The 121,896-nt window shown below is 36.0% G+C and overlaps 4 protein-coding genes and 1 long non-coding RNA gene across 9 annotated transcripts; 4 read left to right on the top strand and 1 right to left on the bottom strand.

Annotated features, from left to right (window-relative positions):
• The first annotated feature begins 248 nt into the window (after window positions 1-248).
• On the top strand, window positions 249-40,944 carry LOC143445868 (uncharacterized). 4 transcript variants are annotated; one of them, XM_076945232.1, is made up of 15 exons: window positions 264-398; window positions 1,969-2,064; window positions 2,910-3,036; window positions 10,632-10,721; window positions 10,799-10,986; window positions 11,219-11,267; window positions 13,278-13,398; window positions 14,438-14,533; window positions 18,140-18,292; window positions 25,741-25,825; window positions 37,264-37,348; window positions 39,903-40,011; window positions 40,095-40,161; window positions 40,287-40,405; window positions 40,555-40,944. In XM_076945232.1, exons 4-15 carry the CDS (start codon window positions 10,654-10,656, stop codon window positions 40,927-40,929), a joined length of 1,515 nt encoding a protein of 504 aa, XP_076801347.1. In that variant the 5' UTR covers window positions 264-398; window positions 1,969-2,064; window positions 2,910-3,036; window positions 10,632-10,653; the 3' UTR covers window positions 40,930-40,944. The 4 variants fall into 4 exon arrangements, with proteins under 4 accessions (XP_076801346.1, XP_076801345.1, XP_076801348.1 ...); XM_076945231.1 differs by lacking the exon at window positions 1,969-2,064 and having other exon boundaries at window positions 249-398; window positions 40,296-40,405; XM_076945230.1 differs by lacking the exon at window positions 1,969-2,064 and having other exon boundaries at window positions 249-398.
• Window positions 40,945-54,891: 13,947 nt separating this feature from the next.
• LOC143447327 (uncharacterized) lies at window positions 54,892-56,449 on the top strand. Its single transcript, XR_013114076.1, has 2 exons — window positions 54,892-55,878; window positions 56,195-56,449. It is a non-coding gene; the product is annotated as an uncharacterized LOC143447327 (long non-coding RNA).
• A 1,840-nt stretch (window positions 56,450-58,289) lies between these two features.
• Window positions 58,290-79,161, top strand: LOC143445149 (cyclin-K-like). Of its 2 annotated transcripts, none has more exons than XM_076944047.1 (9): window positions 58,290-58,510; window positions 63,888-64,039; window positions 64,221-64,396; window positions 67,661-67,786; window positions 68,654-68,763; window positions 68,962-69,072; window positions 69,612-69,653; window positions 76,841-77,017; window positions 77,621-79,161. In XM_076944047.1, the coding sequence occupies exons 1-9, from the start codon at window positions 58,364-58,366 to the stop codon at window positions 77,624-77,626; spliced, it is 1,047 nt and encodes a 348-aa protein (XP_076800162.1). In that variant the 5' UTR covers window positions 58,290-58,363; the 3' UTR covers window positions 77,627-79,161. The 2 variants fall into 2 exon arrangements, with proteins under 2 accessions (XP_076800162.1, XP_076800161.1); XM_076944046.1 differs by having other exon boundaries at window positions 77,090-79,161.
• A 10,231-nt stretch (window positions 79,162-89,392) lies between these two features.
• On the top strand, window positions 89,393-107,184 carry LOC143447064 (dynein light chain 2, cytoplasmic). Its single transcript, XM_076946994.1, has 2 exons — window positions 89,393-89,546; window positions 106,634-107,184. Exons 1-2 carry the CDS (start codon window positions 89,466-89,468, stop codon window positions 106,820-106,822), a joined length of 270 nt encoding a protein of 89 aa, XP_076803109.1. The 5' UTR covers window positions 89,393-89,465; the 3' UTR covers window positions 106,823-107,184.
• Window positions 107,185-108,581: 1,397 nt separating this feature from the next.
• LOC143447487 (uncharacterized) lies at window positions 108,582-111,522 on the bottom strand. Its single transcript, XM_076947615.1, has one exon. It carries the CDS (start codon window positions 111,520-111,522, stop codon window positions 109,669-109,671), a length of 1,854 nt encoding a protein of 617 aa, XP_076803730.1. The 3' UTR covers window positions 108,582-109,668.
• Window positions 111,523-121,896: the final 10,374 nt, after the last annotated feature.

Here is a 121,896-nt window from a genome sequence, read left to right as displayed (position 1 = left end):
TTTTAGTTGAGAGGACTGAAATGCATGGAAAGAAATCTGTTGCTAGCAGTTTCATGTGAGGTGATTGTTTGTTTGTTATCAGGTGTTCATGTTGAGATTCTGATAATCGAGGCCTGACTGTTACATAAATAAATAAATGAATACCACTGCAAAACAAAATGATTTTTTTAAGTTTTATAACAATTAAAAGCCGCATGTCTTTTTTTCTTTGTTTCAAATGAACAAATGTTATTTAATGTTGTAGCTTTACCACTGTTATAGTCGTGTCCTGATTGTTGTGATGGCAAGGTTTAATGAAAGTGGTATTCCATCGGAGTTTTTCTTGCTTTTGAGAAAACTTGAAGCTGAGATACATGACAATGAACATTTTGCTACTACTGAGAAACAAGTTATCAAAGGTAAAACTGTTCATCTTTGTGTTGGTTGGGTGGTGTAAATGTTAGAGCACCTGACTCAACCTTTAGCAATCCAATTTTATCACTTTGTGTCATTGCTCCAGTACTTCTCAACTGGGTTGCCAAGTAAGATTTGTAAGTTGTTATTTATGGGTTTGAATTATATTAAACAAATATTATAGTTTGAAACACAATAGCCTACATCAGGGGTCGGCAACCTACGGCCCGCCATGCGAAATCGTCCGGCCCGAGACATATTAATTAGTTATCACAAGAATACAGCCCGCCGTGTCTTATTGAGTTTCAAACTGTAGTGTTAGCATTGTTTGAAAAAATTGTGGTATTGTTACGCCATAAGTACATCATACTAGTAACTAGTCTATTGTTACGCCATAAAACTGGTGAGAAGGCGGTAGACTAGTATCTCGTAATGACGTAATCAGTACGAGATTGTCTGTAGAGTACTCATTTATGCACCAATAACTCGACTAACTATTCTCTTTCGTTCCCTTCTCGCGGTCAGCTGGTTTCCCGCACAGCGGGGGCGCGGCGTAACAAGAAGAATTTCTAGAAATGTGTCACTTTTACAAATACTTAATTTATACTCACGCTTTGCCGACATTCGTTCTCTACAAAATAAATTCAGGCTTATCAGTACTCCCTTTGATGTGGACGCCAATACCATTCCCGAAAAATTTCAAATGGACCTTATTGAAATGCAATACAGTGACGAATTGAAGGCAAAATTTCATACAAAGGGCATATCGCTGCTTGACTTTTACAAAAAGTACCTTCTTGAAAGTGGTCTTTATCCCAGCTTGACCAACAATGCAAAAGAAATGGCATTGATGTTTGGTAGCACGTTCATATGTGTACAAATGTTTTCATCAATGAAATTCACGAAGAGCAAGCTGAATCCCGAATTTCTGATGCCCATTTAGAAAATGTTCTGGTTCTTACTTCATCTGACTTGTCACCAGATGTTGAAAAACTTTCACAAAGCAAGCAGCATCAAGTGTCTCATTAATGCTGTGTTGTTGAAGTGTGAATACATAAATTTTGTTCTTTTTGTGATTGGTATGATTGAGATTGCAGCAATGTGGCGTAATATACTCAAGTGAGTGTGAATTATAGTATTAATGAAAATTCCGGCCCGCCAAAGAGTTGTACGCTCGACATTTGGCCCGTGACTAGCAAAAGGTTGCCGACCCCTGGCGTACATGCTAGGTAAAAATGAAAAGTGGCAGTGCTTGTTTCACTTTATTTTCCATGTTTTGTAGCCTGATTATTGTAATAAAAGGCCATTTCACATGCATGAATCATCACAGTCAGAGCTGGGCAACCTCTTTTTCAAAAGATCGTCTCTGTTGTTCATCAATGAAAAGAAAAGAGCTTGCTTGTTTTGTCGCTTACGCACCCAATCTTTTTAGCAATTAATATTTTAATATTAATATTTTCACTCCTACATATTTCCGAACACTAGTTGCATTCATATGTTGCAAAATTGCATTGTAAAATGTGTGTTTAACTGCAACTGTAACTGCTTATCATTATTTGTTTGTAAATTTTATAGGAAATTTCATGGAATCCTATGTTGAAGAGTTTTGTTTTGGTCATACCTGCAAAAATGATTAATAGGCGAGTAGAGTATTACGAACCATTTAGAATTGTAGGTGCCGACTTTTGCTGAGCTGTCAAGTGCGGAGTCGGTTGAGTTGACAGTTGAGTTGACAGTTGAGTTGACATGGAACCATTAAAACTTAGTGGTTCAAAATTTTTTAAATACTTAAGAATATATTGGTTGGAATTTTCCTGCTCGATCAGGTTTAAATATCGAGCAATGCAAAGGGCTGTGTTAAGCAAAGCTATTGTTGACTCCATGACAGTGCTGTTAAAGCGCCTGGCTCGTTATAATACAACCTGTGTTCGATACCCATTGCACTTTCATTGCAAAGCTCTTAAGTAAGGTATGAATGATGCTTATTCCTCTTCAGTGGACCTCATGAACAGTTACAAATTCGAGGAAATTAAGCAAAAACAGTCCGATTACAAAGATTATGATGCTTTATGGAAATCAGTTTGCGGCCAATAAACATACTTTTGTGATATGAATTTTAGCTGTTTTAATGTGACATTGTGGCCGTGGCAGTATTTGAGTTTCATAGTGGACAATTTATTACTTAAAAGCAAGTTTTCCAGTTCACTTGCAATCACCCAAAACCTTAGTTTTAAAGTTTTTTCTCAATAGCACTAAATGGGTATAGCTTACTATGTACAGCAACATTTTTGAAAAAGATAAAAAAAGGTCATGTTCAACAGAAATCCTAAGAAACACCCTACAACTTTCAGAAATTACCACCAATATTACGTACTGTTACTACTGACCTATGAAGTTAATGCATTACCCTTCACGAGGAAAGCATATTTTTATTAAATTGGTTTTGTAATAGCATGACTAAAAATTGTATTGGGCTTTTGATTAGCATCTTGCAATAATTAATTCCATTTTTGCAGGATACGAGAAGGAAATAACATACAAAACGCAGGCTGTTAATTTACAGCAAGGTGCAAATGCTGAGTTGGTAACATCAATAAGCCATCTTACAGCTGTTCTTGATAATCAAGGAAATCAAAAAGAAAGGTAGCTTAAATACTTGGCCTTAAATCAAAGATTAGTTGTCAGTAAACATACTGGTGGAAGGATTTGTAATAATATGGAGTGGTTAAGCAGTTATTGCCAAAATTGTATCACAAGTTTAGCATTCTATTTACAGTTGACCCAAATACCTGAGTCATCCTTATTGTTTTTTTTTTATAGTGACAGGATAAGATCCGCTATCTTCATCATAATTAAGCAATGAATTTGTGTTTTTTGCCACTAATTTATGGCAATTGCTGCTTAACCACTAAGCATCAGTACAGATTCTTTCACCAGTGGTAAAATTCTAGGTTAATGTTGCAAAGTGGTAAAAGATACAAAAATGACGAATAAATTTATATTTATATTAGATTATACGTCTGTACCTTTCCGAAAAAACAAAAAAGTACATTTTATTACATTATAAAAAAATCATTTAATTATTAGATAAAATTCTGGTAAATATAGCATCTGATGCCAAAAAACATGATATTCTTCAGTAACTAAATTTGAGCCTGATCATGACCCTGTACAGTGTTATAAACTCTGGATAACATTGTTTAAGTCAACTGAAAAATTTACTCGTTCTAATAAATAGCCGAGCCATGTATGGAATAGCCATATGTAATTTAACAGTTGCTAAGACATAACGGTACATTTTTTCTACTTTTAACTTGTTCTTTTGTATTATTCATGATGTGATTACTATTTATTAAAAATGTAGTAAACAATTCTGTTTAAGTACCATTAATAGGGATGGGCTGAATGCAGTCTGAGTCTAACTTTGGCTTGGTTTTAATACTTGCACACATGTCGGTTTTCGTATTTTGATAGACTTCAACAATTATTTTTTAAATAACCCAACCGTGTAAATAATAAGCGAATGAGATCGCCATTTCATCATTCAAACATCTTCAGAAACAAGCAAGATTAGTTTGTTTCAGTAAGCTACTTTCGTTCAATGATTTAACGTTCACACCTATGTTTCCTTCCTATGTTCACTTGTGTGAAAACATAAAAGCTATCGTCATTGGCTTTGCAGGGTAGGATCAGGACCACGTATTTAGTAATTAGTTGATTGTCGAAAAAACAAATTCAGCAAGTGGTACAAGGCAGAAAGTTATCAAAAAATGCAGGATTTGATATATTCCTGCAAACGAAGTGTTTGTATGAAAGCATTTCCAGTGAATTGCGTAACAAAAGATTCGATTTTTTCTTTCAAAAATGTGTGGAGTTGGCCGTAAACAGCATTATGATGATCTTTATTTATTATGTAACAATACAAAGATATGCGCCGTAGGATTTTCTCTTTACAAATTTTTTTCCATTATTAAAGTTATGCTTTTAGGAGAATGGTTATGCAAAAAGTTGATTCTAATTATTTAAGGTTTGACTGAAGTTTAAATTTAGACTGGAAGGAAGATTTAGTTAATAGCTTGGAACGCACATTCTTTTTTGGTAAATAATGGCAGCGGAAAATATTGGCTGTTCTTTTGTGAAAGGTTCAACTCAACTTTATACAACTACAATTACATAGTAAATAGCGTTTAAGTTATTTTTTGCCTTAAACTTATGAAATACTGCACATTAAGAAAAAATTGACTGATATATTTTTTGGCCATACATCACATTTGTAAAACGATATTTATGACGTACTTAAATTAAATAAACTTACCTTTGTGAAACCTTACATAATTTTTCACAAGCAAACAAAGTTATTGGAGACATTTTTACTATTAATGTTATTGCAGTTTGTAATGAAAATTCCTTCGTTAACTAGCCATGTTTTATCTTAATTATTTCTTGTGTCTTTCGGGCAAGTGTGTTTCTCTTCGTTGTTGAATACAACTACTTCACGGTTTGCTTTGTGACAAACGAACATCTTTTCAGCTGTGAGGTTGTGTTGCTTTGCTTATCCTTATTGTATTATTTCAGATGAATGATTCTACATTTAATGAAGCTAAGTTTAACGGCATCATTTAGTATACAGTTAATTTTTTTGTTACTAGCTGTATTTTCAGCGGCATTTTGCAGTATTTCACTGCATTTCAGACAAAAATCTATCATTCAGACTAATGCATATATTTGTAAATTTAATTATTATTTAGTTTTAGTTGTTAAATTGAAATAGGGGATTTTATTGAATACATGCTCCGGTTTTTTCCATCAGATATGGTGGAATTGAGCCAGTATATTTACTAACAACTTTCATTTAAGGCCAACTTGTTTTTGAGCTTTCCCTCACTTATACACACACTATAGACTTATTTTCACTTTATTTTTAGTAGTGAGTAGAATTTTGCGGTTAGCGCCTTTAATTAATAAAAGGGACATCAAGCCATCAAATTACTAACAGACGAAATTAGTTAATTGCATAACCATTTTGTTAGACATTTTTATGCAGTTATCAGATATATGTGTATGTGTTTAAGTGGTCTGCTTTAGAAAAACGGTTTATTGTGTACAAGCAACTGTGTACTCTACAAACATACACTTTAACAAAGCCATAAACAATCTTCACTACCAGAAAAACCGATTTGTGTATACTGGCATATAAAGCTTTCAAAACAAAACTATCAGACCCTAAAAACAACCTTAGGTTTATACGCGAAACCTTATGTCTGGTCATAACATATTATGTCTCATCAGATGCAATAACAGTGCGCGCACCTGTTATTATGGTTAAAATAACAAAACCAAAGAAATTCACAAGTACATTAGTCGTTAAAGTCTTTTTGATTTGTTGTTAGAAGTCATTGACAATCGAAGTAATTGAAATATCTTTTTGGGCGACATTCAACTTACGTTGTTGAACATCGTAGCATTGCTAGCCTCTTAATGTTTGAGTTTGATACATTTAAATACTGATGAAAGTCATTGTAACTATGCCATTTGATTAACATTATGTACAACAAAATTTAAGATTAAATGCTATGATTTACCTATGACGATTTAAAATGTCTTGATTTGTTGGATTATCAACCTTGTTTTAAAACAATTCCTTTGATATAAACAATGCCTCGCCGGGAATGCGGTTAAATTTTTCTTCACATAAAAGTCTCTCCTGCTTGTGTTGTTACTAAGCAGTGTATTGTCGTTTCGCTAAAAACTTCAGAAAAAATGACAAACACAACGCAATGTGTACCGGTAACAGTAATTGAAGTTCTACTCCTTTCTAGCATCCACATGCAGAAATCTATCAGACTTAAACAACAGTGTGCACTATGTACCATTAAGATTTGAAATAGTACCAAATTATCATGTCGTTAAAAGCAAAGTGAAACAGACGAAACAAAACTTTAATAACGTTTTTGGCGACTTAATGAGCACTGCAGTTATTTTGTCTGTTCTTCCGCAGGACTAACAACAACTCAGACAAAAACTTTATGCAATAATCCGATTTGTTCCTTTTAGTAGTATGCGATTAACCAACGTTTTTACTTAATGTTGGATAGGATTTCATTGGTGCTTCTGATTTGTATGCAATGAAACGATGTATGGGATTAAGTTATTATTCGACTTACCAATTTTGTCTGTTTATATACTAAACAAATGGTTCTCAACCTTTTTAGCTTGCGGACCGGTAAAATTTTAAAACCAATTTTGTGGACCGGTGGACCTTAAAAAATCAACCCAAAATGTAATTACGACAAAAGTATGCAACTTAAAAGTTGTTTTCGCTAAATTATACTGTAAAATTTCGTTAAATTTTGTTTAAAAGTGTTCTTAGCTTTCACATACAACTGGTCTTAAACGAGCTATAGCCTACTTTTAAACAGTTGGGCACAAAACTTGCAGCATTTGTGACGTACGATAAAGTCCAAAGTAGACCATGAACTCTATGTTACGTCACACTACTGCAATTTACGGAACTGACAAAGCTTTAAATCAGTATAAAATTTAATGTTTTATTTCTTTAATAAATGAACAAGCCTTCAACATCTTGCATTTTGCAATCGAGATATAAAATTTTAATATATTTCATGGACCGGCAGGAAAGTTGACGCGGACCGACGGTTGAGAACCACTGTACTAAACGTATATATATACTATGTATGTATAACTCATATATTTATGATAACAACACCTAACAATTCCAAATGGCCTAAAATAAACTTCATTATTATCAATGGCATGAAAATATAATAGGGTTTCCTAATTTTAATATTTAGGTATAAATCTATATCAGGGCTGTCCAACCTTTTTGGCCAAAAGGCCACATGCGATTTACGAATGATTGCGCGGGCCACTTGAGTGTTTACTGCTAATTTCTAATTAAAACTCTCACACCAAAATTCTAATCTTAGAAATACGTATTATCCTTTTTTACAATTATAAGAACAATAAAAATTCCTAGATATAGTAAATTCAACAAAGTTTTTACTACACGTCGACATTTCAATGTGAAGTTTGGCACTGTTTTTCTCTAATAAGTTTAGCAATATTCGGTGAGATGGATGATGTAGCAATGCGAAGCGAGTTTTTCATATGGCTGTCAGAAATTAGTAAAGAAACAATAAATGCCAATTTCTTGGAATGTAAGTTCGCCATAAATTACGTGGGCGATTCAGTTGATAATATAACTCATTTCGATAAATACCGCGCCGGCCACTCAGAACCTTCCCGCGGGCCACGGGTTGGACACCCCTGGTCTAGATGAACCATTTAAGTGGAAAGATCATGTTGAAGAGCTTTATAAAAAAACTCTCAAAAACCTGTTCGACTTCGTTCGAAATTCGACAATATACAGTAGAATCCGCTTAATAAATCCACTTGCAATTTTGGATTTAATAAGCGGTGGTTTTATTATTATCTATCACAATAGAAATGAGTACACTATACAAAAAGAAGCACACATATTTTAATAGAGTGCATTGCACAATACTTATTTATCTGGGGGCAGTGCAAAAAACTGTTCCGGAATGGTTTGTTTTGGGTAGAAAGGTCACTCTAAGATGGCTCTCTATTTGTGTCTTCATGAGGTAAAACATATCCATGTTTTTGATTCCAGTTTTTGCCAATCCCAGAGGCCAAGCGGCGAAGGTACTCCTGACTGCTTCGCGCTGACTAACTGACGGCAAAGCTTTATAGCGATTCGACAAATCCAGCTTCTCAACTCCTCTTTTGTCTTGTCTAAACTGTTTCATTGCGCAATGTAACTACACTACTTTGTCGCAATGAAAATGGCTTGTTTGAAAAATGCTGCGGCACATTCATATGGGACAATACTTCATTGTTACGCAACACTAGTGTAACCGCTAATATTGTAGTGTTACACAACACTGGACTGATAATACAACAAACTGTAATCCCAATTTGAAAACATTCGATTCATTGAGATTGACATACATTAGATTGAGATTACATTAAATTTTGTTCACAAAAATCGTTATGAAACGAATTTATAAAAGGAATTTTGGATTTATTAACCGGCTATTTTTCAAAGTAAAATTTTTGTCCTACAATAAAATAGATTTAATAAGCGGATGGATTTATTAAGCCGATTATACTACAAAGAAAAAAGTAATGATGATTTTATAGTATCTTACAATATGGTATAATAATAGTGTGGGGATCTGCACGAATCTGTAACATCTGAATCTGTATTTTAATACCTTTAAACATATTACACTACAAAATAGTAAGACTAATTACCTTTAGTAATAAATATACCAAATTAAAAACTCTTCATTTTCAAAATGATATCTTAAATATATCCCACATCTATCAATTACAGACAGGTAAATTCATACATAACAACTATACCAATTCTCTTTTCTTTCTCCCATTTATTCAACAATTATTTTTGTGAAATGCAAACAGTACATAAATACAATACCAGGTTATCTCAAGACAACCTATTTTTGGCCTGTACAAAAAGAGAAAAAGGAAAAAGAGCTTAATATTTGCAGGTGCCAATTCTTGGGATAAATTTAATTAGCAAATTAGTTGAAAAGAAACAAATCAAACAAATGCTTCTCTAAACATTTGAGATCTGAATTGCTGTAGGGAAAGTGCTGTTGAGGTTAATGTTCTTGTAACATTTCTTTTGTGTATTATTTTGTTCCATTTATTATTGTTATATTTATTTGCTATTAAGAAAACCTTTTTTTTATTTGATTTTTTATAGAATCTAGAGCGGCAGACTTTGATGACCGCGAGATCTTTAACTGCCCCACAAAGTAGTTTTTCTATGTCAACGCAAAGCCAAAGCATTTTTTTAATTAGAACCAAATTTGCTACGTAGCCTATGTTTTTCAGAATACGGAGCTTGTTAGTGGTTTTGCTGTTAGTAGATTGATACTCAATATATATCACAAACTTCTCCCGGATTACTTGCCACAACCAACGCTTGCAATTGTTGACAGATTATGCGACTGATTATTTTCGCAAACCACACTCTTAATATGTAAGATTGTGTATTGCAAAAGGTTTTTTGCAAAATTGGTAACTCCAGGTGAAACGGTTAACCTGCCAGCTGATTATTATACGGCACTACTGTACTATTATTGAAAATGTTCCATAAAGCATATTTAAAAACATACCAAATTAAGAATATGCAAACAACATTTTTCATGATAACCTACTTTGAAGAGCATAATCTTTGAAAGTTGAAATGCAGTTTTTGTAAATTAAAAATTGAAAACCCTACAAGTATAGCCTAGATTTTAGAGCACACTGTCGATAAAAAAAAATATTGCCAGCTAAAACCAACATGATTTTTTTTTAACTTGTCACAAGAAACGAAAACAGCCTGAGATAAAACATATTTAAATTAGCTTTGTAGTCTTATATTATTACAGTATAGCCTATGAAAAATAATTAACTTACCTGGTTTCTAACTTCAATGAGATAAATAAAAATAGAAACAAAATAAATTCCAATAAAAAGTATTGGACATAGGGCATTTTACTACCTTAATGTCATCCAAATTGTATGCATTGACTTTCTCATTTGTTACCACTGCAAAAGGGTTCCATGCAACAGTAAATGCTAGCACTCGACAATAATTACAAAAAATCTCAATGAATCTGCTTTTTTCCATAAAAATCTTCAGCTAAATGACAATGCAGCTCCTTGTTGCCAACATGAGCAACTGAGACGCTTTGTCTGGTGAAAAATGTAACCGCATTTCAGCCGAAGCATTGTTTAAATTAAAGCGATCGTTTTGAAACATGGTTGATAACATGATTATGTGAAAGAAATGGTAAACCATAACATTCATCTTATTTTTTTCGTATAAAAATATTGATATCAAATGGTGGTTGTTGCAATGACTTTTATCAGTATTGAAAATGTAATAAAACCTAATATAAAAGTAGGCTACAAATACAACAGCGATAATAACAAAACCAAAAAGAACGAACTCCATGCCAAAAAGCATCTCAAATATCGGTACTTTAACAATCATGATTTTTAGCAACAAGTCGATCAAAATCAAAGATGTTTGATTGATCATTGGCTTTGGATGTGAAATTATCACACGTCATCACTCTAGTAGATAGCACTTGCGTGATATCATGCTGAATTGTTTTCCAGATATTTTTGATGTATTTTGTAGTTTACTGTTTGAGTAAGTTTCAATCTTGTGTTTGCAGTGCAAGAGAAGCTGGAAAATTAATGAAGGAACAAGTTAAAACTAAACAAAATATGTTTGAAATTGTGAAAGAACAGTATCAACAAATGAGGTAGAACAAGATTTTGTTTTTACCTAACTGGCATTGATAGATGTTGTTTTTATGTTTCTTCTAAAATTACTTTGCAGGAATAATTGTATTGCGGTTTATGATGAATATGCACTTAAGCTAGATCAAAGATTGAGAAATTATGAAAAAATGCCACGTGTAGCAGAACACAACCATCTAGTGAAAGTTTCAACTAACTTGAATATGGTGCTTGATGTAATACAAGAGCAGGAGGAAAGATTACAGCAAAAAGTTTCCACACAGAAAGGTCATATGAGTTACAGTAATTTGTAGGCTGGCATGGTTTGTTAATGCGCAACAAAGCTAAAATAACATATGGTAAATTTTGTTGTCTGCATTTTAGCATATACTAATTTTGTGTTTTATTTTATTGCACGGATAAATTTGTGTGATGTAGACTTTTCATAAATCTTTATATTTAATTTTCTATGTGTTACAGTTTGTAGCTAACTAGCTTGTGTTTATTCAATCATTTTTAGATCAGTTGATCCTGGATATTATGTCGGTCGAAGAATGGGGTATACAAGTGTATCCTTTTGGAGTAAATACATTGTTGCATATACTGCACAGTTGCAGTCAAAATCTTTACAATTTTTTAAAAATTATGTTTTTATTTTTAATACAAGGAAAAGGTTAGCACCGTTTTTAAAATCTGCTTTTTGTCTCATTATACAAACCCATCTGCTATTCTTCTGTTACAATTGCTTAGCAGGATATATAAGAAATTAATATGTTTTGTGGATTGTTGCACATACTGCAAATCTTTGAAATTTTAAAAGTTCTTTTACTTTTAATGCTTGCAAAAGGTTAGCACTATTTTTGAAAAGTTACTTTATATCTCAATATACAATTTCAGTTCGTAGTCTTTTGTTATGAATGCCTATTGGCATATATATGACTTCATTAATTAGAAACAGCAATTTTCTGTATTATAAAATGGTAGCTGTTTTGCTCCTTTTTCAACTATTCTAACCCAATTACACCAGATACACCTTATATATTGCTCAATAAGCATAACACTGATGGTGAACATGAACATGAATAGTGAAAGCAGATCAATAAAAAGTAATCAACTAAAGCAATGTTTCCCAAAATTTTTTACGATACTGTGATGAACCAAATCATTGACAACAACAGTATCTATATAAGTATAGAATGGATTTATAATACGAAAGCAATAAATAATTAAGTAAAATACTTTGTCGTAATCAGCAAGTCAATTAAATGCATGGTATACTGTAGTGCAGGGGCGGGCAACTTTTTCGGTCGGCGGGCCTGATATGAGAAAATAAAGTACTTGGCGGGCCGGATTCCTGAATCGATACATTAATCGTGTATTTATCCACCTATGCAAGGAATAAATCGTATTTAATGTAAACTTTAAGTTTTAAGCATAGAGACCAAAAACAGTATTTAATGAATTTATTAACGAATAATGTACTTCAAAAGCTGCTGAAGTCAAAACTGAACTGCTAAACTGAACTGCTGAACTGTCTGCGGGCCGCTCAAAATCCCGTCGCGGGCCGGACCCGGCCCGCGGGCCGTATGTTGCCCACCCCTGCTGTAGTGGTATATGTCTAGAATGAACAAAAGAATGTTTTTGCACTGAGTGAGAAGTACACAGAAACGCTAGCTGCTTGAGGAAATAAGCAATTAGTATAATTGGCCAAGGAAGACCACAATTATCTCAAGCGCCTCCTGGACATTTTACTGATTATCAGTAAATGCGCATTCGCCAACACTCAATCAAAAAAATGTAAAAATTAAATTATTTTTCATTCGAAAAACGGGAAAAAACCACATGCATGCTTTCAAAACTAGCATAAAATTTTTATAATTGCTTGACGTACGATGGGTCAATTTCGACAACTAAAACATTTATGACACAGCAAGACATTCCTCTTTTGAACTGAAAAAAACGCTTTTCTTTTACCAATGTCAATAAGCGAATCAATCGAACATTTCCAAGCCTAACTCCTGCCATCAAATCAAAACTAGGTATCAATCATTATTACACCATCCACCGTTTAAGTCAAATAAAGCTTTTGTTATGAATGAACATTTGCTGTTCGAAAACGAATCACTCTGTGAAGCAACGTTGAATTACAACAAGAATTACCACATTATCAGTCACAGGGTTCCTAAAGGCATCATCTTTCTGCTATGTTTTTTTTAAATTAATAATGACTAAAAGTCACTTTGTCATCCTGTTCCTGGGAACTACCACGATTTACTATCAGCGCCCCTTTAATGTTCTCAAATGCCTCCAAGGAGGCGCTTGCACCCACTTAGGGACCCAGTGAACTAAAGAATGTAAAGTAAACGAAAAATTGAAAATTGGCTCTTGCTGCCACAACGCTTAAACTTCTTTTATTACTTTTCACTCTATTTATTTTTGTTCTACTTATATATTCACGCTTTTTAACTGTTAAAACGTAGCATGTAGTACCATAGAATATAGTAGAGAATAGTGATAATAAAACTGTATGTGATAAGTTCACCCATGTTATGCTATATCCTAAGCTTTATCAAATGCAGTGCAAAGCTTTATAGTTGTGCCAATCTTGTCAACAAGGACTTTTCACATCAGCTGATGAAGATCAAGATACTTAGAGAAGAAGTTAAGAGATTGGAAGCAGAAAAGCATGAAAAAGTGCAGGTATTCCTTGTAATATCCAAAAAGCAATCGTCAAATAGGTACATAAATATGTGTGGTATTGACTTGATTGTAAGTTGGAGCTTATATAGTTTTTGTATCATCATTTTTGTGACATGGTGACTTTCATTTTTCTTTCTGGCACAATTATATTGATTACTGTGCACTTTAATCAACATAACTCTTTTTCTTATATTTTCTTTTCTGTATCTATGCCTTTCTAACAAAATAGAACAACACACGAAGGATCAAGGTGTAACACCATACGATCATGATGAATGTGCGCCTACATTTTGTCTGTTGCTAGTGCTGACTGTTCATTATGATCAGGAGTGGCCTATTTTAATTTTTTGGCACCTATTAATTCAACTTACAATCAACTCAGTTCCATAATTGCTGTTTTGGACTGTTTAAATCATTCCAACGCCCAATAATTAAATGTTTTGCAATTAACCATTGTGGATTGCATAACCTTTCACATCTTGTTAAAGCTTCATTTATTTGTTGTACACATATTGCTGACAAGATGGTCACTGAACATTGATGCTGTATCTCGTTGTTCTATAATCACTTTCTAGTGTCTGTTGAGGCAATCATATTTTTAACACGTTGACTGCCAACAACGACATAATTCAAATGGGAATGGTCAGCTGTATTAGATATTGTTTTTTGTGTATTACAAAATATCTAGTCCTGTAAAAAAAATTATAGCGCCCATAGTGTAAAATATAGTGTATAAAATATAGTGTAAAATGTAGTGTATAGTAGGTAAAAGGTTAGTCCAATCGCTTTAAAGTACAGCACGCTCGCGTTTAGTGTTTCTGATGCAGAAGTTAGAGAATTTTTCAATTTTTAAGATTACTCGAATACTCAGTTAAGGAACTCAGACTCAATCGATTTTTTTCGAATTTTAGTTCAGAAATTTTTATTTTGCAAGTTCAAGTTCAAATTCAGTAAAATAACCGAGTTTTCAGCCCTGCTTGGCCAAACCACTATATATATTCAGTATTTATACAATTTGTAGTAAACAGTTGTGATGCAGAATGCCATTACAAGACCTCATCATGAAATCTGCAAAACCAGCTTGGCCAAGCAGAAATATCCTGGCTTGTGGGGGAATTCTTTTAAGTCCAAGAAGGTAATTTCAATAATAGTATGAATTAACTGAATTTGTTTGGTATTGCTTTTTATCCCAATAAAGAGCGATGTCTCAGGATTTGTTTTTCTTTGTGATCAGTTGAAAACTTTTGTAGTACTGTCTGTGACCAAAGTTTTATCAACTGGAATTGTTAATTATTTAATTTTTCTAATATTTCCTAAATTAAACTATAAACGTAATAAGTTTACTTTTCTAAAATATATGATGACTTCTGTGATTAGAATTATTGCTGTCATAGTCATATTTAAAGGATTACTATCGCAAATTTTTTGGTTTATGGTACATTTTTTACAGAATAGAACTTAAGCGGAGCTTAATTGTTATTGTGAATCTCTATTCTTGCTTTTGGTCTTGAATCTTTGACCATATTAAATGTTTAAACTTTGTCACTAGCACTACTCAGTATTGCAGCAGTTTTCTTCTAACTCCCGTGTCCAGTGGCAAAGATTGACATTTTTGAAGTTGAGTGTACAAACAATAACCTTTATTGAGATAATTTCCAAGTTCTTCTTTATGCACACTGTGTTTTAGTATATCATAACCCCAAGGTTTTGATCTCATGTCAAAATCTAATCAAGATATCCTTGCCCGACACACGCCACATGATAATAGGTGCCAAACAGTTGCGTTGTTATTGTAATCTACCCTTTCCTAACAACCCTAATAGTCTGCTCTCTGTCAGATGCAAGCGTAAGGTGGTTCTACACATTCTCCGTGAGTGGTGAAAAGATTTTCTTTTCAATTCCTTTTGTTTTAGACCTTAGTTTGACTACTGTCAAACTTGGTTATTGCGATTGCTGGTCCATGAGACTGTTTTCAAATAAATCTGGTCTGCTAGGCAAAAATGGTTGTGAACCGCTGATCCAGATAACATAACCTTGGCATAAGTCCATTGTTTTACATAACTTATTTTAATTTCAAAACATACTGCATAATTTTATGGCAGAATCGTCATGTTAGGTTAAAATTCTCGTTAGCTGACAATAAAATCAAAGAAATAAATGGCGCGTGAAGAAAAAAGACAAATCTAAGCATGAATGGGCTATTTGTTCGTACGTATTAAGTTGTTTACTGGCAATGAATAAGTAACAGGTAACTAACTTCACGCTGATAATTTAGAAGGTTATTTTAGGAAACAGTATTTCTGTAGCAACAACTTACCAGAGTTTTTACGATCATCCTGTAATTTCTATGGACAATTGATTAATGTAATTAATTCTATGCTCCAGTGCACATAGCACAAGCCAGCTTTTGGTGTGAGACCAATTGACAAGATCATTCGACACAGGCAGAGTTGGAGTGCGGTTCTCATAACTCCCCTGTTCGTTCCTACCTTAAGTTACCTGATGTTTTACGTAGACATTACATTATATTACAATTCCTAGCATTTTTTGCAATTAGCAAGTATGCTGTGAAAATTAAATGTTTAAGTTGCTAAGACATTTTTTATGCAAACCTTTGGGCACCAAGATCAGGGTGCGACATGGCCCAGTTCACAGTCGAAGAGTGGTACAAATCTTGAAAAAAAAGTAAATTTCTTCAAAATACGTTAATTATTTCCATCTATCTGAGCTATGTTCCAAACATATTACATAAAACAGAAACATTAATAGGGGATTTTTTATGTACTGTACAACGTACACAATTTTCCATGCAATATAAACCTATTTCTACAATCTATTTAATTGTACTGGTTTTATTTGATAAGTTTGTATGAAAATTCCTTTAGCTTTATGGCGCACAATTTTAAACTTTTTTTAGCTGGGTTAGAACTTTTGCCCTTAATTCAGGTACTACAAACACAGGTGTCTTGCAAAAAACGTTCACTTTCAGAAATTCGACCCACTTTAAAACAAATCAAAAGCACTAGTTTTGATTCTCACTACCAAGCATTCACCATTGAGCACATTGTATTTCCTTTGTCATGTTTTTTCACTTCTTTTCTCTCTTAACTATTCGGCATGTGTCATGTGCAAGTCGCTCTTCTTCAGTGTGAGGGTTATTTGTGGTCATTATGTTGATTGATTATAACTATCTGAAGGGAAATTTTTCAATTCTATAGAGTGGTTATTATTGCTGGCGACAGACATTTTAATACACACTATTTCATAATGTGATTGCTTTACTGGTTGGTCACATTCAAATTTGGTAGAAATTTTTTTGTGTTGTAAGCTGCTCAACTCAACTTCGATAATAACCTAAGAAAATCACGGTTTTAATTCCTAAGACTTGAGCCTAGATATGAAATAAATAAGTGAATAAATAGCACAAAATAACTACACAAGACACATATTGACGCGAAATAACCACACGGGACACACATAAAAGAGTATCACCACAATCCTCTCTGCTTAATAAAAATTTTACTACGTTTTTGCTATTAAACGGGGTTGAAGTAATAACACACTGGCAGCATATACGAAGTAGAGTCACGTTACTACTAAACCCTTAATGATTTATCAATTAAAAGTACATGGAATCTCCATAACGATCAGTACGTTGCCTGTCTCTTTGTGATTTTCATGGGAGTGGAGACACATTTACCTCGCTAGCACTCTTTGCTAACTCTGTTATAATTGCAGTATCATCAGCGTCAGTGTTTGTCTGTTCACCTGCATCATGTACAAGTACATGATCATGCATCTTTTACTTGTATCTGAGTTCTCTGGTTCTTGTGCGGGTGTGTGAGGCACAGTGGTTTTGCTTCTGTCAGGAAAACAAACCAGTTTGCAAGTAACAGTTCACCATTTCAACTCGCATAAAGGTTTTTTTTGTTATGAACAAACTTAACCAACCATACAGGTACTGGATTGATAAGCCAGGTCAGTAACGACTTCCCCATCATGGAGTGCCTAGGAAATGGTAGAAAGCACTCGTGTAGCATCATACCGGTGATAGTGCACAGCAATATCCTAACCATGTAAAGTACATCAGGCAAGATATCGTCCCGATGGAATACATGAACTTTTTGGGCTTATATCATCAAAGAGATGGTCTTCCAAATATTCGCAACACCACCAACCTGCCCCAACATGTAAAAAACAAGTGAATGTTGACAGGAGGCGTATTTTCACATATAAGCCAAAATGCTTGGAGAACATTTCAGTAACAAAAGAGGTGTATTTATTAATTAAATATACCAGCTACAAAGCACTTTGCTGGAATTAGGCTTTGGGTCAGAATTTTTGGTTTCCAAGCGATACTGCCTGGTGTAGATCAGGGAATAGAAAGGGTGGCAGCCTACATATCTCTTCTGGAAATTCCTAAATGTTATCATTATATGCTCCTGTGTAACAATTATATCTGTAGGTTGACTGATTGATTCCTGCAATTAGAAAGAACTTTTAATGTTACCTTTGTTTCATCTCGAATATTTTTTAACGTAAATGATATTGCAAAGTTGTAATATAATTTCACTTTTATTATGCACTTAACTTCAATGTGACAAGTTTTTAATTAGATTCTACTTTTGGCAATTTGATATTGTCATACGTTTGCAACATGTATAATACCTCTAATATAAATATATTTTTACTGCACAGTGGCTTTTTAAAAATTCTTATCAAATACGAAAATCATTTTTAGGTTCCTAGTTTCAAGCTATTTCTTAGAAGTGGATTTTTTCCTGGAAGGAATCCTTCAACTGGTACAAGTGGTTGTGCATTACAAGGAATTTTAATCAGTTCTAATAATTTGCCAAATTGTTCTTCACTACATAAAGAATTGACATCAAAAAAGGTATATACAGCATACCATGTATGTAATGATTGTAATGTTACACAGTGGAAGCTCATTAAATAAATTGAAAAGACTGAAAACCACACCAAGTTGTCTGAAGTTGATAAATGAGCGGAAAAGTGTAAGCAGGAGACGAAAGACACATTGGCGATATTCAGCTGTGACACAATTGTAATCTTGAACAAACGTTCATCATGTTTGGAGACTTGTAAATTTTTTTATTTTGTCATAATTTGTGGTAATAGTTCGAGAGCTTGTTTTGAAAAATGTCATGTCATTAAGTTCCAAAGGTTTGCTGGTTTAATTTGATTAATTGCAGCTCAATTAAGAAATGTCCGTTTGTCAGCGGCATCACTGCAGTTTTGTATTGACGTGACGTCACGCCAGTTTACCCCAAAATTGGCACTTAAGATTAAGCTTCTCTGCAGTCAAGTCTAGCTTCATAGATTAAGCTACCAGGATGAAACTTCTTCCGAATCAATGGTCTGGAAGGGCTTCGTTTTCATATTAATTGTTTCATGTGTTCTATCTTTGCCTTTGTCAATTATGCATTTTCTTCGTCCTAGAGACTAATGCTGTTTGTATTGTGACAAACTGTTTGATATTTTTTTGAGCTTTGAGGTTGTATTCATTTACTTAGTTATTCCATTATTTAGTACAATTTAAGAAGCATATTTTGTGGGCTAACACAATAAAATATCAAGCCAATTGTGCTGAAACCTACCAAGATAGAAGTCAGCATCAATTGTGAAACAGCCAGGAAACTATTGAAACATAGGAAGAGAAAGTTTGATAATTTCTTATCTGAACTTGTAGAAGAACAAACTTCTACTTTTTGCTCATCAACAAGCTGCAACTTTTAACAAACTTTGTATTCGTAAAGATATTTGAATTCATAGAAGACTGCGAAACATTTGACTCCACTATTGAAACCTTGGAAAATCCACTTGTCAAAAAACCAAACGAAATCTTTGCTCGCCACCTATTGGCAACAAGAAAGCAACAACTAAGGGAGTCCAATAATTTATAAGAAGAGAAATCAGAAAACTTGATTATATGGCTGTCATGTTTGTTTATTTGCCCCAATTGTCTGGTAGGCAGTCAAGCCTAGAACAACCCAAAAGGTCACACCACAGGACTTGTGGTTGGCGGTCATTAGGGTTGTTCAGAATTTAGAAAAGTTAAAAAACTTTTGCACTTGATGGTTTTCCCATGCTTTTGACCAAGCAATAGGTTCTATAAAAAATTTTGTGAAAAATTATTCTTATTGGTTGCTCATTGCCCTTTAAGATTTCATACAAAATTTGGTCAAACGGATATTCCTTTAACATATATTGAATGAAGTAAATACAGTTTAGTTATGGTTTAACACAAATTTTCCACTTAAAAAAGTTTTGAACACAATATTTGTATACTACACAATTTTGAATACTGCTTGTCATAACCATTAATTGAACTTTTCAGAAGTTGTTCCAAATAGTTACAAGAATTACAACAAATGTAGCACACTTCATATTTTATTAATTGCTAACATGATGCAGACCAAACACTGGTCCTTCCTTAGTGTATAAGCTACTAAATACACTACATGCAATATATAAAAGTCACAGTAAAACAAGGAAAACATGTCATCCGAGGGAATCTTGATAAGATAGTGGTAAATTTACGTTAAACCGTAGTTTAACTGTATTTACTTCATTTGATCTATGTTAGCGGAATCCCTACTTGACCAATTTTGATTTAAAAACTTTAATGGCGTTGAGCAACCAAAAATAATTACTTTTTTGACAAAATTTTTTATGGAACCTGTTTTTTGGTCAAAAGCATGGGAAATACCACCAAGTGCAGAAGTTTTCAAACATTTCCAAATTCTGATCAACCCTAGCGGTCATCAACATCACATGAAACACGATTACACAACAGAAACATTCAGTGCACAATGCACTTAATCCCCTTTATTAAGATCCAGCTTATAGTACTTTTCAAAAATCAAGACATGCATAAATCACAATAAAAGTAAGTAACTACGGAAATACACACTATATCCCTCGTGGTAAACTCCTACTTAATTAAAGAGGCAGAATTTACATTTTCTACTCTTCAAAAGAAATGACATTTCAAACGTATTACGAGATAATTTGAATATAATAGAACTTGAGTCTTAACATATTACTGCAATGCAACTCAATGTTTTAGGCATTATATTCTACTACACAAAAGCGTTGATAGCAAAAGCTTAAAGGCAAGTTCAGGTGGTACCACTTTTTGCCTAACCGTGTATAATACAGTTGAGAATTGTTCGATCCAGGAGCTTCCTTGATTCATAAAGTGACCTATAAACTCATAATGATTAAGGCAATGCCATTTTTTTCCGAAAGTCATTAGACAAGGACGTTTTCAACAGAAATAACTCATATTTGCAACTGCATAACAAAAAAATTATTTCAGTGAAAATGGATTAAGAAAAGTGCAGGATTGCTTCACTGAGCACAAAAGTACTTTTCGTAAAATGGCTGTATCTCGGAAACCATTGAATCCATTTCAACTAAATTGAACTCGTTTTTCATGAAAATCTGAGGTAGTGGGTATCAAATGTCTAAAATGTTGGTTGTTAAACATGGAATGACCGATAGCAGAATTTTCTTTGTTTCCTTAAAAGTATTTAGTGAAATTACAATGCAGCACCTTGTTGCCAACATAAGCAGCTATGACGCTTTGTCTGGTAAACAATTTAACCGCATTTCTGCTGAGGCATTGTTCATATTAAAGCGATCGTTTTGAAACGTGTTTAACTTATCAACTACGCGAAACATCTCAAAGTGTCAATGGTAAACCATAACATTCATCTTGTTGTTTTCGAATAAAGGTATTGATGTCAAATTGTATTGTTGCAATGACTTTCATCAGTATTGAAAATGTAATAAAAACTAACCTAAGCAGTAGGCTACGAATTTAACGACATTAATAACGGAAGTTAAATGTCCACCAAAAAAGCATCTCACTTTTCGGTTTGTCAACAGTCATGATTTTCAAAAAGAAGTCAACAATATTTTTTCTGGTTTTTGGTCAGATGTATAAGCTCCTCTCGTTTTTTGCCCCAAAATTTTCATCAAAAGAGGAGGCTTGTATGCCGGCATATACGGTAATTGGCTTACCATGTCTAGAAATCGTCTAACTGCTTTTTAATTCTTTGGGAGGACTCAAGATTTGAAATGGCAGGGACTTTTTCTTGGCCGGCAAGTAATTTGTACCTTATGGCACACTGTACTTGTTCTTGTCGAGCTTTTCAAGCCAAAATTCCACTTATCCTGACAGGTTGTGTAGATCTTAAAGTGACACATCGTACCTCGTAGTATGGCAATGCTGAGCAACGTATTCAGTTGTTTGATGTAGGTGGCCACAAACCCATGCAGGGCTGTCCTTAATATTCCATATGTGAAGGTTGTAGGCAGTCCTTCCATAGGAGGTGTAGTTTTTGTTTAGCAAAGCTCATTATCTTTGATGTAGATGAGGTGATAGCCTGGCGGTTGCTGGGCCGGCTCTAGGACAAGTTATTTGTTGGCAAAGTTGAATCTTGCCAGCTTCTAAGCAACTTAGTATTGTTATTAAAGTTTGTTATTTATAAGAACTCTGTGATCAACCAGGAAGGCTTACACGACTTTAGGCAAGTTCTTGGGATGTTGTTGTGTCCTTGTCGTTGTAGATTGAAAGGCCATGATTTGATGGACATCGATTTCACTCTCTAACAGCACCAGCCATTCGACATATACAGGGTAGCTGAATGTGGGACAGTACAAGAAGCCGCTGTGTTGGAGTTGACTTTAACTTGCCGGTTATTATGAATTAAGGACAGTATCTATGCGCTTAGTATGACAACTCTTGGCTCCAAAGTAAAGTGAAATATTTAGCGATTGAGCCGTGTGCCCAGTGTTTCGATTCAATCCTCAGCTTGTGTCAGCTGGCTTTTGAATAATATTATTTCCATCAGAAAAAAACAGAAAAAGGGCCAATTTTAGCAAATTTTCAACAACGTCAAAGCCAGCTTTTGACTTGTGCGCACACTTAGACTATTATACAGCGACACAGGTCACAAGTAAATGTTATTTATCGTAATTGCTACAATTGTTTTTTATTGTGAATAAACAATAAAACAACAAATAACTGTGTAACAAATCTTAGATTTTGGCATTGTCTGTCTTTTTGGCATTTTGGCTTAAATTGGCAAGAACTCGAGTGCCATTTTCAAACACGCCGCATGCCACATTTAGCACTTGTACCATGTGATCGACGCCACTGATCTAGTGTATATTTTTCCATCAAAATTATTTTTCCCTAATAACTCGCAACAAATTATTTGAATGTGATTAATGTATATCAACAATAGATATTAACACCCCTTGAGTATAAAGAAATAATCTTCTGTATGTAAAATAGGTAAAATTATAAATATTGTTTAAGTTTTCTCAAAATAATTTGCCAAAGCTCATTATTACAGATATACCAATGTCGGTTTTTACTGATGCTGATGTATCGCCCCATTGTTTGACCGATGTTTGTGACCTTTCATAAAAGCAACATTTAATGTGATGTGGTATTTACGCATTGTATCATGTAATATACGATTTTTAGGTTTTTCCAAACCTTAACAACTAACTTGCCACTTTTGCAGTTGTAAACCCATTTTTATATGTACATGCACAGCGTTTTGTCACGATGTTTTGGAGACCGAAACTTAAAATTCTTCTACGGTCTCTCAAAATTTTTATTTCTGCAAATACAGCAAAAAATTAGCAGTTACCGGTTAATTTCTAATAGGTTGCGTTCTTTTAACATTTCTTAACGCTTTCCTAAGCAAAACTGAATCATAACCCTGTATGTTCCACTAATAACAGTTGTTTAGGCTGACAGCTACTTTGAGTCTGTGATGTCTAATGTGTTTGGAGAAAAACTGAAAGGACACTTATATGCTCGAGCAAAAATCTAGAAAAAATTTATGTCTCGTCCGCCTAGTGATGTTCGTGCGATAAAGAGACCACGTGTGATCATTTTCAAACAACAAAATTAAAAAATTTCACAATTAATTGTTCAAGTCTGTTGAAATGTTGTTGAAAATCATTAACGTAGACATACCGGTAATTGGTTTGCTTTTGGCTGACATTCAACTTCCGTTACTAACGTCGTTGCATTCGTAGCCTATTTTTATATTTAGTTTTGTGAGGTTGTGAATACTGATGAAAGTCATTGTCAGTACACCATTTGATATCAATATCTTTATACGAAGAGAATAAGATCAATGTCACTTTGTACCATCGATGCTTTGAAGTGTCTCACATGGTTCATTTGTCTTGTTTCAAAACAATTGTTTTAATAAAAGTAATACCTCTGCATGAATGCGGTTAAATTTTTCACGAAACAGAGACTGAATGTATTAATTCATTATTTGTCACACAGTTATCTTATACACCGGTGTCTACGGAAGACATTTTTTGTTTAACACTAGAATGGCTGGAGTTGCTATAAGCCCTCAAAGTCCACTGGTGGTCATTTTGCGGGTTTGTAGCTTAAGTGTAGTCTACTTTGACTGAATACTGCCTGGCCATTTGATCAGCCATGTCATCACCACATTTGGTCTTGTTATAAAATTCCACTATCTCCGGTTTCTTTTGTCAGATGCGCCAAGTTTAACAGACTGATACAGAGAATTAAGAATACAATTGGTTTTCTTGGGCTTACACTGATACACAGTCAGAGTTGCCACATCGCCTGCCTAAATGAGCTTACTAGAATAGCATTGCTGCAAGCATTTTGCAGATGCAGGCAGCTCACGTCTAACCTTTTTCAAAGTTCCAACAAAACTGGTTTTCTTCTTTTTCAGCTCTTTTGCAAGTAAAAACGACGTGAAAAAGTTGTCAGTTGTAACATTTCTGCCTTTACACATAAATGGTTGCATGAGATTTATGACAATTTATCACTAAGCCTTTGGGTGGGTGGATGCGACTCGTCTTTGCCAGATATGGAATGGCATTTAGGATATACTTCGATTCCACATCAACAGCCAGCCAGAAATTTATGCCAAATTTGTCTGGTTTGTTTGGCATATACTGGGTGAATCTAAAACGAACTTTTGTCAGAAACAGCTGGAAAAAGGCTTAGAAAAGATAGTTTTTGTTGAGCGGTCAAAATGACCGCTAACGGCTGTTGGAGGTAAACCACCTTCTAAAATATTTCTGAAGGTAATTTCCGCTTGATACTCAGCATTAGCATTCCTGCTTTGTACTTAGGAAAATTCAAGAAATTTTGTAGTCATGCGATTTCCATAAAAAATTATATCGCATTTTCAAATTCAAAAATGACGGCATCGGCCGTTCTAGTCTTAAAGTTTAAGAAATTTTGTTTCGATACGAGTAAATGGTCTTAGTTACAAGAGCTAATAAAACATAAAAAAGCAGTTCCAGAGAAAAGTCAAAGGTTGTACAAAACATCGACTGATACATTAGCAAAAAAGAAACGATGGCGATGCATCGTTAACGTGGTTGGTATAATTGTTTTCCGATGTTTAACATCGGCATCGATACATATCTACTCATTATACTAATGTACATATTTATTTTAGAAATAATGTTTATTAATTTAAGTTGCAATGAAACCTGGTTAACTCAACTTCAGTTTACTTTAACTTAGGATAACTCAAAGTAACTTACCTGATATGGTTAAAATGCATGTAAACAAGTTGTGCAAGCTCGAAGTTTTAGTTAAAAATCTTCTGGTTAATTGCTGTCAAGTTGTGAACAGTACCAGTTATCTTAAGATTATTATTCAAAGAAAAGTATTTGTCGTGTCTTATGTTGATTACCCATGTTTTATAAACTTGTTTCTCATCAGTAAAATAATAATGACTTAATAAACACTTTAATATCTTTGGAAGCACATTTGGGACATTTATGTGACCATCATGATAGAATTCAAATGTTGATTTCTGCACTGTTGGTTACCATAGAAAAAACACATATCTTGGTAAAGTTGTTATAAATGCTATTGCTGCATAACCATTTAAATTGAATGAATGAGTATCATAAAGTTAATGCAAGCACTAGAAATCACACCAAGAAAAAGTACACACCAAGGCTCAGTTAAAACTATTTCGGGGCTTTCCTTATCTAGTGATAGTTTTTAAAGTATATGTAGCGGTTTGTGTGCATAATACCTGGCATCGCTGAGCACTTAACAATGGTTCAGATAAACCAAACGTTTTTGTTATTACTGTGACATATCATTTTGTGTTGAGTGCATTTAAAATAATTTTAAGAGTTAATTTCTAAGTAACTGTCTGTTGCATATCTACTGTAAATGGAAATGTTATTTACATTAGAAAAAAGATAAATTAGATATATATACTTAGCGTTCAGGCTTTGCTTGATACTTTTACATTTAGTTAATGTGTATGGTAGGTGAAACCAGCTAAGCTGGCCCTTGAGAATTACAAAAATGAAGAAAGAAAGATGGACGTAGAAAATACTTTCCAGAAAGTGTCAAGTAAGCTCTGGTTTCATTGGAGGTTGCCGGGTGAAATTGTATATTTGTAATTCTTTGCACATAATGTGGAACATAAGTGTGTGTATTAAGAGGCTGGTTTTAGTTTTAAGATATATATAACTTGTGGGACAACGTACTTAGAATAAAAAGAACACATGACAAGTGATAATTATTTCAGCAAGTTCCAATGACGTAACATGCACTAAATTTATGTTCTAGTAATTTCAATTGCAGGCAAGTTAAGTTCATTTTTATGACGAATTGCGCTAATCCAACACACTTTTGCAGTTAACATCTGAATGTACATCGATGGCAGAAATAGAATTTTTGGTATATTTATACTATTAATTTATCCAAATTAAGATGTGCGAGAAAGCATGGTTTAAAACGGTTTTGTGAACATATAGTTAACCAGTAGATTGGCCAATTGTAAAATAACACCCCAACAATTAGCTTACTTGTTTAAGAGAGTGAGTAACTGAAAATGAAGCTTTTGTACATTTTGTAGATATGAGCAACTATTACTAGGCCTATGATAACCTTGTTGACCAACTCAGCCATTGTTAATTTGACCAGGTAGGTCTACTCCAGGGTTGGGAAAATGTGGCTTTTTAATTATTTCCTTGTTTTCAAATATTACATTGGTCAACAGCCAATTTTAAAGGAGATGCGATTAGGTGATTCTTGAACATTGCCCTTATTTTGTTTCTAGCACATCATGTTTTCGAGATACAGTCAACCCTCGATTTAACGGACTTCGATTTAACGGACTTCGGATTTAACGGACTCAATATGCGCAGATCTATGAGTAAAAGAATGTACCAAAAGAACGGTTTTTATTGTTTTGGAATTCGCCAGGCTACTTGCATGAATGCGTGAAACGATTAGAAAGCTGTCTCTCACAACGTCACAATACCAGCGTATTGTGATCTATCAGCGTACTCTGTACTCTGTTAGCAAGAGCCTTCATTCGGTGCACCTTAGAATCAGTTAGAACCTGTTAGCAAGAGCCTTCATTCGGTGCACCTTAGAATCAGTTAGAACCTGCCTGTGTTTAGTACGGTGCATTATGTCTAAGCCAAATGAAACACGTAAACGTGTGAACTTGTCGGTGATGCAGAAACTAGAACTGATCAAAAAGCTTGAAAAAGGGGCCAGCGTTGCGAGTGTTTGCGATCAGTATGGTGTCAAAAAACAAACAGTCTCAGACATTAAGAAGAGCAAGGACAAGCTGTTGAAATACGCTACGTCTTATTGTGTTGATGCGGCGTCTTCCAAGGGTGGTAAAGTGAGCAACAGAAAACATATGAAGATGGGTAAGGAACAATCTTTGGACGCAGCAGTTATGAAGTGGTACGTTCAACAACGGTCCAGTGGAGTGAATGTGCGTGGGACAGAGTTAATCGCAGCTGCTGCTAAACTTGCTACCAGTCTTGGCTTAACCGATTTTAAGGGCAGTGATGGGTGGCTTTGGCGATTCCGGAATCGCCACGGATTATTTAACGAGGTTCTGCATGGCGAGGCTGGTGATGCAGATACGGCAAGTGTGGCCCCCTTTCGCGAAAAATTAACAAAGCTGATTAGTGACGCAGGCCTCATCCTATCTCAAGTATATAACGCAGACGAGACGGTAATTTTTTGGCGTTCTATCCCGAAGAATTCTCAAGTCCGTCAGGGTGAGGAGAAGACCAAGGGGAAGAAGACAAGCAAGGAAAGGCTGTCGGTCCTGGTCGGGTCCAATGCCACCGGTACTCACCGACTGAAGCTAGCCGTGGTGGGCAAATTGAAGAAACCACGGGCATTTAAGGGATTAAACGTCGAGCGTGACCTGCCAGTAGTTTACTACAACTCTAAGAAAGCTTGGTTTAACTCTGCAATATTCACTGATTGGTTTTTCTCGCATTTTGTGCCTGCGACTCGGAAATATCAAGAAGAAGTGCTGAAGATTTCTCCTGGTGATGTACGAGCGATTCTAATACTCGACAATGCCCCAGCGCACCCTAGTGAAGAGAAGCTTGTAAGCGCTGACGGCAAGATAAGGGTCCTTTATCTGCCCCCTAATACAACATCGGTTATACAGCCAATGGACCAGGGGGTTATTAGCGCCTTGAAGAGGCGCTACATCCGACGTTACTTGGATGAGGTCCTGGTCATTGTAGAGGACGAAACAGATGCTGAGGTCGACACCAGGGGCCAGCGGACCTTAAGCAACATAAAAAATTACAATATTCGTTCAGCCATTTATAACTTTGCAGCAGCGTGGCAAGACATTAAGGTGTCTGTCCTCGCAAATTTATGGAAGAAAATCTTAGAGGACAAAGATTCAGAGGCCAACTTTGAAGGAATAGAGGCAGGAGATTTTCTCCAAATGTTGCAGCGTGGTGGGGAGGTATCCACCTCCATCGATGATATAACAGACTGGCTGGACGAATTAGATCTGGACCCAGGGTATCAGTTCATGTCTGAGGCCCACATAGTGGCATCTGTGGTGGATGGTGGAGAAGAGGAAAACAGTGACGAGGAAGAGGCGATTGAAGTCCCCAAGGTGAAGTTGTCAACTCAACGGAGTTATATCGATGCCCTCATTGATTACTCCGCCTACAGCCAACTACCTGAGATGGCGCACCAATATGGGAAGCTCAGGATGATCAGGGAGCATATCATCAAAGAACAGCATATGGGGGGTCGCCAGACAAAAATCAACAGCTTCTTTGCCCCTAGCCGCCCTGTTCAACATGGTACTCCAGCCAACCCATCTGTGTCGTCTCCATCTCTCTTACGCATCCCACCTGCCCCTGAAAATCTGAACAATGATGCCCCATGCTGCAGTCATCGTCCCGCCATCCCTGAGGTTGATGTTCAGGAGGATGGACATGATGAGTTGATGATCATCTCTGACTCAGATTAATCTACATTTAAGTTGTGTACTGTAAATGTACCTGTGTACTGTAGTCGCGCAGGCTATACAAAATACAAACAAGGAACGCATTTCATGTGTCTTTAAACTGCTACTGTGTTGTACTGTACAGTATTTGGTTTATTAAGCGTGAGCATCTGCGCAGTATAAACATGTTTGGTACGCGTAATACATTTCTCCATCAAAGTACTGTAGTGTTTTATCGTAGGCGTGTTTTCCGAGCAAAAGCTAGAATTTGCGGTGACAGATGGTCTACGCTATAGCAGAGTACTTGACTGTACACTGTACAGTAGTGGGAGTACGGTATTTTCGATTAACGGACTTTTTCCAGCATCGGACTGCTGCTGTTCCGCATTTGTCCGTTAAATCGAGGGTTGACTGTATTTGCATTTTAAATTTTTTGTTGTTATGCTGTAATAGCCTATTATAGGGAGAATCTTTTGCCAACCTTTTGCAAAATAAGGGGTATATTGAGCAGTTAAATCCACATGTAGATAGTGCTTACACCACTGGAGCAGAAAATTTGAAATATACTGTTTCGTTTTCACAATGTTTGTTAATGGCAGATTTTAAGCAATATTGTAGTAACGTATACTGTTCAATAGATTTATTTGTGCCATATTTTGATTGACTATTCTGCCTTTGTTATGCCAAGAAAGTGCAAGAACAATCCCGATTTGTTTTGTTATATTTGTGGCAGTTTTACAATCAAAGGCAAGCAACAAAGTATCCCTTCAGATATCTAAAAGATGTACAAGTTGTACTTCGGCTGCCCAATGCGACACCAAGACAAAAAGTGGGCACTACATCAATTATGTACAGCTTGTACAACTAGTTTACACAATTGCTACACAAAGGAACGTCTTTGATGCCTTTTGCTATTCCCATGATATGGCAAGAACCAAAAGACCACATTACGGGCTGCTATTTTTGCCTTGTCAATGTAAAAGGGTTTTCTTCAAAAACTAAAAGTAAAATTGCATATCCCAACTTAGATTCAGCGAAAAGACCTTTACCACTTAATGCTTCATTTCCTGTTCCGCTTCCTTCTCATGGAGATTTAGGTCTTGAATCTGTTTCTGATGAAGTTGAAGATAGTGCTGCTGAAGAGAGTTCCACAGATCCGAGTAATTCTGCTTAGTCCGAATACGAACCAGAAGAAAGTTCAAAACCAATTCCGTTTTCCCAGAAACGTTTAAACAACCTTATAAGATATTTGTCTCTTTGCAAAGAAAAGTCAGAACTACTTGCATCAAGATTAAAAAAAAACAATTTGCTTGAGAAAGATGTAGTAATAAGTAGGGCAACCAAAAGTCAATATGGTCAATTTTTTTAACCTGCTCAGAATGCTATCAAACAAGTACAAAACAAGTTTCAGCTTTGTACGACATGTGGTATAGAAGTTATTAGGTCAAATAAAGTCAAAATGTTACGTTAGGTCAAAATACGGTCAAATTGTTTCTTTAGGTCTTCTTTTTAGGTCAAAATCTATTAAACTTGTAATTTTGTAACCATTTTGTAATATTATTCTTCCGTTTTTCTCTTTTCTTGTACCGCAAACAATTCCAGTGCCCCAAATTATACTTAGAACCAAAGCCACAAAGAGAGGGAAGGCCTTTCAGCGCGTCTGAACACTAGAAAAGCGTTTTGTCAATTTTAAATTCAGCTTTAGATTAGAAAGTTGCTGTAGACAGTGTAGAGCAGTGGTTCTTAAACTGGGGGGCGTGTAACATTCGTAAGGGGGGCGCGAGAGATGACAAGCTGTCTATTATATGAGCTATGTCTAAACATGCTTTCTTGACTTTCACTATAGGTTCATTTTTACTAAAATTTTATAGTGTGCCACGATGGCAATTGTATTTTTGAAATTTGGATTCCGAAATACGTCAATTGTTACGTCTTAATATTTGCTGTTTCTCCGCGTTGAAGCGTATCGTTTTCGTTTACTCATTCATGCACTCCTAGCTCGACTAACTGCTCTCTTGTGTTCTCTTTTTGCGGTGACCTGTTTTTTCTCACAACGGGGGGCGGCGTAACAAGAAAAACTTTTACAAATGTATCACTTGTAGAAATACTTAATTTACATTAAATGCCTTTTCTTTAGTTTTACAATTATGATGTATATAGGAAACCAGATGTTTTTGCTACTAACCTGTAAATATCCAATCAGTTGACGACGTATAATTTTCGAGTCATTAACGATTCAAAATTTGTGTGCAGTGTCGGCCACACATAATAAAAATAGTAATGTCGCGCACCCGGTTTAAATAGGGTAAAACCAACGTCAGCCAATATTAAAACCGTAAAATGAAGTAAAACTTAAATTTAGTATTGATTTAATAACCAGATATTTAAGTAATTAAACTGCAGTAATTGACACAAAATGAGTGGAAAAAAGAGAAAGTATGACCAAAATTATCTGACGTATGGCTGTATAGATACCACAGTGAACGAAAAAGTCGTACCGCAATGCGTGATATGCTTAGAAAAGCTAAGCAACTACGTTTTGAGACCAAGTCGTTTGCAGCGTCATGTTCATGAATATAAAGACAAAACCTAGGAACAAACTTGACTGTGCAGCCTACCTAAGATGTGCATTATCTTCCACAAAGCCTCGAATTAATCGTTTGGTTTCCCAAAAACAACTACATCCTTCTCATTAATGAAAGTTAATTGAAAATAAATTGTTGTTTTGTTTAATGCTTTTTTGTTTTGCAATGAGGGGGGGCGCGAAATTTTTAGGTACCGTCAAGGGGGGCGTGTGCCAAAAAGTTTAAGAACCCCTGGTGTAGAGACTATCAGTATAGCGTTTTTCAAAATAAGGTCAAAATTTGCAAATTTTAAGGTCAAAATTTAAACTTTTTAGGTCAAACAACTGGTTTCCCTAGTAATAAGTCATCGCGAGGACAACAATTCAAATATCGATCACTGTTACGAGAATGCCAATTAAATAACATAAAAAGATAACTGTAATGATATTAGTGAATGTTGTTCACAGTGAATGTTCAAACAGTTCAATAAAAGTTCAATGTTCAAACAGCGAGCAGCCAGGAAGCAAGTTGCGAGATAGACTAATATTTTTGCAGCAGATGATAGCCAAAGCAAGCCAGAGTAGGCTTACTATTGAGTTCCCGGTATCAATCTTAAGTTGCCTACGGTAGCTAGCCTAGCCTGAGGAAATTTCAAAAGCGACATTTCCTAGACATAAAAAAATAAAACTTGATTTGTTTTATTGCTATTTCACATGAAATAAGAACATTTTAATAGCTTATTGGCTATTAAAGGCTGTGCGAGGCTGGCTTCTCAACGATGCTGGAAATAAAGAACAAGGCCAGGAATAAATTAATTGTAGAACCAGATCTAAGGTGTGCTCTGGCAACAACAGCGCCATGCATACACAAGCTTGTCGCCAAGATGAAACACCAGCTATCTCACTGATGCTGCCTTGTGCATGAAATCAATAAATGATTATTTTTTTCAACAGAGTGGTGTCATAATTTATGTTATTTTTAATTATATTTTTTGTGCTATTGCGCATACACAAATGTATTACATATGCCTGAATCAAAATTTTTGGAAAGGGGGTGTTAGTTACATTGGGTTGTTAAAATGGGTCGCGGTATGAAAAAGGTTGAAAACCACTGCAGTAGATGGACCTTTTTGCTACTGCCACAACATTAATGACTTGTTTTAAAAATTGGGTGAAGTACACATTGTTGATGAGTGGCAACTTTTCATTGACTCTCCGAAGAGAAGTATGAAAGCTGTGTTGTTGCACAATGGAAATATAAAACCATCTATTCCTATTGCACATTCTGTTCATCTGAAAGCATGTTAAGAAAGCATCGAAGTCCTTCTGGAAGCTATTCAGTACAATGCTTACAAATGGGGTGTTTGCGGAGACCTTGAAGTCGTTGGCATCTTGTTGGTAATGCAGGGAGGATTCACGAAGCACTGCTTCTTCCTGTGTTTGTGGTACAGCCGTGCTACCAAAGAGCATTATATCAGAAGAGACTGGCCTGTAAGAGAATCGCACTTAACTGGGGTGGCTAACATCAAAAACGTTCCTCTAGTAGATCTTCAGAAAATTCTCTGGCCACCTCTTCATATCAAACTGGGTTTGATGAAGAATTTTGTTAAAGCAATGGGAAAGTGCAATCCTAGTGGGTTCGCATTTCTCTACAAAAACTTTCCTAGCATAAGCCAAGCAAAACTAAAAGAAGGAATCTTCGTGGGCCCTCAACATATAGAAATTCTAAAGGATCCACATTTTGAAAAATGATTGTCGACGTTGGAATTTTGTGCTTGGCAGGCATTCAAGTGGTTGTGTGCAAACTTTTTAGGAAATGCGAAATCGCCTTTTATTTTCAGGCAGGAGTTGATGATTTGTTTGAGGCTTACAGAAAAATGGGTTGCCGCATGTCCCTCAAAATGCTTTTTCTGCACTCCCACTTGAACTTTTTTCCAGAAAAGCTTGATGCAGTTAGCGACGAACAAGGTGAACGATTTCACCAGGACATTCAAGCCATGGAAGCTCGTTACCAAGGTTTTTGGAATGAGGGACTAGTGAGCGGTGTTATATCGTGATGAGTGATGACCCCACTCATGTGTACAAAATAAAGTAAATGCTAAACATTTTTAAGTGCCATGTATCACAGCTGGGTATTGTTTTTAATGCTTTTTTTCTGAAAACATGGATTCGACGAAATCTTAAAAATGTGATGAGCTTAAGAAAAATTAAAGGCAGACTCGGAATCAAAGCAAAAAATACATCTTAAATCGGGGGTGTCCAACCTTTTTCGCCGAAGGGCCACATTCGATTAACGAACGATTGCGCAGGCCACTTAAATGTTTACTGCTAATTTCTAATCAAAACCCTCACACCAAAATTCTAATCTTAGAAATAAATTGTGATGCAATAAAATTAACTTGAACAGGGGTGGGCAAACTGTGGCTCGCGAGCCGCATGCGGCTCTTTGACATGTTTTTTGTGGCTCTTCTAGTCGAATCGTAAAATTACAAAAAAAAATTGTAAAGGCTACCAAGAGTACCATTTATGAACGTTTATGTCCATTTTTGCTTTATTTAAGCCAGCATTTCGTTTATGACGTAACACTAGACATAGAATCCGAAATTGTTTTCGGGTATAGATTCTATACTCTATGGCAAAGGTGGTCAAAGTGCGCCTCGCCGACATGTTTTTTGTGGGTCTTCTAGCTGAAAAGTAATATCCCAAACTGACTACTAATAATATAATAACCAAATTGACAATCATTACTGATTATGCGGCTTGCTGATGTTTATAGTTTTCCGCAAGTGACTCTTTCATTGAACAAGTTTGCCCACCCCTGCTATAGTATATTATCTATTTATCGCTCTATTACAGGGCTTACAGTCAGAGACTAAGAGCCTCACTTCTTACTGTGTTAACCGCAAAGAGCCACATCATACACAGTATGATTTATGACGTTTTTTCTTATTACGTCATAATACTGTATCAGATATTGTTTCATTTGCATAATCTTTATTCTAGGTCAAACTTTGATGTAATCAGTCATTATTTAGCAAATATCAATTGAACATTTGCCAGTAGAGATTACTTTTCTGTATTATTTATCTGCCTAAAATGGGTAAAATGTGCTCTCTTTCGGAGGTTCAATGTGAACGAAAGAGCCGCGTGTTGGCCAGGCCTGCTATATTATCTATTATCTTCACTATCTATTGCTCTATAGTCTATAGCAGGGGCGGGCAACTTCTTTGATCGGCGGGCCTGATGTGAGAAAATGAAGTACTTGCGGGCCGGATTCCTGAATCGATACATTAATCGTGTGTTTATCTACCTGTGCAAGGAATAGGTTAAATCGTATTTAATGTAAACTTTAACCCTATTTTCACTAGGTATGGCTTCTCCTGCACACAGTCACAGCAAAACGTGGCGTACAGTTGTATTGTTTACTGTAGAAACTTAAAATTTGGTGACTTTTACTAAAAAATGTTCAGCTATCTTTCCATGTTTGTTTTATCATGTAAGACCGGAAACTGTCTGCGGGCCGCTCAAAATCCCGTATGTTGCCCGCCCCTGGTCTATAGTATACAGCAATAGACAAAGAAAGCAAACAATAAATGCCAATTTCTCGGAATATAAGTTCGCCGTAAATTACGTAAGCGGTTCAGTTGATAATAAAAGTCATTTGGAAAAATACCTCGCGAGCCACTGGTTCGGCACCCCTGTCTTAAATAATATAGTTGCGTTTTCATTTAAAAAAAAAGTGAAATTTTGTGGAACTGTGTTATCGTGTTATTTGCTGGTTTTGACCAATTTTAACCTGAAATCAAATAGTCTATCGTTTCATTAGCTCATGAAAAATGCAATCCTTTTTCGTCATTATGCTATCAACAAACATACTTCGAGTATATACATACTTTGTTAATTGTGCCTTACCTTATTCGATGTTAATTAAAATGTGATCGTCAGCCCGGAAAAGTTTCGCTGACCCTTGTCTACACTAACGTACAAACTTAGGCAACTCTACAATTTTTTCGGTCTCTCACATGTGTATTGCATCTACATATTATGCAGTCCCATAATAAACTAGTCTGTGTTACAAAGCAGTAATTTACAATACAGAATAATTTAGCTATTCTAGAATAGTTTTTTCCTGATCCAGAATTTTGAATCCTATTCTAGAATAGCATCAAAGTTAAATAATTTAAGCACCCATAGTGCTTTTGTTTTGCTTTTGAAATAGACTCAACAAATCATAATATTTCAAGCAAGTTGACCATTGTCAAATTAACATGACGTATGGTTTAATTCATGACGATTAACACATCCAGCGCATAGTATTGGGATGTGAAATAACAATAGACAACAACATCTTCTGCACATGCAAAATAAAAGATTCAATCCCAAAATTAAACTGGTTACTAAGATTGGGAAATAATGTGAAAATTAGATTTGAATCTTTTGAGGTTCGGTTCTTTAGGATTCGTTATTCTAGGTTGTGCCTAGTGACAAGTAGAACAAAGAAAACATGTTTTGAAAGATATTTCTTTAACTCTATCATGAAATAACAGGAAACAACGTCAACTTTTTGGGAGACTTTCTTTTATAAATATCTAGACAAGGTTAATTGAAATGGACTAAGCAATGATTTTCTGGTGCAATGTGCTTAACATCGGCACGTCTTTCATGAAATATGGGCCAGTAATAAACTCTTTCATTGCATCTTGAGCTGTTTTACCTATTGAAACAGAATTCGCCTTTGTCAAGTAATTTATTCGAACTACTATATAAGTTTTTTACTTCTTGTTAGTTTCTTATTCTTGTACTTAAAATAGATAAAAACCTTCTGCTATAAGACAGCTTTCATGCCATTGTATTACCAGTAAGAATTATATTAATTGTGCGTTATCAATACCCAAGCGCGAATAGAAATTACACAGGATTTAAATGACCAAGTGAACAAAGTGTATTTCCAAGCCAATCTCATTCTATTATTGCTATCTTTATAAAACACAGTCAGTTTCTCAAAAATCCTTACCTCATCTACAGAGCAATGCAATGCATGATTGAGTGAAAATTTATCCTGTGCATAAGTATGAAATCTAATTATTTCCAGTTAGTTTAATGTTCACCTTCAATCCAATTCTTTCTCCATATTTCCCCCAAGGTCAAGTCATCGTAAAGAAAATTCTATAACCGTTTGTTAACAATTACTGTCTTGAGCTGACCATGAAAAGATGAAGTTGAACAAGGATTTGACGATATTTTTTATCGAAGGAATGATTTTAGAGTGACATTTTACTACTGCAGTTACGAAATTCTCCTTGACACTTTAAACTAAAAACAAAATGCATAGGCTTCAATTACGAGTTACTTTGTCATACAAATAACAATTTTTTGTTACACAAACGCAGCAGCAATGCTTAGAGTAAACGCTGTACAAGTTAGGCCTCGAATGGTGGATTGGTAGGTATATGATGGAAAAATCTCTGTGCTTTGCTCGCTTCTCTGTTGGTGGTGTAGAGAGATTTTTATTGGATTCGGTTATTTAAAATTGCTTGGAACAAATTTCTTCTTTAGCACCAGATATGATGCTTGACCCATGCTGTATCTTACATAGTTTTCAAAGTCATCTTCATTGAAATGTAAGCAACAATTTGAAAACTGTGTTCGGTGCAGTTATTTGGTTCGTAACTTCACATCTTTCAATCATTTCTCCAATAATATTTTGTGTGTAAGAAAATAGAATAGTGATATTTTTTCTGTTCCTCTTTGTCGTTCTTTGAGAAAAATCCACAAGTACAACATATATTAACCATATTATCAATGTATAGGACCTAGCTACAGTAATATCTGTCCAATGGCAAAATAGCAGAATAGTATAAGTCATAAAAAATTTCATTGAAAAGTAATTTCAAATCTGCACTGTCTTTTATTTTCATTTCTATCCATTTTCAGGTTGAATTTTTACTTAGTTATAATTAAGAATCTGCCATTTATTTTGTACATTAATAGGAGGCAGCATTCGTTCACTCGAAGTTCCTCTTCTGCGGAAAATGCAAGAAAGGATTTTGCAACAGAAAATCAGACTGGATAACGAGTAAGCTAACATAGCGGTTGCTGCTTAGAGATTAACAGTTTCGCACTATTAATATCACCAGTTATCATATGGTTATAACAGCATGCTTTAACATTTAACAGGACAATTTCAAAATGAAGTGTTTTTTTATTGTAATTTTAGATTGGGCAGTGAAACAATTATTATTTTTGATATAAACCTGAAATTTTATTATTCATTAACGGGTTTAAGGATGACAATTTACAGTATTAATTGTTCAATTGCATAACATTGCTAAAGTGGTTATAGAAGTATCCTAGATTCCAGAAATTAGTTGTTTCGTTTCGAGAAATTGAAACTGTCCTTATAGCCCCATGTGGTATACTACTCGCGCGGTCTCTTTTCGGGCAGTTTTCTTTGTGTCTTCAGATCACTTTCTTACCGACTGCCAGGTTTTGTAAGAGCGCAAGGTTTCCTCTTGAACAGGGAATGTGGCAGCTCACACTTTCACCAATCTTCTGTGATTCTCCCTGGAGATGCCCTTGCTTGGCAAACTGAACGATGCAAGTTAAAAATATTTATCGAACTTATGCAAATATAGACTGATCTTACTGGACCTTTGTTGACAGCAGTTGAGTATAGTTCTGACTGATATCAATATACACACGAATCAAATCTGAATGCCTTGCCCAATGACATTACAATGGTATAGTGCCACTGGATATCGAACACAGAACCTGAGCCGCAGTTATTGCTAGGCCAGTGCTAGAGCCAAAATTTTGAAATCTGCACCGTACAGGTCATCCCTGTATCATTTTTACAGAAGCTTTTTAGGTTACACAGAAAGTACTGAAAGGGTTTCTCTTAAACAAGCCTAGTGCTCACAACTCAGCAGTTTGCCAAAAGTCATATTATACTGGCCATTCTTTACACTTCTTCTTTTGTATGGGAATCAGTTCCTGTTGCTCCTTCCAGACCCTACATCCAGCATTTATGATTTTCTTTTCGATGTTGTTGAGTTTTAGTGTTTCATGAGGTGATCCATTAATGACATAATTAGAAAAATGTAGTCTCTTAGTTTCGATCATAGGCTTTCTCGTATTGAATTTATCGAAAAATTTAAAGCTCTTTCTGCTGTTTACGGAATCCAGAAAGTGTTAATAACGGATAATGGAATTTTCATGTCAAAATTAATTTAACGTGGATGTAACATTGTAACTGCATCTCAATTAGCCCCGGATACACACCAAACAATAGGGAAGAAAAACGTATGGTACGTATCATGAAGACTATTCTTAGAAAGTCGGACGATGCGATGAAAGTGCTCATCTTGCAACACTCGCATATAGGTGTACGCTATTGAAAGGCAGCCTTCCACCAAGCAACTTCATTTATGGAGAGAATCTTACTCAAGGACCCACATAATGCTTCTAAAAAGGCCTAATTTCGTTGTTTATTTTATTATAAAGTAAAATTACTAAAAATGTATTTAATCGAAAAAACCTCATGGGGCTCCCTGAAATTTTTCATGTCAGTTTAATATGCCTTTGGCCAACAATCGTCAATTTTTATGATTAATTATCTGGCCCTTTGTGAAAAAAGTTTGGTGATGCCTGCCTTAGGTTATTATTTCATAACATCCTATTGAAATCACATATCTCCAACTCTTGCAATAGAATGTAAATTAAATTGACTGCAACTTTGGGCCAATAAAATCAAATTTCATCAATTTTCACGCACAAATCAAGTAAACCTAAACATGTGACCTGGAATAACAAAAGGTGTTCAGTTGGTGAATTAATTCTTTTATGAACCAACTTTTCGCAAACCCATGCGGGTGAGCTTTGTCAGTCCAGATTGCAATAAGTGATTGCGACCTGTAAGTTTTTAACGCTCCATTTGCTAGGGTATCCCTGCACTAAAAAACAACACCAGCCATACTGGCCTCTGATTGATTACTTTTTTATACTTTTTTAACTATTAAGTAGAATGTCCGACAAAATCGTAGAAATCACAAAATTTCAGCATATACAGATGCTTGGCTATTCCTCTTCCCAATCAACTTACCTGACATTGGCCTTATTTTAGTAGTTTTCAAAACCGTAATATTGCGATAAAGTAGGGTCAAAAGTCAACTACAACAATTAACACCTCAGCATACTTCTCCAAAAGTTACCACCCGACACACCTGTTTGCCTATGCAAGGAACGGGGCCTGTAGCGATGCTTGTACATCTCAAACACGCTTACATGTTCAACATTTTTTCAAAAGTTAACTATTTGGTAAGCAACTTTCACAGGCTCTTTTTATGTACTTTTCACAACAAACCGATTTTTTAAATACTTGTGACAGTAACTTTTTGTCTGTCGTTCATATCGCGTTTTAGGTTGCCTGGTTAACAGAAACTTCAGGCTAGTCTAGGCACAACTGTGGATTCATAACCTGACTTTGAAGATTTATTACATGAAGTCTACCTGCGCACAAGTTTCAATCTGTCAAAACACTTCTAACCTGACAACCATTTCTTGCTACCTTTTGCAGAAATAATGGTTATCCTCGTGATATAATCAAGAAAACATACATTTGCTTTTACCAGGGTCAAATCCTCATATCCTACATACGAAGCGATGGAATGTTTCCACGCACTATCCACTACACCGGAATCATCTGGAGAGTCACATTCCGAAATCACTCTGACTCCTAAGGTAAACATTCACATGGTTACATTCTGCGTCACGGCACAATGTAATGCAATTTAAGTAATTATTGGTTTAATATTTGCTGGCAGGAAACAAAAACACAAGAGCAGTATGAAGAAGCCCAAGCTTCTGAAGATCTCACCAGTGAAAACCAAGGTCCCAATAAGTTGAAGTCATAGCGTTTCTATGAAATAATTAATACTTACTTTGCAATAATGTTTGGAATTCACTAATCCGTTTTAGGTGAATATTTCTTTATTGTGTGCGTTTTTATCATTAAGAGATAATAGGTGAAATTAAAGTGGGAGAAAATGAAGCGTTTGCAGCGGACACAAAGAAGATATCGGACATCTCAGGAGATTTACAATTTGCATGCCACCGTGACGAAAGTTTTATTTCGGTAGCGTAAATATATACTGCTGCATCAAAGTATTTATTAATGCATGCATAGATTTATTGGTGTGTTGGTGAATATTGCTGATATTGAAAATATATTGCTGATACGGAAAATATTGCTGATCAATAAGTTAAACTGCAATTCATTTCTAGCCTGTTTCCAACACTCGGTCTGCTGAGATGCCATCAACGGATTATTTCTTTGCCATTCCTCTAGCTCCACCATGCAGTTCTTCCAAATATGATGCGAATACACTCATTACTAATGTAAATTCAGACTCGGTTTTCCCCGTGCAAGATGGTTCCACGATCAAAGCAGGAGAGGCTCTTTCGGCTATTAATTCATCTTCCCTTCATACAATAGGAACAAAGTCCCCAAAAGTTTCCTTTAATATTGATTCCATAGTAAAATCATGTGATTCGTCTACAGATGAGTCGTTTAACTTTGGACAAGATTTCTCTTGTAACCAACTGACTAATAACCAGAATAACAATTCGTTTTCTTCTTTGTTTTGTTTCAACAAATAAAACTTTCTGCTTGGATTTTTAATTGTTTGTTGACGCTTAGCGCTGTTGGCTTTGTTCTTTATTATTCCTTGACATTTGTCAGGTCTATTACAAATTTCCTACAACAAGCTACATAGTTCAGAGTATGGTTTTACGAATTTTAAAACATGAAACTGGAACCAAAGGTTGGGCGCCGATGGTTAAAGAATAAATACCTGAGGCAAAAAGCTAGCGATTTGTTTAGGGTTGTATTGAAGACGAGTCCGGGCTTTATAAGTTTTAAGTGTTCTCGCAAGCCTGAACTTCACTCCCATATTTACTCGATTGTTAACTTTTTGTGCTAATAAACAAATAGTAGGCCAAAGAACGAGGCCTGAGTAAATTTTTCTGTTGCTCTGTCGCACCTACTAGGGTTGGACTATCCAGATATCGATTAACAGCCCCAATTATAGCTCTCTGACATCCGGATAACAAATGCATAATGTTGTCAGTGCGTTTTTACGTTTTTGTGCCTTATTAACAAATTTTGAACTTTTTCAGAAACGGGCAGTTTAGCAAAACAGAAGTGGTGTTTGAGTCCATGTGGAACTTAATTTAAAATCTAGTTCGGAGCTCTTTGTCCTTTATTTTCTTCAAAATGTTAAATGTTGAAAGAATCCGTTGTTGTTGAAAGTCACAAGCAATTATACACGAATCGATCAAAATGCGCAAGTAGAATTATAAGTTATCCTCAAGGCATTATCACTTTGATAGATGCCATGCAAGGTGAGGACTTGGCGGCGGTTCTCTAAAGAAAGTTGTTTGAGATCGATTACACGCTTCTGAATTTACTAAGTTTAAAAATAAATTATAACAAAACAAAAGTACTAAATAAACATGTGGAATTTTGGACGTATATTTGTTTTTCATGGAAAATTACGTAAACGTTTTTTCAATCTACACGTTATGTTCTACAGTATTAGAAATTACGATAAAAAGGTTGCTGTGTGCTTACCGTTTACTATCCGGATAGTAAATATTATTGATATCCGAACTAAACCAATTTCAATCTGATAAAAGCAGTGTAAAGTGATAAAATAATATGTCCATAAACGCAAATTGTGATGAACACTGGAGGTACGTTACGTAGCTAAGGATCACACACAGCTTAACAAAACAACTGTGACGAAGTCGTAACAGATTATGTTTGGAATTTATTAAGCTGACAATATTCTTAAATGTCTGAGTCTGACCTACGTAAGCAAATTATTCCGCTCATAATTAGCAAACACGCTGGCGATTTAGATTAGGGTTTCTCATCCATTTTTGTTACAGCACCCACTTTTGCTTCAAAAAAAATTGTTTATTTTCGTCATTTTCTGTGGAGGAAAGATAAATAAAATACTAACCATTATAGCGTGATAAAATAAATAACAATTTCACCAGCAAATAATGAGCAGGGGAAAAAGCAGCAAAAGCTTAAAACGTGCAAAAATAATGGTTTTGTACGGCCACTAAACCTAACTTACTGTAAAACAGTTAAAATTGAAAAATGAACATATTTGATAAGTTATACAAAGTTGGATGCTGAGGCAGTGCGATAAGTAGGCTAGAAATAAAAAGGACATGAAGAGAACTTTCACTTACAAAGGTGTCTTACCTTAATTTACCTGTTGAATTATCTGACTTTATTATTGCGTGCGGTTAGAATACTCTGACTTTTTGTCAGTCGAAAGGTTTTTGATTTTGTAACAGAAATAGTTTACAGGAAAAGATTTTTATTGTAGGTGCTGTATTCTTTCTCCATATTGCAAATAACCAAGAACATAAATAATACTATTGCTTATAAGATGTCTAACACATGGGTTGCAATCATAATGACAAGCTTTGTGGATTTCGATGATTCACGCAGTTAACGCTTTTTATCTCGATGATTCACTCGACTAAATCCGCTCGTTGGTAGAAGTGGGAACTAATATAACGGTAAATGTTCGACATGAAAAAAAAGAGTCGTAGCAGGTGCAACGGGAATTAATAGAATTTTTAAGTTCTTTTGGTAAATCAATACCTTTCAATCAAACCAAATCAATATCTTTTGGTAAGATGACCTATTAGAGGTTTATGTTTTGCAATATTAAGATAATGAGCATCAATAGTATAAATTGTTATCCATCCTGAACCTTCACTAAACCAGCTAGAAATTGTTTTTATTAACGGATTTCTGCTTTTTCTTTTTCTCCGATATCATTCTCATTATGCATTTCAATTACTATAGGCCTACTATTAAAAATTGTTTGTGAGAATATTCCTCTTTTTCTTTTATAATTTTACATTTCTTTTACTTTTCTTCTTTTGTTTTTTAATTCAAGATGATTTTTTAGAGTGATTGATGGTTTCACACTTTCATTTTTCTTAGGTTTAACCGTATTTTATCTCCTACAACTTTCTTCGTTTTATTTAGCTGTTTAAATACATACTTTTCATTAATCGTGTCAATCTCCTAAGATTATATGTACTGTTTCAAATCTTTTTTAAGTAATGTTAAAGTAATTTTTCTTTATGAAAGTGATTTAAAATTTTTTGAATACTTTCAGAAACTTTAAGTTTTTGTGGTGTATAATTCAACAACAATTTAGCAAATTTATTACTAGCTGTTTTAACTTTAAAAGCTAAATTATTAGTTAGTGTTTTTAAAGTTGGAGGAGATGTATTGTCAGATATTGGGTTTAATAAAGGGGTGTTGATATCTGAAACTGGTTTATATAAGATTTTTGATTGATTCATGTGGTTGCAGTCCCTAAGCCGAAGAAGCCTCCAGGAGATCCAAAGAGCTACCGCCCCATCTCCCTGCTCTGCATCCCCTTCAAGATCCTCGAAAGACTCATCTACGCCCGTGTCGAACCGATAAAATAGACGCACAGCTCCCTCGGGAACAAGCTGGCTTCCGACACGGAAGATCAACCGAAGACCAGGGCACGCTTATGACCCAAGACATCGAGGACAGCTTCTCAGCTAAGAAGAAGGCCGGGGCCGTGTTTGTTGATCTCTCGGCTGCCTATGACACCGTGTGGCACAACGGTCTTACCTGCAAGCTACTCCGTCTACTTCCTGACAGGCACATGGTCCACATGATTATGGAACTCGTACAAAACCGTAGTTTCACCCTCACCACCGGCAGCGGCCCACGAAGTAGACTACGCCGACTCAGAAACGGCGTCCCACAGGGCTCCGTCTTGGCTCCCCTCCTGTTCTACATATACACCTACGACCTGCCCATCAATCCCCATCAATTGGGACGATGACCAGAGAATATCCCCCTGTAATAGACTGCTGCTGTCAAACACCGGTTCAACAAGCAATGAAGACTGTGTAGATGATGTAGAGATATCACGTGAAAGTGCTGGTGCATTTTCTAGCCAAGACAGCAACTGTCCTTGGAATGGCTCATGCGGTTTCGTCTGAAATCAAAATACAATAAATTCATTGTCAAGGCCTGACTTACAAGAAGCGAAAATACATAACTTATTCATGATAGGCAAAAAATTTAAATAATGTCAAACATCACATCATTGAATAATATCAACCGTTCTCGTGATTTTGGGATGTAATGCTGTGTAGGCTAATCTTTTCTTAGTAGGCTACATTTTGTCGGTAATTCAATCAATGTTGTAAGCTTTAATGAAGTCCGACTGTGCGTACAACGAAAATGATGAATAACGTAAAACCGTTCCCTTATACTTATAGCGAGAATCTAAAACGGTTTTATGCAGTCTAGGAAAAATTGCGTTAAAATGGTTTTTAAAGTTTAGTATTGTAGAGTCAAAAAGTAAATGCTTCTTTAATTTAATAGATGGAAGATTTAATGTAATGGAAATAATTTTTGAGCTATTATGCAATGCTGAGAATTTCGGTGTACCTGTTCTACATTACTTGTGTTTGATACATTTCGCGAAACATAACACTGTCGGTTTACTATGGGCAAATGAACAGGGCTTCACTGCCACATGGAAAATACAAAAACTTGTTTGTTAGACCCTAACTCACAACAAACCACTGCTCACTTCTACCAAAAACTGCTCCATCGCTGTTCCAAAAAATCTTTCAAGAAGTCTTCTGTCTTGAGACTGAAATTAGCTCCAACTTCTTGAAGAGATAAAGGCAGATCGTGTACTGTGACTTTGGCACCTTCAAAGTGCACATATTATAAATTATTCTTTAAAATGGTAACGCTTATATATAATATATATGTTATAAACTATGATAAATTATTTCAATCGCTTAAAATATAGCACTATATAAATTACAAAGTTTTAAGTGGTTGTACACAATACATATATAATAGGTGTGTATTTTTATTACATAGTATGTATTACAGTAGCCGTGGCAGTTACCAACGTAATGAAATATTATAACGCAAAAGCAGTGCAGCAATCACAAACTTTGCTTTTTAAAAAGTTTAAAACTAAGGGCTATAATTTTGGAACAAGTTTCAAAATTCGCTAAGTTTAGAGTTTAGACAGAGGAAAGCATGCAAGCATATATATAGGTTAGCATTAAATCTCTAATAAAACGCATATTATATCTATATTGTAATAAAATTCAGTGTGTACACCACCAACTGTGTAGACCGACTTTTACATAACAAAGTAACCAATCACCAATGCAATAAACCGTTTATAGCCCAAAGTTTAATCATTTAATACCACGAAGCTCGTTCCTCATGTTAGTACAGCAGAATGTATATCGATTCATTTTTGGCTGGACGACAGCAAGACATATGTGCAAATGGAGCATATTTAACGTATTGAACTAGCTTTGGTAATGCTATTGATCAGTTTTTACATAACAATATGCCCCTCCGGTCCTCTTCATAACAATGTCACAAGGCTTGAAAATAGTTTGCAACGGAAACGGTTCATGGTTGCAAAATAAAACAGTCTTGGCTACATTAAAAAGCTTTTTTTGTATAAGCAATCGCACGCAATTCAAGCATTATTGCGCTACGTGTAATTTCGTCGTCATCCTCTGTTTTTGCCTTTTCTACGAATCGTTGATTACGCATGGAATCACTCTGGGATCACATGCAAAGTAAAAACGTAATAATCATGGAAAAGTTAGTAAATTGCTCATATCATCTACAAAGATTTTATCGAAGGTTAACTGCATTATTCTACAGTCATCTTAGATTGACGTAATAAATTACGAGATAGCACAACCATCAAGAGACCGACTGTTTCATTTTTCAAACATTCATAGTAGTCTAAGGTCTGGCGGCCATAACTAAAAGAATGCGCAACACATCACCACTGAGGGAAAGCCCATATCAGAGGATATATATCTGACCGAAAGATTGGGCCTGCATCCGCAAGAAGACTATCATGAGATCAAACAACTTTTCCAGGTATAGCGCGTAACTCACCACCAGCAGGGTAAATTAGTTACAAGGAAGTCTTACAAACGGAGCAGAAAGCTTTTGAAACAAGGTTGTTTTGAACATCAATAGAAATTTAATAACTTTGCTTGCCACAAGTTATCAAATTTTACAATAAAAATGGAATAATCGCTTGCCGCAAAACAAAATGCCACAAATGTAATGCCTGGTAAAACAACAGAATTGTCAACAAACCTTCAATCCCTTTAATGAAAGTTTCATGCAAACCATTCTTGAAAGCGAAGTTTCGTAACCAAAAGTCCATCTCGTACAGTGTAGTGTTTGAAAAGAAAGTATTATTAGACTTGTGAAAGACATCATCCGCAAAGTTGTCTTTTATTGGTTGGATTGTTGGATACTTCCCAACTTATTTTGAGGATTTTTTCTTTCCGGCTAAATATTCTTCAGGTCTATCCACTTCTCTCAACTTCCTTTTTCGTGACCAGTTAGTTTACCTGCATGTAATCGTTAGCCGCAATACTTTATGCATAGTTCTCCAAAAAATTGGTTTTGTGTGCTAAATCATAAAGCTCTTTATTTGTAGAAACTGTACCAGCTATCAGAATGCAGATTGTATACATGCAATTCCATTCGACTTTACCACAACCATTTACGGGAACATGTTGGAGATTCTAGTTTTCGTTACGCTTGTCAAATTGAAAGTTGTAGGAAGAGTTACCAGTATTATTCAAGCCTGAAAAGATACTGCACAAAAATGCATTCTAACAGGATGCAGAGAGATAGTTCAAACAACGATGAGCAAGTTTCAGAAGCGGGGGAGCAAAGAGCGAACGTTTCCACAGAAGAAGATCAATACAGTGGATCAGAAAGTTGTGGCGGTCGTGATAGTAAATTGTAATAATTTATACATTGGCATTCTAAAAAATGCATTGGGTGTGCCTCCAGTTAGATTCAATTGAATTCAATATTTGAAGTGTATTTTTCGTAGTTTAATCCGTTATTCAAACATAGTTCCAAACCGACCTATGACGTAGTGAAGTGTGTCAAGGGGCTTTTGTGTTTCCCGATGCAAAATCGATAGTTCTTTGTGAAAAAAGCTTAGATAATGTATAACAAGGACACGTGTTATACGTGTCATGGTAAAATGTAGCATGGTGGTCGCCCATTGGTTGAATACGGCAGGTATAAAAACTAAAGTTTGGTCAAAATCGTTCTTCTTCTTTTATTCTTAACTTGTCTCAGAGTATCAGTTTTACCTTCTGGACTGTTCAGTACGGAATTGAAGTTATAGCTTTGTTTACATGTGAAAGGATGATGAAAATGTTTTCTGATGTTTCGGACAATAAAACTTTTAGACCTTATGAATCTGGTGTTGATTTAAAGAAACAATATAGAGAAAGCAGACGCAACGGAGTCAATGACACAATTGTCTAAGAGTTCTAAAAGAAAGACTAATAGCCTTCGGCTTTAGGCCAACCTAAAAACAATCTACATCGCCATCCCCATAAAGTTGTGATGAAAACGTTGATCTGACAAACGCGCTTGGGATTTGGGGAAAAGGTGCGGCGAGTTTTCTTTTGAGCATGAAAGAAAAACACCATCTCACACAGGTAAAAAATACTTGTTTTTGAAAAAATATGAAGGAGTAAATCGCTGCGTTTAGAAATTAATTATGCATTTTGTCATTAATTTATTTCCCACTGAACAAACTTACCTCACAGATTAAAACTGTATAATCACCTGAAATGAAATTGCATTCACATGAAAGTTGAACGTAGAATTAAGCATGGAAGGAAGCGAGAAAAGCGCGCGTTTGACGTTGAGAAATTATAACTTAATACGAGATGATATAAATATAATTTATAGGCCTACTATAGAAAACTTGTTGCCGTTTAAATACCACAAACTTTACTTTATTTGTTTACACTGGGACCACAAGTTCATCTATTTACCAACTTTTCTGCCGATGTGCTGACTTTTCTCAGTGTCATGCCACACAATCATTCGTATTTTCGATGTATAGAAATTGATGGTATTGTGGCATTCGTGATAGCCTAAATATTGCAATAATTTATACAAATTGGCATTAGCATGAGTTTTTGTATTTTTCTCCAGTTTAGATAATGTAATGTTTGCAAAAGCTTCGTATTCGTGTTAAGCAGTTATTCAAACAAGGAATTCTAACCGACATATTGACGCAGATTGAAGTATTTCAAATAGTATTGTTTTCACGGCGTAAAGTTTGAGTGTACTTGATGAAACGTTCAGATAACGTACAATATATGCGACACGTGGTTTTATGGTAGCAGGTATTGTTCTAGTATCTTTAATCACAATCGTAGTTTCAAACCAACATGTGATGTAGTAAGTGTGTCAAGTGGTTTTCTGTACTGGTGTAAATCGATTTGAATTCTTTGTGATGAAAAGCTTAGAATAACATGGACACATGTACACGTGTGATAGCAGTTAATTTGGCACTCGCTCATTGGTCAATATTTTAGTATATAAAACAAGTGTTGGATTTAAATCGCTCTCTTGGAAATTCTCTCTTCTCTGAGTTATTTCCCTTGTTCTGCTAAATTGAAGTTATTACTGAATTATTATGAAAGTGGGATCATGGTGTAAATATTGCTAATTCGATACAACTTATTCGGACAATATAACAACTAAACTTTATGAAGTTGGTGTTGATTTAAGAAGCAATATAGAGACAGTAAACGCAACGGAGTCAAAGACAATCATTAGCGGAGTCAAACAGTCAGACTTGGTTTAGGCCAGTCTAGAAACCAATTAATCCACCACCTGAAAACCCATAGTATAAAGTATAACATTGGTGGTTTTGTTGCGAAATATGTTCAAGATGGTCTACCTGATTTTGGGAGACTAGAATTGGTAATGTTGTGTGAAACTATGTACGTATTTCTTGTTAGAAAATATGAAGTGATTGCAGAGGACGTAGACTTAAATGCTTACGAAATTAGTTAAAATGAACTATATCAAATTGTATATTCAATTACTGTATTGTAAGTCCACAGGTTTTTCCATGTTACAAGTTGAACAGTAAAGTTTTAATTCCTCAAATAATTGACTTTAGTGGGTTTGTTTGATTTTATTTCTGTTTGAATTTGTTCTAACAAAGTGCATAACATTTGTTGTTATAAAGTTAGGAACCACCTATTCTAGCTTAAATTTAGGTTATTTTGAACATATTTGTTGTGATTGTTAGCATAAATGTAGTATTTTTTTGTGAAAAGTGAATAAAGTATTTGTAGCACTTGTGTGCTTTGAGATTTCCGGATTATAGGACGCCTTTACCTTTTGGGGAAAATAATTTGGGTTTTAGTTTTTTATTTTGGTTTTAATTTGAATAATTTTGGCTTATGTACTTACGTGGGAATACTTTTAAGTTCCTTCGTCCTTTCGCAACCTTGCATTTAGTAAAAAAAACTCATAAAATTATGGCATTGCAGGGATAAGGAGGGTTTTAAACAGTGACGAAATGTTACCATCTCAATATTTATGTGATATTTATTGCGGTAACAGCAACTATTAAGTCAGTGTGTCAAGTGTGTGACTGTGTCAAGTGTGTGACTCTGACTGTGTCAAGTGGCTCAGTATATTACGTGACGCGAATGAGATTAAGCCAGGAAGTGATTAATGAAGTAAACACTAATCACATCGTATAATGAGTTTTAGTTAGCCATCATTGTTTCCAATGCGTCCGTGGGGTGTAGTTGGCCATAAAAAGGCGTTGCGAACTGTATGTAGGCCGGTTTATAGTACTTGGACCAAAATAAGGCATGGGGAATGTTTTTTCGGACGAAAGTGGCATTTTATTAGTCAATGATGAGAATTGTGGACTAATAACAGTCAATATTTTTTCCGGTGCGCCGTGTATTTCTTAGTTTTCGCTGACGTTAGACATTTTGTTCGTATGCCAGCATGTGGTTCCTTTGGATATAAATGCTGTAAAGTGTAAAATAACAGGCTAGACCAGTGGTTCCCAAACTTTTTCAACTTGTGGCACACTAGAAAAATTAGAAAACGCTCGCGGCACACTTACAAGAGAAGAAATGTTGCTTTAAAAAATTACCCTACTCTATCGACAATGCCATAATTGGTTTCATCGTCACATGTGCTTAATTATCAGCTATTGAAGCAGCTAGAAAGCTTTTAAGTCGCATATGCTTGTCTGCATGCCTTATTTTAAATATTTATACAGTTCTTTTCCAAAATTCCAAAAAGATTCGCGGCACACCTGAGAATCTGTGGCGGCACACTAAGTTATTTTATCTCAACAACATGAAAATTTGCAACATGAAATGTTTAAAAAACTAACCATTGAAAGAAACAACGATACGATTATGTGCTGATGATATGATATCTTTGATTTTTTACAGTTTATTCTTATGTCTAGGTCTAGTTGTTAAGGTACCAGATATCTGATCTAAATAACATAGGCTAATTTCTGTATAAGTCTATTGTTTTCAAAACAGTATTTATGTCCAAAGTGACTACGTAGCATTGGAATGAAACGTCTACCCTCAGTGAAACCAAACAGATGCCGCTCATGCTTGAAAAGAAAGAAAAACTTTAGAGCAAAGGAAGGAGGGAGGAAGCCGATTGGTACAGATCACACCTTAAACAATGACATTATCCAGACATCCATCAGTCATATGGGCAACCACAATGTGCAGTGAAAACCAATCATTAAAAAACAATATGTGCCCAGTCATTAATCATTAAAAATCATTCATTCACCAATCATTAAAAAACAATAGTGGGCATCCATTAGTAAGATCTTCAGCTGGTTATTGTCCAGTATATATCCTGCCAATCGCAATGTTCTGTTATTATTGTCTTGCATAATTCAGTCTATTCAGGTTGAGATGACAAAACAATGAAGGTATTTTCTCCCATTTTAGACAAGGTTGGCAAGGCAAGGCTGGCAAGCCCGTTTTCCTTTTATAATTAAAATTAGCATTGGCGATAAGAGAAGGATAAGAGCATTACAATAATAACAGGTCAATTCACTGACGGGCGTGTTGAAACACCTGCACACCCCTGTCTAGATCATCCACTGACTTAATAATTATCTAGAAATTAGATTTTGCTACCCCGTTAGGGGTGTGTGTGGTCACCTGTACTTTTCATAGTGGAAAATGTTAGTTGCAATGTCAGCTTCTCTTATAACTGTCCTACCTTCTGCAGTATCTGCTCCGCATTTAAGTTTTTGAAGTTGTCTTGATGTTTGGTTTCATAGTGTCGTCTTAGGTTATATTCCTTAATTACTGTCACACTAACACCACAAACAAAAAAACTAGTTTTCCTAAGATGATAGTGAACATATACTCTGCCTCCAAGCGGTCCCGAAAATATCTGTTCTCAAAATTTATTTTTCTTTTGGCCATATTGAAGACTGCTGTACTAGACTTGCCAAAATTAAACTGAAACTGCTGAACAAGAACAGTTTGACTGTACTATTTTTGATTATTCTTCTGTTACATCATTATGTATCATTCATCTTGCAAAAGCATTAAACAGTTAACAAACAATAAAGAAAAAGTTGTCCCAGATTGCAAGTGTTAAAATAAATCCGTTCATTCTATCATATCATGTTATGGTGGGGCAACTGCCGCACTAGTTTATTGTGCGATTTAGTATAATCTTGTTTCTTGCTTGAATAAAGTAGGTTATACTGTACTGTGACCTTGCGGGCCAAAAATAGTTCAATGTATAAAAAAACTTCGCTGGCCAAACTTTATTGTAAAGCGGGCTGGAAGTTTGACACATAAGCTTTAGCTTTTAAAATGGAAGATTGAAAGATTGAAAACTGTTTAGGGAACTCCTAGAAATGCTGCCCCCATGATCCTCCTGGGAGGAGGGGAGCTGGTTTTGAAAAGATATATTGGGCTAACTTTGTATTTAATTTGCCTAGGAATTTAGTAAACAATGCCATTGGAAAGAATGATGTTGTCGGAACCCTGTTAACCAAATTTTAAAGTAAAATAAGAACCAGGATATAGTTTGGTACTCTTTAGGTTAACTTTATATTTTTCGACACGCGCTTTCGCAAGCATTTTTACTGTGAAATCACAGTACACCTGAAGAAGCAAGCTTATGCTTGCGAAAGCTCGTGTCGAAAAATATAAAGTTAACCATAAGAGTGCCAAACTATATCCTGTTTCTTATTTTAATTGAAAAGAATGTTTGATGTTACATTCCAAAGTGCACTGCAGCGAAAACAACTCCCATGTGTTTTGGCTCACTGCCACCCTTCCACAGAAGGTTGCGGTAATATACACTGTTAATAATGTAAAGGTTGGCCATATAGCCAAATACTTTCTATGCTGGCTTCACAATAAATGCGGCTCGTGTTTCGTGTTCGATACCCAGTGACGCTGTACTGTTGTAATGCCTTTGGGCAAGGCATAAATGACATTTGCTCTTGCTAAGTGGACCTAATGGACAGGTTATGAATACTATATAAAAAATCATAAAAACAAAAACAATAAAATGTGTGACAATCGGAACTTGCATAAAAGCTAGCTTGGTAACTGGGGCTCGAGCGATGAGGATTCATTGCTGGGTTCAAATCATGCAAAAAGACTTTGCTCAGTTCGATGATAAAGATTATCATACCATATCAAAATTAAACAGTTGGCAAATATATGTAGTTGTACTTCAATGCTCTCATGATTTTTCCAAACAAGTCTTATCTTAAATAGTATAACGGTAATGGAAAATGCAGAATTTCCTAAAACTGAGAGACACACACACACATGACAAATGGACTAATGTAGTACATTGCGTGGAGATAGAATTGACGAAGAGAAATAACGCACCAGATGTGAAACAACAGCTACATCGTAATTAATTGGAATTCGTATTGTTAATTGATCAGTTGCTAAGCATTGTTGTATTGTGTGAAATTTTGCTATTTGAACATAGGCTGGCAGTATTGGGAGCCCTTTTCCTGATGCCCCTTCCTACGCCATTGCATTGTAGGCCCACTTTCACAATGTTCAATGTTGTTGTGAGAAAACGCACTTATTTTTATGCTTCGCGCAGTTTGCGCAGCATGGTCACACGCGGCAATTTTAGACCCAGGTAACTTTGCACCCCTCAACACACTCCTAAATACATTATTGATGAAATTAACCCATTGCATACATACCAAATGCATCAATCGAATAGTGAGTTATTGAAAATGGCCATTGATTGTTGTTGTGTATTGTGCAATGCATCGAGTTTAACCAAAAAATGTTCTTGGCAATGAAAAAACAGGATTAAAGCCTAAATTCCACGGCATGAAAACTTGACTTGATTACCCGGTTGACTTCAGCATATATAGCTACAAGCACAAATATATTAGTGTATTTGAACTCTCAAGGTGAGAAGTCCAAAAACAAACGGATCTTATATAAAGGAATACTATTAACTAAACATTCTGGTAAAACATTTTTAAAAAATATTTCTTGGTTAGGTAGTTATCGGCAAAAGAAAGTCGCAAAAAGCTGCTTTCCTTGCATGGTAGTCGACTGAATTTATAAGTGTAGGTCATAGGAGTTTAGCCTATGTCCAATCAGGCGTCATATGAAGAAACTAGCAATCTGAAGCATTGTAATTGATTGTTGCTAAGTTTATGAATTTGCGAATGTTGTCTGTGATTACCTATGATATCACAAGAGCCTTAATCTACGTCACAATTAAAGCCAATTTCGCGATTTTCTTTTACTTATAATTACACTGGTCTACAAATTTCAACTTTTTTTTTCAGGTTTGGGTTTTGACAACTCATTTTAGCTAATTTTGGGGCGCTGAATCCGAAAATGAACTCAGATTTTTTCTATCACATCACGTTTTTGAGATATGAAATATCCCTAATTTTTGAAAAAAATCAATTTTTGCCCCCCCTCTGTTGTCAAAACAAGGAATTCTGATGCAATAAACACTGTTTTACCTGCAATAATCTAGCTTTAATTAGCAAACAAGCATTCTATATTATATTCACACAAATTTGCGTTGTCTTTATTAAAATTTCATGTTTTGGAATAAAAAATAGGCATACAAAAGAGCAACCATAATAACATCAAACGCTACATTATGCTGACGAACCTGTCGATAGGACAGTGACAAGGTATTATCTGAATTATAGCCTACAGTTCACACAATATGCACATAGACAACGGAGTGCAGAAATTCTGAAGACACACACAGAAATAGCAAAGTGCCAAAATAAAGATTGACTCAAAGGGACTTGGGCAGGGCGAGTTCAGAAACAGTGAACAAAAGAGCTTTCATAAAATATGAACTCTTCACTTATAAGCTTAAAAATGCTCTTTTGAGGGACTTTCTTTTATGAGCAGCATCTGGAATTTCTCTTTTCAAACTCCAGCAATAGTCGGCCATCATATGACAATCCCACCGACCTTGATAACGTTCCTCCATAATTTTAATATCCTGGTGGAAACGTTCACCCTGTTCTTCACTAACTTTCCCAAGGTTTTCTGGAAACTCATCCGCATGGCTCTTCAAGTAGTGAACTTTGATGCTCATCCTGCATCCCAAATCTTCAAAACTAAGCAGTAGCTCCCTTAAGAGATCTTTATAATTTTCCCATTCGAGGCTAGAGCTTGGAATGCTTTCGGTGCTGTTGTGAGAAATTTTTTGGGAAACAGAAAAGCAGAAAATTATAAAGATCTCTTAAGGGAGCTACTGCTTAGTTTTGAAGATTTGGGATGCAGGATGAGCATCAAAGTTCACTACTTGAAGAGCCATGCGGATGAGTTTCCAGAAAACCTTGGGAAAGTTAGTGAAGAACAGGGTGAACGTTTCCACCAGGATATTAAAATTATGGAGGAACGTTATCAAGGTCGGTGGGATTGTCATATGATGGCCGACTATTGCTGGAGTTTGAAAAGAGAAATTCCAGATGCTGCTCATAAAAGAAAGTCCCTCAAAAGAGCATTTTTAAGCTTATAAGTGAAGAGTTCATATTTTATGAAAGCTCTTTTGTTCACTGTTTCTGAACTCGCCCTGCCCAAGTCCCTTTGAGTCAATCTTTATTTTGGCACTTTGCTATTTCTGTGTGTGTCTTCAGAATTTCTGCACTCCGTTGTCTATGTGCATATTGTGTGAACTGTAGGCTATAATTCAGATAATACCTTGTCACTGTCCTATCGACAGGTTCGTCAGCATAATGTAGCGTTTGATGTTATTATGGTTGCTCTTTTGTATGCCTATTTTTTATTCCAAAACATGAAATTTTAATAAAGACAACGCAAATTTGTGTGAATATAATATAGAATGCTTGTTTGCTAATTAAAGCTAGATTATTGCAGGTAAAACAGTGTTTATTGCATCAGAATTCCTTGTTTTGACAACAGAGGGGGGGGGCAAAAATTGATTTTTTTCAAAAATTAGGGATATTTCATATCTCAAAAACGTGATGTGATAGAAAAAATCTGAGTTCATTTTCGGATTCAGCGCCCCAAAATTAGCTAAAATGAGTTGTCAAAACCCAAACCTGAAATTTTGTGTAGACCAGTGTTATCTATCCAAGAATTGTTTTCAAAACTACTTCACCAGAATATTCAGTAAGTATGAGATCAACTTGTTATTGGACTTGCCCCTCACTTTAAATGTAAATTGTAATGTGTACAATTCGTCTTGGAATACCAAAAATGAATGGTTACGGTTCTATCAGGAAAGTTTTCCATGTTAATGCTGTTATGAAATCAGTGTGAAAAAACGATTGTTCTTTGGCAAAACGTACGGTTTACATGTATCACCTTAACTAAGCTTACATGTTTAAAGCATCACCTTAACTAAGTTACGTGTTGTCTTGTGGTGAACACTACTGCTTTAAAAACACAAAAACATAGATTCAAATTGTGTTTTTTTGTTAATTAGTATCATCAATTATGAAGATTATTTTTACTCGGATGATTATTTGGATGACGGGATGGCCATCCCCCCTGTAAAAGCTGTTATGGGTTGGCATAGCCACCTTGCAACCCCGGCAGCTATGGTCTTGTGCAATTGATTTATTTGAAATGGAATTTAGATAGGTGGGAATGATTAATATATTTTGAAAAGGTTACATGCTTTTTGACATTTTGGCTCAAAGCTTTGTATATGTCACATAACTCCCCTGGTTTTAGTGCCCAAAATTGTTGTGTAAATCTCATCTTGTACACAATCACATCACATCTTGTGCACAAGGTATTCGGATACTTCATGATTGCTAAATATGCTTGCTAAAGATGATCGTAAAAATCCATCCCTGCAGTTTGTTGCTGGAGAAAAATTGTTTCCCGAAGTAAGCTTCTGAATTGGGTAATCCCCAAACACCTGAAACTACCATTTGTTATAATACCAGCATTTTCCACCCTACATTTTGAAAATTGTTTAATTAATTAATTAATTAATTAATTGTTTAATTTAAATTAATTTCTGAAACTGCAAGGCTAGACTAAGTTCCTCCCCTAACCTCGATTAAGCCGTAACGATACTCCAATAACTTTTCTCTTTTTGCGGTCATCACGATTATGATATCATCTTTCACATTCCAATCGAGAGAGCTTTTATTAGTCACCACTTTGAAAGTGAAAATGATAAGGCTGAGTAATTTTGAAGTTATAAGGCAATAAGCGCTTTAATGCCAGCAGTAGAATTGTGCCTTTTAGCGATAAGTACAATGTAGGTTTTCATCCACAATTCGAAAGTAACAACCCACTTTTCAGGCTTAAAATCGTTAACACTAGAACGACCAAGCTTGTCAATTGACGCATTTCAAGTATTTAGTTTCTTGTATCACCACCGAGCATCATCTTTTACTGCGAAAACTACTTGACAATTATTTGTTTCTTACAACGCTCAGTTTTTCTGACTTTTGGAGGTTTTACGATTAAAACAGTGAATTTAAGCATTTATCTACCTAGAACGGCCAAGTGCGTCAATTTGATGCGTAAAGCTTAAAATTTCACATTTCATTCCAGTCTGCAGAATCATTAGAATGTGATAAAATGGAACACCGATAAATAATCAACAAATGATAATTAATCAGGATTGTCTGAGGTATACTTGAGCATGGTGAGGTCACACTATAATTTCTGTATTTCGTCCTAATTCACTGTAGAAATTCAGGATCAGTCAGCGAGTTTATTCGAAAGTAGCATGTGCTCGCGAGCAGTGGACATTTAGAAGGAGAAAAGACAGAGAAGGCTGTACTTGAAGGATGTTTTTCTCACTAAATAAAAGAACGATTTGTGTTTTATCTGTATTATGAGTCAATAAACGCACTTGGTCGTTCTAGGTAGTTTCAAAGCGCGGTCGTTCTTGTGTTAAAGGCTTTGCTATCCTATTTCCTAGTTTAGTAAGTACACTTTCTTAGGTATTTGCAGTGGACATGGGTAGAAATAAACTGCTTTATGAAACATATTTAACAAATAAAATAAAGATTTAAATTTTGAAAGACATCAAACAAAAAAGGGAAAAACTTCAGTCACGCTAAGAGTCGTCTCAAGACCACTCAGGTGACCTGCGTTTTATTAATGTGCAAACCGCAAAATGCTTATCAAATTCAAATGCACATTACTGTTTCTGACGCTGCGGAATATTTAAAAATGTTTTACTTGTGATGGAAGACTAAGACCCTCTATTAGTAAATGAAATAAAAACTTTTTCGAATTACCAGCAAAAAATGTGCCACAACAAAGTTCAGACAGCCAATACGAAACATGTTATTGGCCTAAAATCAATAGCCTGACAAAAAACGTTCAGATGAGAAGGTCAGACCATATGCAATGAGCTTATCTTTAGCATAAGGTTAGATAAAAGATAGGTCAACAAAAGGACATAAAAGATCATAATTTATTTTATTGTTTTTTTTATAATGACCTGTGCGCATAACTTGGGACAAATCTGTGTGCGCCCAATTTAGGACATTTGACCATGTATGTTATAAACTAATACGATTTTTTGAAAAATTAATTACTTATACACAATGTGTATGATTTTCAAAGGGATATTCAACTGATGATAAGAAGTTAATTTTGAATATAAAATTTTCCTAAGAAAATGAAGCCTAGTCAAAATATGCCGTGCTGGTATTATGAAAAAGCAGATCTTAAAAAAACACCTTCATTCTGTGATGGAATTAGCAGTGAAACTGAAGGACGCTATCGACGAGAGGGTCCCAGGTTCATATTTGACATGGGCACAAGGGTATGTGTGTTTGCTGTTTGGTATGGTATGGTATGATAATTAATCTTTATCCGTAGACTGAGGAAAGTCTTTCCACGTGATTAGAGACAAGTTCAAAAGCTAGTGAGCCTTAAATCTTTCAGAGCGTGATTGGAAGCGGCGCTCAGTTTATCATCGAAGAGCTTGTGTGACCCTGTTACCTAACCTACCCAGTTCTGTTTTTAAATAAGTACTCATTTTTTTGCGACGACATGTCATATACGAAAAGAAAAAAGAGTTGTCTAGGACTCTAGGTACTTCCAGTGAATAACTCTCTCTTTTTTTAGACAGGTTTTTTAAAGATGTATGGTTTATACCTCAATAAATATATTACTTATGTTCTTTTTCTGTTCCATACAGCATCTGGCGTGCTTGTCTTCAAGTAATTTGAAAAATTACAAATGTGTTTACTAAAAAAATGGGCCGTACACCATAGGTGGAATCATTTCATAACACTGAAAGAATGTTTTTTTATTACAATATGGACCACACAGACCAACGCAAATTACAAAAGGGCCACCAAAAGCAACAAATAGTCAATTCGGGCCAATTTCAGTTGCATGCAAAAGATTTTTATATTATGCATCAAGCTCAAAATGCAAGTACAAGGAAGAAATTTTGTGATAATTTCGCCCAAATGTAGTTTTGCAAACTTTTATAAAAAATTTTTGTATTATGTTACGCGGTTTTCTCGAAACTAATTCTTAATTACTGCGTTCTTTCGACTTTTTTAGATGCAAAACTTGAATAATTCTGCTATTGTTCATTAATTACAACAACGTACTGCACAGAGTTAACACAAATTAAAAAGTTAGACGAGAATGTTCTTTTGATCGACAAAACACGTGAGTTATACCAACATTGAATTGATGAGAGATGTTGCATCGTTTGTTTGCAACCAGCTCTTCAAAATCAGATGCCTTGCTGGAACTGGATATGTTAAGGATATTTGCAAATGTTTGTCAGTAAACGATGAACGCTGTTTATTTTTGTTTCAGTTTGTTTCAGAGAAAGTTTGTTCCCAAAAATGCTGAACATTTGTTTTGCCAAACAACGAAGGAAGAGTTAACTCTTCTTTGCTAAGAAATTGATAAAAATCCTGGAAAGTACTTTTTCTGTTTTTTTTTTACATATGAGTGATGCTTGTACGTCTGAGGGTAATTCATCTGGATTGATTGAAAATGGATCTTCAACTAGTTTTGGTTGCAACTCAAAGCCTGTTGCAGAATTCCTCCATGAGTATGTCAACAGAAACCAATTAAGAGTCATTCCATGTATATAATCAACCAGGCTCTGTAACCACTAGTCATAGATTTTCATGGTTTGAAGATTTGTTGTAGAGCTTCAAAAAATATGAAATTAAAAATTTTTTTTAAACATCTCAAGCCATTCTCGAGTTATTGCGATTTGAAATTTCCACCACTTGAGAGATATTAGGTTGGTGAGCACTGGTCACGCATAGTGATTTTCTTCAATTTCTCTATTTCTGAAGGTAGAATAACAAAACAACTGTTGTTTTTACCATTTTTGGGTCAGGGAATTCATTTCAGCAGTTGAAAAGTCTCTTAAACATCTTCTTCATTCAATAAATTAGGTAAATTACCCCACGCAACTTGGGGAATTGTTTACAGGCTTGTTTTGCCTACCTAACACCGACTAAAAGTGCTCCCAAACCTTCATGACAAACATGTTGGAGGTGGACATTTGAGCATCGCCAAGACTCTTTCCAAAACCTACTATTGTTTTTATTTGGCGAAGTGGCGAAGAGAAGTTGAAGAATACTGTCGTTGTTGCCCCGACTGCGAGTTTAATAAGAAGCCATCCAAGTCCTCTAGAGCGTTGCTGGTTCCATCAAGCGAATGCCGGCCCCTTGAGCGAATAGAAATCGACGTCCTCGGGCCACTACCGATGTCTCAATCATCGCATGTGATGTTTACACAAAATATGTCCGAGCTTGGCTGATACGCCACCAGTCTGCCAAAGAAACTGCCAGTCTATTATTTCACCCTGGTTTTTGGTACACAGAGTACCAGAAACAGTGCATTCCGATCAAGGAAGAAATTTTGAAAGCAATCTCTTCAAAGAGTTTCTCGTTCTCATGGGAGCAAATAAGACGAGATCAAGCCTGTATCATCCCAGTGGAAACAGCGGTGTAGAAAGGAGCAAATGTACTATAATTGGGATGCTTCTTAAATACATACAAAAAGATGAATGCAATTGGGCTCAGGTACTGTCGGTTGTGGCTGCAGCTTAAAAACGCAAGTGCGCATGAAAGTACTGGAGTTTCGTCTAATTATCTCCTCACCAGTCGGACGCTGAGGCTACCAGCAGATCTCCAAAGGAAGAATGATGCAGTTTAACCTTCGCTTGTAAATGAAAATTATGCTCTGCACGACCGTTTGCTTTTGACAGACCAACTTCTCGCTGAACAACGAGCAAAGATGAAGAGAAAACACAACAGGCAATGAGATGGCAAAGAGATCTCAGTCGGAAACCATGTCCTCCTGAACAACCCTGCTGTTCCTGTCGAACAATGTCGGAAATTTCATTTATTGTATAAAGAGCCATATAAAGTAGTGACGATAGTTGGCCTAGTCAATTACCAAATTGAAGATGATCACGGGAAAAAGCAAACGGTCAACTAAAATCGTTTGAAGAAAGTTTCTGAAGACGTGTATGGAATAGAGGAATCTGTTGAAACTCAGGAAGGTAACGACGCTCCTGTCCAGGACGTGTCAAGTCTGCTAAAGTGTCATGTTTGGATTCTGAGATCAAATTTGCAGGGGCTACAATCTATCTGTTACTATTAGTGAGAATAAGGCAATAATGGACGCAGTTCCCGAATTGGATATTGAACCAATCAATGATTGTCCCAAATGACTGACAGACAGACATGATTTTACCCTGACTACGATCAATCTGTTTAAACACTTTTTACTCGATTTGCGCTGTTTCATTTGAATTAGCTAATTTAAGAAATTACTTTTGTTTAAGTCTTTATTCCAGTAGTAAGTTCAATAGAGTATTTTGTTTTCCTTTGTTGACTCGATGCAGTATATTTGATCCTCACATGGTAAAATAATTTATTGCACAATTGTTTCTTGCTTTCGCCTGTGTATTCACACACTTTGTTTATTTTGTTAGTGTTACTTTGGTTATATCACACTGATTTCTTTTGCCCACTTTGTTATTTAATTTTGTTTAACACCTCAGTATCACGATATGGTTGAATTAACCATTTGTCTTTTTCCGATTGGTGTGCTGCATTTATTTCACGCGTGATAAGTCCAGAGAAAAAGGAAGGGTGCCTTTGGAGATTCAACTTGCTTGGGTTCAGAGAGGAAGGACCTGTCTTAATTTGGTTACTTCGCTCTGCTGTTGCAGTTTTTATTATATTTTATTAATTCATTTTACAAGTTTGTTTGTGACTTTAAGCCCTGATCGGAGATGACTTTTTGATCTCGCATGAACAATACAATCAAGCTGCATTGCGCAACGTTTGTTGGTTTCGAGTGGTCCGTGAAAGCGGTCGAAAACATACCTAGCAGCAGAAAATGTATAACACTTGGTCAATTGTTAACGATAGACGTTCTAATATGCATAAATATTAATACAGTCAAATCCGGTTAATTGCATAGTCATTTTGCCAAGCCTTTTTATGCGATTAAACGAATTATGCGTTTATGCGAAAGTACAAAGTCCACCTATTGTCTTATTTGAAGTGTGAAGCTGGTCACGTGTAAAAACGTCAACACGCAAAACACTAACATTTATTGTGTATTGCGATCATCCATTCATTCAAACGTGCAAAACACTCTAACATTTATTGTTTAATCAAAAAAAAATTTTGCGCGATTGTTGTTTGTTTAATTTTATTTTTTATGCTTTGTTGCATTTGTGTTTCTAAATGAACAAATGTGGCCATGTCCGCCCCTTCAAACTGTAATCGTTGGTGAATTGTATCAAATGCATGCAGAATTTCTTTAATTTTTGGTGTAGTCGCAGCGATTGCGTCAGCAAAGCTTTTTTTGTTGATGTCGTCTTTTTCAACTTGTTTGTTTCATTAAACTTCTTCACATATTACGGCATCATCTTAACGCAACGCTTTAACACTTTCTTTACGCAACGCTTAAATGAAACTAAAACAGTGCGAATGTTAATGTCTGTGTATTGACAGCCACGTGTTAATGCTTAAATTTGGCATTGTCTGTTTGATTGTTTTGTAACAAAGCGCGGTACAAGTCGCAAGGCTTACGCATTGCGTGTGCTCTCCCAGTGCGAGTTGTTTTCAATTTTATCTTTTAAAAACTTTTGAATAATCAAATAAATCACCTTAATTTTTATTCAATTAAGCGGTTTACTGGCGATAAACAGAAGTATTATCTTTACAAATGATAAATGACAAATGATTATGCGATAAAATGGATTATGCGATTATCCAGAATGCAATTAACCGGATTCAACTGTATTAACATACTTAAGGTATTCAATATCATTTTAATTAAACCATGCTACTTTATTTATTTATTTTGGCTCTTGATATCCATGTTGTTTCGTTGTTTGTGTTGTTTTGGCTTTAAATTTGTTAGACTTAGAGTATGTAAATCCAATTCAAAAAAATGTGTCTTCACATGCTCGTCTTTGTGTATGAGATAGGTTAACTGAGGTAGCATAACATCACGCCCTGCTGTTTTGGAAAGTTGAAATCAATGGCTGTAATGTGTTTAGATTTGGAAAGTGTGCATCTCGTTTGCTTGGAGTTTAGTTTGTTATCTGTGTAAGAGCTGGCAGTATAAAGGACAAAGTATGAATAGTATGAAAATTATCTGACACAGGGATCGTAATGAGCTTGTACCAAAAGTACGAGTACGATAAGATAGCAATTGAGGTCCAAGCACAACAACAAAGCGGAGTGACTTTCAATAAGATAAGATGGGATTGTATGCGGTGATAAATATTAAACCGCAAAATATTAATTAATGAGGAAAGGTTTTCAATAAAAAGGACCAATTTTCGTAAGCTTGTATGTTTGTCCAACTGTCTCATCTTATATATATATAAAATATCTATGACCTGAAATAACACTTGCCGCCAGTGAGAAAAGGAAGAAGTTAAGATAAAGGATATACTTAATTTGAATGCTTGATGCCGAGTATTAACCAGTACCATACTTCCCTTTTCCATACCGAGGAACAACCTTCAACATACTTTTGACCTACTTGTTTAGTTTGAAAATCTTTGTGCCCCCATGTGCTGAAAAATTTACTGATATAAAGTGTAAATAATAATAAACACTAGTGTTGCATTTAACTCACAAGTCACAATAAATAAGAAACTTATGTAAGACAATTTTTTACAGCTTGGATTACACCATGATACGATCGCAACTGCTATTGTATTCTTTCATCGTTTCTACATGTTTCATACATTTAAAAAGTTTCCTCGTTACGTTACTGCAACATGTTGTCTGTTTTTGGCTGGAAAAGTTGAAGAAACACCTAAGAAATGCAAGTATGTATATTTTCGGTTTGAATGCCAACATTTTTTGCTTTAATAAGTTTCATTGTAGGATATAAAATACATCTATTAATTATTATCTGTCTGCTATAGGCTGTAGATTTGTAGATGTACATTGTACATGTTTACGACTTGTTTAAACACTTAAGTAAACAGCAAAAAATTGTATTTTCAGAGATTTAATAAAAGTTGCTCGGTCTTTACTAAATGAAGGTCAATTTGCACAATTTGGTGATGATCCTAAAGAAGAAGTATTAACATTTGAAAAAGTTCTGCTGCAAACCATCAAGTTTGACTTAACTGTAGAGCATCCATACAAATACATGCTACAGTATGCAAAAGCATTAAAAGGTATTTCGTTTTATACACAATTCCAATATAATTTATCTTTTGGTAAGGGCCATCATTATCTTTGATTGACCGCATTTTGATCGCTTACAGTTAACAAGGAAACATATAATCATCAAAGCCCTGGTTTTAACATTTTTACCATTGGATCATAAAATGTTAAACCGGTTATTGTAGAATATTGTAATTTCAAAGAGGTTGCCTTGATTTTATTGCACAGGGGAATGGGAAAACTCGGGAACACTAAAATAAAAGGACATAAAATGAATGATTTCAAATTGTGGCTACCTACAGCCGTGATACTACCCAACTTTAAGTCTGGAGTAAGCCCAAAATCAAGTTGATCCTAAATCAAAGAATAGTTGCCAATAATTATACTAGAGAAAGCCTTTGTAATAATATGTTGTGGTTAGGCAGTTATTGCCAAAATTGTATTGCAAAGTAGGCCTTTTTATGACAAAGGTGGCGGTGGCAGCCATCATGACATTGCAATTGTAAAACAACATAATTGATGACTGAGGTTTGAATGAGGTGTGGCAGTAGTGGTAGGCTAGCAAACTTGTTTTAGATGACATACGTTTACATAGATCTGTGATTAGTAGTAGATAATGGTCATTTTCAACATAGCAATGTCACAGATGACAGTATATGTACAGGTGAAGCATAAATGCATAAATGCTTTAAATCGTGAAAGTCGACACGCACGAATCCCGAATCTATTCGTATTCGAACCAAACATTAAAATTTCCTACAAAAGTTGTCAAGTCTTTCTTCTAAAATGACGTAATCGATAAACAAATCGTTTTCTTTCGAAAAATAGTGTTTAAAAACGATCGAAAAAGCAAAATCTTTAGGAAAGCGACCTTCATTGTATGTACTGCTGACTCTAGTTTAGTATTGTCGGGAAACTAGAACATCATTTTTTACGAAAGTCAGTAAATTTATAAGTAATATTGTATTTGGGTTCACCATTTTTGGTATTCGTGTTCGCCCGAATCTTCCATAAAGGCGATATTCGCCGAATCTATTCGGGTTTGGGTTCATATCGGCCCATCCCTAATTGGCAGTCACCATGACCCTTACTTTGAAAAACTCCAACTGCGGAGAACTAGATGATCTTGAAACGGGAAATGATAATTAAACTAGAAGAATATAATTAATTAAGGTAAAGCAGTAATTGCAATCACAGCAACAAAAGGAAGAGCATTTTTGCAAAGACTCAAAATACTTTTAATTAATTACTATATATTACTATTAATTAAAGCAAAACAAAATGAATATTGAGAAAAGACCAAAACAATGCCGCAAATATGACTTGTCCGCTGTACTTTACTATACAATAACAGACAAAGTATGTCACAGTTTTTCTTTTCGGAAGAAGAATTTATACAGTTTTGTTGTCAGGTATAAACAGAAGAAAATGTGAACGAGATCATTAAGAGTATATACCAATTTCACTAGAATCTTGAGCTTCTATAAAAAAGCAGTTCAAACAAATAAAGTCCTCTTGGACATGTAACATTTTTTGTATGCTTCTGGCTATTGCAGAACAAAGTTTTAGAAAAAGATATTTATGTTACCGTAAGTGGTGTTAGAAATTTATGAAACTTCATGATCTTCAAAAGGGAACAACCACGACAACTTCTTTTTCAGAATATAAATCCCAACCCAAACCTCTACTCATTTGATGTGGTTAAGAATATTGACAAATATAGTGTGTTACGATTGTAATCTTTATCCTCGGACTGAGGAAAGTCTTTGCACAACTTGAACCCTGTGATGATTTCTTATCGCTCAAGCCTAGTTACTAAGCTTATATTTGTGCAAGTTCCGATTACTCAAAATGATTTTTTTTTCATTTTTTTTATATTGTATTCCTTGAATTTAAAACTGTTTGCCTGGTCCACTGAACTGCATCAAGCCAATGTGAATGCCTTGCCATATTACAGAGGTGATTCCACTGCGTATTGAACACGGAACTTTGGGTCCCATTATTAACAGACCAATGCTCTAACCACTTGGTCACTGGGCCGACTATGTTGTTGGAGATTCGAAAAACTAGAAGTGAGGTTGCAAAAAAAACCACCACTTTAGAAATGTAGCAAAATTAAATATTTTCAGGACATTGAACCCATCAGCTTTCTTAATATAACCTTGCATGCAAGTTTTAAAGTTGTTGATCTCCCTTGCTTTATGTCAGCTAAAACTGTGCTGCCAAACAGCATTGTTGTAGTGATGGCTGGCTGTTGGCAACAGTGTAAGTGATTTGGCCCGATTAGGAACCAATCCCACGACTCTCACAACTACCGTATTTTACGGACCATAAGGCGCAATTTAAATCCTTTTTTTTCCTCATAAATTGATCGTGTGCCTTATAAGCCGGTGCGCCTAATGTATGGATCATAATGCGCATGCGCGCAACATATTTTAATGAGCTTTATACGGTAACCCATACTCCTTATAATCGCCTTATGTATGAACAAAAAACTAATCAAAGCAATTTATTGACAGTGCGCCTTATAATCGGGTGTGCCTTATGGTCCGTAAAATATGGTAAGTTAGAAAATGTAACCACTGAAGATTTTACAGATGCTATCTGAAGTAGATTATACTTCAAATGTGTTGTGAAGCAAGCAAACCTGAGTTCTTTCATCCAGAAACTGAATATACTGCAACTTCTGTATTTGAACATACTAAATCTTTACTACCATTTCATCTCACTGACTACTTATGCATCATTAAGGGAAAACTTATTTCCAGTGATGCAAATCCAATTTCAAGTACTTTATGTTATGAAAACAAGAAACAACCATATTAATTCCTGTAAAAAGCATTTTGCATTGCAAAGTGAAAAACCACATGTGAAAATTTACAACTTTTAAATTTAGGTGTTATGGGTAAAACAAAACATCGCAATGGCACAGTTATGTTTGTCATTATTTCCCATTATCAGGGTGTGCTATGATATCATTTCTTTTACCAAGATGGCATACCAAGTTTTGGTGTTTATGTGTTGCACATATATAAAAACCAAAGTACGTCATGGTTTCTGATACAGCATTGTATGTCTTTATCAGCACAGAAGTATCCGAAATTTTGCAGAACTGCAATGATGTGAATTTATGCTTTATTGTTTGTAAGATTTATATGATTAGGATTGCATTTGCATATTGGTTAACAACATTTTGAACATTACTAGGCCTTCTATTGTTTACAACGACTTATTTTATTGTTAAATATGTTCTTTTGTTTCTTTTGTTTTCATAGGGGAGAGGTCAAAAATTGAAAAGCTAGTTCAAATGGCATGGACTTTTATTAATGATAGTTTATGTACTTCATTATGTTTGCAGTGGGAACCTCAGATCGTTGCAGTTGCAGTTATGTATCTTGCAGGTATACTATTTGCATTGTAAAATATTTTTAGAATTTGTTTGGTATTGGATGAAAATTCTAGTGTTTTTCTCATAAGTACCATAAATGTTGCAGTGCTGCTGTTAGCATATAAACCCGTTATTTGGAATTCACATAACAGTAAATAACGCTTGTGAGTAGATATTTAAAAATGGATAAATACTTGCGAAGATTTATAGGATTTATTATGGAGACATAACGGCCTTACATTCATCATGCATTGGATGCATGCCAGCCAAGCTTTTGTTTGTCCAGATACAAAAGCGAGAAAAAATGGTGATGTATGACAATTGGCAGTTGCTGCAAAGATATGTAAACAAAAGAATCAGTTTTAAAACTTTGGGTCCAGATATGAAAACATAAGTGATGCCTTTCATAAAGCAAACTATTGCTTTATTTTTTCCTTTATGGAAGAAAAAATTGTATACAGATGTAAGTTATGTTTAATGGACAAAACGACTTGTTTAGCAAATAATAACAGAGTAAATGTCCACCAGCAGCGTTTTAATTATGTCGACAGTTTATAGTTTTCTGCTTTCTTTCCCAGTGTAAAGCCTTATTGTTAGTATTTTCGATTCAACATCATCAGCTCTGTTTTCAGCAAGTATTTTTACCGAAATAGTGTGAAAAACTTCCTCATGGCAAAATTAGTTTCATATGATATTTTTTATTTTTCTCCATTATCTTTACAAGGGCTCGGAACCTAACTCCTGCAGTATTTTGGACTTATATTTATCGCTTCAAAAGTGGGTTTATACACCGTTATGTATGGTATCGCGAATTTTCTTGCAAATAATAACTCTAATTTCAGCTACCACATGCGTTTAATCTGCAATGAATTTGTTGAAGGTCGTTTGTGCAAATTTGAACCTCAAGATTGGGCGTATAATAGAGGAAGGTGGTGGGAACAGTTTATTGATGACATTAGCATGGATTTACTGGAGGATATATGCCATCAGGCAGGATTTTATAACGTTTTTTTTGTTTTTTTTTTAAGGAAGTTTACTAGTATTTCTCAAAACGTGCTTCTTTTAAGAAATTAGTGTAATCAGAATGCTGTATTCAAACCTAACTCCAGGTGTACAATAGCACCTGCATTTACAATCCATGTAGCTAAACTGCATCAAGTTATGCAGTTTCATCTGTATCTGAAATAGGTTTTGGATCAATACTCACAACAAAAGGGGAACAAAGGCACTGTATCGAGTAAAGTAAAACGTGAAAGGCCGAAAACTCCTGGTGACGTTGATAAGAGTGCTGAGCCTCAGGTATGAAAAAGTTTCACCAATTTAGTTACTCTAAGCATATTAGGTAAAATGTAGGGTTAACAATGATTCAAACCTATTTTGGATTGCCAAAGGCATTACTGTTGTAACGCCTTTGGGCAAGGCTTGCTCATGTTTAACGGTGTTTGTGAACAGTTTCAAATTTGTACAATATAACATAAAATATTAAAAAAAAAAACATAAAATGCATCTGTCAGAAAACCCACAAAGGTAAGCTTCAGGATCGAGCGTGGCTCAGTTAAACTTGTACAAAGACTATCCTCAGTTGACAGATTAAGATTTCAGTATTATATTTTAGATCAGTGGTCCCAAACCTTTTCCACTAGCCTACCCCTAGCTGCAATAATTCCTTTCGCTCGCAAACTGTCAACTTCAAAACTGTTACTTGTTATGTTACACAAGGAATTAATGTATAACTTACATACTTCCTGTGCTACTTTCGCAGACCCCAGTTTGGGAACCACTGTTTTAGGTGTTCATTTGACCTTATCTTATTTTTATACATGCTTATATTCCTGTAGGCTAAATCTTCCAGGAGTGAGATTCATAAGCCCACCACAAAGGTAAGAGTAGTTTATTAATGCTTTTGTGGACAATTTGAAAAGTAAATTGTAATTTGCTGTTTATTTATGCATACACAGGTTGTAGTTTATTACAACTAGTAAGTGCGAAGAAATATGACAAGAATACTAAGAAGAGTATCCTGGTTATACCGTATATACATGAGTATAGGTCGAGATTTTCGTAACTGATTTTCCCCTCAAAAAGCAGGGGTAGACAAATACATGGGACAAGCCAGAGTAAAAACTCCAAGTTCAGTTGACAGCACGGTGACTGACGCATACAAAGTAAGGAAAGCTCTCCGATAAAAGAAGAAGTTTAAACGCAACCAACAATACAAAATAAAACCAGAAGATGCATTGCCATAATATGTCAGTTTTAAAATCCATCAGACTCGTCTTTATTATTATCGCTGTCATCACGTCGCTGTTTTTTCTGGCGTATTAAACTCCCGGGCAGCGCCAGAATTGTTAGTTTTTTCTGCAAATTCAACAACGGTTAGCTTAAACTTTGTTGTGAATTTATTGCACACACTGGCTATTTCGTATAAATAACTTCACAGCATTTCACACGCCTGCCACTTGCGTGAGACGAATATTATGTGACGCTTTCACGCATGAGATGAATACGACTTACGTCACGCCGGTTCTTAGTAAGCTTGTTGTAAAGAAGTGCTGCTGAAGTTCACAGGTGTACAATTGCTTCGGAAGTACTGGCAAGCTAGGCTAAGGATAAGTCAGGGAATAAGCTATTCGACTTATACTCGAGAGAATAAAAATATCTCCGATTTTCAATGAAAAAGTAGGTGTCGACCTATAACACTGGTCAACAATTTTTCAAAAATTTTTTGCTTCCGTTAAGAAAACAATTGATTCTTATGTATTTTTGGACGCTGAATCCAAAAATGTCGGTTAAAATTGCTGATTAGCTCTAGTTTAAAAGATAAAAATTTTTTTCATTTTTGTATCTTGATCTATATATGGCAAGCCTTGGTGCACTTTATTGAACACAACAGTAACAATCTACAAACGGTGTAATAATTGCATGTGTTTATATTTCAGCATAGCATATGCAACAAATAACTGCCACTTTCCAAATATAAATTTCTAATCTATTTTATCTGTTATATTCCTTTTGGCCTGTAACTCGTATACGGTTAATGGAGCATCCCTAGATATCATCCAGCAAAAGTGAGCAAGCATTGATTGATTCTGTTTTCCATGGTACCTCTTTTGCATTGAAGATATGCATTGGTGAAATCGCTCACCATGCTAATCACTAACATCTCCACAGTTTGGTGGAAAGATCCAGGTGCGAGTCCAAAAAGTGTATCTTCAGTGACATATTGCACTCCATGCATCTGTATGCTTTAATGAGATTTACACCAATTGCGTGTAGTTGTCAGCTCTTTTGTTCCCCGAGAATTTTGTGGCCAGCAACTTAAACGCTTCCCATGCAATTTTCTCTTTGTCAAATGGGGGGGTCGTGCAAAGGTAGTAATCGCTAATGTGGTCAGTAGGTTCTCTCAAAACCATTGGAACAGCAAAGGGCATACATTTTCTTTTTCCGTTTAGCCATTGCCAAAGATTTGCACCACAGGAGTTACAGCATATGTGAGGGGCCCAACTCTTGTCCTGATCACCAACTTTACATCCAAAATACAAGTTGAATACAAGGTTTGCTTTCCTGACCACAGCCGTTATACTTCGCTTTTGTGAAGAAAAAGTTATTTCACCACAAATCTAGTAGAAATTGTCTGCATTTTTTATGCATTTACGAGGCATCTGCAGAAAGAGCAGTTCAGACTACACACATGAAGCAAGCAAACAACCCAACTCAAACATACGTCAAAATAAAAATAATATGAATAGAAACGTCATCTACCTTCAAACAAATATATTAGGTGCCCAACTCTCTCTGGCAGATGCAAGCTACAACAGATAAACGCACACTTCTTTCCGCGTTAGCAAGTAAAGCACATTTTGGCATGGTGCCATATCTCAAAAACTAGAGCTAATCAACAAATTTAAAGTGGATATTCGAGATCAGCGACCCCAAATTAGCCAAGATTGACCTCATTCGTTTCAGAAGCAAATTGGCTGTTGACCAGTGTAATCGAGTATATACGATGTTTGTACATCCAGTAAGCACAGTTATTCCCGCTCTTTTTTGATAAAAACATTCTGTGGTACATTGAAATGCTTTTCCATTTGTGTAATTGAAAAATTTTTATAAATTCTTTTTGGTATATTATATGTAATATATTATACGTGTATTAAGGCAGATGTTACGGAATATTTAACTTGGTCAACAGCCGTTTCAGGCCCTAAATCAAAAAGTTTTTTTTGGATACATCTATATATGGATATAATTTGAATGCGCTCGCAGTAAAGAAATCCAACAATAAAAACATGGTAAAATTTTTCTTAAAGCAGTATATGGTGGAAATTTTACTACCTTGGATGCTTAGGTACCACTCAAACAGTTTCTGGCTAAACGTGAGTGGGAATACTCTCAGGTTCTCGGTTGGTGACTTGTGTGGATGAATGGATGAGATCGAGTGTGTGGTTGGAATGCTGTGATTATAGATGAAGTTACGGCTATCCTATAAACGGTAGCGTCAAATGATTCCACATTTCTGTTGACTGATATCTGAAGACTTTTGCACCCATGTTGAAACTCATTACTATACATTATACATGAAAGGATGTGGCTGGACGCCATTGTAATAGATTGATGCTTTTTTATTTTTTCCAGAATTCAAACCTAACTTTATATACTAGTTAATGGAGCAGGCCTTAGTTTAAGATTTTACTTTACCATGATCCCAAAAGCGTTAATTTTTAAATTTGTTGATCATTGTTTCAAAATTGAAACTTTGGGGTGTCGAAGCCGATAAACATTTCATTTCGTGTCATTGCTAAGCATACATATGCACAAGCAAAATACCCTAGAAACCTATGTTTTCAGTAACAGCCAACCATTCCGCTCAAAAAGCAATGAAGACTTGCAAGATATATCACACACTTTTAAAAATTGTGATGTACTGCTTCAGATGAAATGCATTTCATAGAATTTTTTGGATCGTTTTTATGGCTAGGGATAAAAAAGATGGACTCGGAAGTACGGCAATCACTGCACATCTTCAAAACCTACCACTTTATCGGTCTAAAATATTATAGGCACATTATGCTTTTACTCTGCCTGAGAGGCTGGAGTGTGCATCCCTGTCAGATATCGAGCTGAACCTCTGTTCAGAACTTCAATCCTCTTCTGTGTTTAGTGGCATGGATTTGACAGTGAATTGCTCTGTCAGCTGCATCTGGTAGTGTAACTTCAAAAGTATTCTTCTAGGGTTCTAAGGCTAATACAGCAGGTGCACATCATATGTTAGGAAGCAAAGGATAGCAGTAGTGAGGTTTTTATGTAAAACATGGGAACAATCTAATCTAACAGTAATCTAGCAATTTAAGCAGTCATGCAAATTTCATGACTATGCTAAAAAATAATCCTGCCCATTGTATTTACTACCACTTTTCCTTGGTTCTAGGTTGATTCAACCCCGGACGATTCAACCCAGGACCAATCAACCTAGGACGATATAACCTGCGGACGATTCAACCCCTGGACGATTCAACCCGCGGAAGATTCAACCCCCGGACGATTCAACTCAGGACGATTCAACCCCCGGGCGATTCAACCCGCGGACGATTCAACCCGCGGATGATTCAACCCACGGACCTTTCAACCCACGGACCTTTCACGTACTTATGGCTTAGGTTATTACGAAGTTACTTTGTAGTCAATTGTAAGCTTAATATTGGACAGTCTAGAGTCTAGACTGTAGACTCTAGAGTTAGGCCATCCTGAATAGGCTTGTACGTCGTAGTTGACGGTTATGGTACCATTGCGATAGTACCGTATTTTGTTCAGGTACAAACTTCAACCTAACCACAACAAAATATGCAGAATTATAGCACACAGAATGCCTTTCTCTGCTATAGGAAAGGTTATTCGTTTATTTTCAAAATAATAAATTTACTGGAGACAAGTGACTTATACTATTCTCAAAATGTTCGATCTCCCAATTCAAACTTTTTTGCGGGAAATCTTCATTCCCATCAACAAACAGTTGTTTCTAAGGTTTGACTTTTAATCGACGTGTATACTTTATTTATTTTTCGCTAAGCAGGCCTACTAGTTACAACACGGTACATAAGGTTGTTTTTATTTCAACACAAGATGTGTATTGGTATTGTGGTAAAAGCAGCATCCGTACCTGATAACGAACTGCGTAGACGTTTTTGTAATTGGGTTGAATCGACCTAGAACCGAACAAAACACGGTACGATCGCAATGGTACCATTACCGTCAACCACGACGTACATGCCTATTCAGGATAGCCTAACTGTAGAGTCTAGAGTCTAGACTGTCCAATATTAAGCTTATAATTGGCTACAAAGTAACTTGGTAATAACCTAAGTCATAAGCACTGAAAGGTCCGGGGGTTGAATCGTCCAGGAGTTGAATCGTCCGTGGGTTGAATTGTCCGTGGGTTGAATCGTCTGTGGGTTGAATCGTCCGGGGTTGAATCGTCCGTGGGTTGAATCGTCCGACCACCCTTTTCCTTATGTCTTTTTTTTTACCTGGAGGATAACTTTGACACTGCTCCTAGATTTTGTACCTAGTATCACCATACCATTTCAGTTACTGTTTTTAGGATGCTCAATAGGTCGTCAAACATGCCATATTGGTGGTTCATAATTTTTACAAACCACCAAAGCCTATTTTTTTGTCCAAGCATTTGTCAAACACTTCAATTTGCTACACAGATATACACCCCGTGCCTCATTGGATAATTTTAAAAGTTGACAAAAAATGCTCCAAAAACAACCAACAAGTAAATGATACATTTTCTGTCAATAATTTTTCTATTTTTGTTGAAATAAACCTATTGTTGTAGTTGTGTGTTGTATAATTCAAAACAATGTTTACTTTACCTGTTTATGATTTTCGTTTCTTTCGTAAGATATTTGCCAGTTTTGTCTTTAATTATGCTGACTTAACTTTTTTCTGTTTGGTGAGATCTTCGGCAAGTTGGAATGCCTTCTTGGAATTGTTATTGATAAGTGAAGTTTCAATATCTCAGATAAAGCTCTGACAAGGTCGTAATCACTGCTACTATCTGTTCCTGGGAAGACCTGGTTTTGGTTGTGCTTGCTCCTGTTTTATTTGTTTGTAACGGTTTTGTATCAGGATGTCATAATTCTGATTGTAAAACTGACATTGGGTGAGTGCGTGTTCTTGACATTTTGTATGTGCCAACTGTGTTTGAAGTTTTTTCCATTTTTTCGTTATGTGTCTCTTTCTCATTCTGGTCACTTTGTCACCTCTTACACTTTCCTATCCAGTCACCTTGACAATTAGAATGCTCTTCTTCTACTCTTTGTTTGTAATGGACTTTTGCGATGTGTAGACTTTCTCTATTTGTTCATCAGAGTAATCTATTGTTGGAGTATAAATCTGGAATGTTGAGAAGTTACATGGCTTTGCACAGACACGGATGGTAAATATTCTGCTTGAAAGGCTGTTGCACCCAGTGCAGTGTTGTTGGTGGTTTTGGTTACAATGAAACTTATGCTGTTTGCATGTCTGTTCCCTTCACTACTATAGTAAATCTTATGTTATAACCTTTAATGAAGAGTTTAAGCTTTTCCACGTTATTCCATTTGGTTTCACAGAGCCCAAGAATGTGCCATTTAAATCTGTCCAATTCATGTATCATGAGTTCCTGGAGTTTATGCAACTTGCCTGGCGTTTTTACATTCCACTTATCAGTACTAAAGTTACCACGAAGAAAATGCTTTTGCCCACCAATAACATATTATACCCTTCCGTCCTTGTGGCAAGCGCATAGTGCTGTCCTGTTCTGGGTGACAACCAACGCAGTATTGTGTTTGTTCATCAGTATCATGAGGTGTGCCTTAGGCAGTTGTCACCTTGTGGTGCCCATTTTTTACCAGGCATTTAATAGTTTGCTATTGATGCTAACAACTGTGAAGTTTTTGCCTAAAGGAGACGGTAAGGATAGACAACAGCTTTTACCCCTGTGTTTTGGAGTAAGGAAGTGTTTTGGTATGCTATACTTGAGCATTAAGGAGGTGTATGGGCCAATCACTTAGTTTCTTTATGCAGTAAAATTACCAAAAATGCAATTACTCAAATTATCGCATGGGCACACTGCAATTTTGTATGCTAACTCCACATGCCCGATGCTATCTCATACCGGAGTCTATCTGTGATGATGTATCTCCAGCTCCTGTTACATATACTTTTGGTTGGAAGTGGATGTGGGCTAAAAGTACTCATTTTCTTTCCAATTTTCATCTATATTGGCACGCAACCCAGAAATTCGAAACACGCTAACTCCTAAGGAAATTCCCAGACTAAAAGCAACAAGCTTACTATTAAAGCTTAAAACAATTTGGCTTTGCCAACATATTTTTCAATTAAAAAAAAACAGTTTATGGGAATCTTATTTAATTTTATTTATTTTCATATTTTGCTTAAAAACATATTTCGGTTTCTGCCCTAATTTTCTTTTTTTGGTCTTTTATGCAAACTTATTTAGAAAAATATGTTTAAAGTATGTTCTCCAAAACAATAAATTTTAAAATGATTTACTTCTGATGCTGATGTTTGTTCGGCATTACGGTTACATTGGTAACTTAAACAAAATAATTTTTCCACAAAATGTCTGAAGAGGATCATTAAGTGTGATATTATCTCATCCAAGTAGGTTTTACGATAAACTTATGTAGGCTACACTACAGCAAACAAAGATGTAAGAAGCAAAGAAACTTTAATAATGGACGATTCTAAGGTCGGGCAATACCATATAAAGAATCAAAAAACTAAATAAAACATGTGTGACAATTGGAACTTGCACAAAAACTAGCTCGATAAATTAATCAGGGCTCAAGCGATGATCGTCACGAGGTGTAAGTCGGCCAAAGACTTCCCTCAGTCGGAGGATAAAGATGACATAATATCATACCATACCGACAGTCTACAGTATGCACATTTTTCTGCAATATGCCCATAAATGTTTGTGCTTTTCTAATTTTTATCGTCAACTTGTATTGAACTTAGCAGTATATTATGTTTAACTTATATACCATATATTTAGACTGCTGCTAAAAAACAACATTTGTCCAGAACTCCAGCTGTTAATAGTAAGAATGCACAATTCGCACAACGTAGAACATCATCAAACACTGATGTAGTAGCCATGGACACGGTTGATATAACAGATCGCGGTGCAATTGAACAAGGAAATGATCCTTACCAAAGCAACAAAACAGCGGTAAAGTATTTTTAAAAATTATTGTGTGCTAAAAGTGATTGTAGTATTGATTAGGGTATGTATCATTTGTAGAACCACTCCACATCTGTGACAAGTTTTTCCCAAACACCCACCAGATCGACCCATAGTGATGAACATTCAACGTACTACCATACCATTAATCAATACCTGTCATTTATGGGTTCTGCAGATTCTACTTCATTAGGTTTTATGCAGCCAGGGCAATATTCTCAAGGGTTTTTATCGCAAAGTTCTGGTTTGTCTACTCTTCCTGGTGTAATACAGACAGCTTCAGCTCAGTTAAATTTTCCATCAAATTCGAATTCAGTGCAGCAAAACGTACCTACTTTTCCACCCTCTTTTGACAGCAATGTTTCAGCACCTATAGATAGTAATTATAATGTCAATCGCTTTCCACGGACGCCAACGGCTAAACTTTCATCTTTCCAACAAAATCAGAGTTCCTTTCAATCCCAGGCTCATGGTAGACCTGCTGGCCAGGCTTCTACAAGTCTTGCGACTGTACGAATTACTAACAGGAGGGACAAACAGGCTGGCTCGCAATGGTCTTAACCAAGTTAATTCACTTTTCTTCCATTGCAGAAATAAGACTGTGTTGCGCTGTTGACGTAAAGTTGAAAACGAATTATGGATGTATTACATTGCCCTGCCAAAGTGGTGGCTGCACAGTGCACAGAGCTTGGATCAGCTGTTTATGCTTGATTGAACTCTGTTGATAACATTGTTCTTGATGATTGATACCAAGGAATTTGCAGAGCTTAATAGTTAGCGAGTAAATCAGTTTTTCGTGATTTATAACAATATGCAGTAAACTGTCGTGGTTTATGTGATACTAAATTTTGTCCTCCTTTTGCTTACGTAACGTAGCAAATAAATATCGTTGTATTACGCAAGTTGCAATGCAAGTACATGTAACATGTTGTATCGTGGTTGGAGTAACACCAGAAATTTATCCGCGATATCATTCATTAATTAATTAATTAAATTATCATTCACTTGATTGAATGCAACTAACCCTTGAAATGGAAGCCGCCTTAAGATCGAAACTTTAAAGAAATGATCCATTAACTGTATGGATGCCAACAATCACTGGCCTTTATTTTTGATCAGACAGGAGAGGAGAACTTAAGAATGCTAAAATCCAAGCATGAAGGGCAAAACTGGGGATCGCACTGGTTGACTGGGCTGCAGCTGGGGCCCCCCCATGGGTTGAAAAACTCGTACTTATAGCAACGAAAATCACTTCATTATGGTGTTAAATAGAGTGCGTTTGCATGTGTTCATTACTGGGAAATTAACGTCTAGCTCTAGCATTTTCGTATATTTGTCCGTTCTTTTGACATTACATCACTATGTCTATTTTCATTATACCCATTCAAAGACGGTTTGAACCAAGCCTAAGCTTTTGTATCGATTCATACCAGCCAATCAGCGAAAGACATGTTATTTGCATCTTGCTACGTATAGATATGAACATATTGTACGTCACCGAAGCTTTTCACCACAAGCACTATCTATCAAACTTCATACACTTAAACACGTAAAATGCGAAGCTACTTGAAAACAGTCATATACTAGGTCGGTTTAGGGATACAATGGTTGCATAACAGGATTAACCAAGTATAACACAGCTGTCTAAATACTACCTTTCATCTAACTGGAGAACACACAATTGCTTATTAAAATGCCAGTTGTATAACTTATTGCAATTCCTTATTATAATCGCCATATTACTGTTAGGGCAAAAGCTGTAGTGTAATTAGTTGTGTGCAGTTATCTAGTATGTCTAGGTTTACAGCTATGGAACGCCAACGCCGCAAAAATAGCAAAGTGTTAAGTTAAATTGTATCGCAACTTTGCAAATTATGATTTGTTTTGTGATAAATATATCACTTAATATAATATAAAATTGTGTACTACATAGAATTCTCATCTATGGAATCAATGAAGCATAACACTGCGTGACGTAATCGACTGCTTCCCCTGTGCGTGCATTTTGATTCATTCAGTCTTTTTGGTTTCTACGTTCAACGCCGCAACATGTCTTTATGCTGTTGCTGTCACAATGTTCTATCTTGATTTATTCGTTCAATGAAACTTCAATATAACCAGATTATACAGTTGTCGAGGTGTACAATTGATTCTAAGATTAAGAGAAGCGAAACAACGACCTGAGACTCATTTCACTTCGAGGACATTAAGCAATTCTACAGACAAACATTGTAATTGAAGTGATCGTCCTTACAGGCTAAGGAACGATAAACAATCATTTCATTACAGTTTTCATTATTTGATTCGAGGGTTTTCAAACGTAATTTGATAGATTCCAATCAAGAAACAACAAGCCAAATGTCAAAACCGGCATTCAAACAGGTTTTTTTGTTATTGCCATTGCACGATTCATATGCCAATTTTCAAAATGGTTTTGCAACATTTACAATTACACCACAGTTTTGTAAACTTGATTTTTTTAAATTAAGCCACGCCATTTTAGGTCACATATAACAATTGCAAAGCAAACTGGCTGTTGGCAAGTTACAATGCCTAACGGCAAATGGTGTTTTCTTTAATCGGGTTGCAGTTTTGTTAATCAAATGTCCGTTTTTTTTAATCATGTAACTTATGCCATGAATTATAAAATGGCCAAATGATTGGAAATTAGTCTTCGTAAATTAAAAATAGGCTAACCAGTTTGCAAAATACATGCGTGGTTAGACAAACATACACAAATTGCTGAATCAATATCATTCCTAATAACACTAAATGATTTTATAAAAGTACGTACGAATCGCATGCAGCGCTTATCTTAGTAGACTTGCTGCATTGAATAACAGTGAATAATAAAGCTACTGATACTGCTAATACACAGGATAGACACGCACGATATTTATATCATGATTCATGACTTAAAACGGTAAACAGGATGTCATCGATATGAAATGTTATCTATTAATTAAAGTCCGTTTCGTAAAGCAGATTCCGTAAACAAGATTTTTATGCTTCATTCGATATGTATACCATAATATTATCACTAGGGCAACCAGTTTTTTGACCTAAAAATTGCAAATTTTGACCTTAAAATTTGCAAATTTTGACCTCATTTTGACCTAAAAAGTTTAAATATTGACCTTATTTTGACCTAAAAAGTTTAAATTTTGACCTTATTTTGACCTAAAACGTTTAAATTTTGACCTCATTTTGAAAAACGCTATACTGATAGTCTCTACAATGTCTACAGCAACTTTCTAATCTAAAGCTGCATTTAAAAATGACAAAATGCTTTTCTAGTGTTGACTTTTTTTTCGTTTCTGCGTATTAAGATTGACAACTTGCAGTTTCAAATGCAATGCCGTCACATCGTGACGTCACCAAACGCGCTGAAAAGCCTTCCCTCTCTTTGTGGCTTTGGTTCTAAGTAAAATTTGCGAGACTGGAATTGTTTGCGGTACAAGAAAAGAGAAAAACGGAAGAATAATATTACAAAATGGTTACAAAATTACAAGTTTAATAGATTTTGACCTAAAAAAAAGACCTAACGAAACAATTTGACCGTATTTTGACCTAACGTAACATTTTGACTTTATCTGACCTAATAACTTCTATACCACACGTCGTACAAAGCTGAAATTTGTTTTGTGCTTGTTTCATAGCATTCTGAGCAGGTAAAAAAAAATTGACCATATTGACTTTTGGTTGCCCTAATTATCACATATTGATTGAAATCCGGAAACTATTTACGATTTTAAGAATTAAATGAGATAACTAACCAAAGACAGTACAGCTTTCTTAATAATATGCATAACTTGTAATTTGGTATGTCACTACACATTTTATACTCGAAAAGAGATATATTAAAATATAGATCATAATATAGGAAAATATACAGATATCTTACTTTATCATTTAGTATACTATGGGTTATCGCGGTGTAGTTTCTTTGGTTTCAATAAGCAAAATAGACATCGTATTTTTATATAATTGGTTACGTCTGATGCAAGACTAAAAAAAGGAAAATTTTCAACCAATTGCTATATTATGTTTGCGTAGGATACTTCTTGCAAGTAAGGCTGAGAGTAGCTAATGACAACGAATATGCTATAACCACAAAAACTGGAATGATGTGGCGAAGGCAGTCCAATAAAGAAAATTACAGATCTCATACTGTTCATTTACCAAAAGAAGTAAGCTATTATACAGTGTTACACCAGAAGTTGGTGAAGAACACGTTTTCAAGAAATAGGCACAGGCTCGACTGTTCAGTATAGGCTACTGGTATCGTAGTTTGATCGGTAGAACCATAACTTATTTTTATTTCAAAATAAAAATACAAGCAAGTTATGGTTCTGTTCCGGTACCATAACGTACACAAAGCTAGCTAAAAGGATGCACTCCATATTGCAGAGTTACTTATGCCGGACTGCAGAGTATGGCTGTTTTCAGAATGACTTTGTGTGCGCCAAACAACCAAAACTGGTAGCCTAAGTGCAGATATGCAAAAATATTTGGATGCACTTGAATTGCGCAATTACTTAGTAATATGCACAGTTTGGGTATAGCATACAAGTGCACAACCAGATAACGTCACAATTTGAGTGGCTTGGGTCTACTATGCAAAGCCATCCTGTGGTAGTGCACTTGTATACTAGACCCCACAGTTTACTAACTTCATCTTTAAATCAACTTAAAATTGTGTGCACATAAGAGGAGACACTAAAAGGCTGAAATCGATAAAACAAAAGTTAAAAGGCTGAAAGTCACGAGATTGAAAAGGTTAAAAACACCTAGTTTGGAAAAGGCTGAAAATGACGAAATTCTAAAGAACTGTGAACAGCAAACCTAGAAAGGATTGAAAATGGCAAGGTTGTGCAAAAGACACAAAACCGAAAGACTGGATAAATACTGAAAATGACGATGCAATAAGCGATATATACTCTTTTCTGCCACTTCTTTGTGTCAATAACTGCTTAACCACTACATATATTATCAAATCATTTACCAGTATATTTACTGGTTTGACGGTTACGTCACGAGTTGTTTTGTAAATGCTGAAATTTTAAATTTGGGATCTTGCAATTCAGTTGTTGACCAAGCTTAAATTCTCGTTAACGACGTTCAGATAAAAGTCCTTGATTGAACTGGTGTGCCATATAAATAATGTTGTAATGTTTGCAACTCATCCTTTTTTATTCTTCTCACTTACTTGTTAAGACTGCGCAATGTAACATTCAGTAAGCTGTGCCCGAAGGTGGAAGCCTTTGTGATAATAATAAATAATAAATACAATAATAATGGGAATAATACTGATAATAAATAAAATGGGAACTTCATAATTTAGTAATTTGTATAGACTGAATTAAGCAACTAACAGCATAGTCACACCGTTTGAGGAATGAGAACTCATATCATAGAAGCAGAAGTAAAACGAATTATCAACCATCAATCGTCCTCGCTCATATTGTAACAATAGGCCGCCAGTGCACGTGGTCGTTATGACAGATGTGTTTGATGTGTAATACTTCACACAAGTAATGCACAAACAAAACTAATTTGTCATATATTGGTGCCTCAATAAGTTCAAAATTTCTAAGTTAGTTGTATATTGAGCGAGACAGAATGTTACCAGCTATTTATGAAGTTTTGATGACCAAGTTTCAACAACAAGATCAGCCAACTACGAACACTGGTCAAAGAGGGAGCTTTCAGGAAATTCTATCTCCAATATAAGCAACAAGGCCAATTTAAAAAACAACAGAACTAATGACATTGATACCTGGTTGATGTGATGAAGTTTTGATCGCCTAAGCTAACGTGTTATACATCTCCAAGAGCATGAGCAAACTATTGTATGTATTTTTTACGCATCAAGAAACAAAGTCCACTGGACATCGCAACACACTGCATCTTACTACCGCGAACAAGGCTTGCTACAGTCGTGGAAAGGTAGACACGCGGACGTGATCGCTCATTTTTTTACCTTCAACACTCTAGGGAATGCGACACTTCTGTAAGCTTATGCCTCATGTTATGAATATCAAGTGAAATCGTGTATCGATATTTGTTATATTTGCCAAGCTCTGTCATTGTACCGTACTAAATTCTTATTTTAATCACTGTGATAAATGTTATAACCACAGAAATCATTTTGTCTTCGTCAGCTTGCCTTTCAATTTCATTTTCACGTAAGCTTCTTCCTGAGAAGGAAGGCTATGTGATGGTTACGTCACGAGTCATGAGTTGTTGCTTTTCTCACTCACTTGTTAAGACTGCGCAATGACATCAGATAAATTACCTCGCTTGAACTGGTGTGTTCTATATATACTCTTGTGTTGTTTGCAATCAAAAAACCCTTCCTTTTTACGTGATCAATTTCACTGGTTACTACTGCGCAATGTAACAGTAAGCTTTGCCCGAAGGTGAAAGCCTTTGTGTCTGATTATAAATAAAATGGAACTTTATAATTTAGTAATTTGTATAGACAGAATTAAGAAACTAACAGCATAATCACGTCGTTTGAGAAATGAGAACTCATATCATCGAATCAGAAGTAAAACAAGTCATCAATCTTCAATCGTCCTCGCTCATATTGTAACAATTACTGCCAGCATACGCGGTCATTATGACAGATATGTGTGTTGTGTAATACTTCACACTAGTAATACACGAACAAAATAAATTTGTCATACTGGTAACTACTCTTTGATTTAAGGCCAAATTGTTTTTAGATTTGTCCTTCACAGGAACTGTACTTACAGTCAATCATACAAACAAAAACTTTGTTCTGTTGTTGATTTCTTACGTTTTGCAAGATAAACAGTTCGACTCGAATCTGCTTGCAAGATTCGGAATAGTAATTCGATTTGGCACGGACACATTATCCAGGCTATAATAATCTATGCAGACGAGCATGTATATTCACTTAAATTTTAATAGATTTTTGATAATTGTTAATAATCTTTGCTCGTAATTAGGAATGGGAGAAAACCGAAATTATTTGGACTAGTGAAGTCCGAGTGATCAGATAAATTACTCGATCATGACGTCATCATTCAATTACATATGCGGTAAAATGCTTAAGGCACCCAGGTTACTGTTTTCCGTTCTATAAACTTAAAGCATAAATAGCACACTTAGATCTTCACAGGTTTTTATTGTTTTTATGGCATCAACAAACCATGAACCATATTAACTGAAAAAGAATGGTGCGTTCCGAGCTATTGTCACTGTTTCATAATTCGAATCAACTTTTTGCATAATGATCCTCTTAACCACTTAACTTTAGCAACGGGAACAAAAATCCTAAAAAGAAAATCTCGCGGCACATATCTATGTCTTAGTACATAATAAACGAAAATCGTGACAACGTTGTTTGCCGCTAACTACATGCATTTTATAAATAAAAACAAATCTTTTGTTGCCCAATTAACCAAAAAAATGTTTTGATACTAACAGTTTGTTTGCAGGAATATTTTTTCAAAATCCTGCATCATTTGAAAACTTGCTGCATTGTGCTATTTGCTAAATTTGTTGTGTCAGCTATCAACTAAATCTGTTGTCCTGATCCTTCTCCTGTGAAACCAACAACGATAGCTTTTATGTTTTCACAAAAGTGAACATCAATGCATCGACAAATTTCAAAGAAAAATACGCAGCAAACACAGGTGTGAACGTTACGTCATTGAAAGAACATTGCCTACTAAAATTATAAACAGACTAATCTTGACTGTTGTTAAAGATGCTTGAATGATGAAACGGTAACCTCATTAACTTACTATCATATTTACTCGAATATAGGTCGATCCCTAATTTTTCTTTGAAAATCAAAGATATTTTTATTCTCTCGTGTATAAGTCGACTAGCTCATTCCCTAGCTTTTTCTTAACCTACCTTGTCAGTACTTGCGTAGCAATTGCATAACTGTAAACTTCAGCAGCACTTCTTTAAGACAAGCCTACAAAGAACTCGCGTGACGCAAGTCATATTCGTCTCATGCAAGCGGCAGGTGCGTGAGTTCTTATGAAGTTATTTATACGAAATGGCCAGTAAGCGCAATAAATTCCCGGCAAACTTTTAAGAAACCGTTGTTGAAATTACCAAAAAAACTAACAATTCTGTCTCTGCCCGAGCGTTTACCATGTCAGAAAAATCAGCAATGTATTGACAGCGATAATAATGAAGAAGAGTTTTATGGATTTTAAAACTGACATTTTATCGCAATGCATCTTCTGACTTTATTTCATATTGTTGGTTGTGTTTACTATTTGGTGATTTTGTGATTAAACTTTTTTGTTTTATCTGAGAGCTTTCTGTACTGTCAGCTATGATAGATCAGTTATGATAAATACAGAAATTTTTTATTATTTTTAAAACTTTTTTACCCGAATTTAGAAATGTACATCAGGACTAGTGAACAAAAGTAAGTGTCGTTTACACCCTTCTCAAGGAAATTACAATGGTAGTGGAACTAGAAATTGAATCCGGTTCGTAGTTGGCTTTTGGTAGTTTAACCCTAACGTAACTTGTGAATAGCAAAGTAAAGCTCTCATGTAATGTTTCAAGACTATGTTAAGCGTGTTGTAACTTGCTTCGATTCAGGTCGAATTGGGGTCAAATGTTGACATAAATAAGTATGCGGATTGTTTTATACCATGTTTAGTTACAATGAATAGTACCAAAAAAGTGAAATCACCAGCCTGCAAACGTTTTAAAGCTTTGACTGTGTCAAGTGCGAAGGAGACTTTCGTGACACTATAAATTGCAAACCGTCATCAAAAAGGTTGAATGATTTAAAGCAGGGGTTCTTAAACTTTTTGGCACACGCCCCCCTTGACGGTACCTAAAAATTTCGCACCCCCCTCATCACAAAATAAAAAAGCATTAAAAAAAACAACAATTTAATATCAATTAACTTTCATTAATGAGAAGGATGTAGTTGTTTTTTGGAAACCAAACGATTAATTCGAGGCTTTGTAGAAGATAATGCACATCTTAGGTCGGCTGCACAGTCAAGTTTGTTCCTAGGTTTTGTCTTTATATTCATGAACATGACGCTGCAAACGACTTGATCTCAAAACGTCGTTGCTTAGCTTTTCTAAGCATATCTCGCATTGCGGTACGACTTTTTCGTTCACTGTGGTATCTATAAAGCCATACGTCAGATAATTTTGGTCATACTTTCTCTTTTGTCCACTCAATACAATTAGTTTAATTACTAAAATATCTGGTTATTAAATCAATACTAAATTTACGTTTTACTTCATTTTACGGTTTTAATATTGGCTGACGTTGGTTTTACCCTATTTAAACCAGGTATGCGACATTACTATTTTTATTATGTGTGGCCGACACTGCACACAAATTTTGAATCGTTAATGACTCCAAAATTATACGTCGTAAACTGATCGGATATTTACAGGTTAGTAGCAAAAACATCTGGTTTCCTGTATACAGCATAATTGTAAAACTAAAGAAAGTGAAATTAGTGTAAATTTAGTATTTCTACAAGTGATACATTTGTAAAAGTTTTTCTTGTTACGCCGCCCTCCGTTGTGAGAAAAACAGGTCACGCTAAAAGAGAACAGTTAGTCGAGCTAGGATTGCATGAATGAGTAAAGGAAAACATTACACTTCAACGCGGAGAGACAACAGATATTATGACGTAACAATTGACGTATTTCAGAATCAAATTTCAAAAATACAATTGCCATCGTGACACACTTTAAAATTTTAGTAAAAATGAACCTATAGTGAAAGTCAAGAAAGCATGTTTAGACATAGCTCATATAATAGACAGTTTGTCATCTCTCGCGCCCCCCTTGTGAATGTTACACGCCCCCCAAGGGGGGCGCGCCCCCCAGTTTAAGAACCACTGATTTAAAGAGTATGCTCTTCATTGATTCAGCGCCAATACATCATTTAATTAAAAGTCACTTTGAAAATTCATTAAACTTTACTTAAACATTCATTGTCAACTTTAATCTATGTTACTTAATAGTTGCAGCCTGTTGCACCAGAAAATCAACTGATTATTTTGTCCAATCTGGAAATTGTTTGCTGACCATCTAGTATTCGTATCTCTGTAAATGTTTTCAAGTCCACAAAATTGTAAGCTGGCGAGAAAAAATGTTTGCATCGCTAAATTTTGTTCAGTCCAATTTAATTCCTGATAAAAACCAAGGTAGAATTAACCTCATGTGCCATGAAAACATTATTAAATTTCTGGCTTGTGTGTTGCCGTGGTACACAAACAATGAAAACCAATATCTCGTTATTGGGGGTACCCATGTCATAGCATTCCTAGCATCTGAAGTATATATGTATTCATATTTATGCAAAAAAAATACACAATGCTATAAGAACGTGCGAAATAGAATAATTTACTATGATACAGAATATTTTTTTGAGTCCTATTTTTAGTTCTGCACCAATAACAACTAAGTTATATGGTACTTTTTTTATTAATTAACCTTTGTGGTATGATATGAGGCACAATATGACAGGACCAGAAAAAATTTTAATATATATTTATAGAGATTTTTCACAAACGAACATTAGGTTTGTTCAACTTTGCCAGCTTGTTCCCCAGCATGCGTAATTAAATAAACAGAAAAGTGCTCAAACAAAATCTATGAGAGGATTGACTCCATTGTATAAAAAGTCACCGTTTGATGATTATTATATTTTAGGCAGTTATTGCCATAAATTAGCGGCAAAAAAATGCAAATTCATCGCTTACCGCATTGACATTTTCAGTCCTTTTGCAATCTTTTCAACAATCTTGCTGTTTTCACATCTTTCCAAACTGTTTATTTTTTTAGCCCTTGCAAATTTTGCCATTTTCAGCCCTTGTTCCTGCGGAATTCTTGTGCAGTTCTGATGTTAGTATAATGTTATTGATATTCTATATCTTGTGTTTACTAACAAACGCTTTTGGCCTTGTTTGGTTAATATACGTGACCCATTTCCATTACTTCTGAATTAACACTTTCTAGTTTCTTTCTTTATGCCCACATATCTGTCGAATGAATCTCTGATATGTGCTCTGAAAGAAGTAAACATTCTGTTGTGAATCAATAATATAATTATTTTCAGGAACACTGTCAGTTTGGTTATCGTACTGTGATGCTCAACTAGTCTAGTCTAACTCTTACAATCTGGCCAGAATCCATAGTGGAAAGTGTGGCACTTGCACGCACAAGATTCATCAATGTGTACGCCAACATTTTTAACTTCACACAGATTTATAATGAATAAATAAAAACTGGGTAAGCGAACATCAATTTATAATAAGTATACGAAGAATTGAGGCTTTGGTGCACATCATCACACCAAAATTTGCGTGCACAATTTCTCATCGAAAACTGACTAAATAATTTAATGTTTCTTGAGTATTGTTGTTAAATTTGACATAAAATCAACCAAAACTCGGCTTAAATTAGGAACTGAGATGATATTGCACTGTACTTCTGCACTAGGGTCCGGACCCCAGGAATTCTGAGTTAATGTTTTGGCAGTTCGGTTCGGCACAAAGTGTTGTCAAACGACATGCAATTAATGTTTTCATAATATTGCGACCTATTGGCCAACAGTCACTGAATCATCGCACGGGATCGGACCTTGTGCATCAGGTTTTAGTCAAACTATATTCATATGCTTGCTACTGGTACTGACTGAGTCTTGGCAAATTGTAATCAAAATGGAAGTTCACAAAGAAAGTCCAAAGGCAAAACTTTTTTGCGTCAGTATTACAATAAATAAACATGTTTTGTTTTGATTATATGTGTACAATTTTTATTTTGTTAATCTCGAAACCTAACTCAAAACGAAGCCTAACTCAAAAGACTCCCACATATTTAAATTTTTATGATCTAATACAGACTAAAAATTAATTTGTTGAAATATCTGGGTGTATTATTGCACAAATTCGCCAATTCCCATTAAATTTGACTTGATGCAAGGTCATCAGATTACCACCCTTTTTAATTCCGCAGTGCTAGCATGAAACTCTCATTTTAATATTTTATATGTTCTTGTAGAATGTAGATGTACTTACTCACAAAGCATTTATTTTATTTTAAACAGTTTGTAGATATGAGAGCCAGAGTATACACTCCCTCTCATTTTTGGCCCAATTTTTTGTCGTAAAAAGTGACTTAAGTTGGTATGTATGATAATAATTTCCCTGTGGTGATTTTTTTTAAAACTATTGCATGAAAAAACAGTGGCCCTAGAATCGATAGAGTTCTACATACCCAGTATAAACCATATCATTTGTTTTATGGTTAATATTGTGGAAGCAGGAATAACAGTGAAGTTATATAGCAATTAGCAATCAATCATTAGTTCATTTCAGTTGTTACTAAACTTCATATACTGACAGACTTTTGTTAAGCTCTGACTGAAAACTTGTCAAAATAAAATACTTATCAGCATGTCGGATAGAAAAGCAGTCATAAAAAATGCAGATATGGCAGAAGACTTGCAACAAGATGCAGTTGACTGTGCTACACAGGTATTGTATACTATGCAGCAATTTTGTTTTACATGGTCTTAGTGGTGTTAGTGTAATTAAGCAGCACACTCAGATTCAATAGTGATTCCCTGGTGTGCAAATTGAATTAAAATGACTAGAATATGTGCTTGTTGTCTATTAACCTAGCATATGTAACACGATATTTACTGACTACAAAAAATATTTATTGAATGGTACAAGGCTAGCGATTTCAGAAGATCCCTTTTTTGCACCCTCAAATAAACTGTTCAACAGTTAAAATGCATGTATTAACAAGATTTATCATCATCGAAGGCAGGTTATTGCCCAGGTGCACTTCCACATTCTCCTCGATCCATAGGCGTCAAAATATGGATCAAAAAATATTCAGTCTGTGCAAATCTGAAAATTCTCCAAAATTTTTCTGGGTATTATGATGCAAGAACCTTGCATGAATTGTCGAAAGTTCTCCACTGAAAAATCTTGAAGGTTGCTGTCAAGTTAAAAGATACCTTATGAAGTTGCAAATTTAACTTACAAACAAATTCGCAGAATTCACAGAAATTCAAATTATGCTTTCTGATCTGTAAACTCGTGCCGAATCATGTGACATTTTAACATCACGATGCCTGGAACAATTTTGGCATGACATCTGCAATGTTTGTTGAGTTTTAACAAAATAGACCCTTTCCGAGTTACTTTCTGGGCAGTTTTTGGCAAGATTTTTTCAATTGCCTATATTTAATAATGGAAATTTTTGACCCAAAAATAGTTTTGAGTTGTTTACGGCGTGTTACATAGACTAATTTTGTTTGGTATGTCAAGCAAAAAATACTAGCCAAATTGTTACATTCAAACGCACTGCTGATACTACGCTGACCACATAACGTGACTTTGTATCGAGCACGTCCAGTGCGTAGGATTCAAAGCGCTGTAAAATAGGAACCAGGTAATATATTTTCAAAATTTTCTACCGTGTTTCTCCGAAAATAAGACCTAGCCTAAATTTCGAGAATGATTTTAATACAAGCCCTCGTCAATAGTGCGAAAGTTCAATTACCTGAAGTTACGCGAGGATCACGTCACGATTCAAGGTTGTTTGATGTCAAAATTGAGAGTTAAAAATTTGGCAGGAAATACAGTTAAATGAAAACTTTGTTGGAACTTTGGAATTTAATGACATCCAAGGCATTACAGGGGACGATGATTTGATGATTTTTGAACAAACATAATTCTCAACTTTGTTTTTCATAAATGAAAATAAAAGACATCCCCTAAAATAAGCCCTAGTGTCATATTTTAAGCGAAAAATACCGTATTTTACGGACCATAAGGCGCACCCGATTATGAGGCGGACTGTCAATAAATTGCTTTGATTAGTTTTTTGTTCATACATAAGGAGCACCGGGCTATAAGGCGCACGATCGTACGCACGATAAAAGTTTACTTGTCACGTAATAAATGTAAGCCAGTCACAATAGTACAATGAGCGAAAGAAAAAAATGAGTCTAGTGAATATCACAGTTGCTAGTTGCTTTTACCATAGTTTATTGTGTAAGACGGTGGCTTATTTGTATAATAATAGTATCGGTACTGGTTTTGAGTGTAGGCAATAAAGCACTACTTGATCCATACATTATGTATTTTAAGGAGCACGGTAAGTTTTTCGCAACGTATTTTAAGGAGTATGGGTTACCATATAAGGCTCATTAAACAAAAATGCTCGATATTTTTTATGGTTATTGTATTTTATTCAAAGAAACGATCAAATGAACAAAAATTAAAAACTCAAAACAAGTACAGTTTATTCCTCCTCCAGAAATCCATCAAATTCTTCATCTTCTGTGTCGGAATTCAGCAGTTGTGCGATTTCGACATCAAGCATTCCTGGATCTGTCTCGTCACTGTCAGAGTCTGCCTCATCGCTATTATCAGTATTTAATTGTTCAGTGATTATCCCAGCTTTCCTAAATGATCGCATGATAGTGGATACTGATATTTTTGCCTACGCATCTACGATCCATTGGCATAAAATTGCGTAAGTTGTCCGTCGTTGTCTCCCTGTCTTAGTAAACGTGTGTTTGCCGTCTGTCATCCAATGCTCCCACGCAATTCTCGCAATTTTACCTTAAATGGTCCGTTGATACCAATATCTAACGGCTGAAGTTCTTTCGTTAACCCACCCGGAATAACGGCAAGCTCTGAATTTATTTTCTTAACTTTAGCTTTAACTGCATCGGTCAGATGAGCGCGCATGGAGTCATAAATCAACAGAGATGGCGATTTATTAAAAAATCCGTCTGGTCTCCTCACGTAAACCTCTTGTAACCAATCACTCATCATCTCTTCGTCCATCCAGCCCTTTGGGTTGGCCTTGTCTTTCTTTTAAAAATGACCATGGGTGGTAGCTTCTGGCCATTTGCCTGGCAACCAAGAACTACTGTCAAGGATGACTTCTCATTTCCAGTGGTGCGTATACTAACAGCACTGGCTCCTGTTCTTTCGACGGTACGGTTTACGGGGATGTCAAAGGTCAGGGGAACCTCATCCATGTTTGTGATGTGTTTTATCTGGATGTTTTGTTCATTGATCTTGTTTGTGCAGTAGGTGCGAAACAACATCTGGTAGTTGTTGCGAAACGGTAGTTCTGGTGCGAATGGAAAGATTGTGCCGCTTCATAAAACGAAAGCACCAAGAAGGGGTACCTTGAAAGTCTTTAATGTCCAACTCGCATGCTAACGATTTTGCCTTCAGCCGAATAGAGACTGTAGAGACACTTCTACTTGCACTTCTCTGCTCAATAACCCACTGCTCAATTCTTTCCTTCAAATGTGGCCACCTTGCCTTATGCCCTCGAAAACTCAGTTGGTTCTTTTTTACCTGGCGCAGGGCATCTTCTTGCTTTCTCCACTTTCGTACCATCGATTCGTTAACATTAAATTCTCTTGCAGCTGCTCTATTTCCATGGTTTACTGCATACTCGATTGCTTTAAGCTTTAAACTCGCTTCGTAAGCATGTCTCCTTGGCGCCATTTTAAGGACGGCAGGTACTGTAAAAAAATGGTGATATAAGCAGTATTCGCATTATACAATTATGAAGAGCACGATCTTACGCACGATAAATGTTTACTTGTTACATAATAAATGTAAGCAAGTCACAATAGTACAATGAGCAAAAGAAAAAATGAGCCTAGTGAATATCACAGTTGCTAGTTGCTTTTACTTGGTACTGGTTTTGAGTGTAGGCAATAAAGCACTATGGTACTTGATCCATACATTAGGCGCACGATCAATTTATGAGGAAAAAAAGGGATTTAAGTTGCGCCTTATGGTCCGTAAAATACGGTAATGTAAACCCTGTCTTATTTTCGGAGAAATACGGTATAAGCATATCACTAGCACAAATCACCTGAGCGTGATAGTTACAGTCCAATGCTCAGAACACTTGTAATTTATTCTATTGTTATAAATAGCTCACAAGAAAAGGTTTTTATTGTAGGTACTGCACTTTCTCAATATTACTAATAACCATTACATAAGTAATACTACTGCTTATAACATGTCTAATACATGAGTTGCAATCACCAAGACTTGCTGCTTCACTTGCTTAGACAGTGCATCTTGGTTTTTGATGATTCACTCAGCTAACTTTCCCTGCCTGCTGGTAGAAGGGCAATGGGAGTTGAAATATAAGACATGAAAAACGCAGCAAGTCGTAGCAGGTGCAGCGAGTGAAACAAATTTTTGACATTGTGAGATGCATCAAGCTGAAGAAGCGGGAATTTCCAATAAAGATTTTTTATCAGCATAGATGCTTGAAAAAAACCTGGAAACTGCTGTACATATTGGCGTATAAGCCCTTCCAGAAGAAAACTGTTTATTAACTTAAATGTCATTCAAATTGTGTGAGTTGACATCCTTCCTCATTTTTTATCGCTGTTCCATGCTGTAGTAAATGCTTGTAATTGTACAGTCATCGTAAGACAAATCGCTCAAGATATGTCCAAACTTTTTCATGTTTTTTCTTTGCTATTAGATATTGATAACAAAGAGAGGATGTGTTTAGCATTTGCGCTGACACCTCGCCCAAAGTTTTTGTGATCTATAAAGACAATTGAAGTTTTGCACGTGAATCCACCACCTGCTAATCAACTGTAGGCAGTGGGCCAAATGCACAAGTTGATTAAATTGCACTGCCGCATGCAGTATTGTAATTAAAATGGCAAACGTAACCAGATCAGACAACAGTGTATAAAAATAAAATTTATCACATCCGGTCATATTTCTGTGGTAATAAACATGCCTGTGTTGGTCATCTTGAATGAAGAATTTTATGTTGCTCTGCCCTGTACTCCACTAGGAGGCATGATGCCCTGTCTAAATGTGCTACGCGTTGAAATCTAGTCTACATTAGGCGTAGTTACCTTAAATTTTGGTCTTCAAAATAACTCATCCTTACAAAGGAAGGGAAGTGTTAAGTAAAGTGATTATTGGCTGGATACTGATGTTGCGGTTAGAGCACCTGACTCATTGTAATGCAGCTTATGCTTCATACGATACCCATTGCAATTTTGTGCAATGCTCTTGAGTCACATATGAAAGACGCCTGAACAGTTCCAAATTTGGGCAAATTGAGCAAAGCCAATCCGAGAATAAGATTATTTTGCCATACTAGTGCATGTCTATGCCTCGATCACGTGCGTTGAACGATCAATGGCTCTCCTTAAAAAAATTAGATGTTGTCGCTCACCTCAAGCGGGTAAGGTGGGTTATATTTTTTACCTTGCAAAGGTCAAACACCTGAATATTTAGAACATTTTATGATAAATGCATTTTTATTTGTCATTTCATTTGCCTAATATTGTCTATTTATAAGGTCTTTTGATGGTCTTTGCATTTACATTCAATTTTGGCATAAACCTAGCGTAAAAGCTCCTGGATGTTTTTTGTTTATATCGCAACAAGGTTTTGCAACATAAATAAGATGACTGTTTATCACAAACGTTTGATGACCTTTGCATTTACATTCAATTTTTGCATAAACCTAGCGTAAAAGCTCCAGGATGTTTTTGTTTATTTGCAGCAAGTTTTTGCAACATAAATAAGACGACTGTTTATCACTAATTTGTATGTCGTCAGTTGCGGTTGTTGATGCTCCTAAAAGGTCCTTCGTGATTAATTGTATATGGCAGCTACCACAAAAGAAATCGCTTAAGACATGTCTAATTTTACCGATCTTTTTTGTTTGCTAGAAGCTAATGAAACAAAGCGATGACAGCCTAATAAGCAGGTGATTACAGTAGCGCTGACACCATCGTGCAAAGTTTTGTCTTTGTTTACACATCCTGTATAGACAAATACAAGTCAACTTTTGCACATAAGTGTAGATTTACTTTGACACCGTTGCCAATTTTTTTGCTACACAGTGTTGTTATTCAAGTCTGACCATAGATTCCTACAAATATACCTACATGTGGAAGTGGAAAACTTTCATTATTGTTATGCTTAGCTTGGTATCTAGCAAGATCAGTTGAGAGTTAAAAGCCCACTACATGAAACCACTAGGACAAAAAAAATACATAAATCCCTTGTACAACGCACTAGCTTGCTACTAATACTTTAATTCTTTCTCAGGTTATCGTATTACCAAAATTGACAGGCAAAAATTGCGTTTTTAACAGGTATTTCGGGTCGAAAAGAAACAAAACAACGATAACAAAAATTAAAAGTCATAATTGCAGTTTCCTCAGTTGAAGGCAAAGCAAATCGAGTCACGGAATTAGACATTAAATTGACAAAATACTGATATTACTCGCACACACCATTGCTAGTAATCACCAGGCTAGCCAAAGATCGTTGCTTCGCTGCTCACAAAACCGCAGTTTTCGGCGTGTCGTTTTTGATAGTCTGATTATTATCAAAGAAAGTAAACATATTTTCTTTATTTTGTCAATCAATCAATGTGATGAGTGAAATTGTTTGCATTTGGTAGTAGCAAGGTCTGGAAGAAAGTTTGTTGTTGTCGCAACGAGTAAATTTTTCAAGCTTGTATCCAGCAAGCGGTTTCTGCGAGCTGATTTTATTTGTTTTATTGCTGAAAAAGCTCGCACATATACATAGGGATATAATTCTGTTCATTTCTTTTTTCAAATATGGAAATTGCTTGTGATGAATCTCCTGCCACAACTGTAAGACAGATGTACTATAATTAACATTGGTATCGCTTTTGGGAGCTTTGCGTTGCAGATTTTATTTCATATTCGATTTACTCTTCTCTTTTTTGAAACAGACATTATTCGTCTTAAGAAATAAACTAAACACATAATTTGTCAAATTTAACCTGTTGCGTGCACTGTATGGAAAAAGCTAAAACGTTTTTTCTAAGCAGTAGGCCTACGTCTAAAATGAAACACACACACCCTAGCCTGAACTCAGTATCGAACATAAAAATCAGTTTATAATAAAATCATCAAGTTAACCGAATGTGTCTACTCCAAATCGGAACGTTTTGCAAAGTCAAACTGCAGTGGCTAACCTTACCCTTTCTCAGTCTCCAAAGCAACTCGCCTTGAAACTCCATTAAGTAAAGATGACCGACTTAACACTAGAATGGCCGGAGTTGCGATATGTCCCCAACGCCCACTAGCGGTCATTTTGACCGCTTCTCCGAAAATTCGTTTTTCTTTGGAATTGCGTTGCGTGTTTGCAGCTTAATTATTGAAAAAATATTCAAGTCACATATCTCGATCAATCTATCCACTAATAAGAGTTTTATTTCAAAGAATGAGTCATTATTAGGACACGAAATTGGAAAAATTTTCACCTTTGCGTTGTCGGACATCTAACACATTCAAAAGTCTCCGTAGCACTACACCAAGGGTCTCAAACACGCGGCCCGCAACAACGTTTTGTGCGGCCCGTGTACTGGATTTTCAAGTATTTGACAATTCAGATTTGAAAAGTTAAAATTCACTCTAAAATTGCTCCAAAGATTTGAAACTACTCATTAAACTTTTCTATCACATCACTTTCAAACTCTACCAATTATGCGGTGAAAGATCTGGTATTACGTCACCTTGCCCATTCACTTTTGTACAGTTGTCACAATAACGTTAGAAATTGCGCCAGTCAGGTGTTAATGGAATTGGTCATAATGTTCAAATTGGTTGTCGAGGTGTAGGCTAGCCTAGTATTGAATAGATTGCTATAGTTTAAAAAGCTAATTTACATATGTCTTTTGCTTCGAAAAAAAGAAAAATCACAGACGAAAGGAGAGTTTTTCAAGATAATTGGTAGGAGTTATATTTTATCACCGCGGTCAGAGATACTATTCATTGCCTTATTTTCCAGCAAAAGATAGCTGTTATGAAGGAGTATAACATGCGTTGGCACTTCGAAACAATGCACCGCGATAAATATGATGCTTACCAGGGCAAAGTAAGAGAAGAAAAAGTTAAACAACTGAAATCAGCATTTTGCAAAGAAAGAAGTTTGTTTGCCAATATTAATCAGTCCAACGAAGATTCTGCAAAAACGAGTTTTGTTATCAGTGAAATGATAGCAAAGTCATCACGGCCTTTTACCAAGGGTTTGTTCATAAAAGAATGCCTTGTAAAAGCAAGTGACATTTTATGTCCAGGTAAAAAAACTGTTTAAAGGCATAAGCTTATCCCCAAATACAGTTGCAAGCAGGGTCACAGATTTAGCTGCAAATGTGGAGAAGCAATTAGTTGCAACGGTAAAAGACTTCGAAGCATTTTCGATTGCCTTTGATGAGAGCACAGATGTATCCGACACCGCACAATGTGCTGTGTTTATCAGGGCTGTAGCCTGCATTCTAAATCTGACAGAAGGTCACGTATCACTGATGAACATCTGCAAACAACTCTGAGATTGGTTTCTGCTGACAAGTTGAAGCCCCATATCGATGTCCTTGTCCATGAAAAACGCTGCCAGTTAAGTAGCCAGAACAAAAAATAATTAGCTTAAATCATCAGCCCATTTGCTTTATCTTTTTTTGGGTTCTTGTTGGTTGACATTTCATTGTGAATTGCGGCCCTTGGGCATTATACACTTCCTCATTTGGCCCCCAGAGCAATTTGAGTTTGAGACCCTTGCACTACACTTACCACATGCGGTTTTGTTACATTTCAAGCTACGTTTCTTGGTTTTGTCTTGCAACTATTTCACACTGTTTACGCTTTTTGACGTTGCTGTTTTCACGAGCGTTCAGCAGTGTGTGAGGTCTTGCAATCGTAGCGTTGCTGCTTGATCTTCCAACGATGTAGTCTTTTCGTAGTTCTGTAGCCAGCCTAAAGATGAAATATCCTCTTGAAATCTTGTCACCTGTTCGTGTTTTTATACAGCACAAAAGCATTGATGCTAAATCCAAAAATTTATATGAAACAGCAACGTTCCACCGTCATGTTTCTGCTTTGACTGAATACTGCCTGGCCTATTGATCAGCCACGTCATCACCACATTTGGTCTTGTTATAAAATTCCACTATCTCCGGTTTCTTTTGTCAGATGCGCCAAGTTTAACAGACTGATGCAGAGAATTAAGAATACAATTGGTTTTCTTGGGCTTACACTGATACACAGTCAGAGTTGCCACATCGCCTGCCTAAATGAGCTTACTAGAATAGCATTGCTGCAAGCATTTTGCAGATGCAGGCAGCTCACGTCTAACCTTTTTCAAAGTTCCAACAAAACTGGTTTTCTTCTTTTTCAGCTCTTTTGCAAGTAAAAACGAGGTGAAAAAATTGTCGGTTGTAACATTTCTGCCTTTACACATAAATGGTTGCATGAGATTCATGACAACGTTATCACTAAGTTTTTGGATGGGTGGACGCCGACGACGACATAATTGGCAAACCACCTTAAAAGTGTATCAAGTTAGATTTATTGTGTCGCATAAAAAAGTTGAAATAAAAACAACTTAGTAAGGTTCAGGAGAGGGATTCTTAAAAAAAGAAAACTAGCCATGGATGAAAATCTGCAAGCGGTGCAACTGCAATGAGAGAACAGCAAGAGAACCCCATACCTGCGTTTGGCAGTATGCAACAGGTGAAATCTGTAGAAAACGATAGCTCTGTTCCAGTGCACTACTTGCAGAGGTTCGAGCATCATGTGAAGATTTACAACGTCATGTTCGAAGACAAAAGAAAGCTTGTTTGCTGGCATGGGTTGGTTCGGAAACCTATGCGTTTATACGGAAAATTGTCTTTGAACTTCAATGTAACTGTCATATGCAACCAGTCACACGCAGATTGGACAGCGACACTCTGCGGGATCGCCAGAGATTGCCGATTTGCCTGCAAAAGTGATCAATGCAATCATCTCAACTATGTTGATGTTTACGACGATGCTACGACCCTTTTGACCCAATGTTTGATCGAATCGAGCAACAGGGGAATGGTGATATTTCGCACGCTGTAGAAGAGGCATTCTATGGATATCACTAACGTCAAAACAAATCCGAGTACAAACTTTGCGACATATAGTGTCGAAGACAATTGCTGTTTACGTTGAACGAACTGGCTCCATAAAAGGTATTCTGTTACTGCAACGTGACTTAATACCTAAGTCTTTGCAGTGTCGCGTTTTGAAACGCTCTGGGGAATCACCCAAATGGCACAGATGTCACGAAGATACGTATGGTGGCCTGGTGTCAACAAGGATTTCGAAGCTGTTTTCAAATTATGTAAGGCCTGCCACTAAGTGGCTAAAGCACTCGACTAGAAATACCAGGCCTGGCCGAAAACAACGAAACCTTGGCAGCACATTCATTAAGAATATGCTGGTCCATTTTTGGGTAAGATGTGGATTATTTGTAGGGATGCACACTCGAAATATTCTTACGTTTCAATGCAGGGTGTGGGTAACACGACTTCCAGTGCAACAATCCATGCGCTGAGGCAGATTTTCGCAATCAAAGGTCGTCCGGAGACACAGACAGCGGAACCCAGTTCACGTCAAACCAGTTTGAAGAATTCCGAAAGCAGCTAAATATCATCAGTCACTTTTCGTCACACGTTTAACACCCATCCTCAAACGGAAAAGCTGAGAGATTCGTACAAACCTTTAAATGAGGCACGGAAAAAACTACAGAGGGGACGTGGGAATACAGGAGGCATTCCGCAGTGTCCTTGCAAATTATCAGTATTATCACATTTTGCCGCATCCGTGTTTAGACTGGAAGACACTGGCTGAGATTTTGCATGGACGTCAACCCTGAAGTTTACTGTCATTATTTTCACATGGAGTCAAACATTTACAAATTTCAAAACCCTCACACATCTAAAGTTACGACCTAGGTTGTATGCAGTGGCGTAGCAGCCACCTGGCGGTTCTGGCTCTGCGCCAGGGGCTGCAAGGGGGCGGAAAAATGAGGCTGCACAGTGCACACAGCACGAGAATTTAAAAAAAAATGGAGCGATAAACAAGCTATTTTGTTACAATTTGGTCCCGCTGACCAAGAAAACTGTGGAAGGTGAACCAGTCCTGGGCATTTAAACGTTTAATTGTAAACTTTTAAGTTGTTATTGATTGTAAACGTTTAAATGACAGGTTGTGGTTAAATTTATACAAGTGTTAATTTAGACTCGAAAATGAAACGTGTCAAAGAGAGTGGAGCTTTTTTTAAAAAGAAGAGAAAGCAAGAGAAGCAGAATTAAAAAAGCACAAGGGAGCTATGCTAAAATTTGTAACCTCTTCTGGTTCAAACGTTTCTTTAACATTACAATTCAAATGAAAAGTTCAGAGAACAATTCAAATGAAAACCCAGACAATAACGCTGAGCTCCAGAGAGATACTGAAAATATCAGCTTATCAGCAGAAACGCAAGAAACAGGGTCTATCAAAAGTAATACCTATGAAATCAATTATGCATTGCCAGTTATAGATGGAGACGAAGGCGAAAATAACGACAAAGCAGTTGTGTTACAGATTTTCTATTGCCAGGTCCTTCTCCACCGCTTTCACGGCCCACTCAAAGCCAACAAGCCTCTTTTAACGTAGTGAGATTGTATTTCGATATCAGATTAAAAGCACTCCACTCCGTTTTTGGGGCTTGACTTACGGTGCACACGTTTTACAATCAAAATGGTAAAATATAATAAAGCAACCAGGGCAGTTCTGAGTGACCAACATCCACGACAGGTCCTCTTCCTAACCGCCCATACCACCGACTGCCTGAAAGCCACGTTTTTCTCGCCAGCTCACCTCTCCCGCCTGAAGCCCATACGGGAGACCAACCGAAAACAGGACACGTATGAATCTGCACTGGACCACATCAAAACACTTGAGGCGGTATAAACAACGTGAAAAAAACAGTGGACAAGCGAAATCAATAAAATCAGATCATCAAGAGAAACAACAAACAGAATAAAAGTTAACTGATAACTTAAGCAAACAAAAGCGTGGGAAGATGCACGAAAAACAAACAAACAATAGTGCGAAATATTATTTCGCCACAGTTGCAATAGTCAACAATTTGCTCAATGATGTGGCCTCTTTGCCTGAAGTTATAGATCACCATTTATATGGATGAAGAGCGAAAAAAGTGGAAAGCAAATTTAGAAAGCGTTGTTGATGTCATATTATTTCTAAGTAAGCAAAACCTTCCTTTTCGAGGACATCGTGAAGCTTTTGAATCCAACAACCAAGGGAATTTGTTAGAGACCGTGAAGTTTTTGGAAAAATATAGTCCCGTAATCATCAAATACCTTTCTGATATTCGTATTTCTACGAAGATGACAACTACTTATCTTTCTCCCACTATTCAAAATGAGCTTATTTTGCTTCTCAGTAAAAAAGTCAAAAACATCGTTCTTGAAGAGGTGCGCGAAGCTAAATATTTTGCGATTATGTGCGACAGTACTCCGGACGTATCAAATACTGATCAAATGACTCTTATAGTCAGATATGTAACAATCAAAAACAGTATTGCCCAACTGAAGGAATCGTTTTTGAATTTCTTTCCGTTGAGTGGAAAAACGGCAGCTGAAATTTCTCAATCTATTCTAGATGAACTTGAACTAAACAACTTAGATGTGATGATGTGTAGGGGAAAAGGCTACGACAACGCATCTACTATGTCGGGAATTCATACTGGAGTTCAGCAAAAAATCAAAAACATAAATCCAAAAGCACTACTCGTACCGTGTGGAAATCACACACTGAATCTTGCAGGTGTTCATGCCGTTGGATCGTCGCATTTAAGCGACAGATTTTCGCTGTTTTACAAAGTATGTTTTTTTTGCTGCCTCTACTCATAGATGGGATGTCCTTCTAAAGCATGCGCCAATCGCGCTGAAGCGAGTGATTGATACGCGATGGAGCGCACATCATGCTGCTGTAAAGGCCCTTCACGCAGGTTTTGATGAGTTGATGGATGCTCTAGAGCAGGGGTCGGCAACCTTTCTTCAGGCGCGGGCCAAAACCAAACTGTGCAGGTGTCAACGGGCCGTACAAATTTTCCATTTGCACTTCCGTTTCCTTCACATTTCATAATGTTGTTAAAATTGGCGAATCAGGGCGTTCTTATCAGATTATCTCCAAATTTAGCTAGGCCTGTATGGATTAATCCTAAAAAAAATAACAACAATTCATAACGAAAGCACCAAGTACTTTTATTGACAGCACAACATTAATGTGATATTTGATGTTGTTTCGTGCTAGAAAGTTTCGGAAGGTCAGGTGGTAGGTTGGATGAGGCGAGAACCATAACATCTTGCAAGTGGTCTTCAGTAAGTTGTGTTCTCAACTTGCTCTTGGCGAGCTTCATTGACGAAAATAGTTGTTCGACTGTATTTGTTATTGTTCTAATTTAATATTGGATTAAATTAGTTGTTTTGAAAATAGTGGTACGTGTTGACAATCCGTGGTGGCTAATTGGTACGAGAACATAAAAAGGTTGAGAACCCCTGCCCTACGTTATCTGAAGAAAGCACATATCGTTGCCGTATTTTACGGGCCATAAGAATATATGGCGAAGGTTAACGCTGGTGCGTTGTTCGGTTGCTGACTCCTGACTCAGAAGGCTGCTGCTTCAGTTGTATGCTAGCTTCGCTCATATATTGAAAAGAAAAAGACACGACCTTCTTAGTTCAAGGCTTTAATCGAACTCACGTCTTGTGCGCAAGCAGTGCAGAAAGGAATGGGGTGGAAAAACGCGCAACGAAACAATTACCACGTGCGGGGGAGTATTCTGAGTGCGCCATATAATGAGCATTTTTGTTTAATGAGCTTTATACGGTAACCCATACTCCTTAAAATACGTTGCGCTCTATAGCCCGGTGCGCCTTATGTATGAACAAAAAACTAATCAAAGCAATTTATTGACAGTGCGCCTTATGGTCCGTAAAATACGGTAATAACTACAATTTGCAAAAATGCTGCGGGCCGGATCCGGCCCGCGGGCCGTACGTTGCTGACCCCTGCTCTAGAGTCTAGAGTCTAGAGGAACTATGTAGTCCAAACGAAAAATCTTAATACACGCTCATAGTGTTGATAGTATTCTAGAAGCGATTCAAAATTTTTCTTTCTTTTTCTTCTTATGTTTTTGGAAAGTAATCCTGCGAGAATATCATCATACTCAAACTTACTTGCAGCAAAAAGGATTGCTGTTAGCGCAATGCTCTAACAAGATGAAAGCGTTTGTCAACTTTTTAGTGGAAGAACGAGATAATCTGGTTAAAGGTTCTGTGGATGCAGCGATCAAAAAATGCACAGAGCTAGAGATTCCAGTTGAAGATCGGAGAGTTCGCAGAAAAAAGAGAATGCCTGGCGAACACGCAGAAGATGCTGGCCTTAGTGTTGTTGGAGAAGTAAGACGATGCATGTTTCAAGCATTGGACAGATTTAAACTTGAAGCTGAAACTAGGTTTACCGGCATACACCACTTGAATGATATGTTTAGATTTTTGAATCCTCACGCACTGCTGCAAAGCGAAAGTCACAGTGGATTCACCAACGCTTTTAGAAGCACTTATGACGACGAGGTGGACTTTTTGGACCTAGCTGTGGAAATTGACAGATTTAAGAGGCTGGTGCGAAGCAGTGAAACCACGTTTGATGTTTTACAGTGGTTAGCTAAATCACACCTACTTGATTCGACAAGTACGTAGGCCTACCATATTTATGCTTGTGTCTGAAACTTTATCTTACCATTGGTGTTTCAATTGTGAGTTGTGAGAGGAGTTTCTCAAAGCTCAAAATGATAAAGTCCTATTTACGTTCTACCATGAATGATGATCGGCTATCAGCTCTATCGTTTCTTTCTATAGAAAGACATTATACGTTCAAAAACTTGATTTTAGATATTATCGCTGATTTTGCTTCGGTGAAAGCTCGAAAAGTTCAATTTTGAGGCGGCTATTGATTTTTTATTTGCCTAATACATTTGTTCTCCATTTTTTGTCTTTTATTTTAGGCCTTAACGCTGAGACAGTGAGGCTTCTTTCTCAAGCAATATAGAACTTCTGAGATGCGGCACATTATCTGTAATTATTTTTATTGAAAAGATTGCGTGAACATGAAACTATACTTCAAAATTTGCTGCAGTCTACATAGGGCGGCATTTTCATCGAAAGCCAGGGGCGGCAGCATATGCTCCTACGCCACTGGTTGTATGGTCTATGCTCGCAATTATGCATTGCGGCCAATGTTCCCTCTAATTTTTCATGAGTCTGAACAAACACACTAACTCCATGAGCGGTCCCTTGGACCACTGTGAGCAACATCAGACGTGCCACGTGCGCACTGTGGAATCTGTTATGCGTTTATATTATTTTTAATTCAGGTTGGATTTTTTTCTTGTGCGCAACACAGATTTTCTGTGCGCAACACAGATTTTCTGTGCGCGGAGACCGTGTCAGCAGTGGGCATTCGCGCAGCTTAGAGGGAACATTGATTGGGGCAAAATAGATTTCAGGAAAAGTTACACGCAAATTGGAATCAATGGTGTACCTAATTCGAATGGACCAAGGAATTTGGCAACGACACCAAAATCAACTCCAGCCATGCTTCACAAAGGCACTTAGAGAAGCGAATGACTTTGAAAAGCCAAGCCTCATCAGGCAAACTGAACGCTATGAACAATGGCGATCTCGAGAAGAGCAGGAACAATGTCCAGTTCCTGCTACTCACGCGCCGTTTGTTCCAAAGAAACGATACCTGGTGCCAAATCGGAAACCTCCCGATTTTATCAAGTGTAGTCTACTATTGCTAAAATTTAACCTTTAAATTTATGAGGGAGGAGTGATACGATTTGTGTTATAGAACCGTAATGTGTTTGCTCCCTCGGGTACTTGTGTTTTCTGTTGGCATTTTCCCATTGCGCAAGCAAACACTCACGTGTCTGAGTTGTGTAGGTTTGATTTTAGTTTTTAGTTTTACATGTCTTCTGTATCATTAAAAATACAACAGCATTTTTCAAATAATGCTATTGATGTTTCTTCGGCAAGCCAATCAGCTATTTATACAACAACATTCAAAGAGGCTGCAAAAGTAAAGCAGCAAAAACAGTACTCCCACACAGACACGAGGTACGTTATTTCACGTAGTGTTGCAATGAACTGTTACGAAAATCAAAACTATGTACATTTACTTAGATTTCCATAAAAATCCTATTATTAAAGTATGCACTTTAAGATTTTCAGAGTTTGGAAATTTTATGCGCTTGGTTGGTGGTTAAGGATGGTTTTGCAACATTAGAACACCCCATCACTGAAGATGGCAAATTCGCAAAAATACGCAAAACACTAGACACAGGGCTAAGAGATTTCACATTTCAGTAGAATGAATGCAATTCAGTGTAATAAGCAACATAAAATTTCTTTAAATCTCTGTAGTCTTAAAACATGATTTGACCACAATAAATATGAGAAAACAAAATTTCATGTTGAGGTATTTTTAGTGTGTTTTGACCGAGTTGGACCAATGCAGGAATTTATGATCCAGCTTTTTAACAATTTTAGCCCATTAATTATCAACAAAATTCAAAATACGGCACTGGAAATCCAACAGCATTTTTTGCTTCCGCACAGGCCAGCCCAAAAACCAGGCTATGCCACTGTTTCAATGTGCAAGAATTGTGCAGCTATTATGTGATGGATATGAGACCCCACAATTCAAAGTTGCCCCAGCGGTCCGTATTAAGCTACTGCCAAGGTACTGTAGTATGACAACTTACCAGAAATGTCAATAATGTTTTCATTAAAGCTATCACTACACAGTGTAGCACCGCTAAATACTTGACTTGCCTTGTGTAGTGATTTTTATATATAGTGATACTTGTGAATTGTCAGCATAAAGACACACTTAACAAATTTTTAAATTTGTACAAAATCTGTTGTTAACTTGTTCATGATAGGAGAAGATGCATGGGTAATTTGAAATTTAAAGATGGTGTCAGTGCAACCAGAGCTGGGCACAAGCACTCGTTTTTTTGCGTCACCATCTTGTCAATATGCAGCGCATTTGTGAGCATGCTCACATTGTTTTTATATCCAGCTTGCACTCATTTGCTTTGTACAAAGCGTTGTGAAAGTGCTTTGAAGTTGATGAATCATGAATGTTTGAGACAAATTTTCATGTGATGGTGTGGTGAAAAGCAAAAATAATGACCTGACCTGCCTATTTTGCTAAAATTAGGATAGATTTTTACTTACTGTCAGTGGCATAATCCTTTATACTTGCTTTCATTTATGAGTGCGGCTGCTGCCAAACAATATCAATCTGGCGCAAGTAGAACCATGGCATAAACACGATTGTTAACTAATGTATCAAGTGCGCGATCTCAGATTAGTAATTTAAACAAAATTTCCTGAGCGTAGGACGATTCAATACCAGCTACAACGTCAGCTTTGGTAATCTGCTTGTGCTGCCTCTGGAAATCCTAAACTTTGAGAAGGAATGATGATAAATTGCACTTGAAACAAGTTTTGTAGTACAACTTGCATTCGATTTTGAAAAATGCGCAGAATTGGCAACGGTAGCTTTTCAATTAACAAATTTATAAACGAGCGCTGCCCATCTCTGAATGCAACAACATGTTCACAGATTTAGGTTAATGTTGATTCATCTGTTTTATATTTTCTGAAGGCAATGGAAAAGTTTAACATAGAAAAGGATATTGCTGCTTACATAAAAAAAGAATTTGACAAGAAATACAACCCAACATGGCATTGCATTTGTGGAAGGAATTTTGGAAGTTATGTTACTCATGAAACAAAGCATTTCGTATACTTTTATCTTGGACAAGTAGCGATTCTACTTTTTAAGTCTGGATAGCCTAGATATGCATTGTTGATTTCAATTTATGACTGTTTTTTGTTGGTGTGTAACATTTGTTCGACCCAATTAACGCATCCAAGTTATAGGATTATACCTAACAAAATGTATTACAGAAGTCAAGTTTTACCTCAGTTACACTTTGTAATACGAGACATCTATTTTCACAATAGTAAGTCAATGTAGAGCTATAAAAAGGCACAATAAAACATAATTTTGCAAGCATAACAGTTTTCATCTATGGCGATAGTTTTCTTGGCAGGCTAAGTAATGATTCACTGTTCACTTTATTCAATTATATATGTATATAATATGTGCTGTTGCAAGATTCTTCAGTAAATAAAGTTGTGTCTTTGTCATAACTCTTTCATAAACTCTTTTACTGCTTAAGGTTGGACAATTAACTCTGTTTAAATTTTTTTATTGGATTGATTTAATTATAATCAGACAATAAGCCGGACTAAAAAGCATGGCACTTTTCAAGAGGGATGACCAGGCAAGGGAGGGGTAAAGGTTGACAAGGCTGGAAGGATTTTAGAGTCTTGTAGGCAATACGCAAAGTGTTTGGGTAGTAATTTTGTGATCTAAAAAAAAAAATGGAAGAAGCAAAGTAAATGTCTCCTTTAGTGACCGTACCATTCGGGGTACGGTCATCAAAAATGCCACGTGGATAATTGCAATGACTGGCTTCATAATAAGCATACAGTGGACTCCCCTGCTGGACTAACCACAAAACGTCTGAATAATTTGGTACATTTTATAAAATTGCTATCTTCAGTCAGCAAAGTCAGTGTTTCAATAGTCGTTCATCAATTAAGGTTCGTTTATACTGCCGCACAGTCTAGTACAAATGCTGTTTACAGTTAATACTGTTAAAAAAAAATTACAACAAATGAGGATTCCACTTGACGCCAAAGCAAAACATTCTGGCATTTGCTGTGAAATATCAAGCTTGGCAACTTAATTCACATTCTTAGAAGTTTTAACGCGTCTCAAAATGTTTATTAAAGTCTTAAAGTAAATAATAAGAGTACAACAGTTAACCAATAAAAGGTTTGTCTGTTATCGTTAAAAAACTTAACTACAACATATGTACTACACATTGGTTATATAGGTCCTAAAAAGTGCCTTGTGAACTATATGGTGCAAAATGTTTAATTCACATTGAAAAAAGTTCTAACGGGTCTCAAAATGTTTATTAGAGTCTAATAAGTAAATAATAAAAGTATAACAGTTAGCCAATCAAAGGTTTGTCTGTTATCGTTAAAAGAATTTAACAAAAACAATTGCGCTATACATTAGTTATATAGGTCCTAAAAAGTGCCTTGTGAACTATATGGTGCAAAATGCTTAATTCACATTGCAAAATGTTCTAACGGGTCTCAAAATGTTTATTAGAGTCTAATAAGTAAATAATTAAAGTATAACAGTTAACCAATAAAAGGTTTGTCTGTTATCGTTAAAAGAACTTAACCACAACACTATACATTAGTTGTATAGGTCCTAAAAAGTGCCTTGTGAACTATATGGTGCAAAATGTTTAATTCACTTTGCAAAAATTTCTAACGCGTCTCAAAATGTTTATTAGAGTCTAATAATTAAATAACAAAAGTATAACAGTTAACCAATAAAAGGTTTGTCTGTTATCGTTAAAAGAACATAACTAAAACATTTGCACTATACAATGGGGATGATGGTGGTGTATTGCTTTTAGGTTGGCCTAAGCCAAGACTAATAGTCTTATTGTTTGATTCCGAGATAATTGTCTTTGACTCCGTTGCGTTTACTGTCTCTATAATGTTTCTTCAAATCAACACCAACTTCATAAAGTCTAATTGTTATATTGTCCGAATAGGTTGTATCAAATTAGAAATATTTACACCATTTTTCCACATTTAAACAAAGCTATAACTCGAATTCAGTAATGATTCCAATTCCGAATAATTCAGCAATAACTTCAATTCAGCAGAACAGAAGAAATAGCTAAGAGAAGAGAGAGCGATTTAGACCAAACATTGGCTTTTATATTCGCCGTATTGACCAATCAGCGAATGCCATATGTTATTTTTGCATTGCTACGTACAAGCTATGTCACATCTAATATTATTCTATTATCACCGAAACTCTTGACCAAAGTACCATCGAAACGTTACACGGTAAAAATACAATATAGTATTTGAAACACTTCAAACTCTTTTGTTTGCATAACTGCTTAACCACGAGTAATACATCTGTTTAAACATTCAATTGCCTGTACTGGAGAAACACACACAAACCGCTTTTAAAATGCCAATTACATAATTGTTATATCACGATCGCCACAGTAACTCCCCCAACCCATAAAAGCTTCGAGGTAGGAAGGTCGGCGTTGGCAGCTTGCAAGATTTTCTTGTTGGCAGCTTGCAATGTGAATGCAGAATTTGTGTTCTCTCCAGCCAGACTCTTGCGGTCAACGAACGTACACAAATGGAAACATGCAAAAGAAAAAAATAGCAGTAAACATTCTTCACTAATGCTATGTTGTATAGAAGGGTTTTTAAATATTTTGATGTTTTTTTGTTTTTTTTATACATTTTACTAATATCACAAACAAAGTAAATTAAAATCCTTATACCATATTTTGTTTGCTTTTTTTTTGACACCCAAAATTAATAACTCAAAGAAAACAAAACCTAGTACCATATTTGACACCTACATGTAATAAAATAGCACACAAAACACAAAATATGAGTCAGCTATGTTTACCAGAGGAAACGCAAATTTAAAGGTAATACGCTCGCGCTGTACGTAATGTACGCTGTACGCTGTACGCGCATAACCGTAATAGGACAACGCCGCGACAAAGTCTAATGCTGACGTAAATTAGGGTATAACGGTTCATTGGGGTTTTCGTCGGTATGCCGGACCGCTTGCGTTACAACTAAGTCCTCTCTGTTTTCTGGAGCATCGTCGGGAGGGACGTTTTCTTCCATGGCTGGCTGACGGATGCGACGGACACGAGAGATGAGAGATCGTGCCAAGTCGACTACATGGCCTCTGTAAAACTTAATTGCCCAAGTGATTAAGACAAAGCCCCAAAACATTGCCATGAATAGTAAAATAACCAATATCCCGCCTAAAACAGGATTTGTGATAGAAGATAAAACACTCAAAAATACATTGGAGAAGGTATTCTCGATTGTGTGTCTGACGCTAGAGAAATCGTAATCTCTAGTTTGATCAGTATTTGCATCTAGGAAATGGTAAAATTTATCATGTGCGAGCTTGAAATGGCTCATCGATACTAGCATATTTTGGATGTCTTCAAATCCTTGGTCTTCTTCTGAAGGATAGTCATCTATAAAAGTCTCAAAATCAAGAGAGTAATTCTCAAATTGATAAAATTGGTTACCAATGTTAAATGAGAAAATGCGACCAGGAACATAGGATTCTACATATCGAACTCCTCTATAAAGATTGCCGTCTCGGTAGATTTGACCGAGCGTTTTGGATCCATTATTATAGAAGAATTCCACTAAGGGCCTAGCAGAAAACGGACCCTTATACACCAGACTTCGTAATACGGTTCCCGATACTGGGTAACATTGAATTTCTGTTATAAGGTCACCGATGGTGACTGCTGCTTTTTTCTGTCCGCTAATTGCGGTTAAGGTTTCCCCGGGGTATTGACGTGCGACAAGCGCATAAAGAGATGATACGAGTGTTTCAACTTGACACTCTACGTAATGTATATCGTCCACTAGATTAGACACATGGTCAGCCATATTATCATTGCTTTCCGTCATGAATCTTGCAAGGGCACCGGCTTCCGAACTTGACGAGTGGCTATATACGTCGTTAGGTTGCTGTTTGGCTGTCGCGGGTTTGTAAAACTCTAAAGCTGCGAGTTCCGAACAATTTTGCGGAACCAGAATCAATCCTGTAGGCGTGCAAATAGCGTTTTGGCTGTAGCATTGAAATGTCTTTTCAGCACACTTTGCACGACGATGCACACTAATCCCAAGAGCTTTGATTTGCACTCGGTATAAATGTTCTTTGTGGTAATGTAGTAGCAGTTTATGGACTCCCTGAGGAACAGTCTGAGGACATTGAAACGTTTGTTTAAATTTCCATATAAATGTTCTGGCTCCCACAATACAGGAACCCGAAGACACTTGGCACTTCGATAATGTGGCTATACTCGACATGAGCTTCTGCGTTATCGGATCATACTTCAAAATCGATTTGTTGAGGATTCCATTGATTGTTCGCGTAGTAGTAGTAGAAGGCCAGCTGCAGCTGCGTTTAACTTTATTTCTTGTTGCCCACGTAAACTCGTTCTGCTGCTTCAACTCTCCAACATTGGGTGCTTGAAGGGTTCTCCTCCAAAGGTCGCAAGCATGCGGGTTAGGAGCAGGTCCGGCTACTGTACTATCATCGTGACTCTTGGATCCAAAAAAATAATGGGTTGCTATTGAGGTAGTGATGAACGTACGGCATACAAAAACCTCGATGTCGATTAGGCGGTGACTAGGATCACAAATTGTGGCTGCGCATTGGTGAACTGCAGTATGCTTCTTATGCAAACATGGTTCCGGCGGAGGTATAAAATATTCTCCCTTTTTGTAATGTGGTTGACACAGGTTAAAAGTTTGTAAGCCAATTGTCGGTGGGGAGACCACAACTATGCAAATCAAGTACAAGACAAGTGGCACGTACATGTTTAGTCTTGAAAACGCCTGGGCAAGTGAATGTGACGTCCTCGTCTTGTGGTTCGTATAGGTGGAATGTCGGTCAAGGCGTCCCAGTATATGTCCTCTTCTTCAATATCTCCAGCAGTTTCCACCGGATACGTCGGAAGTCCACTCAAATCAGCGTTGGAATCTGCAGCGACAGAAATATCATTAGTATCACTAACCACTTCATCAACCAAATGCGTTTCTTTCATTAGCGGATTCACTATCTCTACAGAATCAAAAATAGGCAAATGAGCTACTTTTAGACGGTCTACTGACACATTAGGATGCTGTCCTACAATGGCTAATGTGAAATACTTGTCATATTTGGCCAAAACTTTATAAGTTCCTGCATACGGAGGAGATAAACTAGGCCTAGAAGCATCAACGCGAACGAACACATGCGTACAGTCTGCAAGACTTTTGTCTATGTACACCGGCGGAGTTGCATGATGTATTGGCGGTGTGCACCGCAAGGTGGCCATAAACTCTGTTAAATGTTGCACATACTGAGAAGGTGAAGGCATGTCTTCCTCCAGGGCTTCGAAAAACTGCCCAGGAACTCGTAATGTGGAGCCATACACAAGCTCAGCTGGGGAACAGCTTACATGCTCCTTGAGCGATGTCCGTAACCCCAAAAGCACTAGTCCCAAGTTAGCCGTCCAATTTTGCGGAAATTCGCATGCTCTCAGGGCACCTTTCAACTTTCGGTGGGTGCGTTCCAAAAATCCAAGACATGAAGGCCGAAAGGACAAGGAATGAACAAGCTTGACTCCAAAGGTCCTGCATAAGTCTGTGAAAAGTTTACTCATAAACACCTGACCACGATCGGTGTGAAGTTGTTCAGGTACTCCGTAGCGTCCAACAATGTGCAGCAGAAAATGTCTGGCAATGGTCGCTGCAGTGGCATCTGGTATAGGAATCGCTTCGACCCATTTCGTGAACCTGTAAGCAAATGTTAAAATGTAACGACAATTGTCACTTTCCACCAACGGTCGAACAATATCTGCCAAAATAAACCGAAATCGTTCTGTGGGTTCACTGTGAGGCTGTAAAGGTGTTTTGTTATGTCTGCTAACTTTGCTTTGTTGACATGGCAAACATGTGCGACAGAAATTTTTGATATCCGTTTTCATACCACTCCATACAAAGCGTTCGCCAATCTGCTTGAGAGTGCTCTTATATCCACTGTGTGATAGCGAATGAATGTTGTGAAAAATGACGTCACGATACGCGGTCGGCACAATCGGTCGAAACCTCTTTTGTAAAATATCACCCAGAATCGATAGGTTCGAATCTGGGAGTTTACGGCGTTCCAATTGCAGGCCAGTTTGATCGGTCAGCAGTGCTGTTACCGATGCGTCAGCCATTTGATCTTGAGCAAATTGTTCATAGTCAATAGTGTAATCCTGCAAATGAAAAGCATTGATTTCTAAACGGGACAAGCTGTCCGCTATAACATTACTAAGTCCACTTGGGTAAATAAGCTTGTCTGTAAACTGAGATAAGTAACTGAACTGACGGGTTTGTTTCGGGGACATAGAAGTTCCGACTTTTTGGAAGGCATGTGTTAAGGGACGATGATCGGTCACCAAGGTAAACGACCTGCCAACCAGAATATCTGCAAAGTGCCGGGTGGCCAAAAACAAGGCAGTTAGTTCCCTATCAAAAGTGCTATAGTTCCTTTGTGCTGAATTGAGCGCTTTGGAAAAGAATGCCAAAGGCTGCCACTTATTGTTAATGCATTGAGCTAATACTGCACCAACCGCTTTTCCAGATGCATCGCATGATAAAACATAATTTGCATTGATTTTGGGAAAACATAGCTCCGTCGCTGAAGCTAAACTTTCTTTACAGTCTTCGAAAGCTTGCTGTGCTTCTTCAGTCCATACCAGTTTCTGACTGGGCCGTTTGACTTTACACAACATCGAATTTAGGGGGATAAGTAGAGCAGCACAATTCTTAATAAAGCGTCTATAAAATCCAAACATACCCAGAAATCGGCGAAGCTCTTTTACCGTATTTGGCAATGGGTACTTACGAATGACAGCTACCCGGTCTTTTAGAGGGAGGATCCCGTTTTTGCTCACCAGATGACCCAGAAACTTAATTTCCTCCTGGAAGAAAATGGATTTTTCCTTGTTAATCACCAGTCCGAATTTGGAAAGTCGTTCAAATACAGTCCGTAAATGCGCCATGTGTTCCTCCGGCGATTTGGAGTTAATCAAAATATCGTCTATGAAGGTGGCCACGTTGGAGACACCTTGAAAAACATGATTCATTAAACGCTGGCATGTTTGTGAGGCGTTTTTAATACCGAAGGGCAGTCTCTGGAAACTGTGACTCCCGTGAGGACTAGTTATAGTTGTCTTACAGATGTCCGCAGGGTTCAAGGGAATCTGGTGAAATGCAGCCTTCAAATCACAAACCGAAAATATGGTACTACCGTCGAGTTCATTGAGAAAATCCTGCAGATACGGCAAGGGGTACGTGTCCCTGGGAAGTTGAAGTTTAATCTGACGAAAATCCGCGCATAGACGATATGAACCGTTTTTCTTCTTCACGAGGACGACCGGACTCGCCCACTGTGATTCTTGTGAAACGGGTGTGATAATTCCGGCTTCCAGAAGCTTGTCCAGCTCCTTCCGTAGCACGCGAGCGAGTTCCGGTGACATACGTCGGCAGCGGCTGAAAACGGGAGGTCCTGTCGTATTAATATAATGTTTAATGTTATGTTTAGGGTTCAAATTCGGCCGTAAGTGTGCAGTAATCTCTGGAAACTCCTCCAGTAGCGCCAAATGTTGCTTAGCTGCGCCTTCGTTTGCTTCCAAAACGGGTTTTGTTGCTGAAGGGTCCTTATCTTCTGAAGTGCTTCGGTGGTGGCGTGACGTACTTGCCGCCGAAGCTTGAAGTGGTTCACACATTCCCATGTCATCGTCACTAACAATATGGTCCAAAGCAGTGCTAGATATGCCCATTTTCTTCTTGATTCCTCCGCAATACTGGGCGGAAATCTGTTTATGAGAATAAGGATGGAGTAAACGTCTATGCTTAACATCAACCAACAGACCATAATGGCGTAAAAAGTCAGCTCCCAAAATCAGCTGGCGTAATTTATCACAAATATAAAACGACCATGGACAACAGAAAGAAAAACCTAAATCCAATTTGAGCTTGCTCGTCGCAGAACAACGAAATCTGGAACGTACAGTGGGGCCTTGCATCGTGATTGGACGTTGAGCTCCGGTGCCTTTAAAACTACTGGGTAAGACACTGACATCGCTACCGGAATCTACTAAAAATGAAAGGGCAGAGTTACAATCATATACATAAAACGTTGCTCTTTGACTTCTGTTCCCCTCCACCGAATTTAGTAATGGCGGGGAGGAGAACGCTGGTCGTTTTTTGCAAATCTGGCATGGTAAAAACACGGTTCCTTGCATTTGTAAGCATTGCGGCCGAACATAGCATGATAATAACATACAGGTGGGTTGTTATGCTGTTGCGCAACTGGTCTGTTGAAGTGACTATTTCCAGCCCTACGCCCGTCCTGGGAAGGACGAAAAGCCGGACGAAATGTTGCTTTGTGAGCAAACGGGACTCTTTGACGAAAACTTGTATGCCCTGCATGGTCCTGATTATGTTGATATCTCTGCGGTGAACGGTAAGACGGAGGCGAACGGTACACGTTCTCTGCTGCAGAACCTCTTGTATCGTTTTGTCTATGATTTAGATTTTAGAGCATTAGTAATTTGAGTAATACGTTGTTCAAAATTGTCATTAATAAGCATTTGCGTAGCATCCGCCCGTGGAGGCTGTTGAGCGCTTGTCTTAGCTTCTAATTTGCCTTCAGTCGTTTCCACAAACATGTGTGGATTGGAAACTTGCAAAATGTTATCTGCTCTATCCGCCAATTCGCTCAAAGACAAATCCGGTGAAGCCGCTAAAATTTTTCGAACATCCGCTGGAAGTCTATCGAGTAAAAGCTTTTTTAGAAGCGTTTCCACCATCGGATCAATATGACCATGTTGATTAAGTGTATTTCGCATATCGCGCAGCAAATCACTAGGACGCCTAGTCGTGCTATTTATGTCCGTAGCAGACAATAACTTGTTCAGGCGCAAAGCTTCACTAGCCATAAACTGCTTGATTAACTCATGTTTGAGATGTTGATATGGCTCCTCGGCGTTAGGTTGCAAAATTACATGGTTGACACGATCTATATGGCCAGGGTCCAAAGCAGAAATAACATGTAAGAATTTCGCTCTTTCTGACCTAATGTTATGTTCAACAAAAATGTTTTCGACAACCGATACCCAGGCAAAAATATTCTTAGGCCAAAGCTTAGGTATGTTCAGCGACGATCCTGAAACGCGCGCAGCTCTATCGACTTGAAAGCCATCGGAAACAAAGCTACCGCTTGGCGGGACTACAGATGTCGACATGACGGGGTTTTGTCTGCTCGATGTCGATGCAGAAACCGTCGGCTCACTCAAAACTGAAGTAACGACATTTGAATCCGGCGACCGACTTATACTACTATAAGGTAAAATGACTTGGGAGGTTACAGTAGCGGAGGTTTCCGCTGTAGTGGTAGACATTATACTGGTTCTAGATCTAGGACTTGTTTCTATGAGCGACTTTATAAAATTTGGGGTAGACGTCGATCACGTTGTCCTATTAAACATAGGCGATAACGTAGGTTTGGTTTTAGTCGAGCGCAAATTATACTTAGTGCCGAAAACCGGTGGAAAAGATGCCATAAACTAACGATAAATGAATAGAAAACTACCAAGGTAATCAAGAAATAATAACAAAGACATTACCGCAATGTTAAGCAGTTCGATATATATCCCAAATACATCCAACGTCGCAGAGTAGTAGTAATCCGAGGACGTTTTGCTGTGAACTCCTCGTCTGGCTACTTGCTCTTCAGAGGTGCAGTATTCTTCTTCTTGTTGCAGAAGAAGGTCGGGGTTACCATTAATGGGGATGATGGTGGTGTATTGCTTTTAGGTTGGCCTAAGCCAAGACTAATAGTCTTACTGTTTGACATCGAGATAATTGTCTTTGACTCCGTTGCGTTTACTGTCTCTATAATGTTTCTTCAAATCAACACCAAACTTCCTAAAGTCTAATTGTTATATTGTCCGAATAGGTTGTATCAAATTAGAAACATTTACACCATCTTTCCACATTTAAACAAAGCTAAAACTCGAATTCAGTAATGATTCCAATTCCGAATAATTCAGCAATAACTTCAATTCAGCAGAACAGAAGAAATAGCTAAGAGAAGAGAGAGCGATTTAGACCAAACATTGGCTTTTATATTCGCCGTATTGACCAATCAGCGAATGCCATATGTTATTTTTGCATTGCTACGTACAAGCTATGTCACATCTAATATTATTCTATTATCATCGAAACTCTTGACCAAAGTACCATCGAAACGTTACACGGTAAAAATACAATATAGTATATGAAACACTTCAAACTCTTTTGTATGCATAACTGCTTAACCACGAGTAATACATCTGTTTAAACATTCAATTGCTTGTACTGGAGAAACACACACAAACCGCTTTTAAAATGCCAATTACATAATTGTTATATCACGATCGCCACAATACATTAGTTATATAGGTCATAAAAAGTGCCTTGTGAACTATATGGTGCAAAATGTTTAATTCACATTGCAAAAAGTTCTAAAGGGTCTCAAAATGTTTATTAGAGTCTAATAACTAAACAATAAAAGTCTAACAGTCAACCAATAAAAGCTTTGTCTGTTATCGTTAAAAGAACTTAACTACAACATTTGCACTATACATTAGTTATATAGGTCCTAAAAAGTGCCTTGTGAACTATATGGTGCAAAATGTTTAATTCACATTGCAAAAACTTCTAACGGGACTCAAAATGTTTATTAGAGTCTAATAAGTAAATAATAAAAGTATAACAGTTAACCAATAAAAGGTTTGTCTGTCATCGTTAAAAGAACTTAACCACAACACTATACATTAGTTATACAGGTCCTAAAAAGTGCCTTGTGAACTATATGGTGCAAAATGTTTAATTCACATTGCAAAATTTCTAACGCGTCTCAACATGTTTATTAGAGTTTAATGAGTAAATAATAAAAGTATAACAGTTAACCAATAAAAGGTTTGTCTGTTATCGTTAAAAGAACTTAACTAAAACATTTGCACTATACAATAGTTATATAGGTCCTAAAAAGTGCCTTGTGAACTATATGGTGCAAAATGTGTAATTCACATTGAAAAAAATTCTAATGGGTCTCAAAATGTTTATTAGAGTCTAATAAGTAAATAATAAAAGTAAAATAGTTAACCAATAAAAGGTTTTTCTGTTATCGATAAAAGAACTTAACTAAAACATTTGCACTATACATTAGTTATATAGGTCCTAAAAAGTGCCTTGTGAACTATATGGTGCAAAATGTTTAATTCACATTGCAAAAATTACTAACGGGTCTCAAAATGTTTATTAGAGTCTAATAAGTAAATAATAAAAGTATAACAGTTAACCAATAAAAGGTTTGTCTGTTATCGTTAAAAGAACTTAACCACAACACTATACATTCGTTATATAGGTCCTAAAAAGTGCCTTGTGAACTATATAGTGCAAAATGTTTAATTCACATTGAAAAAAGTTCTAACGGGTCTCAAAATGTTTATTAAAGTCTAATAAGTAAATAATAAAAGTATAACAGTTAACCATAAAAAAGTTTGTTTGTTATCGGCAAAAGGACTTAACTAAAACATTTGCACTTTATATTAGTTATATAGGTCCTAAAAAGTGCCTTGTCAACTATATGGTGCAAAATGTTTAATTCACATTGCAAAAACTTCTAACGGGTCTCAACATGTTTATTTGAGTCTAATAAGTAAATAATAAAAGTATAACAGTTAACCAATAAAAAGTTTGTTTGTTATCGGCAAAGGAACTTAACTACAAAATTTGCACTATACATTGGTTATATAGGACATAAAAAGTGCCTTGTGAACTATATGGTGCAAAATGTGTAATTCACATTCCCAAAAGTTTTAACGGGTTTTTTATTTACTTATTAGACTCTAATAAAATTTTGAGACGCGTTAGAACTTTTGGGAATGTGAATTACACATTTTGCACCATATAGTTCACAAGGCACTTTTTAGGTCCTATATAATCAATGTATACTGCATATGTTGTAGTTAAGTTCTTTTAACGATAACAGACAAACCTTTTATTGGTTAACTATTATATTTTTATTAATTACTTATTAGACTCACATAAACATTTTGAGACGCGTTAGAACTTTTGGGAATGTGAATTACACATTTTGCACCATATAGTTCACAAGGCACTTTTTAGGACCTATATAACCAATGTATAGTTCAAATTTTGTAGTTAAGTTCTTTTAACGATAACAGACAAACCTTTTATTGGTTAACTGCTATACTTTTATTATTTACTTATTAGACTCTAATAAACATTTTGAGAGGCGTTAGAACTTTTGGGAATGTGAATTACACATTTTGCACCATATAGTTCACAAGGCACTTTTTAAGTCCTATCTAACCAATGTATTGTGCAAATTTTTTAGTTAAGTTCTTTTAACGATAAGAGACAAACCTTTTATTGGTTAACTGTTATACTTTTATTATTTACTTATTAGACTCTAATAATCATTTTGAGACGCGTTAGAACTTTTGGGAATGTGAATTACATATTTTGCACCATATAGTTCACAAGGCACTTTTTAGGTCGTAAATAACTAAAGTAAAGTGCTAATGTTGTAGTTAAGTTCTTTTAACGATAACAGACAAAGCTTTTATTGGTTAACTTTTGTACTTTTATTACTTACTTATTAGACTCTAATAAACATTTAGAGACGCGCTCGAACTTTTGGGAATGTGAATTAAACATTTTGCACCATATAGTTCACAAGGCACTTTTTAGGACCTATATAACTAATGTATAGTGCATATGTTGTAGTTAAATTCTTTTAACAATAACAGACAAAGCTTTTATTGGTTAACTGTTATACTTTTATTATTTACTTATTAGACTCTAACGATAACAGACAAACCTTTTATTGGTTAACTGTTATACTTTTATTATTTACTTATTAGACTCTAATAAACATTTTGAGACGCGTTAGAACTTTTGGGAATGTGAATTAAACATTTTGCACCATATAGTTCACAAGGCACTTTTTAGGACTTATATAACTAAAGTATAGTGCATATGTTGTAGTTAAGTTCTTTTAACGATAACAGACAAACCTTTTATTGGTTAACTGTTATACTTTTATTATTTACTTATTAGACTCTAATAAACATTTTGAGACGCGTTAGAACTTTTGGGAATGTGAATTACACATTTTGCATCATATAGTTCACAGGGCACTTTTTAGGTCCTATATAACCAATGTATAGTGCAAATGTTTTGGTTAAGTTCTTTTAACGATAACAGACAAACCTTTTATTGGTTAACTGTTATACTTTTATTATTTACTAATTAGACTCTAAGAAACATTTTGAGACGCGTTACAACTTTTGGGAATGTGAATTACACATTTTGCACCATATAGTTCACAAGGCACTTTTTAAGTCCTATCTAACCAATGTATTGTGCAAATTTTTTAGTTAAGTCCTTTTAACGATAACAGACAAACCTTTTATTGGTTAACTGTTATACTTTTATTATTTACTAATTAGACTCTAATAATCATTTTGAGACGCGTTAGAACTTTTGGGAATGTGAATTACATATTTTGCACCATATAGTTCACAAGGCACTTTTTAGGTCCTATACAACTAATGTATAGTGCATATGTTGTAGTTAAATTCTTTTAACGATAACAGACAAACTTTTTATTGGTTAACTGTTATACTTTTATTACTTACTTATTAGACTCTAATAAACATTTTGAGACGCGTTAGAACTTTTTGGAATGTGAATTACACATTTTGCACCATATAGTTCGCAAAGCACATTTTAGGACCTATATAACCAAAGTATTGTGCAAATTTTGTAGTTAAATTCTTTTAACGATAACAGACAAACCCTTTATTGGTTAACTGTTATACTTTTATTATTTATTTTTTAGACTCTAATAAACATTTTGAAACGCGTTAGAACTTTTGGGAATGTGAATTACACATTTTGCACAATATAGTTCACAGGGCACTTTTTAGGACCTATATAACTAATGTATACTGCATATGTTGTAGTTAAATTCTTCTAAAGATAACAGACAAAGCTTTTATTGGTTAACTGTTATACTGTTATTATATACTTATTAGACTCTAATGATCACAGACAAACCTTTTATTGGTTAACTGTTATACTTTTATTATTTACTTATTAAACTCTAATAAACATTTTGAGACGCGTTAGAGATTTTGGGAATGTGAATTAAACATTTTGCACCATATAGTTCACAAGGCACATTTTAGGACCTATACAACAAATGTATACTGCATATGTTGTAGTTAAGTTCTTTTAAAGATAACAGACAAACCTTTTATTGGTTAACTGCTATACTTTTATTATTTACTTATTAGACTCTAATAAACATTTTGAGACGCGTTAGAACTTTTGGGAATGTGAATTACACATTTTGCACCATATAGTTCACAAGGCACTTTTTAGGTCCTATATAACCAATGTATTGTGCAAATTTTTTATTTAAGTTCTTTTAACGATAACAGACAAACCTTTTATTGGTTAACTGTTATACTTTTATTATTTACTTATTAGACTCTAATAATCATTTTGAGACGCGTTAGAACTTTTGGGAATGTGAATTACATATTTTGCACCATATAGTTCACAAGGCACTTTTTAGGACCTATATAACTAATGTATAGTGCATATGTTGTAGTTAAATTCTTTTAACGATAACAGACAAACTTTTTATTGGTTAACTGTTATACTTTTATTACTTACTTATTAGACTCTAATAAACATTTTGAGACGCGTTAGAACTTTTTGGAATGTGAATTACACATTTTGCACCATATAGTTTGCAAAGCACATTTTAGGTCCTATATAACCAATGTATTGTGCAAATTTTATAGTTAAGTTCTTTTAACGATAACAGACAAACCCTTTATTGGTTAACTGTTATACTGTTATTATTTATTTATTAGACTCTAGTAAACATTTTGAGACTCGTTAGAACTTTTGGGAATGTGAATTAAACATTTTGCACCATATAGTTCACAAGGCACTTTTTAGGTCGTAAATAACTAAAGTAAAGTGCTAATGTTGTAGTTAAGTTCTTTTAACGATAACAGACAAACCTTTTATTGGTTAACTTTTGTACTTTTATTATTTACTTATTAGACT

This window comes from Clavelina lepadiformis, chromosome 2, assembly GCF_947623445.1.
Source record: "Clavelina lepadiformis chromosome 2, kaClaLepa1.1, whole genome shotgun sequence".
Taxonomy (NCBI): Eukaryota; Metazoa; Chordata; class Ascidiacea; order Aplousobranchia; family Clavelinidae; genus Clavelina; species Clavelina lepadiformis.
This window is presented reverse-complemented; position numbering and strand designations above follow the sequence as displayed.

Excerpts from the sequence above, each read along its gene's own strand:
- LOC143445868 (XM_076945230.1), top strand. The coding sequence starts at position 281 with ATGGCAAGGTTTAATGAAAGTGGTATTCCATCGGAGTTTTTCTTGCTT. Across the intron at positions 37,349-39,902 it reads AAAATCAGACTGGATAACGA|GGTCAAATCCTCATATCCTA; the intron begins GTAAGCTAACAT and ends TGCTTTTACCAG. Across the intron at positions 40,406-40,554 it reads GTGACGAAAGTTTTATTTCG|CCTGTTTCCAACACTCGGTC; the intron begins GTAGCGTAAATA and ends ATTCATTTCTAG.
- LOC143445149 (XM_076944046.1), top strand. The coding sequence starts at position 58,364 with ATGAAGCCTAGTCAAAATATGCCGTGCTGGTATTATGAAAAAGCAGAT. Across the intron at positions 68,764-68,961 it reads TGGAGGATATATGCCATCAG|GTTTTGGATCAATACTCACA; the intron begins GCAGGATTTTAT and ends TATCTGAAATAG. Across the intron at positions 77,018-77,089 it reads ACCAAAGCAACAAAACAGCG|AACCACTCCACATCTGTGAC; the intron begins GTAAAGTATTTT and ends TATCATTTGTAG.
- LOC143447064 (XM_076946994.1), top strand. The coding sequence starts at position 89,466 with ATGTCGGATAGAAAAGCAGTCATAAAAAATGCAGATATGGCAGAAGAC. Across the intron at positions 89,547-106,633 it reads CAGTTGACTGTGCTACACAG|GCAATGGAAAAGTTTAACAT; the intron begins GTATTGTATACT and ends TATTTTCTGAAG.
- LOC143447487 (XM_076947615.1), bottom strand. The coding sequence starts at position 111,522 with ATGTACGTGCCACTTGTCTTGTACTTGATTTGCATAGTTGTGGTCTCC.